Source organism: Acomys minous (assembly GCF_964271855.1).
Source record: "Acomys minous genome assembly, chromosome: 7".
In the NCBI taxonomy this organism is placed as follows: domain Eukaryota; kingdom Metazoa; phylum Chordata; class Mammalia; order Rodentia; family Muridae; genus Acomys; species Acomys minous.
This window is the reverse complement of record NC_140488.1, coordinates 96,722,017-96,866,195: the sequence shown is the minus strand read 5'-3', so window position 1 is coordinate 96,866,195 and position 144,179 is coordinate 96,722,017. Positions and strand designations below refer to the sequence as shown.

Below are 144,179 nucleotides of genomic sequence, written 5' to 3'. Positions count from 1 at the left end.
TGTCCATCTACTATAGAACCACACTCTCTAATGCATCTTCGATATGTTAGCTACTTTCTAGTAGTCCCACTAAAACCATGAAAAATGTCATTTGGCCCACCACTTTCAGGCTACCACTTCCATTGCTGTATAGGCTTAGCGTTTTCAAAATCTACTTTATTTAGGGTTCTTAAACATTTCAACCTCCCTTTTAACCTGCTGACCAGAGGCGGGGGAAAAAGAAGATTAATAAGAAAAAGAGGATTGTGGCCCTGTTTAGAAGTATTTCCTTGGGACAATTCCACTCTTTGTTGTCAGGATACCAGCAGTCCAGTCATAGCAAATACCAAGCAGAAACACAAATCAGTGGTGGCTGCATGGTCCAGCAGAAACAGCAAGGCTCCAGCTGCTCTTGTACCATTTGTTTTTTGTTTTTTTAGTTATAAGCCACTTCTCTTTCTACACAGGTCTATTTGATAAGCATTTTAGGGTCAGTGTTGTTGGTACTTCAGCAGTGGCCCTTTTTATAAATTTAGAAACTCAATCCCTGTGATGTCCTGTGTTTGGACAATGGACACAGCTTGTAGTAGTTCTCAGTCTTCCATATGAATACCTTCTCCAGGAACATCTACCATATCACCCCTAATTTCCTCATTTTCTATCCCTGGAATTTCAGGAATATTAATTTGAGTACTCTATTGTTGTAAAAGATCTTTTCCCCATAAACTTATGTGTATGTCAGCCACATAAGGAGCTTTCCTGTTTGCCCTTGTGGTCCCACACAGTTAATCCATCTGACACTCAGTCTTATTCATGATAATTTACCAATTCCTCTAAACTGTGTGTAAACTTTCTGAAGTAGCCAATCTGGATTCCAAGACTTTTGGGAAAGTATACTAATATCAGCTCCTGTGTCCAACAAACTTATTTCAGCACCATTCATTTTTACCATTAATTTGGGTCTCTGATAAATAACCACTGTTTGCCAGAACACACCTTTTCTAGCACTCTCAAAAGCCCCTGTTCTTTCTACTGAAGTGGCCTTGCTTTAGATGTAATGAAACAACAGCTGAACAATTCTATTCCCTGCATTAATTTGCATCTCCTTTTTTACATATGCCATGATTTTAATTTTTTCCTTGCAATCCCCATCTATAGTATCTGGATGCACAATAAAGCCTTGAGAAGTTTGATTTGGTTTGGTTTGGTTTGGTTTGGTTTGGTTTTTCAAGGCAGGGTTTCTCTGTGTAGCCTTGGCTGTCCTAGACTCACTTTATAGACCAGGCTGGCCTCAAACTCGCAGCAATCTACGTGCCTCTGCCTCCTAGTTGCTGGGATTAAAGGTGTGTACCACCACACTCAGCTATTTTTTTAAAGATTTATTTATTTATTTATTTATTTATTATGTATACAGCGTTCTGCCTGCATGCCAGAAAAGAGCACCAGATCTTGTTATAGACCATTGTGAGCCACCATGTGGTTGTTAGGAATTGAACTCACAACCTTTGGAAGAGCAGTTAGTGCTCTTAACTTCTCAGCCATCTCTACAGCCCCATTAAGAAGTTAATACACTTCTTTCCAAGATTATTCCTACTTTCCTTGAAGGTAAATGACCATAAACACCAGTGGTTAACTTGTAACATGCAACTTTTGGGGATAGTGTAAGAGGCATATCTGTGGCCAGATACAAAGCTGTACTTCCTTCTGTAGCATGTATACGATCAGAAATACTTAGTCTTGGTTTTCTTGACTGCTTGGTACTTTCTGGCTGACCCAAGGAAGACAGCTGGTATTGTTTACTGTGGACCCTCGAGCTGACAGATCCCTCTGCCAAGAGGTTACCTCGTATGCCTCTCTTGGACCTACAATCCTTAGAGCAATATTTTCTCTTTCCACAGTGGCTACAATACCCTGGAATCCTTTTTTGTTCATTGCAGCCAGAACCTGCTTGTTCTCTTCTACAAATACCATTTTCTCCAGAGTCAATGCACCTGCTATTTAGAGTTCTGAATCTTCTAGCCTTACACTTCTTTGGAAATGGCCAAATTCACCACAATTACAGCACTGGGCATTTTGATTTCTGAGACTTCTAGCTATGGGCTTGACCTATGATATTGGCATGATGTTCCTGAAAACCAATACCAGTTGCCTCTCTTATCCATTTATCTATTAGGGCTACTCGTGCTTTCAATTGTTTAATTGCTCTCTTACATTCAGTATTGCATTTTCAAGTGTCAAGATCTCTATCAATGACTTTCTGATTTCAGGGTCTAATATGGCTCTATTTAAAGCTGAACCCAATCCCTATAGGAAGTCAGTAAAGGTTTCTGTGGTCCCAGTTTTTCCTCAGTAAATGAGGTGGTTTTCACCCCCTGGCTCCTCAACCATATCCTAAGCTCTTAATGCTACAACATGACATTGCTCAATTATGACATCGTCAGATTGGATTTGTTTTTGTAGGTCAGCATAACACCCTTCACCAAGCAGTTGGTCTTAAGCAACATTTATCCCGTTGCTATCCTATGATGTTCTATTTTGTGGCTTCATGCCTACACCAGGACAACCATTGTAATTGTTGACCAGCTTCTAACACAGCTGACACTAATCCTTTCTAATCTTGGTGAATAAGTCTATGCTGCATATACCAGTTACTTAACATTTCTTTAAAGGATGGAGAAACCAAACTATGTAATACCACAGCATCTTTAAAATGCTTTAAATCTAGCATGTCAACTCATAAGCATGACCACCATCATTAGCAGGCATAGGTTGCACAAAGTCTGGGAGGGCTGATGCTGCATGTGTAGCCTCAGGAAAAGCCTCTGGTGGCATACTCAGCTGAACACTAACCCATTCTACCTATACCACCTCTTGCTCTTCCCAGCTCCTTGTCTCAGGGAGATGCTCTGGGCACCTGGAAGTGAACAGCATGGAGGAAGCAGGGTAGCAGTCCGCTTTCCAGCCTGGTTTGCTTTACTTTTTCATGATGTAGTAAGTTCCCAGTCTCAGACAGCAAGCATGAACCCCATTTGCTTTCCTACCACTGGCTCTTTCTGCTTTCCAAGCACTTCAACCTCTATCTGCAAACTCTTTAAGGGCATAGCTAACTCTGCAATCCTTTCTAAAACAAGAAAATTGGGTGAACGGCCTAAGTTTTCAGCTTTCCCCCCAATCTTTGACAAAATTGAATATATGAAGACTATGAAGCAAAGCTTAAAAATCCCTCTGGAGACAAGGCAAGAAACCACCCAGTGGCAGTAGCTGCCATTTTGCTGACCTCCTTAAAACAACATTGCCATCCCATCAAAACCTGGCCGATTCCTCTACTACATTAGAAGCAATTACCCATTGTGCTAAAGCCCCACATCAGACACCACCTGTAGGCTTAGATTTTTGTGTGCTTCTTCTTTGAGACAGGTTTCTCTGTGTAGCCTTGGCTGTTCTGGACTCGCTTTGTAGACCAGGCTGGCCTTGAACTCATGAGATCTGCCTGTCTCTGCCTCCCGAGTGCTGGGTTTAATGGTGTGCGCCACCATGCCCAGCTCAAAACCTATTTCATTTAGGGTTCTTAAATGCTTAAACCTCCCTTCTAACTCACCAATCAGAGGTAGGGGAGAAAGAAGGTTAATAGGAAAAGGGGCGTGTGGACCTGTTTTGAAGTAGTTCATTGGGGCGATAGCAATCTTTGTTGTCAGGATCCCAGCAGTCCAGTCCAACACAAACATCAAATAGAAACAGGAATCAGTAGCAGTTGCATGATCCAGCAGAAATAGTAAGGCTTTGCCTCATAGGCATGAGTCAATGGAAGCAGACAGAATCAGTTGGTATATCATGAGAAGTTCTCTGCCACACTTCTCTGTATGAAGCAAAGAACAACAAAGAACAGGGAAGTGTTGCATGGCATAGCAACGCAAAAGCATCATCTCACTCTCCGTAGGGTTCTATTTATATTTTTTTCTAAACATTGTGGGCCCTCTTGTGTCTGTTTTCAGCAAAACATCACACACCCTCCCACCAGACGGCTTCCAGAAAAAAATCACATGACACAACTGGATTTTTTAAGAAACTAGAACTTCCACTTCATCTTCTGCCACTGCTGGTGAGCTGTCTGGATACATGTAAATTAGCTATTATGCCTACTTCATACTAAAATGATTCCACTTTCAAATGGCTCTCAGAGATGGATGATCTGTCCTATGCCATTATGACATGCACTCTGCTAAAACTCATCAACTATAGCTGAAGAAGCTGTAGTATATAGATGGTACCCAGCTAGAACTAAAATCAAAACACTAAAGATACAGTTTCATTTGGGTTTTGTATTTAAAGATTTTTCTTTTATTATCAATTCAACCTTGTATCTCATTATCAGTCTGTTTAGACTGTCGTTTTGTAGTTGTTATGTTTTAATTTTGGTGTTATATGCAACCAGTTACTTATTCATTTTTTAAAATTTTGTATATATTTGTAAAAAGTTTATAACATTAGTCTTTAGTGATTCATTATATCCATTTGACATTAGTTGTAATATCTCTGATTTTACTGACTCATTGGTAACTTAAGACCAGCTACTTACCTGTACAGTTGTAAAAATTCTCAACATAACACTAGCATAAGCCAAGTACAACACATCAAAAATATTATGTACCATGATAAGTGGGATTTATCCCAAAGATGCTTCAATATATGCATATCAGTAAGCTATTAGAACACATGAAACAATTAAAAGATGCAATTGATGTTGTAAGGTATTCAATACAATTCAGAATGCATTTGGGATAAAACCCCTCAAAAATAGATATTGAATGAACACACATCAGTTAACAAACTTATAGTTGACCTCATGTTAACCAGTCTGTAACAAAACAAGTATGTTCACTTTTACCACTCTTAGTCAATGCACTAGTACAAGAATCCTTAGCCAATTGGGCAGTAATGGATGCTTTTAATCCCAGCACTCAAGAGGTAGAAGCAGCTGATCTCTGAGTTCAAGGCCAGCCTGGTCTATAGAGCAAGTTCCAGGACAACTGGGCTAAGGCTACTACAGAGAAACTCAATCTTGGAAAACAAAGTAAAATAAAAATGAATTCTTATCCAGATAAAATGGACAAAAGAAAGAAATAAGAAGAAAAAGTTCTCCAAATTGGGAAGGAGGAAGCCTGTTTGTAGTTGACATGATCATGTATGTGGAAATACCTAAGAACCCCACCAAACCACTCTGAATTAATAGTCAAACCCAAGAGAGTCTCAGACTGAAAAATAAAAGAGACAACATTTTTACACATCAATGACAAACTGGCTGTAAAAGAAATTGACCATTGATCCTATTCATTCTAGCCACTCAAAAATTAAATGCCTAGCAATAAATTTAACCAAAAAAGTGAAAGATTATTTATAATGAATAAATTAAGATGTTGATTAAATATAGCATACAAAATGGAAGTATATAATCATGCCTGTGAATTTGGTTAATATTTTTAAATTTACATACTACCCAAGGTGATATATAGATTCACATAATGTATATCAAAGTATCAGTAACATTTTACCCAGAACTTGAAAGAAACAAATACAACATTTATATGGGACTACAAAATGTCTCAAAATAGACAAAAAGAAATGCTGTGTAAGGGAGATGAAGGCATCATAATTGCTGACACCAAGGCATACAAGGCATACAAAGCTATAGTAATCAAAATAGCATACTGCTGGTATAAACTAGATTCATACACCAATGTAATACAAAAATTCCAGAAACAATCCAAGAATATCAGTTAACACAAACATATCAAGAGCATACATTGAAATAAGTATTTTTATAAATGAAACTTTTCATAGGCAGAATTCTCAAACTAGGTCTCTGCTTCTTATCAATCTTAAAAATCAACTCAAAATAGATTAAAGACCTAAATGAGACAAGCAACACTGTGATATTGCTGGATAAAAATGTAAAAGAAACCATTAAAGCCATTAATAAATGCAGGCAAATATTTTCTCTACATATCACTCTAGAAGCACAGGCAACTCTGGAGAGATAGGGTTATATTTAACCTAAGACATTTCAACCCAGAAAAAAAAAAAACTCAACAAAGTGAATAAAGAACATATAGATGAGATAAAATATTTGCCAAATGCTGATCTGACATGGAGCCAGTATCTAAAATATACAAGTAATTTAACAATAAGAAAATAAGCCAATAAAAATAAGCAAATATTCTTGATAAAAGGGAAAATGATATATAAATCTATATTTTCAAAATAATTCATAGGTATATTGTATTAGTCACTATCTGCCTTAAAGGTCAACCTATGCTTTGCTTTGAACCAGGTTCTCACTTGGTAGTGAAGACTGGACTAGAGCTCATTGTATAAGCCAGGGTGGCCTCAGCAGCAGTTTACTTGCCTCATTCTCCCAATTGCTGGCCTTACAGGTATGAGCCATGACAACCAGCTTTACAGATAACATATTACACAAGCCACCATACAGTTCTGCCATTTTAGATGTCAAAACATTTCCTAATTCAATTAATATGCCTTGCCACTCACTTGTTTAGGTCATATCTTTCATCTGTATTGTTGCTACAGCTTCCCAGTGTTGCCTGCTTGGTATTGCTCCACTTCAGTCCATGCTCCAAATGGCAAACAAGGACAATTCAGAATATGTCTCCTCAGTGTTTAACATGAGTCAGAGGCTTCAGTACAGGAAACCGTCAGTTTTGCAACTCTTCAGAAGCAAATCTAAAATAGTTTCAGCTTAAATTGTTTTTAAAAGGCTTTTTGTTTACATCCTCTCCTCGGCTTTGTAATCTCCTTTTAAAAAATGGTGGTGGGTATTTCACACACAAAAAAAATGTCAAGCAGAAAGAAGTGAAAATATGACCATTTCCCAAAACAAATATTAAGGATTTCAATATCTATACAATACACAGAGAACCTAAAGTATTCTCCTCATTGCAGTACTAAATGTGTCATAATCAGTTTAGTTTATCACAACTATCTCTTGCTGCTATGATGATAAAAACTATAGAAAGTTAAGAGAGCTTTTACATAAGAAAATTTGATCCTAAATATTCTGAAATGCTTACAATGGCTAAAATATTATTTTTAGCTAAATAAATGTCCCAATCACCTCACTTGAAATACTAATCTTGTCATATTTCAGTAACAGGTTGTGTCTTAGTTACAGAAAAATCTTTGTGAGAATGAGATAAAATTATATGAAAAGAGAAGCCCTGTGTTGAGGGTAGAAGTTTGATAAAAGACAGTTAAGTGGGAAAAGCTCTATCTAATTTCACCATTTAATTATATTTGAAACTATCTGGTTAGAAAATTGTGTCTTTTAACTGCCAAATGTGCCCTCAGTCATACAGCTGACCAAAAGTTGTGACATATGCCATGACAGGTAAACTAACAGCCTTTTAAGACAAAACATTTCATACCATCTGTGACAGGTATAACCTAGTTATTTAAGCAGCTGATTATTCTGCCACTAAGTCATATAAGGCTTTTCTTAGTGTCTGCGGTGTTCTGTTAAGCCCCTATAGATGAGGCCAACAGGCATCAAGTATCTGGTCATCCCAGTGTTGACTTTGTGAGAGGCAGACAAACTGGATAGTTGACCACACCACCACCTACCTTGTCGATGCTGCCCCTGACCAGCAGGAAAGACACCAACACTGGGAACTCTTCTTGCAGCAGTTTATTCAGGAACTTTGACTACTGGAGTGACCCCGGGAAAAGCTTCCACAGAACCTTTATAGTGTGCCTGGTCCTATCAGAGACTACCACGTTGTCACTCTTGGTTGGTGCGTGTGGATCACGCCACCTCATGCTATGCCGTCATGCATGCGCATAAGGGGCTCACTCAAGGGTGCATTGTGCCTGGGAAGCAGCAGGAGGCGCTGCTATCTGTGGCTCTCCACACTACCTCTAGCTTTTTTATGAGATATCCCAGGGGACTTCCTAGAAGAAAACAAGAAGACACGTGAGTCTTCAATGTGAGAAGAAATCGCAGTGTCCTAGTGCTTTTGTGTTCTTCCTTGTGTGAGCATTTGCTCTTCCCTCATGCAACCCAAAGGCCAAACCACAAATTTGTCAGAAAGATGGAAGACACTCCCCTTGGAATAGAAGGACGGTTCACTCTGCAACGGAAGCTTGCTAGGCTAGACATAGCCATCGGATGGCCCTGTAATATCAGAATGGATAGAATGGAAGAACTGAAAGCAACCCCAGCCTTCTGTGGAGGAGCAGCTCTAGTGCCACACTTCCCTTTGCTGAAAAGTTAGAGCCACCTAACTGACAGCTAGGACCGAACATTGAGAGCAGGTACATTGCCAAGACTGGTGAGAGCAAGAGTGGCACATTTCTCTGTAGGTCAACTAGATTCTGGGGAAGGTAGCCAACTATAAACATTTTGAAATTATCAGCCTTCCAGAATAGTGAGGGACCTGAAGAGATTTAATGGCAAAGGTTAGGAGTTCAGGTGGCATACTGGAATCATTGTAGTCTTGATCATAGACTTGTCATAAGCTATGAGATAAAGACCCTGCAGCTGAGTATTTGCTGATCGATTGATTAGGACCACTCAAGAATTTTTCTTTGCGTCTAATGCATGTACATTTCAGAAGCTAGCCAAAAGCAGGAAAAAAAGCTGAGCTCTACAATAGTCTCTTTTTCAGTTGCTGGTCAGGCCTTGGCTAAGAAAGGGAAAGGGGCTGGAAAATGTCTCCATCAAATGCTTGTCTGACTTTAGATACTTAGCATCTACATAAGAAGACAAATGGTAGTGTTGTGGGTCTTGGGTAGTACGAGTCTGACTTTCTGGCTTTGGTATATGAGAGAGTTTTTATTAAAAAAGAGACCAACCAGGGCTGAACCAGAGAGATTTCTCCAGATAAGGCCCATGCAAATGCAAAAGGTGCAAAGTTATAATTTTGGGGAGCCAAATTAACTCATACCCCATGTGGATACAGGCAAGGCTTGATTTTGTAATAGACACCCAGCAAGTAGGTGACTCAGCTATCCAAGCAAGCAAATGTTTCGTACAAAAGGAGAACTTAGTGTTAGCCTGTTTAATCTTGTGACCCATTACCTTATAGGAATAGCTGAGGCAGTGAAATATTTTTGCAATAATCAGCAACTTTTTTTTTTAAAGAATAGCCCAACTTCACCAGGAACTGATCCATCTTGGGCCAGCTGACAGGGTACATTCAAGGTAAGATCAACTTCCTCATGGCTTATACAAGAAAAAAAAATTTTGTTTTTATAAGCCTAGCACAGTAAATTCATCCTCTAAACATAATGTTCACCATTACAGTGTATACCTGCAATCCCAGCACTGGGAAGGCAGAAGTAGGAAGATCCCTGGGGCTTGCTTGCCAAATCAATTTAGCTAAAGCAGTAAACTCTAGGTTCAGTGAGAAACCCCATTTTACAAAATAAGGCTGAGGAAGACACCCAGGGCTGACCTCTGTTCTCCACATGCATGTGTACAGATGTGCATGATCACCACCCCAACACACACACATTTGTTTTCAATTAAATGCAATGATATTTTTAATAGTTTGGATTTAAATTTTTAAGTATATCTATCTTATTTGGCAAAGAAGACAACCTAAAAGATAATCAGTGGAAATTCCTCCTCCTGACCCTATGTTTCAGTCCTCCACAATTCTCCCTAAGAGATGATTGCTAGGAATCATGTTCTATGACTGTTGGAACAAATTATGAAGTGTGGTGGTCCAAGACAATAATAAATTAATTCTCTCAAATTTCTGGAGGCCAGAAGTTTGAACTCAGTTTGAGAGCAAGAAGCAAGGGGCTCACAGGGATATGCTTCAGAGGTTTGTCTCTTGGCTGCTAGCAGCTGCTGGCACTCTTTGACAAACAGCTGCATGACTCCATTATTTGCCTCAGTGAATAGGCTACCCCCTCTTCTCTGTGCATAATCTTTCTACCTCTCCAAGGATACCAGTGATGACAATGAGACGTCCTCCCAAAATACTACATAATATGATCAATGTAATCATCTTTTACCACATAAGGTAATATTTACACATTCCCAAGAATAAGAAGTATATGTATCCTTGGAGGCTGCTTTCAGCCTACCATACTTTTTATGGATATATATGAATATAAGAAAATGAAAACAGATAAAAAGCATATTGCTACTTTTCACTAGTGTTCTGTACCTTAGATTGCCAATCTAACAATGTGTGTTGGTTCTAGGCATAGAGTCTCATGCCTAACAGAAAGATTCTAGTATAAGTAAACAGTTTTGTATGCATGTGTGCACAAATGTACACACAGATACGTTTAACCACAATTTGCCTGAAGCAGAATTTCTTTGTGAAAGTGTATGTGAATTTGTAATTCTGTATAGTTATTGCCAAATTACCTGCCTAAGGTATCTATCTCTACTCCCACCTGCAGAGTATGACTGTAAAACAACAATTGGATTTGTGCCACTCTTAGAGTTGATAATATATTATGTTGGTGAATTGTTTCTGTATATGTGAACAGAATTTTTAAGAATTGCAGAATATTCTATCATATAAATAAAACAAATTCTAAAATTGTTTTCTATAGTTAAACACCTCATGTTTTATTGTTTGACATAGTACAATGATCATATCTGAGCATATATTATCTTGCTTCCTTAGAATATATTTATAGCACTGCTTTTGCTCAAAGATCCTGACTATCTACAATCATGGATACATACTGCAAAGCAGTCTTCTAAGAAAAACTTTAAAGTTTTACCTGATTTTAACCAGTAGTATAAGTCAGATACTAAAAAAAGGATTTTGAGTATTTACAATAATTGATAGCTACACTAGCAAAGGATGTTAGCCCTGAGATGATGACAAGAATACATTTATTAGATGTTGATTATATGCCAATTACTTTCCTAAATACTTAATATATGTTATTTCATTTAAGAAGCACATTTGTCAGTTCAGGAATCAGAGGAATCCAGCTCTGCACTCTAAACTTATCTATGTGAAAGTATTCAGGGCCAACTATATGAGATTTTAAGGGTTTTGCCTGGAAAGCTTCATGAGAGAAAGGAAGGCCTTATTCTCTCACACAGATGCTACAAAGTCAGGACCCTTCAGGAAGTGCAGTCAGGATGAAGATGTCTTTAACAAGGCCATGGATCCTCCTGGGCCCTCTTTACCTGGAGAGAAGGAGAGCACCTTGGAGTTATGTTTATGTTCTTAGCTGATGTACTTCCTGCTAACCCTGGCCCCTCCAGGACAGAAACTTCTTGTTTGGGATCGCTCAGTGGCCAGAGTTTCCCATGTCTGTGATGATTTAGCTAATCTCCCACCAGTGCATCACTGTTCCACAGAGGTTGTGGTAAAGAGTGAGGGGTTGGGAGTATGCAGTGGGAAGATTCTGGTTCTTTCTCTGATTCAGTCTTTTCTTCCATTATTCAGTAAGTAAGCCAATGCTTAGCTGTTACTTTCATTTTGATGTGCCTTAACCAGCTACTCTGATACCAGACAGCTCAGTTCCCGCTGGCTAGGCTGAGCTCATGAAAGAAATTTAGGCTATTGGAGGTTAAATAAGTAACCACATATTCCTAGCTAGTCAGTGGAGGGTCTCAGATTTGAATTCTGGTAGGCTATTTGTAAAAGTCATTCTTGATAATATACATAATTAGTTGAGAGCCATACAATGAGACACTGCAAACAGAGTTCATAAAATGGTATACTTTAAAGACTTGCTACACATTACAAAAACCACATAGGTATATGGCATCACTTTTCCATATGAACTCTCTGGAACTGAGATATGTGTTTGAGAGAATTAATTTTCTTCTGTATCATAAACACTATAAAATTCCTCATTAATTCTACTTACAGATTTACTTTTGTCTAATGACTTAATTTTTCTCACTAATATAAACAATGGTAGATTTTGGTTGTAAAATACATGTTTCACATTAATTATAACTCAGTTATAGTTAGATGCTTATAAACAGGCTAATAGCCTGAAAAATTATTCAGCCCATACTCCCTATATATTAATAGCGCTATCCTAGGGCATTGGGATGTATATATGTGTACATACCTGAGTGTTAGACAGGTTGTTAGCATCTGTAAGGCCCTGGGATTGATTTCCAGTACCACAAGTAAAACACATATAGAAACACACACACATACGCAAACACACGCACATGCATACACACACACACACACACACACACACACACACACACACACACACACACACCACTCTGCTGGCCTTGATTTAAAGTTTGCACAATATTGCCTCTATTACTACTTTCTACCTTTCTGCATCAAACTACTTAAAGCATGTCTTATGTATACAATAGAAACTAAAAAAAAATACTATTGGCAACTTGTTTGCTTTACCTAGAATATTCACTTTTTTTTACACTTAATGTAATTACTGATATAGTAAGATCTATATGTATCATCTTGATATTTGCTTGCTATTTGACTCATCTACTTTATATCCACTCATTCTTTGCCTTAGTCATGAATAACATTTTTAATATTTTTTAGAATTTAATACATGAATATTATATTTACATCACTTTGATCCCTTCCTCACCTCTTCTAAATTATCCTGTGCCCCCACTTCTCAAATATATGACCACTTCAATTATTGTTTCTCACACACATACACACATACACACACACACACACACACACACACACACACACACACACAATTTCCTAAATCTATTTAGTGTTGCTCATATGTGCATACATATGTTTATATATTTTTTCTAGCATTAGTATTTTTGTCAACGATTTAGCTACAGTTACATAAAACTATGTGTATCAGTATGGAGTATCCTCAAATGACTACAAAAAAAGTACCATATGACGCAACTATACCATGCCTTGGCATGGGCCCAAAGGAGTTGACATTCTAAACAATAGATACTTGCTCAATAATGTTCATAACTTCTCTATTCACAAGAGCTAAGGAGTGGAACCAACCTAAATATCCTTAATATAGAATGGATAATGGAACGCTATTGAATGCTATTCAGATATAAAAAATAAATTCATAAAATTGGAGATTCCAAGATGACAGCAACCAGTGTGTACCCTGTCTAGGGAGCACAGGATAGGAGATCATGAAACCGAGAGAAGGGAAGGAATTGGGGAAGATCAGAATCAGCTCCCTGACCCCTCATAGCGGCCATATATCCCCAGGTTCGGGACTCACAAACTGCGAGCACCCTGCGCTCCTCCCAATACTTAAATTGGCCCCCAAGGAACAGAGGATCAGTGTAACAAAACTGAGTCTAGAGAGCGGAGTTGGGGTCTGGTTCCAGCTCAGGCCACAAACCACATTAGATGCTATCCTTAAGAGGCCTGTGGGACATCTGAGCAGTTTTGGGCTTGGATCTATCTCTGCCTTCCCACTACTTACTGGCCTGGCCCATCTGGAACACAGAGAACTAACAAGCAAAGGTGAGTCAACACGGGCCACAACTCATATTGTCTGATATCCCTAAGTGTCCTGTGGGATACCAGAGCAGTTTGGGCTTGGATCACTCTCCACCTGCTGCTTACCCGCCTGGTCCATCTGGTACACAGAGGGCAAACAGGCAGAGCTGAGTGGGACACAGGCCACAACCCATGTTAGCTGCTATCTAGATAAGGCCTGTGGGACACTGGAGCAGCTTTGGACTTGGATCTCTCTCTACCAGCCTGCAATTTACCAGCCTGGCCCGTATGGGTCACAGAGAACTAACAAGCAAAGGTGAGTTGAGCATGGGCCACAACCCACGTAAGCTGGCAGCTCAAGAAGACCTATGGGTCACCCAAGCATCTTTGGGCTTGGACCCCCCTCTCTACCTGCCTGCTGCTTGCTGGCCTGGCCCATCTGGGTCACATAAAGTGAACCAACAGAGGTAAGTCAGGCTTTAGCCACAATACATATTATCCATCATAACGAGGAGGCCGGAGGAGCACGCAAACAGCTTTTGGTTTAAAGCTCTCTCAGCCTGCTTCTCTCTAGCTTGTTCCAAATGGGAAACAGACAGGGAACCCAGTAGGGCTGAGCTGGGTGTAGGCTCCAACATCATTGTCCACCATCCTAAGGAGGCCTCAGAAGAGCTCTAACAAACAGCCTTCAGCTTGGAGCTCTTTCTGCTGGCTCCTGACTTGCATGGCCCATGTGGGACACACACAGCCAGTGACCCCATTGGAGGAACCTCCAGGCCTGCTAACACCAGAGACAACCAGATAGCTATAGGCCAGCACAAGAAGACAAGCAACAAAACTCAGAGTGATGTGACACCACTGGAAACCAGTGATCCTACCACAGCAAGCCCTGGAGATATGAACACCCACTAAATGCAAGAAGATTTTAAATCTGATATGATGAAAATGATAGAAGCCTTGAAGGAGGAAAATAAATCACTCAAAGAAATACAGGAAAATGCATTCAAAGAGATGAAGGAATTGAATAAATCCTATAAAGAATTATAGGAAAATTCAAACTAAACTGGGAAAGAAATGAAAGAAATTAATAAAACTATTCAAGACCTAAAGAGGGAATTAGAATCAACAAAGAAAACACAAACTGAGGCAATCTTAGAGTTGGAAAACCTAGGGAAGAGAACAGGAACCATAGACATAAGAAATATCAATAGAATATAAAAGGTGGAAAAGAGAATCTCAAGCATAGAAGATACAATTGAAGTTATTTATACATAACTCAAAGAAAACATTAAAAATAAAAAGTTCCTGACACAAAACATCCAAGAAATCTGGAACACTATAAGTAGACCAAATCTAAGAATAATAGGAATAGAAGAAAGAGAAAACTCCAAGCTTCATGGCCCTGAAAACATTTTCAACAAAATCATTGAAGAAAACTTCCCCAATCTAAAGAAAGAAATGCCCATAAATACACAAGTATTCTATAGAAATAGATTGGATAAGAAAAGAAAATCCTCCTTCCATGAGTGAGAGTAGAAGGAGAGAACCTAGAATGGGCCAGAGGAACATATGGTAGGGAGAAAGTGATATAATTTTATTTCAGTTCAAATTTTTAAAAATTAAAATGTTATATTGAAAATAAATACCCTATCAGAAAGATACAAACATCAAATAATATATTCATGTGTTCACTTAAAAATTATGAGACATCAGAAAGGGAAATAAAATAGGCAATGAATTGAATAAAGGAAGGAAACTGGGAAGGAGAGGGGAGCAGGGGTGGGGATTAAGAGTAGGGTATGTGGAAAAGGGGGGCATCTCTGGGATTTACCAGAAACATGGGATAGGCTCCAGGAACCCTATGAGGGACAGCCTATCTGAGACTCCCAGCAGTGGGGGATAGGGAGCCTTAAGTAGCCACCTCCTGTATCTGGGCAGTACTTCCAGTGGAGGGATAAGGACACCAACCCACCCACAAAACTTTCGACCCAAAATTTGTCTTGCTGACAAGATGTGCAAGGACAAATATGGAGCAAAGATTTAGGAGATGGCCAACCAAAGACTGGCCCTAGTTGAGATCCTTTCCAAGGGAGAGAACCAATCTCTGACACTATTAATGTTATTCTGCTATGCTTGTAGACAGGAGCCTAGCATAATCCTCTGAGAGGCTTCACACAGCAGCTGATAGAAACAGATGCAGAAACCCACAGACAAACATTAGGCAGAGCTCAAGGAGTCCTTTGGAAGAGTTATGGGGAATGACTGAGGGAACTGGAGGGGTCAAGGATGCCACAAGAAGGCCTACAGTCAACTAACCTGAGCTCATAGGAGCTCATAGGGACTGAACCATCAACGAAGAGTATGCATGAACTCATGCTAGGTCCCTCTCCACAGATGTAGCAAATGTGCAGCTTGGTCTTCATGTAGGTCTGCCAATAACTGGAGAGGTGGCTCTCTCTGTCTCTATTGTTTCCATTTGGATCCTGTTCCTCTAACTGGGCTGCCTTGCCTGACCTCAGTGGGAAAGGATGCACCTAGTCCTGCATCAATGTAATGTGGCAGGGAAGGGTGGTAACCATAGGAATACCTTTACCCTTCTTTGAGGAGGAGAAGGGAGAATGGGGGAGAGTTGTCAGCGGGGAGTATGGCCCAATCGGGATGTAAAGTGAATAAATAAATGAATAAATAAATAAATAAATAAATAAATAAACAAACTACATGAAGCTGGGCACAGTGGCTCACACCTACAAGCCAAGCACTTAGGGAGGCAAAGGAAAGTGGATCTCTGTGAGTTTGAGGCCAGCCTGGTCTACAAAGCAATCCCAGGATATCCAAGGCTACACAGAGAAACCCTGTCTCAAAAAACAAAAAAAGGGGTGCATAAATCTTTTAAATATAGTTTGGTGAGCTCTGACAACTTCTTAGACTTTTAAAACTATTTCTAGTCAAGACTGCGAACATTCTATGATTCCAGTTTCCATGCAACTTTCAGTTAACATTCCCCAGTTTACTGTTTGCTGAACACCATGTAAGTAGATTTGTAGCTATTTTTTTCTTTCATACATTATGCCTGTGACATTAACATATGTGATTGTTCCTTTTCATTTCTGAGTAATATTTTAGATGTGGATTAATATAATTTGTTCATATATTTTCTTATTCAAGGATGTTCTGGTTATTATATTCAGTAGGTATTATAAATAAAGCTATCATGAACTTTGATCTACAAGTGTTTCTATGGAAAAATTCTTTCAAGTACTTTGGTGCCTAACCGTGTTAAGTAACCCAAAGAGAGTTCTACTTTTACTTAACTAAGATTTAACATACATTTGGCCTTACTACATATTAATATTATATTAACATTTTTGTGATGTTTCTAAAAATCTAATAAGTCTTTAACTTAAGTTATCATCCTAAAATCTTTTTAATATTGCTACATATTTTTGTTCCACAAATAATGTCAGGACAATTATTTTGGAGAGAATTCATAATTTATAATTACACACAACAGTTTTCATGTGTTCATTTCATATTGCAAGTCCATTCTCCATTTGGTGTCATTCTGCTCTTCTCTGAATAACAAACTCTAATATTTTTGAGCAGGCCTGCAAAAAAGAAATCCCCTTAATCTTTGTCAGAAAGCTTTAATTCCTTCTGTATATTTTGATAGATCTTGACTTTTATTACATTTATTAATGTATTTTTATTGGGCAGGGTGTAATGGCAGGTGTTGGGAAATCAGAAGAAGACTTGAAGGGGTCGTCTGTCTTTCTAACAAGTGTGTACCAAGGATCAAGTTCAGGCATTCAAGATCGGTTCCAAGTGCCCTTTACCTACTGACCCACTCTCTGGTCTCTATAGACTGATGGTTTAAAAATAAGTTTAAAGATGTACTTCTATTGCTTTCTGAAAAAGGTTTCAAATGCTTCTGAAAAACAATCAGTAGTCAGTCTATTATTCCCCCCAAAGACGTTGTCTTTGTTTAACCGGTTATTTATCCTTGATGTGCATAAATGTAGTCTCCTCCCATTTTTCCGATTTGGAATTTCCAAAATGCAAATCTTTGAGTTACTGCATTTCATGAGTTTTGAACAAATTTTCAGCTAGTATCACTTGAAATATTGCTTTTGCCTCAACCTTTCCATTTTTTGAGATTTATAATGCATAAATGTTAAAGGATGTATCATGGCTAGCACATGGTAATCTTTCTTCCACCTTTCCTTCTCTGTTTCACTTTCAATTATATTGACCTACACCCCAGTTCATTAACTGCTTTCTGCTGTCTGCAATATATCTGCTAAATGCGTGCATTAAGTCTTCATGTCAGAGACTGCAATTTTGAGTTCTGAACATTTTACTTGATGACTAAGTATTCTAATTGCTTTATATTTCCATCTTATCCATTTTCTCTATTTTTGGATCTATTATTTAATACATTTTAAATTTTTTAATACATTGTGTTAAAGGTACATGCTAGTCTCGGTTTAACCACATCTGGATCTATGTCTATTCTTTCACTTGTGACTTTTAGTTTTTCCTTATTGCATAGCTAGAAAATACCTTATTGTCAAGTGGTGTGGATACAAGAACCATAGATAGTGCAGGTGATTTTATCTTTTTTTAAAAAAATAATTTATTCAGATTATATTCTGATTGTTATCCCCTCACTTGTATCTTCCTGTTCACCCCACCCCCTTTACCCTATTCCCCTCCCCCAGACCTCTGACAGAAGGAGACCTCCTCCCCCACCATCTGATCTCAGCCTATCAGGTCTCATCTGGATCACCTGCTGCCCTTCTTGTTTGCCACCAGACCTCCCCATCAAGGGAACGTAGTCAAATTGGGGCCACTAGAGTTTCTGTCAGAGGCAGATCCTCCTTTTCCCACAATCATGGAGAATGAGCTGCCCATTGGCTATATCTGAACAAGGGGTCGAGATTTACTGCATGGATTGTCCTTGGTTGTACAGCAGTTTTTACAGGCACCCTTGGGCCTAGATCTGCTAACCTTGATGGTCTTCTTGTGGGGATCCTGGACAATCTGGGGCCTTCCATCTCCTCATTCTTCCATACCACTTTCACCTGGAGTCCATTAGCATGTCCTAGCATCTGTCCTGATCCCCCGATGAGTGGAGACTATCAGAGGACATCCATGTTGGGCTAATATCCAATTAAAAGTGTGTTTATACCATTCGGGTCTTTCTGGGTCTGGGTTACCTTGCTCAGGATGATCATTTCTAGGTCCATCCATTTGCCTGCAGATTTCAAGAAAATTGTCCATTTCATTTAGATTTTCAAATTTAATGGTGTATAAGCTTTTGAAGTAAGACCTAATGATTCTTTGGATTGCCTCAGTGTCTGTTGTTATGTCTCCCTTTTCATTTCTGATTTTGCTGATTTGGATAGTGTCTCTCTGCCTTTTAGTAAGTCTAGTTAAGTGTTTGTCTATCTTGTTTTCTCAAAGAACCAGCTCTCGGTTTTGCTGATTCTTTTCATTGTTCTCTTTGTTTCTAATTTATTGATTTCAGCCCTGAGTTTGATCATTTCCAGCCATTTATTCCTCTTAGGTGTGTCTTCTTCCCCCCCCCAGGGCTTCCAGATGTGTTGGTTAGTTGCCTATATGATATTTTTCCAATCTCTTTATGAAGGCACTTGGTACTAGGAACTTTCCTCTTAGCACTGCTTTCAGTGTTGGCATAAATTTGAGTATGTTGTACCTTTATTTTCATTGAATTTTGGCAAGTGTCTAATTTCTTTCTTATTTCTTCCCTGACCCAGTTGTGTAGAGGGTTGTTTAGTTTCCATGTGTTAGTAGGCTTTTTGTTATTTCTGTTGTTGTTGAAGTCCAGCTTTAGTCCATGGTGGTCTGAAGGATATAAGGTATCATTTCAATCGTCTTGTATTTGCTAAGGCTTGCTTTGCGACCTACTATATGGTCAATTTTGGAGAAGGTTCCATGAGGCGCTGAGAAGAAGGTATAATCTTTCATGTTTGAGTGAAATTTTCTGTAGATATCTGTTAGGTCCAATTGATTCATGACATCAGTTAGTGTCATTATTTCTCCATTTAGCTTCTGTTTCATTGACCTATCCTTAGGTGAAAGTGGGGTGTTGAAGTCTCCCACTGGCTGTTGAGAGCAGTTCGAAGGTGAGTGGCTATAGGCTGAGACTCCTCACCTGTGGGAATCAGGCAGGTGACCTGGGTTCAGTTCCAGGACTTTCTGTGGATTGGTCAGGTGGCTTGAAGTCAGATGCACTTGTGAGCTACACTGTGAGGACTATTCAGATCTCTAAGATCCAGACACTGTCGCCTTGTGGCCCAAAGCTCTAGCTGAAACACGTGGCACAGATGTTGTTCGCTGTCTGGTGTGTGGCTGGCTAGGCTTTGGAGCCTGTGCCTGTGCTTGCTTGGACCCAGGAACTCTCCCTGATTTGGCAAAGTGACCTGAGGTCAGATGCATCCCTACAGCATCAGATCCTGGTGCGCTGCAGCACACCTTTCAGCCAAAGACAGAGTCCAAGTACAGTGCACCATCCGTCCTGTGGCTAGGCTTTGGAGAATGTGCCGGAGCCTGCCTAGGCCCTGGAGACTTCTGTGAGCTAGTGGTGTGTTCTGAGGTCAGAACTTCCCACGCTCCACATCCTGAGCTCTTCCCTAGGCCAACAGACTCAGATGCTGGTGCTCTGCATCCTGAGGTTCAATCTGATAGAGAGCTCTAGCCAGTACAGTATGTTAGCCTGCGTTTGGCTAGGCTTTGGAGAAAGTGCCCATGCCCACTTGGGCCCTGGGTCCCTCTGTGGACCAACAGGGTGATCTGAGGTCAAATGTATCCTTGCTCCATACTCTGGGCTTCCCCCGGGCTAGCAGACACAGACACCGGTGCTCTATAGCCCAGAGAGTGTGCCAGTACAGGCTCTTTTGGCTGGATTTTGGAGAGCTTGCTTGCACCTGCCTGGGCCTTGGGGCGTACTGTGGATTGGCCAGGTGGTCCAAGACCAGGCCCACCCATTTTCCTAGGTTCTCCCATGTGCCACCAGATCCAGGTGCTTGCGTTCCATTGCCCACAATTCAGTCTGAGATACAGAGTCCAAGACAGAGAGGGCAGATGCAGCTCACAGGCAGGTATGCATCCAGGTTCTAGGGACTGGGCACCCGCCCTCAGGGAACCAGGGACTCCTCTGTGGACCAGTTGGATGGCCCGAGGCCAGACCCACCTGTGTTCTACACTATGTAGACCCCTCTCACTGAGCGCTCTCCAGGTCTTATGATCTGTAGCTCCCAACTTGGTCCCTAGGCTCTGTCCTGCCAATCAGACACACTGTTTGGTTGGCGTTGCCATCTTGGCTTTCCACTCAGCACTCGATGAAGTTATCATTTACCAGAGTCAATTTTCCTTTTATTTCATTAGACAACAAGGATAAGTGATTAATCAACTGACACAAATGAGAAATAGTGTGATCTGTAATGTATTGCACCAGTAGTATGCCTCAATCAACATCTGACATGTTATGATTCCTAGGTCATGGAGGGTATATATGAGCTCTGACAGTTAAGAAACTTTTTGACTTTCAGAAGTTTTCAGCTTAGCTTTTTAGCTTCCTACTTCATTCAGTTTTGAACATTGACAAAATTCTTGATGGGGAAGCCAGTCCTGTGCTTTACATAGAGCTCCCCCTGGGAGTTCTGTCTTTCAGAAAACAAGGGGCTCAGTTCCACATTCCTTGTGTAGTGACAGAACTATAAAAAATTCCAAGGTGAGAACTATTTAAATGTAGGTGCCTTGATATTTTAATTTCATCATTATAATACCATACAACTGCTAAAAGTCGGCTGATTTCTTTCCAAAGCAGAAGTCCTTAATCTATACCAAGGCTGATATGAAATTTTACCCCAAAGAAACAAAGAGGTAGCAACAAGTCATTTAGGGAATAATTCTGACTTGTCCTTTCCCCCTCCTATTCATTTATTATTAATCTTGACATTTTCCTCTCCTGAATAATTACTTAAATTTCCTAAGATCATCATTTCTTTCATTCTTATTTTTTGACAGTGTCTCATGTATCCCAGGCTGGCCGTGAATTCTATATATAGCCAAAGATGACCTTGAACTTCTTTTTTTTCTTTTTCCATCTTTTAATAAAATAGATAATTTTCTCATACAATATATCATGAATACATCCCTTCTTTCTGATCTTCCCAGTTCCTCTCTACCTCCCCATCCATTCAGATCCACTCCCACTCTGTCTCATTAGGAAAGATCAGGCTTCTAAGAAGTTTCAACCAAACATGACAAAATAAACTATAATTAAGATAAAATAAAACCATCACATCAAGGCTGGACAAGACAACCCAACAAAAAGTAAAGATCCTCAAGGACAGGTACAAGAATTGGAGATCCACTTGTTCACACTCAGGAGTCCCATAAAAATACTAAACTGAAAACTATAATGCATACACAGAGAACCTGGTACAGAGTTTCTCACGTACTCTGGTGCCTCACCTTTGACCATGTCCCCTGGAGGGGGAGACCTGGTGGCACTCAGAGGAAGGATAGCAGGTTACCAAGAAGAGACTTGATGCCCTATGAGCATATACAGGGGGAGGAAATCCCCCTCAGGAACAGTCATAGGGGAGGGGAGTAAGGGGGAAATGGGAGGGAGGGAAGAATGGGAGGATACAAGGGGTGGGATAACCATTGAGATGTAACAAAAATAAATTAATAAAAAAAAGAAAAAAAATTTTAAAAAGAAAAAAAAGAAAGAGGGGTACATAAGAACAGACACTGAAGAAATCCAGAGAATCATATTTTAAAACATATTTTTAAAACCTGTACTCAATCAAATTGGAAAATCTAACGGAAATGGATCATTGCCTTGATAGATACCACTTAACAATTTTAAATCAAGACCAGATAAGCAATTTAAACTGACCTATAACCCCTAGTGAAAGAGAAGCAAGTATTAAACATCTCCCCCAACCAAAAAAGTCTAGGGCCAGATGGTTTTGGTGCAGAATTCTACCTGCTTTCAAAAAATAACGCTGATACTTCTCAAATTATTCCACAAAATAGCAACAGAAGGAACATAGCTCAATTCATTTGACGAAGCCACAGTTACCATAATACCCAAAATCATATAAAGACCAAACAAAGAAAGATGATTACAGATCAATTTCACTTATGAATATTGATGCAAAAATACTAAATAAATTACTTGCAAACCAAATCCAAGAATGTCTTTAAAAAGATCATCCACCAGGATTCAGTAGGCCTTATTCCAGTAATGCAGGAATGGTTCAATATATGAAATTCCCCATCAATGTAATCCACCATCTAAACAAACTGAAAGGCAAAATCTACATGTTCATCTCATTAAATACAGAAAAGACCTTTGGCAAAATTCAATAACTCTTCATAATAAAAGTCTTGGAAAGATTAGGAATACAAGGCACAAACCTAAACACAATAAAGACAGTTTACAGCAAGCCCATAGCCAACATCAACTTTAATGGAGAGAAATGCAAAGCAATTCCATTAAACCTATTCGGTATAGTACTTGAAGCTTTAGCTAGAGCAAAAACAAGACTGAAAATCAAGGGGACTTTGAACTTCACATTCTCCAGCTAAGATTACAAGCCTAGATCAGCACACTTGGTTTTATGTGATGCTGGGGATAGACTCAAGACTTTAGCATATGCTAAGCAAGAACTATACCAATTTAGCCTTGTACTGTGTCATCAACCCCATCCTTTTGTATTTATTTATTTACTTAGCTAGTTAGTTAGTTCGTTTTTCCCCCTTAAGTGGAAATGTCATTATCATCGTGTACCAAATTGCCACATTGGTCCTTCTGGTCCTTCCTACTTATAAGCATTCTATTCTATTGTGGTATGTCTAAATGCATGACAGAACTAAATTTTGACTTCCTGATAACTTAATCTGCATGTTAATATCCAGAAGGGAGATGTTATTCCCTCTATGCTTTTTAAGAGTACCCATAGGTTTTCTGGATTATATGTTTTTGTGCAAAAATTTTAGAATCAGTTTGACCTATTCCTTATAAACTCCACTGATACGTCATTAAATTTTCAAATGAATATAGAACTGAAATCAGTGGCATCTGCTTTCTAATTTAGGAATGTGGTATGTGCTATTGTTAAATCTTATTTGGAATCTTTTAAAATGTGTTTTTCATTCAGGTCATAAACATATCTTATTATGGGCACTTGTTACTGCTACTGTAATTATGATATTTGCTTTCTTATATATTCTCATTTTGAAGACAATAGACAGGACTGGGCTTTTCAATATATAAAAATGACATTGCTCTCTAGTACATAGCAATTGCCTAAGAAGCTACTGAGGTAAGCCAAAATTATTGTTTGAGAATAGAGGGGAAAATATTGCTTTCCTTGAGTACCGACCATTTAATGAAAAAAAAAAGTTCACAAAATTAAATGTATTCATCAAGGGAGTTTAAAGAATTTTTTTCATATCCCTAATCCAAAAAATAAACTGAAGTCTTTCTTGTCTACTCCATCTCCTTTCACCGACCACCATTTTATCTCACAACAACCATCAGAATCATATTTTATGTATGCATGTATGTCTGCATACATATACACATATGGATATGTGTATGGAAGGCAAAGTATAATCTATATAAAAAGTGATATTTTCAATCACGAAAAACATTATGGATAGAGATAACCCTCTGCCACAGAGGGTTTGCCTAATATGCATGAGGCCCGTAAGCACCATATAAAAACTGACACAATATCTCAAAAGTATGATTCATATATTAAACTCCTATATGATGTTAAAAGTGCTGTAGTGTGAATTTCCTAGTATGTGTTTGGTTTTTCTTTGATCTGGGATTATTCCTGAATCATGAGGTAAAACACTGTCATAATACCTTCAATCTTATAACTACTTCCAGCATAAACACTCTTAGCTTTTATCAGATTCCCAAAAGATAGCCTCTTACTCAAAATGAAGACCTCTTCCTCAGATCATGTTTCTAGTGCGCACAGGCATTTCCTGCTGCCCCCTTGCAACTTTAGGCTCGCATTTTTAACTTAGTGTAGAGTACAGCTCTTTGTGCTCCATTAAGAGTGTAAGCTTTTGAAAAGCGAAGAAAATCACCTTTGCATCTTCAGCCCCTAGATAGATAGAAAATATCCAAAGAAATCATAGGGAAACACAGGACTGCATGGACAGATATCTTTATCTCCTACTTCAAGAACCATTCATTTTCAAAGAAGTGAGATAGTTTTGGTAGGAATATCATCTGGAAGCATTATAACCAACAAGTGTAAATAGAAAACAGTATTCCACCTCTTTTCCATCTCAAACAATGAATAAGCAGATAAAACAAAGACAAAAGGTCTCTAGGCTTGGCAGCTTAACATTTTTTTTCCTGAAATTTCAAGTCCTCTATTGTTGTGATGGCCAAATAATGACAAATCCTCCAGTTACTAGAAGACTTAGGAAAGTCTCAAAAACAAGCTACTTACTTACTGCTTAAAAATCTGGCGCTCATTGAAGAAATCCCTAAAGATGAAGGAGCAATAGTAATACAATAATTCTGGCAAGTAGTCGTTCTAGCAAAGACAACTGACAGCAAATTGAAACTGATAGGCTGCACTATAGATAGTGCTGGAGGGAAGCAGTTAAGAGCAAAGCAACCTCAGCTGATTCTGTCACTTGACTCTGAGAATGGAGCGATTGCAAGATTTAGATATGGCCTAGCTCAAAACAAAAACAACAGACAGAAAATTACAGTGACAATATTAATAGTAATTCATAGAAAGAACTCAAGTACCATCTTCATGTTAATGATTCTAAGTTTAATCTCCATGCACTGCATTTTATTACTTATAAACTCTAAATGCTATCAAAAATAATGCTGTTTCCAAATGCTGTATCTTGTTAAGGACAGTAAAATTTGGCACATGTTTTAGAAAGAATGAAACCTCCAAAATATATAAGCATATGGGACCATGAATTTTTCCTTCTGTGTATTTATTATATATAAAATATAGCATTTATATATCTTAATATATACTTATTATTATTCAGCTATTTGCCATCATATTTCTTGTCTGTATTTTACTAGTTACTCAGAAAAAAAGGTCAGCATTTACTATTTTTGTTAGCTTGTAGTTTGAAAATGAAAAAGTTGGTTTAGAAAGAGTTACTCAAATTCATGAATTCATGGGACACCAAGTACATGGATCAGTTGTGATCAGTCCTCAGCAAGCACTACCATACAAGTCCATCCTTTCTCACATGATCTTCAGAGTTTGATTCAATCTGAGTTTTCTTTTCTTTCTTTTTCTTTTTTGTTTTCTTTTTCTTCCTTTTTAAATTATAATTTATTCAGATTACTTCTTCATTGTTATACCTTCACTTGTATCTTCCTGTTCCCCCCTCCCTCTTTTGCCCTATTCCTCTCTCCTATACCTCTGACTGAAGAGGACCTCCTCCCCCCACAATATGACCACAGCCTATCTGGTCTCATCCTGATAGTCTGCTTCTCCCTTCCTCTGTATGATGTTGCCCAAGGGGAAGTAATGAAATTGGGGGCACAAGAGTTCATGGCAGAGGCAAACCCTGCTTTCCCCACAACCGTGGAAAATGACTTGTCCATTAGGTAGATATGAACAGGGGGTCTAGGTTTACTGCACGCATTGTCCTTGGTTGGTGCATCAGTTTTTCAAATCACCAATTTTGCCATGAGATTATATCTGTTCTACTGTTTCCCTCTTCTCATTTTTATGTTTTCTTGTCTTGGTTCTTGTGTCTGCTAGCCCTCACGGATAATAAATGCTATAACAGTAAAGACAAAATATGTATATTTTTTCAAAGGTAATTCTCCCTGTAATTTCTTGTATATCTTTTTAATCACACATATCTGCAATGCAGAGCTCTCATTGATTAGATGAAACATAAAGTAGAGACATATTAACCAAAGTGTGTAAAAGGAAGTAAAACATTGGAATACTAGAATACAATTTTTGGATGGTAAAGAATAGATACTACTTGTATTTTTCAGAATATCAAGGGCTAGAAGGGTTTTAATGTGGGTAAGAATTTCAATTGTGTTGAAAACCCAAAAATTAAGAAACTGCAACACACATATGAGCAGGTTTTATTAGTAGAGGACAGAATAGAGAAGAATATGTGTATATACATGAAAGAAGAAAAGTGAATTTCACATATCCCAATTTCCAAATGTTTATAAAATATTGATATGAAAGATTGTTAAATAGGCACATGACTATGGGTGTTATATGACTAATGGTATTTAGTACCTATTTCTGTGTCTTTCCTGAAAACATGGATGCTACCTGAAATTGTAAGATGAATAAATCCTTTTTTTGCCTAAAAAATAAAAAAAAGATATGGCCTAGCTTTTTGCTCATACTTCAATTAACAATGTAATAGTTTTAGGAATTGTATATTCATTATAAATAATAAATGTAATTTGTCAATAGAAACCTATTTTATTAATAAACTGACTATATGCAGAAAAGCATCAATAGAGCAAAAGTTATGGTTACTGGAGGCTTAAAATCTTGGCTCTGTTCCTAACTGGCCATGTGACCTTTGGTATATTATTTTACCTGTGTGGGTGCCAGTTTCTTAATCAGTAAACAACTGTTAGTTAATAGTGCACATCTTAAATTAGCACTGTGGAAGAAAACATTCTGTGACTATAGCCTACTTTGCACTGACCAAATGTTAACCACTAGCCACATGGGAGTATTAAAATCTTGTTACATCAAGTAAGAAACTCAATTAAATTTTTTATTTTGTTTAACTAATTTAAATGTAAATTTGAATAGCAACACATGGATAGTGGCCACTCTCCTAGAAAGCAATTTTAGAACAAATATAGCATTGGTTCAATAAAAGGTATAAATACCCCCCAGCAATGCATGCCACTGTAAAGTGGTGTACAAGCATGGGTTCATTTCTGTCAATCTTACTCTATCAAAAATTTCATGAATATGTTTTTCCTAATTCTTTTCTTACTTATTTTCCTCTTTGCAGGTGGCATGGGTTTCAGAAAACAACAGATATTAGTCTGTATATCAATCTCCAATTTCCTTGGGGGCCAACATATGTACTGCATACTTAGCCTATACTGAAGGATTTTTTTCCACCAGTAATGGATCCATTTAGATTCTTAAAATACCACAATGTTTTATTTACTACTTTTATCTGAACTCTTAAAGTATAAAGCTATAGCATAAATTGACTATTTGGATAACTTACAAGATGATTTTATTATTACGCTTAAAATAATTACTCAGCCATTCTAAACCTAAAACATCTCATTATGTTCTCAAAAGTCACACTACAACTTATATTGTTTTATGAAAATGTTAAAAGAGATGAGAGGGGTTAATATTTCACACACACTACTATATACCTTGGAAAGGGTGTAAGTTCAAAATTAATAACCCTGTGCCTATCTCAACATAGCAATGCCACCCCTTTATTTTGCACAGTCCTAGGACATCAAATTAGTTTCTCTTTTCCAGCAGAAAGACCACTGAACAATAAAAAATAATCTAGGTTTCTTTTGCTATAGGACAGGAGCCCACTGAGAACATGAGAACAGTTGCTATAAAAATAATTGAAAGTCTGAGTTCTTTAGATGTTTAAGAAGCATATAAGACAGAAAAAAATGTCAATATTTTAAAACAGGAAATACTGAGATTCAACTAAAATGGTTTGGCATACAGATCTCTTCAATGAAGAAGACATAAAGGAAACTTGTCTGCTGTGTGCAATAGAGGAGATACAGAAGGACTAGGGAGGGGCCACATGCCTGTGACTGAAGCACTCAGGATGCTAAAGCAGGGATTATTGCCTTTTAGTTAAGATCATCCTGGAGACTCTGTCACCTCTCCCTCTTCCCTCTCACCTCTCTCAACCCTCTTACCTCTTCTCTCCCTTCTCCTCTCTCTTCCTCTCTTCCTCTGTGTCTGTCTCTCTCTCTCTCTCTTGGGTACCCCTCCCCTCTTTCCTCTTCTCTTCACACTCATTTAATAAACTTCTCCATTTAAAAAAATCATAAAAAAAATCAGCCTGGAGTATACAGTAAGGTCCATACCAGTTTAGAGTGCACAAGAAGACCCTGTCCAAAAAAATAGAGAGAGAAAAGATTAATAATTAAAAATTTTCCAAGTATATGTGGGTATCAAAGCTAGCAGCTAGGAACAATTCAGCAATAACAGAACCTTTAATTTTTGTCACAAGAAATTATTTTTTCTGAAGTGATTAGTGGTGCAGTGAAAACTGCATTTGGTTTGATTCAGAAATATAACAATAAAAATGTTATTTACCTTTAATATCATTCCAAGCTTTCATCTCCCATGATCATGTCTCTCAGCCATGATGCTGAACTACTTATAGGTACAAGTTCATTGTTCTTTCTTTCTTTCTTTCTTTCTTTCTTTCTTTCTTTCTTTCTTTCTTTCTTGTTTATTCTTTTCTCATGCAATACATTGTGACTGCTTCTCCTCTCTCCACATGAACGTAAGTACATTCATCAGCAAAGCCACTCATAAATGTGCATGACCAATATCCAAGCAGTGAAAGCAGTGTGTGTGTGTGTGTGTGTGTGTGTGTGTGTGTGTATGTGTGTATGCGTGTGTGTTTTCTCCTTTCTACTCTTATCAAAAATCAGTATGTAAACAGGATCTGGTACTTACTGAATACAACAAGGCAGGATAGATATGGAAAAGAGGTCATAAAAGTGACCAAAGAGCTGAAATCAGAGAATTTTTGGTATAATGTATTATCAGCATCTAAAAAGCAAAATACCTATGAGTTATAAATTAAGGCCCTTTCTTTAATATACCAACAAAGGTTAGACTTTAAGAAGATGACTAGACTATTAGCGTTCCAAGAATATAGACCAAAGGAAAATAAGGCTTCTGCTGTTGTTGAGGCAGTAAGCAAGTCAAATCATAGGTATAGATAACCCCAGATGGTAAACAGGACAGGCCTTCTGAAGAACTCAATGAAGTACAGAGTTTGTGTGCCATCATTCTTTCTATTGCACCAACTGTCCTTTGGAATAAGTGTCACATTCCTCAAATAGGATTGTCTGAGGAGAAAGGTGTACACACAACTTCTAAGAGAACATGGAATAAAAATTTTTATTCTATGTCTAGTATTGTGCAAGAGGAAGAGGGAAAGGGAAGGGGTGAGAAAAAGGGAAAATCAAAGCTTTGCATAGGTGTCTAGTTTAGGTGGCTCAATTTTTTATTTTTATTTGGGGAAAACAGCCAGACATGGAAGTTGATTATATATTTTCCCGACCAAGACTGGGAAAAATGCTTCGCCAATTCTAAATGGTATAAAGGGATGTTATCAAAGCAATAAAAGATTCACTCGCATAATTAGGGCTTTTAAAGTGCCTGCTGTTTTTAAAATGATTACAATAGGGGAATAAGATCAAGATGTTTGTGTGTCTTCCTCTAATTTGTTTTAACTTTTTTCCCCAAGTTGGTGACAATTCTACAACCATACTTGATGGGTTTATGTAGTCGGGCCAGGTACCACAAGACCATAATGGCAGCTTTTTGAAAAACTGGGGCAGGAAGAGCATAAGTATCAATGCCTTCCAGGCTACAGAGTGAGTTCAAGATCAGCTTGGCTATCTTAGTGAGATCCTGTCACAGGACTACTACAGAAATCCACGCCTGGAAGCAATGCAGAGATCAGGAGATCCCAGGAGCCCAGACTCAACACCTAAGACTCTGGGAACATCACAGAAGATGGGGAAGAAAGGTGGAAAGGGCCAGGGGGCCAAGAAGTCTGCTGGGAAGCTGTGTCTTCTAGACATGGTTCCCTAAACAAGACCAGAACAATGATGATATCAACAGACATGCTAATGCAGAAAGGGAAAACTCTCATAGATGCCACCCTTAGACAAAGAACTACAGGCAAGTAGCTACTCCCAGGGATGAGTCCTCTAATTTGCTATACAATACCAAGTGGTCAGACTAGAATTCTTACACACACACAAACAACAAAAATGGACTCAGCAAGCTATATTTATATCTTCATTGCACACACATACATGCACAACAATATTAATAAAAAAAGGGGGGCATCAATTTGAGAGAGAGATGGGGGTGGGGACATGGGAGGGACTGGAAGGAGGGGACATGGGAGAGTTCGGAGGGAGGAAAGAGAAGGGATAAATGATGATTATATTTTAACTTAAAATATATTAAAATTGTAAAGTAGGAGAGCTGGAAATATTCAGCTGAGTGCTAGGGCATTTGCTTAGCTGATATGGGAACCTAGGCCTAATCTCTAATACTGAAAAAAAAAACACAAATTAACTGTAAAAATACATATTTTAATGCAGTTCAAGATTACTGATAAGCATATATCTACCTATTAATAAATATCACATTTCTTGACCCTTCACTAAATCTAGGCCTTGAACTGAACAGCTGTCACACTTAAGATATCTTGAATTTTTTTTTCTCGAAAGCATTTGGGAAAACTGACAGTTGTCAGAAAATAACTTATATTCTTTTCAAACCATTTACATGCCCAGAACATTAGGTATGAAGAATTCTAAAGCAAAGGAGCAATTAGCAAGTTCTTCACCTGAACAAACATAAGGTACCACTTCCTACAATTCTCTTTATCTCAACTAAGAAAGCAATCACCATCTTACTCAAGGGACAGCGAAGATAACTTTTTGCCTATACCCTGTCCCACTGCCATTGTCTTCAGGACACTCTTATTATTAGTTAAGAATTTCTTTTGAGCGGTAGACAGGTGGCTCAGTGGTTAAATGCACTAGGCATCAAGATTGATGACCCCGAGTCCAGTGCCCACGACCCACATGGTGAAAGGAGAATGACTTCCAAAAGTGTTCTATGAAGTCCACATGCACACCATGGCACGTGCACACCCACACATACTAATTATAGTTATTACAATTATTTTCAGAAAAATAGGTTGTGTTTTTATCTCTTTCAAATACCTCTCACTAGATCTTGTACATCAGCTCTTTAATGAATGTTCACTTATTTTAAAATTTCTGTCTCTACTGACAACCATAATATTTAGTTTAGTTAGAATTTAGAGTTTAGGTTTTTGCCTCTAGTTTGGATTTTAGAAAGCATCAAAAGCATTTTCAATTTTTGTTTGCCTGTACAATTTTATGTGTGTGTGCACACACACACACACACACACAAACACACACACTCACATACAGACCATATGTGGCACACCTTCTATTTTGTTTGAGATGGAGTCTCTCACAATTTGCCACTGCATATATCAAGCTAGGCCTATTGACTTTCCAGGAAATCTCCTGTCTCCACGCCTCCTCTCAGGGTAGGAACTCTTGAAGTACTACATTCTAGGCACATGCTTCTGCATCCAGCTTTCATTGGGTCTTAGTCTCAGAACTGTCCCCAACCTTGCATGGCAAAGACTTTTGTCTACTAAGCTCTCTGCTCAGTCCCACAATGTTAACAGAATAGTAGCTTCTGAGGTACACTTAGCCATTTGAGAGAGGTGGACTTTTAAGAAAAATGTCCCGCATTCTTTACATTTACACAGAGCTGTATAATTTCAAGGCAGCTCTCTAACACAACAGAACCAGAACCTAACAAATAGGTCTCACCCAACATTACACTTAATTTTCTGGAAGAGTTAGGTATTTAGAGAAATTCTGGTTTCTGGCAATCTTATTGAATTTTCATCTATTTGAAGCTGTTTGTTACATGCTCTGTTTCACTAAGCAGCAGAATAAAGAACACACAAGAAGAATCAAATTGGTTTTTTTTAATAGAGCAAAATATTTTTTACTGAAGTGGTAATTGTTTTTTAATTTTTTCTTAAGTAGTAAATTCAGGTAGATTTCTCAACCTAAAGTATTGATATTTTAGCCCGTTGGATTCAGTTCGTCACCGTGTGGGCTGTCCATGCATAGCAGAAGGTTTCAAAGGATCCTTCCTGGCTTTAACTACCCTGCAGAGGTAGGCGGGGAATACTATGGGCATCTAGTGAGAGAAGGAGACCAAAGATGCTGCTAAGCCTCCAAGTAAGCACAAAACAAAGCTCCACAAGAGGTAATCATCCATTCCAACATGTCACCTCCACACACTCTTACTTTGTCTCAGTTTTTCTGAATATATATACATGCTCCCGAACAAATTCTAACACACAAAAAGAAAAGTCCCCAGACACAGTCAAATGCCACTTGCTTTAGAAAGTAGAAGCAGAGGGAGACAAAATGACAGCATAAGAACTGATGCTCAAAAACAAAACGAAACAAAAAAAGAACTGACGCTCTACTCGAAATACTATATCATTCCATCAAAACTGACAATTGAGCTAGGATGTTGGCACATACCCACAAATTTGGTACTCAAGAGTTTAAGGCAGGATGATTTCTGCAATTCTAAATAAGACAAGTCTGGGCTCCATAATGCGTTCTAGGGCAGCCTGGATTACAGAATGAGGCCCCACATCAAACACAAAAACAGTAAAATAAAAAAACAAGACCCTAGGGATTATAATAAGCTTTAATCTTTATATTAACAAGGGATACCAAGGGAAACCAATACTTTATTAGTTAAAATATTTTAAATCAGGACATTTAAAGTGCAATTATGAATCAGCCAGATTCTTTACAATGAGGTCTGATTTTAACTGAATCTTAGCTAATGCTAAATTCATCTCTGTATAACTGTTGCCATTTATTTTCTGATTCAAGTCCTTTAGTACCTTTTCTCTCTGAACTTCTTGACCGTGCAGAAAGATTTTGGCATTTCTCTCTGCATCATCTGAGGAGGCACTCTTATTTATGATGCTTGTTTTATACTTAGACACAAACCCATCTCTAACATATTCAGAGGCAGAAGTAGAAAGAGAACAAAAGGTAACTAGCTCATCTTCCAAAGCACATGACAAATGATCAACTAAGAAATCCACTTTTCCTAATTTCAGATACTTAAAGACACATTTTTCAGGGAGAACTTTAATGAGATGGTCAAGACACTGGAACAAAACTCCGTGATTCCTGAAATAAAAGACAAACATAATGTGACACAATGGTCACATGCAAAATACTATAGCAATGACTTAATATTTATTCAGACACGCAAAGAACAATAAGATAAGATGCATATTTTCATTGATAAAATTCTGATTATAAAAATGCATATGTCACTTACTAAATAACTTGGTAGCAATCAAGTTACTGGCCTGATTATGTATCTTTTGCTCAGTAACAATGGTAGCATCGTATTTACTGAAAATTCACTTTAGAGAAGGAATAAATTCTAAAATAACTACTAGGTTCCAAAAATAAGGACTAAAACAGAGACATTAATTTTCTATCCATTCAAGCAATACCACACCATGACTGTGACATGTCCTAGCACACAATTCTACACAGAGATTTTGTTTATTTTTGTTTTTTGAGACAGGGTTTCTCTGTGTAGCCCTGACTGTCCTAAAACTCACTCTGTAGACCAGGCTGGCCTCAGACTCACAGAGATCCACCTGCCTTTGCCTCCTGAGTGCTGGGATTAAAGGCGTGCGCCACCACTACTGCCCAGCTTTGAGAGACTGTTATTAGACCATTCAGATACATGAACTTCTCTGAACTGGTTTGAACTGGTTGTACATTACCTGCAATATATTGTTAAATTTCCTTCAAATGTTGTTCTTTGCTCCCAGAAAAAGAGTGCTCCACAATTTTGTAGCTTTTTATAAAGGTATATTTCTCTACATTCTTTGATTCTTTCACATTTCATGTGTTTCAAGAGCCATATCTTCATTAAATTTGGGGCATGGGTAGGTGATGTGACACGAAAACAATACTTTTGCAATACTGCAAGAAGTGAAAAAAGATCTTCCATATGTTCTACAAGAAAAACAGATTACAAGTTCTAGCCTTAAAGTCTTTCTACTACCAACCATTTTTCAAAATCTTCTGATTCAATTAAGCATACAATAAAAAAATTACCCCTCAAATTACCTATTGATTTCTTCTTCGGGAATGCCAGTAGGTGGTTCTTACTAAAAAGATCTTGTAGATTAAAATCAAGGTTGCCACATACTATATAATCATGCACAGTATTTTTATCATTATCTCTGTCACTAATGTTTAGCAGCAAAGTGCAACACAATTTGTTGAATACTAAAAGTGGTGAAAGAGACGTTTTGGCAGTAATTATGTGTGTAGATTCTGCCTTAGATGATTGTCCACAAAGAGAGCTTTCTTCTTCCTTGCTACCAGAGGTCAACTTGATCCTTTTGAGCTCTGGTCCTGCTTCCCCTGGCATCAAGTATGCTTCTGGTAAAGAATTCATACTCAAACTAATCACCTGACTTTGACACCTCATAAGGTGAAAACTGGACTTGTTGCCTGGATCCATTATCAGTGATAAAGTCATTTCACTAGGAGATCTGTGAAAAAACATAAGAATTTCATTTATTCTACATGTTCTTTTTAAAAAATCAAATGAACGATTACATGCTTACAAACAACAAAACAGTTATTCTGTCGTTGCCTAGGAAAAATAATTTTAATACTTTTTTTTTAAGGGAGATAACATGAAGTTGGGTGAGTAGGAAAATCGAGGTAAATCTAGGAGATGAGGGAGGAGGTTTAATATAATGGAAATACATTGTATGAAATTACCAAAGAATAAACAAAATAATACTAAAAAAACAAAGAAAAATCACTTATTTTTAAGTTCTAGTATGAATTTAGAATAAAATAACTTTGAAAATATTTCTGTCTTACACTTTCCTGAGGAATTGAAAATCTAACTTTTAAATATAGATTATTACTTATAGAAGTTCTTCTCTGATTGATGTTTCTCACAATTTACAACTATGTCTCAGGCTTACCTAGGCACATTCCAACTCTTGTCAGGATGAACAGGGAATAGTGATCTGCCCCAAAGAGTGGCATTTTGCTACCTACTGCATCATACTGAACATGATGCAAAGAACTCTGAAGTATGAACAGAATTTTAAAGAAACAACTTGTAATAATCATAGTTGACATTTTGATTCTGTAAATACAATATAAAGGTTGTAAACTGAAGAAAATGGCAATTTTGTTGGTGTGACTGAGAACTACATTTTCAGCAAGGGGGAGAAATTGAGATACAAGACTGATAGCAATAGGACTATGAAGCTTTTACTCCGAATTTAAAGCATCAGCATGGACTTATGCTGGGCTTTATCAGTAAGAATGAAAACCCAGCCAAATCACTATGAATGTAACCTTTATAGAACTCAAGATTGTCACATGGTTCTCTGTGCTGTGTGTAGCTTGTTTTATGCATGTGAATAAAATAAATGTATATTTAAAAAATAAAATTAAGAAGCAATTGGGAGCAGGTGATTTTTATTTTTGTCTTTAGTTTTCCAAGTAATAGCTCACTTCAATTTTCATTATTTTTGGATAATTATTACTTTACCATTGTCATATGTAAATAAATTAATAAAATATTATTAAAAGTACCTATAAAAGTATATTCAAAACTGGAAACTTGTTCCTGAAATGACATAGATTTATATTATAATCCTAGATTGTTGAGCTATCTGCCACGTGATATATTTGCATACTTCACATTCCTTTTAACCATATGTCTTTTGTTCTATACTGTTTTTTTTATAATAAAGCAATATGATTTGGTTTAAAATTTTAAGAGAAAAAAAGACATGGAGTCTTGCTTTTAGTTAGAAAAGTATGGCATCTAAATGTATAATTACATTTTTTATAAGTAAAGAATATATATTGACCTGACACCATAGCTTCCAAATCACCATCAAGTGTTCTTTTCATTCTGAACATCCCTATGCTTTTTTCCCAGAAAGCTTGAACACAAACTCTGAAGTCCCTATATTTAAATTCTCTTTGAATGCCTGTACAGAATTTCCTGCCACCTTTCAGTGATTGTTTCATGGTTCTTCTTGCTGTAGGTGGTTTATTGTATAATGTAATAATATAAATGTATATGTAAAAATTAAAACTAAATAAATAATAAAGAAGATTAGTTGTTTAGGGGTTAAGATGTTTTTAGGTCAAGATAGATGTTTTAAGCTGATAGAGATTAGGTAGGATAGGAAAGGTGTTTTCTCCAAGGTTGTCAAATACAACTAGCAAAAAAAAGAAAAAAGAATAAAGAATAAAAACACATAGTCAACCAACCAATCAAAGATAGCTCTTATCTCTGAATATCAAAAATACCGAAAAACAATAATCCACTCAGGTGTGAACAAGCACCAGGCTATGTCCAGGCTTTTGTTTGTAATCACAAATCACCTTAATGAAGGCTACAAGTATCTAACTACTGAGGAGCTTCTCTTTATAAGATTATTCTGGCTGATAAATCCCAAAGCATTTTTCCATGCTTCCCAGTGGAGGATGGCTCTATGTATTAAGTACACACCTAGTATAACTCCACCTCTAGCTCTAACTTCTGATATAGAGGAAACAAAGGTGACAGTGAAAAATGCCAAATGACACCATAGGATGAACTCGGCAAAGTCTAGCCCATAAAGCTTTACAGGGAAGCATGCTCACTTTCTTCAAAATAGGCATTACGATGAAAAACAACATATATGCAAGAAAGAAGTATATACAAATTATGGGGCTGTATACACAGTCAAATCTAATTTATAAATATTATGTGGCCTATGTTTTTATAACTTTGAATTCAAGACAAGGGGTGAATGTGAACATTACCCAGGGGAATTACTGTTAATTTTTGAGGATGGTAACCTAACACAAATGTAACATTTTCACTCTCCCCCCTCCCGCCTCTCCACTCCCATGTGTGTGTGGGGCTGTGTGTGTTGGAGTACTTACAGATGACATACTTTTGATTCAGAGCAATCTGGGGGGCTATGAATAAATGCACTATATATATATATATAATTAACAGTGATTTGATAATTTTTTGAATATTATTGGAACTGAATAATGAGAAGATGGGCTCACCATAATATTTGGCATGTTGAAAGTATCTTAAAAGTAATTATGTCCAGCATATTAAGGAATAAACATTTGGAAATTATGAGACAATAAAAATTGATCAGATAAACCTATAAGGGGGCAAATAGAACAAATACACATTTTAAAAAATGTGAAATGCAGAGACTAGAATAAACAGTTGACTGGAAAACTGGAGATAAATTGAGTGAACAGACTAGGTCAGAAGATACAACCTAGGAGTCACCAAGATGAACAAAAGGTATGAAGATGGGTTGAGAAGCATAGGACACAGAGTCAACAAGCCGAACACCTTTCTGAACTACTGTTAAAAGTCAATTCTTAGAGCCTAATGAAGAATATAAAGAAATACACATCTAATCATATCATGATGAAGTAGTTAGAAAAAGAATAGTAATACATGCATACAATAATAAGAAAATGAAGAACTAGAAATTTAAAAAGTAGGAAACCATTCAAAGCATACATCAATAAATCAAAATTATTCAACTAAAAAGTCTAATAAAATAAATAAAATCCTGGTATAATTGTTCATGAATACATACAAGATTTAGAATGAAAAACTACTGACAAAACAGCTGATAAAATATTTCTAAGTATCTTAGCATTAAATTACTAGAGAATATAAACAAAGGTTTTTAAAATCAAAATCTGAGTTATCTATAACTTTTAGAGAAACTGATCACAGTTAAAATTCATCTCATGAAAAAATCCTAGGCGTCAAGTGATTTCCATATCAGTTCGACCAAATGTCAAAGCCCACATAATTCTGATTTTATATAATCTTCCATAGAACAGGAAAAAATAGCTCTAGCTTTGTAGGATGCTGAAATGACCGGAAGGATGACCTGAGCCTAGGAATTCCGGCACAGCCTAGGCAACACAGCAAGACTCAACAGGAATAAATAAATGAACAAAAGAAAACTTGTTACAGCTTTGGGACTAAAACCAAGAAAGTATTATTGAAGAAAATTTCAAGCTAACTTCACTCATGTTCACAAATGCAAAAGATTCTTGACCAAACATTAGCAACTCAAATCTACTATCAATGCACCAAAACTATATAATGACTTTGGGTTAATAAAACTCGGTATTGAAAAACTTGTATACTGGAAAAACGATTCACCTAACACAACACATGCAACAAAAAAAGCCCAGACCCTAATGATTGTTCAGCTTAGGCTCCAGACTTAGATCTTGTCTCAGAAAACAAAAAGAAACTCACTGAAGCAAGATGAAGTGGAGAACTCCATTCACTAGGTAAGTGGTTTGAACTCCATACTGTTACAGTAGTCTGATAGACCAGCAGAGTCACTCCAACTCATTCTTTGTCTGTTTGCACATTTGTGGTTCACTATTTTGGGGGAAAAGCTTTTTGCTAGGCTGCAGACAGCACGGATAATTATTTCCCTATCCATGATTTCTAGGCCAGATGAGAAAAATCCTCTTTTATCAGAAACTGTTTCTAACTAAACTTTCTCCAATCCATGCTAGTCAAAAGTTTCTACATGGCCCTCATTCTTCTCAATGCTTTGATTAACAGTTCCATGTGCTGTTTAATTATCTCCACCCTGAGCATCCTATCTTAATGTCCTAGCTGTCATGCTCTTCAAGTAAACTCAATGCATTTGGATAAAATGGGTATTTGTAGAGCTCTGCTGGCCAAGACACACAGAGGTAGTAAACAGTAGAGACATAGCAAGTATGAATCACAGTGTGATAGACAAACCAAATGGCAAAAGCTCAGTATGAAAACAAAGAGCTCATTAAAACTTTTTGTACTGATTATATGTTGAAATGAAACTTTGGGTGAAAGGCATCCAATAAAACACTGAGATTAATTCCATTTGCATGTATTCAATTTTTAATATGGCTATTAGAACAATTAAAGTGACACATGCTTTGCATTAATTTCTATTAGACAGTACAGCTATACAGCATTAATGTAGCATCATTACATTAAAATTTACTTACGTCCTCAAAGATGTGACTTTCACTCCAACAACTAAGTCATCATCTAGTATACGACACCATGTCTGCTCTACAATATGTTCTGGCTCCGGAAAATTGTCTGATAACTTTTCTTCAGGGGTTCGGACACTGTTTTCATCTTCATCACAGAAAGGAACAAGACAGTCCTTCAAGAAATAGGTATTAAGATGAGTGACTACAAAAAACTGCACCGAACAAACCAAAATGTATATAAGAAAGATCAGCTCTGTGGTTTACGGTGTGATGAAGCATACCCAGCCTAAGACCCACAGAACACATCCTTCCCAAAATAGCTAAATGCAGCCCCACACATCTGTGGATGATTCTACTATATCAAATGTCAAAAGGCTGGACACCACAGACGCATTTTACAATAAACTAGGATATAATATAATAATAAATGATGAAAATAATATAACAAATATGAAGTTATAGGTTACAAATAACTTCCTAAAATAATATTCATGAAGCAATTATATACTTAGGTCAAGAATCCTGCCCTGAATGGAAGATTAGTTTCCAATACAGAGCCCATGGGGACATAACATCTGGATTTTAATAAAGTGTGATAATATATACCCCAAGTATAATGAAGACAATCCAATCTGTGACTTGCACTGAGCTCAAAATCTAAACTTCTACATTAATAAAAGTGATTAAATTATTCTTTTTTGGGTAGTTGATAGAAGTCTGCTGAAATTTAATTATTACTTTCCAGGTCATTCAAGTCATTTCCATAAACACAAGATTATAATAACAATAGAAATCTCAGTTAGGAAAAATAATTGGATTACTTATTGAGTCTTTGCTTTTCTGTCAAAATACCATTTGTACATCAATTCATTGGACCACAGTATCCTTTGTCAGTTGTATTATGTTCTACATTTTACAGTAAGACAAATGAGCTACAGAGGGATTAAATAACTTGCTTGAAGTCACATAGCCACAAAGTGGCAGAGCTGGGTTTGAACTGAAACACACTGATAATACATTGGCTCCTTAATCAAATGTTTTTCAATATTATGAAAGTCTAGCACTACCCTGTCACTCTTCTTTTCAGCCCGATACACAACATTTTCTACTTTGTTCTAATTTAACTCTAACAGATTGTACATTGTAGAATGATTAAGTGATAAAATAGTCACATGATTTGCTTTACCTCCTCATCACTTGGTGTGCTACCAACATTCCCATAAATTGAGTTTAGAACCTCGTCATCATTTGGCGCGCTATTGACATTCCCATAAATTGAGTTTAAAAGAGCCTTCCAAGAGTTTGCAATAAATGTATCCTTAAATGAGATATGCTGCTGAAATTTGTTAAGAAAAACAAAAGCTGCCTGTAAAATAGAAAGGAAAAAGTTGCCAGAGATACAATTTCAAATGAAACCGGAAGTAGCATTAATTCAGGAAGGCCCTGCTCCAGATAAGCGATTTGGAGAACACTTTCAGAGAACGGCTCTTTAGTTTCGATACTGTTTCTCTTAACAAAAGAAGTACATTGTGTTCACAGTAGGACACTGGAAGTAACTGCGATAGTTTAGTCCACAAGCTGAGAATCCTGAGACACTCTTACCCACTCCGCTGCTGAGTTAAGTAACCTGTATCACTATGAAGAAAACTGAGGCCTCCCAACCCCCTGGGGTAGGGGGTTGTTGTTGAAATAATTTGTTTCAAAAACAGTGTTCCGAAAGCACCAACATCCAGGATAGAAAATTTTTAATCCAAAGTTTGAAATTCTGTTCATATAATTTTTATAACAAAAAATTAAAGGTAACACACAATAATGTTCCTAATCTGTTTTTTTCCATCCTAGTAAATGCTACTAACAACAAAATCTACTGAATATTATTGAAGAAACCAACTTTGGCTCAGAACAGGGCATAGAGCATTACATCTCTTTTACTGGGTGAGATAATTAGATTTCAGCTCTAAGGTTGAAAAAATTGTGGAATTTGTAGTCTTGTCACTGAACTGACAGAAGATGTTTCATTTAGATAGACATGTGAGGCTGCTTAAATATTAATACAACAGCCAATAAAATGTTTTTCCATATTTAAAAAACTTTTTGGTTCCTTTTTTTAACTAAACTTTTTTTTTTAATCAATGACGGAGGGGGCAGACTGAATAATCTCTAACCTCATTACAAAAAGTGTGAATATTTTGAAACATCTCATGTTGGACTAGTTCCCTTGGCTTCATAGTGCTCACACTCCATTGCTCATATACTTGGTTACTTGAATTTTGCATAGGAGGGTATGTATCTATTCAAGGTGAGCTGAGTAAAATGAAACCCTCTGAAATTAACACTGGCCTCTGCCAGTTCTTTCTCCCATCATGTTCCCTGTGCTCTAGGACAAAACAGAAAATCTCTAGTTTAGAATATTATAAACTTTGGTTATTAAACCATAAAACTAACCCAAGCTCACTGTAAGAAATTTAATCAATATCAAAATATTCCTCAGCATTCTTCCTATACATAATCCTGTAGCCAAGAGGTGGCCTGCCTGTCCAGAATTTTCCCATGTATGTTAAGGACTATTTTCTTTCATCTCCTTACAAACAGAAACAAAACAAAACAAAAACAAAAAAAAGAAGAAGAAAGAAAGAAAAAAGAAAAGAAACCTGCTAAGACAGAAAGAAAGAAAAAAAGAAAAAAGAAACCTGCTCTAGGAACAAATTACCCTGCTTGATACTGAGCCTTGCTTTAATATTCCTTATTGTGAGCTCTACCATGCATACCCCAAATGTCACAATTTGGAAAAATCTCAAGTCTAAAAATGAAGTCAGCACACAGAAAACTTTATCCACGTAAATGGGCGTACTCCAGGAGCTGCCTGGGAGGCCTGAATAATCACATTTCTTTTCTATCCAGGAGGCAACACTACCCTGGACTCCTAGCATCAATTCCTTGTTTCTATGAATTTTACCACTTTTTCTGAATGTCCCTAAGGAGACTTTCAGTTTTTTAAGTTTTCAGAACACTTCTTAAATAAAATCATTCTGTACACACAGATTTTACAGTTGGTCATGCTGTCCCTAAGAGCTGTCTATCTTTCCTTTCCAGTGCTCTAAAGCACTCCATCCAATGACTAAAGTTCACTTTTGTGGGTGAGCTTTTGTGTTGTGTTTAGTTGTGGGCATTACAATGATATCAACATCTTGCCACATGCTTGCTAGTTTCTTCAAGGCCTGGGTACCCCACTCTCTTCCCCGCTAACAACTAAGTTGATACAACAGACTCTAGTTTTAGCTCTATAGCATCTAATCTTTCTGGGTCAGCAGATTTCATGATGTTTAAAATAAGTAGCAGAGGAATAGTTAATCTCTTCCCAGTTGCCCCAGGCTTTTGTCACATTGACAAAACAAAACAACAAAACCTAATGACCACAGGATCGGTGAGGGTCTTTCCAAAAATAATTAGCTAAAGGGACCAAGACTCACTCTGCATGTGAGGCTGCATCAGGCCACTAACCGAGGCATACTCTGCTTCATGGTTTCCATGAGCTATGCAGCTGTGCTCCACCATATGCCTACTGTCATGACAGATAGTCTGCCTCAACTTAAGGCCCAAGCAACTACGTCTGGCTAGCCAAGGATTGGAATCTCTGAAACTGTGATCCAAGGGAAATCTTTCCCTTAGAGCAGTAGTTATCAACATTCCTAATGCTACAACTCTTTAATATAGCTCCTCAGGTGGGGAGTTACTTCATAACTGGAACTTTGCTGCCATTATGAACCATAATGGAAATATCTGATATGCAGGATAGGTGGCAGAACCACTGCCTTAAATGTTACATTAGGGATTTTTGTCAGTAATGAAAACTAATACCATGTAACACAGCTGGTATATTTAGCTAAAAACAATAATTTCATGGTCTATTGAAGAAAGTCTCATCTGTACTGACCTTAAACTCTTGGTCCTCCCAATTGCTAGGGTTATAGGCATGTGCCACTATGGCTGGCTTTTATTTAAAAAAATTATTAGGGAGGATAGGAGAGTAGAGTGTTACATGTCGGTTAATGTGCTATAACCTCTAAGAGACATACGGTGACACACTGATCATATATACTAGAATGCATCCAAAACTAGGTTTCCTTTATTTTCATTCATATATCTTGCTAACCCTACTAAATAGTACTATCATTTCTAGTTATCATTTCTAGACAATATACTTATCTGTAGCACTACAATAGTTTAGGCTATTGTTTCTGAGACAGGTCTTGTTGTATTGCCTAGGTTGTCCTAGAACTGTGTATAGACCAAGCTGGACTCAAGCCAAATAATTACCCTGCCCCAATCTCTCAAGCGCTAAGATCACAGGCCTGAAACAGCACCTTGGACCTTTATAACAGTAATAGTTTTATACAGTAGTGCCCAAAACACAGAACACCTTTCTTTCAATGTTATTTGCTTCAATTAGAACTCACTAATTAAAAAAAAAACAGAAAAAAAGAGCAAACAGAGACACTAACTTCTAATTGGGCTTCCAGGGCTGGAAGCACTAAATAATAATTTTCATGTTCCTCTTCAGCCAAAGGGTCTTCACTGCAATCCAGCGGCTTAGTCTAATAACAGAAAAGATCAACACAAAGTTTGAAACAAAGTGAAAATTCAGAGGATTAAAAAATGCAATCACTATCCCAAAGACAGTTCTTCATGAAAAAGAAATAATGTATTTTCAACTTCTGGTAACTACGCAAGTATAACCATGGTCCTACTGGTACCACCTAAAATTTGTGTACTGTATCCCAAAGCATCTGCATTACTTTCTACAAAACTCTAGAGCAAAGAACAAGCATCTTCATTTTACAAACACAAACATTTGAAGAGATCCTGATTCTATTCTCCTCAGATCTGAAACTTCAGGGAAAATCATTTCTCTGTATGATAAAGATTTCAAGATTGCTTCAATTCTTTCTTGCATTTTAAAGCATTTCTTTATTTTGGGGGTTGGGAGTGTTTCATAGCATGTGTCCCAGCAAGTATGTGGAGGTCAGAGGACAAACTGTGTGAGTCAGCTTTCTCCTTCTGCCATGGGGGTTTAGGCATACAACTCAGGTCATCAGGCTTGGCAACATGAACCCTTCCCACTGAGTCATCCCACAGTCACTGATTTCCTCTTTTAAGAAGTAGTTTCACTTTCTTTTATTCCTTAATCAATGCAGTATTATTTACTGATACAAAATGGTATTTCAGAAGCAACAATAAAGTTCACTTATAGCATTAGTGGCATTTGAGTGATCATTATAGTCTAATAACACAAGTTTATATAAAAAGCATCCTCAATTTCTATAACATTTGCTGAAAAGGACAACATATACATATAAAATATTCAGTCCATATAATTTAAAAATTCTAAAAATAAAGATAGAGCATAACTATTTAAATAGAGGAACAAGCTTTCAAGTATTAAAATGACTCTCTAATCTTTCTATATATATCATATTTAATAGAATAGATAATATATTTAGTATATTAAATATGTAATATATAAATGTTAAATATATCTGTTATATAGCTATATGTATCTCTATGTATATACTAAAACCTATACTATGTAAACAGAACTTACTGAATAACTTATTTTGACAAAATCTGTTATTGCAAATGAAGTCAGCTGATCTGCATTCAGAGAGTCCTCAAAAACGACCAGTACTTGTTCAGTTCCAACTCCAACAAAGTCATTTATCAGTACTAAGCTAAGTTCTTCCCACTTAGCAACAACCTGAAAGAATGGCAGTGTTACAGGAATAATACAGAAAGGAAAATGGTGAGCCAACTCAGAAGTCATTTTGTTTTATGCAGTTTTAATCTGTTAACTTCCTTCGTACAAATGCCTGATGAAAGCGGTAACATAAAAGCTAAAGACAAAGCTACTATGGGATGGAAAACCATAAGGAATTATGACAACTTTGTAAATACCAAGATATGTATGTCATATTTTATTAATATTATCTAGAGACTTTTACAGTCTGAATTTCTGTATTAAAATCTTACGATCTATGGACAAAGTCTAAACATTTCCCATAACTAAAAATTGGGAAGCCTAATATTTAGCATGAGTAAACCTCTAGTAAAGATTCTTTCTCTAGCATGGCTAGTTTAAGGATGACTCTATTTCCCATAAGCCTGGGTGGATATGCTGTTTACAAACAGACCAATTACCCAAGGAATTCAGTAATGGAGAGTAAGACAACCAACAGGTACATGTGTGAAGGCTTCTCAAAGCAGAATAAGCTCAAAAGGAACTTAACAGTGTGGTGGTGGAGGCATTGTTATTATCAGGGACAAGAAAAGGAAATGAATGAACCCATAATAGCAGGACACCTAGAAACATTCTACCTAAATAGAACAATCTGTTAAGTTTATAACAGAATGAGAGGCACTGAGTTTAAAATAGATTTCTTAAAGGTCCATAGAACTAAAGGTTGTTTAACACCACAAGTATCAGACTCCCTTCCTAAGGCAGAAGAGCTAAACTTCCGACTCAGAATCCAAGCAGCATAGACATGTCACCTGGATGACACTGGAAGGTGGCTTATACTTTGGAAGAATGTAAGTAAGGCACTTTAAGCTACATAATGAAATAGCAATCCTGGCCCTACAGGACTACTTTCTAAAGCTGTGATTCTTCACTTATACAGGGAGGCAGTTGCTCCAAAAATCCACATGCCTCCCCACAATGATGGGACATAATGAACTACAGAAAGGAGACACTGGCAATCAACATTTGTTTAACATGCTCAGCTCATGTTTAGGCAGTCATGTTGGTGAGATGTTTTGGATGTAGCTTCCGACATTCCTATGACATGTAAACATGTATGCCCAGAACATTACCATTTCAACTCAAAATAATCAATTTAGAATCAAAATATTTTACTGCATTTTTACTAAATCATTTTTTTTTCAAAGATGGAGTCTTATTAGTTCTGCCTTGTTAGGCTTATCAGTTCCCCACTGTTGGGCTCATAATGTGACACCATACCCAACCCTTTACTAGGTCTGAAATCTCAGATCAATGTAATACTTTTACTACAGTTTAACTGACTACTCACATTTCAAATACTCAATAACTCCATAAGGCTAGTGGCTATATTAGACAGTACAACTACAAAATATATGAAGCTCTTCTACCGAAAAGTACAAATATCTGTGCATACATGACAATGGCCTCAATTTTGAAATGTTCACTAAACAGATCCTTGTCAAAACTTGCAGAGAGAGTTTCCACTTGAGAGAAAGCCTAAGAGAAAATGTAGTCCTCTCACTGAAGTAAATATCTCTGGGGCTTGTGTGAAGGGCTTGTCTGGGAGCAAATCAAATTATTTGCTGACTTAGATTTTCATTATTTGTTTGAACTTATGCGTGTTTGTATTTTGCAAGCTACCAAAATTCCTTCCATGAATGGAGTAAAGTAAACAGATTCATGGCTACCACAAAGAAAGATTATTACTTTCTATACAGGGACAAAATTGCTATGGAAAATAATTTTACTATTTAATAAAGTATTCATTCTATTATCTAAAATATCTCCCAAAAGGCCATAAATAATCATAAATAGTAAAGCCCCAGAATTCAATATTAGGAAATGTTCCATTCCATTTTAAATACCACCATATTTACAGTTTGTTCTTAACTGCTAAGTATAATTGTTCAAATATAATTACTATACTTCCTCTACTTTTATATTACATTAATAAAAAGTATAGCTATACTAAAAGACAAATATAATTAGTGTTATACATTTATGCTTTCAAATGCAAAGTCTTTATGACTTCAAATACTAAGGACCAAAACCATTATCAGATAGAATACAGAGAACTTCAAGAAAGAAAACAATGAACAAATTAAAAATAAACAAACATAATAAAAAAGAAAGAAAACAACAAAAAACAATGAAATTTCTACAAAGACTAATTATAAAAACTGGATTAGAGGGTGGGACAGGGAGAAGACCAGGGAAGGGGGCTATGATCAGGATGTAAAATGAATAAATTTTTTAAAAATCTGACTTAGAAAATAGGAATGCTTAGAAAGTCTAAAAATAGTTGGATATGATGGGAACACAGGGCTGTAATCCAATCCTAAGATTCAGGAGACCAAGAAAGCAGAATGGAAAATTTAAAGCCAGCCTAAACTACATACTAAGACCCAGTTCTGATTCAAAAAACCAAAAAAAAAAAAAAAAAAACAACAACAACAACCAAAAACCAAAGCAAAACAAGACAACAATCAAAAATAAATAAATAAACACACACACACACACACACACACACACACACAGACACACACACAAGAAAAGAAAAGCCCAAGACTACCAACTGAACACTTTATTATAAGGCTGAGTAGCACTGTACCTTAAATTTCTTTTCGGAAACAGCACAAGCCTTGGATCTGAATGACACGATGAAAAATCGATTTCTTTTACCTGAGTCTAGAATTTGAACTGAACAAGGATCTAGAAATGGAAGCTGACATACTCTTACAGGAATGCCGTTCTGGAACAAGACGAGCTGATTCTTTTGTGTAAGGGCAATCAGAGACATTCTTAACTGGCTGTCGACCATCTCAGCTGCACAGACATGCACATGGGTTACTACCCTACTGTAAGCTAGAGGGATAAGGAACGTATTGCTTAGTAGCTCTTGACTTTGAAGAACATATGCACAAAGGGTGGAATCGGAAAATTCATAATCCGATTCTGAAAGCTTGTAGGTACATTTAGCCTCGGGTGGTTCTGCTAGCCCCAAAAAAATGACACCAAAAGTTTCAATCTCACCTATCCACTCGATAGAGGAAAGTTTAACTGTTATGCTAGTAACCTTCCCAATTTGGGAAGAGATATAGAAGAATTTGTTGAGATATTGCCAAAAAACTATAGGGCCATCAAAGATCTTTACACTCTCATCCAGTGCATGATTGAGTTGAAAACTCAAAAGTGTGTCAAATTTGTTAGGACTGTGAAGAAATAGTATGTAATATTTGAAAGTGTTACTACTGTAGTTCCTACATTGTATCAAAATACAAGGAAGTTTAATTCTAGTTCGGAAATCTGATACACAGTTACAACACAGAATTTTTAAATCAGAAGCTTTTTCATTAATGTTTAAAAAACCAGTGGAGGTCAGCACAAATGTACTCGTTTCTCTGTCAAACATCATCCTTTTGACATATAATACGGATGATTCTCTAGGCGTTGCAAAATCTTCTTTGGACAACTGAAAAACAAGGATTTCCCCATTATAGCCCAAGAACTTTGCTTGCTCATTAAATGGCATTGCTTGTTTGCAAGTCATTCTAATACATCAAGTCTTTGTGTTGATCCAGTTCCAGATGCAAATGGATTCCAGTTGGGGCCTTTAATCCTAAAGAAAAAAAGGAGAGCAAGAGAACAACTGAATGGAACAGGCACAGTAGAAGGCATATTTTGTTTGAAAAATATCACACATTTCATTATAAGTAAATATATTAAAACTTTTGATACAATTGTGACAACATTTTATGAAGAGAAGATCTTGCTTATATAATAGACCTTTGCTGACTTTAGCCTCATAATTCTCCTGCCTCTGCCTTGGGAGTGCTGGGACTACAGGTATGTATCATACATGTGATGTTGAGGTCATACTTATTTTAAAAATTCAAAGACTGTGCATAACTAAGTCAGAAAAGATCCCTGAATATGTTATCATCAGGGAAAGCTTTATTTAGATGTTAGGAAAGGAGTAAAGGCTAGCTGTACAAGCCTGCGCAAGCGGGAGGGCCAGAGTTCACTAAGAATAAAAGAGCCTGATGTAGGAATATGCCCTGTAATCGCTGCATTTCTTTGGTGAAATGGGGGACAGAGACAGAAGACCCTCCTGGAAGCCTACAGGAATAAGCCTGCAACATTCAAGGAAGCAGCAGAAAACTAGAGACTATGCTTCAGCCAGTTCTCTAGAAGACAAGAACACCAGAAAAATACCCTCTGACATTCACATGTGCACGCGCGTGCGCGCGCGCACACACACACACACACACACACACACACACACACACACACTTTAAAAGTACCTTGTGGCTAGAGGTGGGAGACTATAACTATAATCCCAGAATTCTGGAAACGCACTCAGGAAGATGGTGGGCTCCAGGCCACCCTGGGCTGGAGAGACCCTGAGAACATTAAAATATGACTTCAGATATTCTTTTGGACTCAAGGAATTTTTTTATGGGTTCTACTTCCCTCTGTATTACTGTCTTTAGAATGAAACTCAGTTAATCAACGGTTTACTTGTCTTAAAACTCAGACTTCCCTAAATATGTTGACTGCTGAATTAGGTTGCTTCTCACAGCCAAAGCACTTGGGCTCCTGTTTTCTAAAGACAATGTTTGTACAGGCTGCATGATAAAAAAAAACAGACAAAAACAAACAAACAAACAAAAAAACCTCTTAGGATAAAGTGTTAAAAATCTCCATAGGAAAAAAAAAAACAGAAATACATCTTACTTTATAACAGTACATATTTTTGTGACCTGAGGAAAACTATTACTAGTCAAAATGAATGAGGGAAGAAATGAGGGTTAAAAACAACTAACTATAATACCCAGAAGAATTAAATAATTGCAATCCATCATTTGTGCTTACTATCTTTGTGAAATATGATACACACTATTCTCATTTGAGGTTTACAACCATTCTCTCAAAATAAACATTCTTATCGTTCCTTTCTGTAAATGTGCACTCCTTCCTTTAATGAAGGTAAGCTATTGCAAGGGTGCAGCAGCAACCCATGCTTATAATACTAGTCAACAATAGTGCTAAGTTTGGGAAAGAGGTACTTTGCCTTCTGAGCCTAACACTGAGTTAACCACTGTTAACCTAAGAACAAACTGCCTATGGGAAGGCAGTGTGAGAGAACGGGTAAGATCACTGTAATCAAAAGGAACATCCTCTAAACTTAACGAACATATAAAGATGTTGTTCTTTCTCAATCAAGTGGCTAGACAGATGGAGTCACTCTTTTAAGTAATGACAAGTCATGGGATGAAACCAAAGTACAAAAGCACAGAAATCACAGAATGGTATGGCTGCATCTAAGTGATGCTATTGACCGGGAATGAGGAACAAAGTTCATGATTAGGGGATAATTAATAAGAAACTTATGGAAGAGAAGGAGTGATGACTACAGAATTTAACCTGTCAATAAACTGAAATGTGTATCTTTGGCAACTGTATTTCTACCCTAACCTCAGAGAAACAGACCCACATAGGAAAGGATACTACTACTCTAAAATATACACAGCACTGTTACTTGCAATATAAAAATTAAGTTTTGAATGAGTACCAGTAAGAAAATTAGCAGAATAACACACTAAAGCTAAAAGGGATCTATTGCTTATCAGGAGGGTTGGATTTTAATAAAGAATATGGATATAAAAGTAGGGAAGTGGAGGCTAGAGGAGCTTTTAGTTGAATCTTTTAGGAAAGTTTTCAAACAAGTTTTTAACAATGTATTCAATGTTTCCCACAAAATGTAAATATTGGAAACGCTGCGGGGAAAGATACTATCTTATTATGGTGAACTAGCTACATATGAGGAATATGAAGGAAGACTTGCGTTGTCTTTTTTTTTTTTTTTTTTTTTTTTTTGTGGAGGGGAAGGGCTGCTTGGGGTTGCAGTCCCTAGGGAAGCGCTTCCTACAGTTTACAATAAAAGTAGTCTTCAGTATTTGTCAGTTTTTAAAATGAAGGCAGTACTGTTATGTGCAACTAAACCACCAAACCTAAAGTTTGTTCCGTCCTTTATATAGCTAAGCTTCTACCAGATTTTGGCAATGTTTGCATTTTACCCTGGAAATGTACTGTGACTTGTCCTGCCAGTTTGGCAGCATCCCTGGCTTTTAACCACTAGAAATCAGATACAGATAGACTCACATTCTTGAGCTGTGACAACCACAAATGGTCACTTACATGGCGGAAACAAGAGTCCTACCCCCACCTCGTTAAAGAGCAAGTACCTCATTATAGCATCTTTTGCTCTTTAACTTTCTATAACTACTTGAACTCAGAGTTCAAAGGCATTGCCTTGTAAGCGTCTCTCACACCACACACAAGAGTGGTGGTTACACCTCTAATCTCGGTCAGAGAGACAGAAACAGAAGCATGTCCAGACAGTTGAGGCCAAGCTGGGTTACAGAGCAAGTTTCAGGCCTGCCAGCACTATAACGCAAGGCATTACAACAAAAAAATCTTAACGTAAATAATTGCCAGATATAGCGAATACTCACAATCCAAATTATTAGCGACCGGTCAGGATTTAAAAAAAAAAACAATTCTTCAAGGCAGCCAAATCGCCATGCTCCAATACACCAAGTGACTCCAAACCTCCCGCCCGCGCATTGCACGCTGGGACACCAGGCCCAATAGTAGAGTGAAAAACTCAGCCGGCAAAGCCTGAGGGAGGTGGTTGCCAGAGGAGACCAGAGGGGGCGGGGCCTCCCAGGGGTGAAAGCGAATGGCCAGCTGAGCTGTCAGGGCTGAGCTTCAGGGAAAGCATGAGAGTGCTCCAGGCTGCTGGAGGCGGGACAGCACTGCCAGGAGGGCGTCAGAAGGCGTAGTTTCTCTTTAGAGAAGCAAGTGGGAGCCGAGCAGAGCACTTATTCCCGCCTCTGCCCCCGGACAACACTATGGGATTGGACAGCATGGAGGCACTTCCTTCTACCTTCCGGTGTCACGCGACCGCCTCCCCCTCCCTCCCGTCTTGGTCTACCTTTGGGCTGGGCTGGCTGGTGATGAGATACTTGGCTGCGGGCTTTGGAAGGCGCGACGGCTACAACTACGATCAGTTCCGCGTCTGTGACCATGGCCGAGGTGAGTAGAACCGCATTCGCATTGCTGCTGGGTCCCTGGTCCAGGAAGCCCCCTTCCAGGCCCAGGGCCCATGCGCTACAGTGCAGATGTACTGTACTGAGAGTGACCTGGGTAAAGACACTAAGCTTCTAAGGTTTTGTTGTGTCTCCCATCCAGAATAACGCTCAGAATAAAGCCAAGCTACTCTCTGAGACCCGGCGGAGATTTGAAACCGAGTATGTGACAGGTGAGCATGCGTTCTGTGCGTTAAAGTGGGATGTGCAGTGAGCATAGCCAACTTTTGCTGGGGTGTTTGTGGGTGGTTTTTTCCGGGAGATGTTAAAAGACCTTCTCAACCCTCGCTGGAGAGATGCTGTACTTGTTTCAAAGATTTTGCCGTGCTGTGTGCGCTGCTTCACTTGGGCAGATGCTGTGCTCACTTCTTCCTTTAAACAGTTAATGTAAGAAGTCAGAATGTGCGTGTTCTTGGACCTGGCAGGCTATTTAGCCAGCCACATAGACGACACTGTACAGTTCATGGTTTCTGTGCTGGCCTTTCACCAGAAAACGAACCTGGAAACTGTCATTGTACTGTTGCCATATACTTTGTACATAATTTGGTAATCCAGTTCCTTTTATTTTGCTTAATTCCGCTTCTTTAAACCAAAAGTGCTACTTGCAAGTTCTTGTTACACTGTACTTGAAAGTTTGTGTAAGTGCAGAATTGACTTATTTGTTGAACATTCTGTGTCTAATGTCATGAATGCTAGAGTTGTCAGTGACTTACGATTTAGTGCTTGTACAATATTTTAAACGTTTAGAATAAGTTATAACTACAGATTTTAAAAGGCTCAGGTTGCTGTCTGCCTTGATTGACACTGCTAATGCAGACCCTTCCACTAAATAGCTTACTTACATGTTCTGAGTCTCCCCTGTTTCCATATCAGTGACATGCAATTACGGTTAGAGGATTAAATGAAGAAACATGTATGAAATTGTCAAGTGTGGAAGTCAAAACTAGTAGGTTGTCAATTTAGATTTCGCCTCCGTCATGTGGTTACTGTGCAAAGAATTAAACGTTTGTATTTTGATCATAGTGCTTGGCAGAAGATTCCTGCACCTTTAGACTGTTCTGTGCTGTACATCAGTTCAAGGCCTAGAACAGATAAGTAAATCCAAATCCGTTCCAGATAGCCCGGTCAGGAAATCTTTTCATGCCTCCTTGCCAGTTTTCTTCACGCACCAAACTTTGTACCAGAGAGTTGCAAAAGCACTTCATTCACTTTCAGCACAGAGATCGCATTCATGCCTCTACTGTCATAGCTGGTTACAGTAACGAGATACTTCTCAAGTAGCTTTCTATAGGAATGTAATTCACAGCTAGATGTTTTATGGTATGAGGAGATATAACTCGTACCTAATAAATAGGTGATTCTATAAGCATCGCTTACTTATGCTCAAGGAAGCAAGCAGAATATAGATAAATTATGCAATCTCCAAGGTCTTAAAGATCATCTTGATTCAGCCTTCTCATCTTGAAAATGAGGGAAGTGGTGTGTAGTAAGATTAAGCAATTTTCTTAGAATCCCTGGTGTTAGAGTCTTGACTTGGCTTACTACTCAGGCCTTTTGGATTTCACTTTAGTAATCTTTCAGCAATGCTATGATGTCAAATTCGATCCTGTCACTCCCCATCTTGAAACCCTTCAGTGTCTTCCCACTGTATGTATTTAGATTAAAGTCCCAATTCTTTTCTGTGACATATAAATGTTCGGCCTATGTCCTGTAGCTCTTAGCCATCTGCTATTTTCCTTATCTATTATTTCTCTCCTTGCTTAGTGCGGACTTGACCACTCCCTGCATTAAGGAACATATAAATAGCAAGAATAGGACACACACACACACACACACACACACACACACACACACACACACACACACACACCAAAGTTCATTAAAGGATCTTTAGTCCAAAAACATGTGACTGGTGCATTTGCTATTTGACTTCCTTTTTTAAAATACAGTGACCCACAAACTTGGTATCACAGTCTAAAACATGACCCACAGTTTGAAAAATATAACTACACTGCCTCACTTGTGTTCTTCAAACAAAATGAGTCTGTTTGCATCTTGGGACATTTCCATTTCTCCCCGCCTGGGATGTTTTTTCCCTAGTTAGAATATAAGGCTAGGTCTTTTTTTTTTTTTCTGTCTTTTCAGGGTTTCAATGTATCTAAGAGACCTTCACTGGTTATTAAGTAGCTTCCTGTCCTGCTTACTTTCCATCCCAACCTATAATTGTCTTTTGTTTATTGTTCATTTCCTCCAGTAGATAATAGATGGGTTTAGCTAGTAGCAGCATCTAGAATGTGAAAGCAGGAGCTTCATGTGTTTTTCTTACTCCTCAATACCTTGCACAGTATTCCATGCATACTCACTGAACGAATATAGTGCCACTTAAAGATATGCATTAGAAGAACTTAGGAAGAATTGACATTGCAAATTAAGAACTACCCTAACCTGTACCTGTACCCTGTACCTGTCAAAAGTTTGGCAAAAAAAAAATACAGCCTTCACAATGTATATCATGAAGACAATCTTTTTTTGAGAAGAGACAGTCACTGTGTATGGCATTAAGTATTGAGATGGTTTTACACACACACACACACACACACACACACACACACACACACACAGGGATAGGTGAACTGGTATGTGAGCTATCTGCACAGCAATTGTAAATATTAAGGTCTTCTATTGGCAAGGAAACTGGAAACCATGGAAGTCTTCCTCATCTGGTAGTTGCACTTTGTACCCTGAAATGTGATAAGGCTTTTTAGTTATATGTATTCTCCCCTATAAGTTGGCATTTTAGAAATTACCTTTGGTAATGCTGATGGGGTTCATTTATACATATAATCCTAGAGCTCAAGAGGCAGAGGCAGAGGGCATTTAAGTTCCAAGGTGGCATGGTCTATTATAGTGAGTTCCAGGTAAGCATCCAGGTAAGCATTAAATAAATGTGACATCCTATCTTTTAAAAATATAAATATATAAGTAGGTAGATAGTTAAAATAAGAAGAAAAATTAACAGTGTTAAGAACATTTACTTTTGTATTCCACAGCCTATGTTTTCATGAATATTTTGTTTCATGAAAGGTTTAAGGCAGAAAAGCCATAATGATGTTTTCCTAAATAAAAATATTTATTATCCACGAAGATATATCTTCAGACATTCATTGAAGATAGGTTCTTGGGAATCCCAAGCTCATTCTTTTCATGCCTGTAAAAAATGTTACCAAATATGGATAGCTTTTTGAGCAAACAAAAAGAAGAAAAGAGGAGCCGTAATTACTTTTCTCCCCCATTGTTACTGTGAGAAATTCCATGCTGAGTCTCAAAATGAGAAACATTTTCTGTTCTTTCTTCTTTCTCTTTGTGACAATAATTTATTCAGTTCTGAAAGTACTCATTATCTGCTTAATTGTATAAAACACTTTGTCAGTATTAGAGAAAGTTGCATGATAGAGCCATTTTTCTAACTTGTACAATCCAGTGAAAGTATTAGAACAAGGATAATCCGCTAAATAAGGCCGACTGAACCCCAAGTAATAAGAACCAAAGGAGTCCCTGGGCACGGTGGCACATCCCTGAAATCCTGGAAAGTGGGAGGTGAAAGCAGGATTAGGAGGTTAGAAAAGTTCTCCTTGACTGCCCAGTGATCTGCAGTCCAGCCTAAGAGCCATGACACCCTTTATCAAAGAAGAGTGATGAGCGCTAAGACAAGGAGAGCTACCTCTTGGTGATCGGGTTGGTACTGACTAAGAAGCAACCTCATGGGAAAGCTTGGCAGCTCCCAGACCATAAAAAAAACTTGCTCGAAAACATGGTGCTATTGGGAAATGGCAGACTCTTTTAAGAGCAGTTTGCCTAGTAAAGGAGTCTCAGGTTCTTGGGAATGGTGCCTTTAAAGGAAATTATGCAACCCTGGTTCCTTCCTCCTCCTGTGGCTCCCTGGCTATGTCCTCAGTAGTTTGAGCCTGCTACAGGCTCACTGCCTGTTGTCCCTCCTCGTCACAGGTCTAAAAGCATCTAGGCGAACCGGTCACAGACTGAACCTCTTGACAGTCTCAGCAAAAATAAACCTTTACTCTCTTGATCTCAGATATTTGTTGTGGTGACAGCTGACTAACCCACGTGGTATTTCCTATGCACTTAGGTGGAACTTGGCCAGGTAGAGAAGGTAATGTAGGTGGGTCAGACATTCTGAGTAATGGCTCTCAGGAGACAAGGTATGCAGCATGTTCAGAAAACGCTGGGAAGCTTGCTGTGGTAAGCCTTGAAGAGAGATGTGCACAGGGGTGAAAACAGTAGAAATACAGGGTAGAGAACCTTGGATGTCCAGGTGACGTGTTTGTACGTCAGTACATGTAGAGAGGCAGCTGAGCTCAAGGGTGTCTGATTTTACAGGTATGTGAATTTATTTAAATGAATTTAGTTGATAGCAGAAAAATCAAAAGCCTTCATACCATCTAGAAACAATTCTACTTAAGACCATCCTGATTATGACTTGTATGTTACATTTTTATTGATATGATCTTATTTCCCCATTTTATAAAGTAGGCAATATTTTCTATTATTTTTTAATATTTGGATCTATTAATAAGAGACAATTGCCATTTAATTTAGATAATCCATTTTTAGACATTTTGATGGCGTCCATGTTTTTCTTAGTACAACTTTATGAAAGTTGTGAGTATAGTTAATAGCAATATTGTATACCTGCGCACGTACAGCAAAAGTGAAATATGTTTTTTCATTAGCTTGATTTATGTGTTCTACAGTATATGTATAAGAATATTACATATATAATAAGTATATATACTTATTTATATCAGTCAGCTTTTAAAATCAACCTTTATCTTTATGATAGATCTAAAATTATCAATCCTCTGCTTTAGAGAGCATGAAATTGTGACTTTCCACAAAAGCCTGAGTTGTAAACTTAGATGAGAATAAATAACTGGTAGACCTGTTAATCTTTTGTCTCACTAATGACACTTACATTGCCTAGAAAATATCATTTTATCTTTCTGTGGGTTTTAATAATTCATATCTCTAAGTCATCAATCCCTATTCAACGTATATCCTCGTTTTTAATGTTTAGTGACATTTTAAGTTTTAAACCACCTGCTAATGAAAACCAGTCAGTTCTAGGATAGAGATTTTGTTTTAGTCACAATTATTTTAAAAGCTTGAACAAGAGTATAGTCTGTTTATATAAATTACAGTGTACTCTTCATTTTTGTGGTATTAGGGAGCCCAGGCTCTTACTTAGGCCACACAAGTGTCATACCAGTAAACTGCATCTCCAACCTTAACATGTGTTCTGGATAATTGGGTTCAGGAGAGATTTTTCATTACTGAAAATTTAATCTCTAACAATTATTCTGATTTACTAAGTCTTTTAGTTTCCTTGTATTGCTATGGAAGAAAAAGAAAGAGAGAGAGAGAAAGAAAGAAAGAAAGAAAGAAAGAAAGAAAGAAAGAAAGAAAGAAAGAAAGAAAGAAAGAAGCCACCCTGACCAAAAGACAACTGAGAGAAGAAATTGATTTATTTCACTTATAATCCAATATTATGGGTAAATCAAGTAGCAAGCAAGTCACATTACATCTATAATCAAGAGAAGAGAGAAATGTATGCATATAGTCTTAATTCCTCAATTCTTAGATAGTCCTGGACTTGTTGCCAAGGAAATGGTGCTGCCTACAGTGGGCTGGGCTTTGCTACATCAATTAACTTAATTAGGACAATCATTCACAAACATGTCACAGGCCAACCCAGTGTAGACAGTTTCTCATTGAAACCCTTCCTAGATGGTTCTGGTTTGTGTTAAGATGACAATTAAAGCTAACTACCATAATAAAACATCCAGAAGATCCAAGTGTGATAGCTCAGGTCTATGATTCCAGCACTTGAGGTGAAGATAGGAAGATCAGGATTTGAAGTCCAGTTCCAAATTGTGTGTGAGGCCATCTTGGTATACATGGATCCCTGTCTCAAATTAAAAAAAAAAAAAAAGATAGAGACTACAACAAAACCTTCAGTTACCATTTTCTAAAGAATGAAAGGACATACATTTGTTACTTTTGTTTCATTTCACTAAACAATATTACAAAATGTATGTTTATTATAGAACTTGTTACTTATATTACTTAGTTTTCCTAATTGGCCATGGTTATGTTATCACTATATTGCTGTATTTTCTCAGTGAGCAAGACATTCAACAACTCAAAAACTACTTAATGATGCATATAGCCTTAAAAATGCAGGTTCCTGGAATTATAAAGGAAACTTAAACAATCCGTACACATGTGAAGGAATCAATTTCAGCAAGTTTCTTTTGCAACTAGAACAAAGCAAGTAAAAGCACATTTAAGTTTTTTAGATTTTAAGACCACAGTGAACAAACTTGATTGTAGACATACAGATTTATGTGTGTGTGTGTGTGTGTGTGTGTGTGTGTATCCTTAATGTGTTTAGTATGTATATGTGTTTGTGTACTTGTGTATTTGTCTGTTTGAGTGTATAGGTTTTTGTACCCAACAAACAGAAAATAGGTACTTTTAAAATATATATTTCTACTTTGTGATCTTTTACATAGCTTTAATACACTTATCATGCAATCAGTAATAAAAGAAGTCTCAGAAAATTTAAAGCAGCTAGATCATACAGTCCAGGTTCTCACACCATTAGGCATTGGAGTCATAATAAACAGGTACTTAAAAACAAATTAAATTTTAGGAAGCCAAAACATCATACCTCTATGGATTAATAACTTCCCAGCAATGTGTGTAATTCTCATTTCTGCTAAATAACCCATGGTTTAATGAGGTTATCACAATGGAAATTACCAAAAAAATGTTAAGACTAATAGAAAGCTTATATGGAAAGATCAACAGTAATTTTAGCTGAAGTCATTAAGCTTGGGGTTTTTTTCCCCCAGGGTGTTTGTTGCCTAAGTATCTGATAACTTTATTTTCTATTCTGTAAATGTTTAACTTTTCAAAGGGGCAAGAACAGTGCAATCCATTATTGAAGATCTGGGACCTGAGAATGTCAGGGTTGGTGGTGGGGGGGCAGACTTTCATGGAAATAATCATTCTGTAAAAAAAATATGTGCATTTATTGTTGGTAGGGATTACAAGAGCAAGGAGGTGACTTTCCAAAGTCCCTGACCTCTTGGAGCCTTAACCCCACACCCCACATGCCCTCCTCCCATTACACAGGGATTCTGACATTTGTGGGTATGATTTAAGGAGCTGCTCCTTAAAATGGATGGCTATTGCTTATTTTTCATGAACAATATTTCCATATGGTGTGTGTATGTGTGCGTGCATGGATGCGTGCGTATGTTGGCTTCATACATGCTGGCCTAGCACACTACCATTTTCTCAGTTTTTAGTTTGAAGACAGATGTGAAGTGTCCTGGCTGTCCTGGAATTCACTGTGACTCTGGGGTAGGTCTTGGACTTGCGATCTTCCTACCTTGGCTTCCTGAGTAACTGGAATTACAGGCTCGTGTCACCAGGCCTGGCTTTTTAATGAAATGGGCCCCCACATTCTCCCATTTGACTTGGACTAAGAAGAGCAAACACACAGATGGTATACACTAAGCCCACACGGACAACTTGGCACAGTGCCTAAGATGTAGGGATGGCAAAAATCCATGAAGTCTGGTTAGCCTGGATAGCTGGTGACTGGTGAAAATTGAGCCCCTGTACTCTTGAAGGAAAGCAATTGAGACAGAGCATTCCACCTTCTCTGCAATGACTAGACATCCAAGGCCTGAGAAAAATTTTTTTCGTTCAGTTCATATTTTAAAGGGTCCTTAAGTATACATACAATGTATCAGCAACAGGGGATATCTGTGTCCCTCAAGGTTGAAGATATTTTCTAGCTAACCTGCACGGGGGAAGGTGACAGGGATTGTCAAATCCTGCAGTAGACCAGAGGCCCACTACATAGAATCTTTATGGCTGCCTGCTGATTCTTGGCTCTCCCCCAAAGTTCCCAATCGAGGCGAGGGATCCAAGAAAGCCTGTGTTACCAGCGCTTTGTGATTTTGCTACTTGCTGAAACATGAGACTTGTTCTGTCAGGGGAGATCACCTTTCCCTCAGTCTTCCAGCTAGCCTGACAGAGACGGAGAGATTCAGAGGAGATTGTAGCCAAGTGCTAAGGGAATCTTTTGTTGTTTTCTTTTTTGCCCGGTGATTTCCGTTCTTAACACATCCAGGGTCTGTACTGCTCTCCCAAACCCCTGTCAGGACTGTTCTATACTAAAGATTCATGGAGGAATCTAAAGCCTATGTATGAAAAAAAGAGAGTTGGGGCTGACACGAGGGCTCAGTGGGTAAGGGTGCCTACCACCACATCTGACAAACTGAGTTAAATTCCTGTAATACACACAGGCGAAGGAGAGAACTGACTTCCAGAAAATTGTCCTCTGACTACCACATATGCACACTATAAATAATACAAATGAATAACGTATAATGAATTTTAAAGAAAAGTAGATTTTGTTGTACTAAGAGTAGTTAATAGTGTCCCTTAAGCATGTGCTCCTAAGCCATAGAATGTTGACTGTTCACCTCCTTCTCTGTTCTCATTCTCTTCTGTCTGCCTTTATGTCCTTCGGCTGTCTCTTTTCTCTCTTGCCCTATTGTGTCCTCTCCCTCCTGCCTCCCTTGTCCTTTTCCCTCTTTCCTCTTGCTCTTTCTCCCTTTGCCTCGAGCTTGCTCCTGCCTCTCTCTGCCAAACTCTACCGCTTCCCCTCTCCAGCTGTCTCTTCCCCTCTTTCATTTGTGCTCCTCTGGGGTTACATGGTTAAAACAGCAACAACCATATTTCCTAGGTAAATACCCGCCTATTAATAATCACATTGAATGGAAATTTCTGGTTTCAGAGACTGGTGTCCATGAAAACTACCAAAAGACTTTGGATTTCTAGTAAGGGTCTGTGTTTTGTTAATGCTAGTAGTAGTAGATAGATTTCCAGTAGTAGTAATGTGAACAATGATGCTTTACTTTTCTTATTATGGTTAATTTTTACTGAGTTTGTGTCACTTGCCAAATATTATTCTAAAAAAGTACTTTGCAGTGTACTATGGAACCCTAGCTGAGGTCGAGGACGCCTCCAGAAGCCTGTAAGGTCAAAACCATTTTCAACATCATCCTAAAATATCCTTTGCTTCTTTCATTGAGCTGACATTTGTACTGATTATACAAAAGCAGTGGGTAAAATCGCTGACTCTGTGACCCAAGCCAAGGCAAGTAGTCATTGTAGTACTTACCATATTCATGAGAAAAGGCGAGACAAAAGCCAGGTTTATTTTAGAAAGTCTCTAATGGTACAGCAAATGTTATTAAACCTTGACCTTTGGAGGTATTCCCTTTTAATGTCTTCTGTGAGAAAATGGTGGTGTACTCACAGAACATTTCTACATGCTAAGTGTGTTTGATTGGGAGCTTACTTGGTCACCTTTTTCACTGGCCACCATTTTTATTGGGAAGAAGAACTGATAAGCTGTGCTTACACAAACTTGGGTATATGGAGGCCTTTTCCTACAAGTGGATGAAGGCAGCGATATTTTTTAAGAAAAATATCCTCCTGGTACAATGGCCAAACTAAACGATCCCTCCTTAATGAGACAGGAGGCTATGTTAACTCTTTTAAAGCCATCTTATGCTCTCAAATGTCATTGATAATTATAGGGAAATTGTGATTGGAATACTAATGAATTTTCAAATTACAGAGCTAAAACTACTTCCTAAGGGTTATCTAGTGTGGAACCACTCATTTTATGGATTAGAAAAATAGAGCCCATATATTGAAAACTATACCCCAGATGACATTCCACAAATGTATGATTTATGGACTCTGATTTTGTGATGTTTTAAATTTCTAAGCACTTTCATACATTCTTTTTCGTCTGACCCTCACACAGGCCTCTGAGTATATCAAACAGTTTAAAGATTAAAAAAGTAGAGACTCCAAGAGGTTAATTGTCTCAATGCACTTTATACTTTGCTGCCCTTTCATCTAGTCTCTCAAGGCCTTAGACTGAAGGCAGTGCAAATGGAAAGGAGGTAGACACTGTACGACTTAGTGTCTAAATGCTTATGAAAGAAAAGGAAATGCAGAAGCCGGGGAAATTTACAAAACTGTTTGCTTTATCACTTAGGAGGGGATAGATATTGAGAAATTAAAAATAAAGACAGAATAGAGTCAACAAATGTTGTGCTATATGCTTTGCAGAATTCTTAAGATGTACAGGCTCTGGGCCTTTACTGTTTATTTGGGAAAGATGGCATGCATACCAGGAACTAATTCAAGATATAAATTGTTGTGTGCCTTAAGAAAAAGCTAAACGAAGTTCTGTTGCTGCTCAGTGAAAAATTACTTTGGGTCACAGGAAATATTTTTGAAAAGAAGAAGTATCTGAGAAAAGAGTATTGCCAAGTGGTAGAATATGGGTTTGTAGAAGTGATTCTATGGAAACCAGAAGAATTCACTTACAATAAACTAGTGAGAATAGTATGCAAGGAGGAATATATAGTGAAGAAGTTAGTGGGGAATATGGCATGTATATGAAAATGATACACAATTATAACTGAATATAATTATTCCACTAAATTATTGGAAATGTTGGACCCTGAAAATGTTATCCTGTTGCATGCAGTGGTTTAGATGTGAAATAGTCCCTGAAAAAGCTTGAGCATTGAACGCTTGCTTGGCCCCCAGCTGGTACCAGTTGAAAAGTGACTGGATCACGAAGGCACTGACTTCTTCATTGGACAGATCCATTGATGAGTTCATAGCTGAGTGGTCTTGCTGAAAGAAGTTGGACCCTGGGGGATATGGATTTGAATAGTATGCCCATTCCCTGGCCCCTTGCTGGCTATCTCTCTGCTCCTCTCCAACATGATATGAGCAGTTTTATTCTCTAGTACCATTCTGCCATGGCATACTACCTCATAACAGGCTAAGGAATACTAGTGATGGTTGGCACAGACTAATGCCTCGGAAACTATGAACCCAATAGCAATGCCTTCTCATCTGGTCTTGTTGGTACATGCCTATAATCCTAGGACTTAGGAGACTGAGGAAGAAGGAACACAAGTTAGAGATCACCCTATAATATATACCTAAAAAAGTCTTCCCTTCCTTGATTGATTTTCTTTTTTTGTCATAGGAACAATGTATTAACTAATACACTCTAGATATGGACAGTTTTCCACTTGATTTTTTTTAAGATGCTCTGTATCAGGTATAGAAGTGCATGCCTGTGGTTCCAGCTACTTAGGCTGAGGCAGGCAGATCAGTTGAGCCCCCAAGAATTCCAAAACAGCATGAACATCTTCTCAAATGTGTAGTTTTTAGGTTGCGTTATTCGGCTCTTGCTTTGAAATCTCATCAATTGTTTAGATTTCATTTTCACCTGAAAAACATCCCTATGTATGTCTTAGAGAAACTTGTCTTCCAGATCTTTCATTTCCTTTGTCATTATGTTTTTTTCATAGCAGAATTAACCTGATTTAGATATTCATTACTGTTTTTCCTAGAAAAATCAGAAAAATACGATCCACGTGATGTAGAAAGGCTTCAGCAAGATGATAATTGGGTTGAAAGTTACTTATATTGGAGACATAATGTTGTGGATGAAACACTGAAGATGCTTGATGAGAGTTTTCAATGGAGGAAAGAATTTTCTGTCAATGGTAAGCTGTTTGACTTAGCCTTGGCAGAGTAATAACATCTGTAGAAATGTTACTGTTAGATGTTTGTATTTGTACACCTTCTTAGCAGTCATCATAAACTCTAGACTATTATCTTTAGAGGCCTAATCATACCTTCAAAGGGAATGAAAAAAATCTTAAAAGGAGAACCGCTCATAAGAAAATCAGATCACAGGAAACCAACTTACATATCTTCACTAAAAGCATTGTTGCCCAGTCTGAGTTTGGTTCAATTCCATTAAACAATGACAAAATAGTCTGTCATATTAGGCTTAAAAATAAGAAGATATTGCTGTCCTATATTTTTTCAGTTGTTTCTCAGGCCTGTCCACATCCCCAGAGGGTTCATGCTGTGAGTGTTCCAAAACTGAATGGGGAGCCCAGAAAACCAAGTTTATCCCCAAGGATACCGGTGGCAGCCTTCTCTAAACCTTTTAAACTGCTAGATTGAAATGTGTCATCAAAATGAGTGCTTGAAATCTTAGAGGGAGTTTTATGTGACTGAGTCTAAAGACTTAAATACAAAATAGTTAACATATCTAGAGTTAATTTTCTCCTCATTCTTTATACTAGAGTCTATAAGAAAGTTCATATCTAAAATCTAAGAAGTAAAATGATGGGAAATATAAAGACTATAGGCAGCTTAAACAAAGAAGTGTATATTAGTCAAGCAAAAAATTACACATCTGCAATTTCTAAATCATATACAAAATACTTTTATTCAGAGTAAAGTATACGTGTGTATGTTGTAACTCATTGAGAATCTCCTACTAAATTCAACTATATGTGCATTCTTGCACAGGTTGCTAGTTTCTGCTGACATATAGCGAAGATGTGAGATAGAGGGAATTGGGGGGTCGGGAAGGGGGGAGACCTTGACAGTTCTCTGGGAAACTCTGGGGAGTGAAACGGAAGTCGACCCTATGCTGCCTTGCCATGTTGGTTCCCAGCCTCCCTTAGAAGCCGCTTGGGTCTGTTGTTTTTCTCACTAAAGCACATTATATTTTCTTGAATTATTTTCCACCTGCTCTAAAAGTTTAGACTTTACCATCTATAAGACTTTTTGTGCAGGGCGTGGTGGTACACGCCTTTAATCCCAGCACTCAGGGAGGCAGAGGCAGTTGGATCGCTGTGACTTCAAGGCCAGCCTGGTCAACAAAGTGAGTCCAGGACAGTCAAAGCTACACTGAGAAACCCTGTCTCAATAAAAACAAAAACAAAACAAAACCCAACAACAACAAAAACTTTGTAGAAAAACACCATCTTGGGGGTGGGGAGACAGCACAGTAGGTAAAATGATTGCTCCACAAGTATAATGACCTAAGTTTAGATCCCTAGCACTCACTCCAAAAGCTAGGTATGGCACTTGTAATCTGAGGGATGGGGGTGGGGGTGGGGAGGTGTGGACAGGAGGATCCCAGGGGTTTGCTAGCTGGCTAGTATAATAGTATAACTAAATCAATGCCTGATCTGTACACAAGTACACACACACACACACACACACACACACACACACACACACACACACACACACACACACACACACACAGCCCAGGAGGGGCCAAGGGATGGGTAGTAAGGAAAAGGGGAGACAGAGAAAAATGTCATCTTAGAAGACAAAACAGTGACTTTTTCCCTCAAATTCTGAGGTTGTGTAAATAGCTCTTAACGTGGCTTTTTTTCTTTGTTTGTTTTGGGGGCGGCAAGGAATAGAATCCAGGAACTTGGGTGTGCTTATACTGTATCACTGGGCTCCACCCAGACCCCACACAGTATTAAATTGAGTGGTCTCTTAGTGTTAACATGAGTCAAGTCATTATGTGAAACCCAACCAGAATCTACCAAGTTAGCCAGAAGAATAAGATAGTTTTTCCAGTTCTTTCCATCATCTGTAAATCTTTTCATTTGTTTTCTCAGCAGGAAGTAGCTTTTTGTACCAGGAACTCCTAGGTTTTTAATAAGTGACATTTTATTCAAAATTGAAGTCAGCTGTATATTGCTCAAGTTTGAGCAAGTGATGGTAGAACAACTGTCTAGCATTCCCTTTGTAGTGTGAATTTTCTTTTCAGATCCATAGATTACTATTACTGATCAAAGTTTATTACTTCCTAGACCTTAGTGAATCCTCTATTCCAAGATGGCTATTAGAACTTGGTGGTATTTATCTCCACGGCTATGACAAGGAAGGTAACAAATTATGTAAGTATACCGAATTCATACCTTAGCTTTTCAAGACATTGAAATGTGCGTTTGTGTGTCAATTAATAGGCACACAACTTTCCCATATGTACACTTAGCAAATTTCCTGCTACTAGACATCTTCACCCCGGTCAAATCCTATCAAGACATAGTTTACCTTATTATAAACTCAGCAGTAGTCACAAATGCTGGCTCTTAGCTTCTTGACTGTTTCTGTGATAAGACACCATGACCAAGGCAACTTACAGAAGAGTTTATTTGGGGCTTATAGTTTGGAAGGGTTAGAGGCCACAACCACAATGGCTGACAGTATGGTAGCAGGCAGAAAGGCATGCCGCTGGAACAGTAGTAACATAGCCAGAGTCATTTTAGTTACTCAATATCTTCTTTCTCCCTTGTTGCTAGCACTCTACCTAGTACTTATTTTTTTTATTAATTTATTCTTGTTACATCTCAATGGTTATCCCATCCCTTGTATCCTCCCATTCTTCTCTCCCTCCCATTTTCCCCTTATTCCCCTCCCCTATGACTGTTCCTGAGGGAGATTTCCTCCCGCTGTATATGCTCATAGGGTATCAAGTCTCTTCTTGGTAACCCCTAGTACTTATTTTTATGGAGACTCTGAACAGTTGCTAAATATGCAAAACACACTTTAAGTCTCTCCTGATGTCCTCTTAGCTTTTTCTGAAATATGTGTAATAATGTCAGGAAGAGTAAGTGTTTTCTATTGTTCAGGTAACTTTCTTATCCTCCCTTCCAATCACCCACGCTTGCTTGGCTTTGTACTAGGGTAGGAGAGGCTGTGTGCAGCTTGCTTGCCTTTTCTTTAGCTTGTGAATTGCACTGTATTTTGACAGTACTCTACGTTTCCCTCTTATCCCTGCCTCTCCTTTGCTCATACCTCTTGTGTGGCTTGTTCCTGAAACATGTTTCCCAAAGTTTGTTCTTTTCTTGGTTTCTTGTACTTTGCAGCTGACACTGTCCCACGGGATCACCTCAAAGACATGAGCTTTGGCAACTTCCCAATTCACAGTGCAGATCCAATGCGATTCCCAAGCTCTGTGCACGTAGCCAGCTGCCCAGCGGCTGGTGTCTCTTGACTGTGAGCTGCCTTCAACATGACCTACAACTCATATTCATGCCCTGCCACTCGTGCCCTTTCTGTATTGCTCAGCGCTGGCCCATTTGTTACCTCCCCCTGTTATTTTGTGTCATTCTGACTCCCTTTTCATCTTCACCAGCCACTCCTAAGTTCAATCCTGCCTGTCCGGTTTTCTTTTTATTAGCTTCTTCCCTGGTTGTGACCAGATAGGCTTCCTCCCTGACCTCTTTTACTCTAACCTCTATGATACTGCCCAAGCTAGGTTTTGAAATAGGAAAACCAAAATGAAGGGAGGACTTCAGAGTCATTTAACTTTTCCCTGTCTCTTTTCTGCTTCTCTTCTTGCCTACCATCCCATTTTAATCCTAGCTGCCACCACCTAAAGCGTTTGTGTTCCACTCCCGTGCACAGCACTCTCCCAGGCCTCCCTCCTGCCTGCCTGCCTGTGACTCTCTTCTGGGTGGAAGGTGGTTTCTACTGATTTATCAAGCCATTGGCTTTTCTTATGAGCATAGTGAAGAGCACTTCTCAGTTATTACAAAATAGTGTTTGTTCACCTGCATTCTCTTTTCACCTCACTTAAAAATGACGTCTGTTTATTTCCTAAAGGAGAGAAAAATAGTTGCCTCTTCTATTCTTTAACTTAAAGGTCCCAAGTACAGTTGTTTCTCATTTTAAAGAGGGAAGAGATGTCTTTATTCAAAACAAGATGAATTATCAATGAAGGAAGGAACATGTCAAGGGAAAGGATTGTGTGTGTGTATACGGGCATGGACAAATGGACTATGTATGTATGTATGTATGTATGTATGTATGTATGTATGTATGTGAAACTTCTATATATCATATGCTTATGTTTTATCTGTTGTTATGCTTAAAGTCTGGATCAGAGTGAAGTATCATATAAAAGACCAGAAAACCATAATGGACAAAAAGAAGCTCATTGCATTCTGGCTAGAACGATATGCTAAGAGAGAAAATGGAAAGCCTATCACAGTGATGTTTGACATGTCAGAAACGGGACTCAACAGCATAGTAAGCATTCTGCTTTAATCCTAAATCATAGTTTCTCTTGGTTCCTTCCGTCTTTCCTGTCTTCCTGCCAAGCAAATATTGTTGTAAGATGAAGCTAGCAGAATCCAAAAGGATTAATTTTTCCCTTGCATTGGGTGTGAAGCCAAACGTGGAATAGGATTTGCAGAGAATGAAATTCGCTTCAGTATTTGGCAATGTTCCCTGCCTTGTGTTTAAGATGGAGGGTAAGACATGAAGGGTGGCCGGGCATGAGTCACTGTAGTGACCATGCTAATAGCCCACAGCACCAACCCCCATGCCTGGCACAGAGTAACATGCTCACTAAATAGTAAATAAACACATGCATGATCTCTGTGACCTTATTTTTTTTTACTTGCTTTGGAGGTTTAAAATGCTCATGTGAGTTTACCCCCATGCCACTCTCTTTGCTTTTCTTGGACATTTGTATATACTTCTTGGGTTTTGTTTGTTTGTTTGTTTGTTTGTTTGTTTTATAAACAAAATAAGCTTGGGGAACCAGTTTTCTTTGCATGACTTTACCAGTCTGAAAACATAGTTAACTTACTAGTTGCAGTAGCAGTACATTATTATATATGCACCAATAGCCCCAACTTCTAATGGAGCTGAGGTATAAAGATCGTTTGAACCCAGGATTTCAAGGATAGCCTGGACAGCATAGTGAGACTGTCTCAAAAGATAATGGAAGATTAGAAATTGTCTTTTTGTCCAACATAACAAAATGGTAAATTATGTTTTAACTAACTGATAACTATGTATGCGAGTCTTTGTGAAGAACCTGTAATAATATTGGAGAATACCTTTTTAAGATGAAAAGAACTGCTGCTGTGTAGCACAAAATACTGACGTGTTAGATTTAAACAACAAAACCAGGTTAAAGAGAACAATTAAAAAGAGCTATAGGAGATGAAGACAGACCAATGTTTTCTCACATTAGGAATCTTAGTACCCTGCATTTTTTTAAATGTAGTTTCCATTGAGTGGATTTTAACTTACAAAGTAAAACATTTTATATTATAAATAAAACTCAAATTACTCAAATAAACCTACATTTAGTAAGGATAGACTATGATTCTAATGTCCTTTGGGTACCATAGTCACCTATTTATTACCTCACAACCATGAACAACGTGTGGTAATGTTTTCTGTTACCTAATAGAGGGCAGTGAATTGACAGCAGCTATTTGATGGTTTTTCAAGAGACTCACATGATGTCATTTCTAATATGCAAAGAAAGACTATTGATACTATTGGCTATTTTAGTCATTATTAATGTTATAAAAGCACCTGAATCTTTATTGGATAAATTCTCTTATGTAACACTCTTATGATTCACAGTTAGTTTATAAAAATGCATTCAAGGAAAAACATAAATGCTTTACTAAGAGTTGGGATACCATGCTGACTGTAAGCTTTCAGCTTCCTAGCTAAAAAAAAATGGAATCATTTCATATTGTACAAATAGCTAGACTTTAACTAATTAGCATTTTAGGAGACATGTATCCATTCTCAGCAGTTGAACTAGAACGGCAAATCTTGCATGTGTCATCAGAGAAAGGTCACTTTACATGAGACATGTACCATTCTGAAAAGCCCCCTTAGCAACTAGACAACAGTCTTTTTCATGGAGATATGTTATAGGAACCCACTGTCTACACACACCACTGACATCAAATATCCCAAAATTAGTAATAACCCAAGCTTTTATGAGCAAGGACATTGCAACTGAGTAAATTATGGTAATGACTAATAGTTGAAGACTAGTAATATCTGAGAGGGGTCACAGACATTAAATTAACCAAAATTTAATATAGCTAGTTTTTTGAAGTCCTTTTCTCTGCCTCTTACATAACTCTAGATTTTTTGAAATTATGCCCAGTGCATATAATTATAATAATACTATCAAGGTATTATTATATACTAGGACTTCTCCTATATTAAATAGTTACTTTCAGTTGCCTGCAATTAAAGGTACTGCAACTCACTCCTAGGAAAGACTTCATAGCCTGTCCTGTCTGGAATCTTTCAGTAGCCCTGCTGGATTTCAGCTTGTCTGCTTAGCTCTTCAAGCAAGCAGTGTTCAGGAGGTGGCTGAACAGAATTAATGAAACAGTCTGCTAGCTTGGAATAATATGGGGAATGAAACATGACTAATAGCCCTAATAACCTAATTTTCTGTTGTTGTGTATGAAGCCAGAGAACTAACCAGACAGCTGCTTTAACACAGTCTCCTAAAAATTGGAATGAATAAACAGTTCTTGATGGTAAACTGAAACACAAAACAAATAAAAAAAAAACTAATATGAAGCTTCTTAAATAAGCTGGCATGTCAGATCAGTGGAATCTTTGTGTAAACACTTAATACACCATATTTTATTGAAGTTCTTATAAGGTAAAAATTATATTTAGAAAGTAAATACTATACCATAATGTATATATGTATAGCATAAATATTATTTGAGTTAGTCATGTTATAAACTATATACCCTTTTCAATAATGCTTGAGTTCAGTAGAATTTTAGAGTCTCTCTGTGGGATTACTTTTATATCCATTGCATCCCCACAGCTTTTGTAGCCTGAAGTATATAACTAGTTTGAAGCAATACAGATAAGTTTTAAAATACCAATTTAAGGGCCAATTCTCAGCTTAATAACCTAAAACTTTAACCCTTAGGGCTATAGATTCTTACATTAGCTTATTTCTTGAGAAAACTAGTTATCTCACATGTATTTAATATTATATCACTATTAGAAATGTATAATTTAAAAGTTGTCTAATATGGACAGTCTTAAAGCTTTAATCTTTATTTTAGGACATGGACTTTGTACGATTTATCATCAACTGCTTTAAGGTGTATTACCCAAAATACCTCTGTAAGTAACTTACTCCTTTATAAAAATATAATATATTTAAAATGTAGATGTTGTTCAAAAATGATAGTGTTGTATATTGTAGACTCTCATACCAGAAACACTGTTTTCTCATGGAGCACTTTAAAGGTATTCCTAGATAGACATGTAAATCCTTATCTTGGATGCATAGGCAGTTTTCTGAAACAGTTTTCCTTTACAGCTTTTGTTACAAGTGAAGTTCTAGATACCAAAACAGTCTCTAACACATAGCACACAGCTCTGTGCAATTATATATGTATTTGCAACATGAGCCCATCTGAACTGATATTTGTCTAAAATTACATTATTATGTGGAACTTGCTGGATGCAAAAGTAGATAAGCAGTACTAATAAAGTTCATTGTATGGCAAATAAAGTACAGTATGTTACTAATTGCTGTTTTAAAATTGGCAATGAGAAAGGACTGAACCAGATAATACATTTATCTCTAGTATTAATAGAGTTTCAGATTGTTCTGTTTTCTTATGGTGCTGGAGATTGAACCTCAGGCCTTTGTACATGCCAGGCAAGTATTCTACCACTGAACTTATATCCTCAGCCATGTTCCGTTTGTTTTTAATTGTAACTCTCCTGTTAATGATGGGAGTTCAAATAAGAGACTTTTCCTAAGCCTTATATGCTCCTTTTTCATTTGCTGAATTTAGATGATAGATTCCCCAAGGGGAAAATAAGTTACCAACCTATATGAAGAGTCAAACGTATATAACTCCAGTTTGGTAAAAATTGAAAATGGGGAGAGGCAAAGGTTATCAAAAATGAAAATTCACAGAGTTGACTGCATGCATTCCTGGTACATACCACAATTAGGGTCCCTTGGATGACAAAAAGCATAATGGATGTCTGGACTCAGCACCACATACAGCCCTATACTACTGTCTCTTCAGAGACTAGTTGTGAATGTTGTTGGATACAGAGAATGGCAGTGTCAAGGCTGGGAAACTTGAACTTTCTACTGTTCCTTCTGTACCTGGCACATACCCTGATTCGTTAAGTCTTGTTGAGCAGTACCCATCAATAGACACTGCAGAATCACCACTTCATGATATTAATTTACTTCTTTTATGGACAAAACAAACTGAAATAGTTATTGAACGATATTAAAAAATAAGCCATGTAGAAATAGTACTCATATAACTTTATAAAATAGCAGCCTTCTAAAATACCTATTGACTGAAATACTTAAGGTTTTGATAAGCCACTGAGAAAAAATGTAATTATAGTTATTTATCAAATATGTCCAGGATAATTTTGAAAGGCCTATTCACGAATTTATGGATTCATATAATGGTGAATTGTAATATTGCTCATTTCCGTTAACCTCAGATGATATTTGTGTTCTACCAAAATAATGTGGTTTGGGGGCGCTCTCTCTCTCTCTCTCTCTCTCTCTCTCTCTCTCTCTCTCTCTCTCTCTCTCTCTCTCTCTCTCTTCTTCTCTTTTTTTTTTTTCAAGACAAGGTTTCTCTGTATAGCCTTGGCTACCCTGGACTCTCTTTGTAGACCAGGCTGGCCTCAGACTCACAGAGATTCACCTGCCTCTGCCTCTGCCTCTGCCTCCCCAAGTGCTGGGATTACAGGCGTACACCACTGCACCCAGCTGGATTTTATGGGATCTTAGGCTAATTGTTCTACAAATCCTGTCAGGTGCCAGGCTACCTCCTATGATACCCTGTTCTTTAGCGCACTATCTTTGTGCTAGTTTTGCATACCATTCTAGGGGATTCTCTTGTCAGAAAAGAATGACATTCCATATTGATTCATCTGGAAGAGAAAAATAAATTGGCCATCACAAATCCCCTTTGTGGGTTCTGATTGGTTTCTCTTACAGCTGTTGGTAGGGCTAAATATCCTCAGTTCAGTATGTAAGGAACAGCCCAGTGTACTTCGGAATTGTTGGCTTCCTGGAGCTCCTAACAGTTAAGAAAACCTACAGTTTCTGTTTCATAGAGTCAGAAGGAAGGGACTGTGTGACTAATTTAACAGTGTAAGCTCAAGAAAATGTATAAATGAGGCCATAAATTAGACATGTAAATGCTGTTTTAAGAATGCAGCTGCTTTCAGCACTAATGCAGCACGTTACACCTGTGCCCCTAGAACTATTTTCTTGTGTACCTTTGTTAAATCAGCAAATGAATAGAGGGATGAGCTGATTGCCAAAGGACAATGATCGCGAATTACTGGGACTCCTCCCCATTGTGAGATGATGAGGCAGTTCCAGCACCGAGTACTTCCCTGAATTAAATCCTAGCCAAGCAGCTTGGGTTTTTCCTACAAGGTAGTTTTCTCTAGATTAGGTAGAACCAATAGTGCATTGTAGAGGTACTAAGTCACATTAAGTGAAAACTTTTTTTTCATCTTTCAGCAAAAATAGTGATCTTTGATATGCCTTGGATAATGAATGGTGAGTATATTATTTGTGTTTTCCCAAAGTTTTTTACTTTCATTTGTCTTAGTTGGCTAACTCAGCCATGTTTCTACAGCTGTTTAAGAAAATATCTGTATTCGATTATATTTGTGTGCTCTTAAAAGGCTGGTGCCAGAGTGCTTACTCAAAGGCTGTTTTTTTTTTTTAAACAAATAGGACTGGCATTCTCTCCTTAGATACCCCTTTGCCACTACTCTTTTCTAAACGTAGCCTGAAGATATTCCATCACTTGGATAAAACAATGACAAGAGGCCTCATTCTCTTTCTCAAAAACATGCATTGGCTGAGTTTTCTCTTGGCTTAAGTGTTAAAGAACAAAGTGGGGAAAATCTGAAAAACTCCAAATAACCAAAGTCGCATAGCCCTTTTTGATAGTCATAATTTTGCTAAGAGTCTTTTGAAATAGCTATTGAAAAAAATTACCTAGTGATTTGAAAAGCAATGCTGTTTTCCACATTCTGTTGTCATCGGTGTTTACCTAGGTCCATTGTTGCATACTTCACAAATAATAGGGAAACTCTATAAACTGAAATATGGTTCTTTGAAAAGTTCTTGGTTGACAGGTCTTTTAATACTGGTGAAGAATAAACGAAATAAACACTTACATTATTAAAACATTAGGTTAAAAACAGAGTTGACTACTGACTTTATAGAAATAAAAAACAGTTATAGCAATGAAATTAGAAAACTCGATGAAATTGGTAAATTATTTAGAAAGAAACTGACTCAAGATTTAGTAGCCAAAAACAACACAACATACACACACACACACACACACACACACACACACACACACAAACAACAACAACAACAACAACAAAAAACAAAATCCACAAAGAAACATTCAGACCCTGGTGACTTTTCTGGCAAATTCCATGAAATAGTTAAAGAAGAAATTTACCCCCCTCCCTGACCTTTTGTAAACAGTCCTAAAAATAGGCCACAATGGAGTGCTTGTAACTCATTTATGAGTAAATACAGACTTGCTGCCAAACCCAGATAAAAAGAAAAGGACAGATAGCAACCCCTTCCAAGTACAGATGCACCAAAGCTCTGAAGGTACTATGGCTCAGTGATAGAGCACTTGCCTCCCCTGTGTGGAGCCCTGAGTTCCACCACTAACAGTACAGAGTACAAAACTAACAAACTGTAGCCAAAGAAATAGAAAAACCATTACAGGCGCCAGAGATGCCTCAGCTGACAAAGTAATTGAGAACTGAGTTTATTCCCCGAGAATCTGTATCAGGAAGTCAGTCATAGTGGTAGCACCTGCTTATAACCTCAGCACTAAGGGGTAAGGGATGGGAGTAGGGAGAGGCAGAACTCTGCAGCTCTCTGGCCTGCCATTCTAATTTAATCCATGACCTCAGGCCAGTGAGACTGTGCCTCAAAAAGACAAGGTGGATAACTCTTGGGATATGAGTCTTCTGCCTTCCACATGCATGTATATACATGTACACACACACACACACACACACACACACACACACACCACAAAGCATTACAAGCCACAACAAAGTAGGATTTAAGTAGGATTTGTCTTAATGATACAAAGTTGGTTCAAAGTAAGAAAATCAGTGTAATATACCATATTAATAAAATGAAGAAACCAAACTATGGAATCATCTTAGTTGACAGGAAAAAAAAACACATGACAAAAAAAATCTAACACCTTCCTATGATAAAATTTGTTTTTAAAAGTAGGAACAGAAAGTGCTGTTGAAACAAGTAGATTTTTTTTTTAGTTGAAACAAGTAGATATTAAAGGGATCCTAGCAGTCCATACAAAACAACCTTCTACAAATTCAAGGAGTTCCCCAAATACCTTTCAAATGTTTGACCACTCACTTGAACTGCTAGAACTCACTGAAAGCAACTGATGCTCACCACTGGGATCCGTTGCAAGGAAGGGATTCAGAGAGAAGTTCCAAATGTGAAAACAGAATCACACAGCCAGCATTGATGTGAGCAGCACACGGGAAGCATTGTCAACCAAGGAAATTCACTAAAGCCTTCATGCCTTGGTGATCAGAGATTGTTTGGGGGCTCCATTATATGGGCATGATTGCTTTTGCCTGTGGTTAGTGCTTGCTGATACTCTATGGCCTACTGCCCCTACCTTAAATCACATGTTGGTTTTGCATTCATAGCCAAGTCCCACCCTAAATCTGAGGTCACGTTGTTCCCACAAATCCAAGGCTCCCAGGCTTAAAAAGATAATCCTAACAAACACGAAGGCTACCTTCCAGAAGCTGGAAGCAAAGGCCAGACCTCTCTTTAGGTAAGGGTAATTTTTAACTGCACACGGCAGAATTTTTTTTGCCCTGAAAAAGGCCATTTATGATAACCCACAGCTAGAAACATTTGTGAATTAATTCAATAAAGCTGGCATGAAAAAAATCAGATTTAACACTTCATTTAATTCCAATAACATGACTTCAATCCTGTCAAGTCACAAGCTGTTTTAAATTGAAAAGGAAAGTTTAAATAGTATTTGAACAAAAGCTTAAATCATAGTGAACCAGAATAAAAAACATGGCTTTGTCAACCACACTTTAATGATTTTATTATTCTGATTTGCTTTTTTTTCTACTAACACTTTTGCATATTTACTGCAACATTCTGCTTTTAGTTTTTTTCAAAATGGGTTAAAAATGTCCTATTAGAAATAATTTTTTAAATAAGCATAAAACAAATGACACGACACAGGACAGAATTGTGACTGTCAGAAAGCTATTTTTTATAGTAGTTTATTCTTGTAGAAGCTTTCTTGTGGTTATATAAACTATGCAGCCTGGGAAAAGGGCAATTTTGAGTCAGGAAGGAAGCAGGTTCTGGCTCACACACATAACGAGCAGGGGCCCTTCCTCCTGTTTCTGCCTTTGCCTTTGAGAAGAGTTTTTTAGCCTGAGGGTTTATCAGAAGAAGCACAAAGTAAAAGATTCTTCACACTACCCTGCAATCCCTTCCTGAGTCACAGTTTGCTTCACTGTCTAAAAGTCACAGTGTTGAGGCCACTGAGAAATGTGCTCAGAGGTCACAAGCCTGAAAAGCCTGTTGGTGAACGTCAGGGTAATTTAGTCTTCCTGACTCTCTGTGGAACATTTGAGACCCGTGAGGGATATGCATACCGCAAAACCTCCTGGAATTAAAGAATGGTAAGTGTCCTGCCTCAGAAGAAAAGCATAAGAGTTCTAAATCCAAGCTGGCTTCAGAAGTTGTGGGTTAGCACATACAATAAAGTGCTTGGCAGAGCAAATGAAAGTGCACTGACTGGATTGTTTTTTTCTCAGCTGCTTTCAAAATTGTGAAAAGCTGGCTTGGCCCTGAAGCAGTGAGTTTGTTGAAGTTTACAAGTAAGAATGAAATCCAGGAGTACGTCAGTGTGGAATACCTGCCTCCCCACATGGGTGGCACAGTAAGTACAGACCCTGAAACTTCTTAGGGAGTAAGACTGAAGGATGGCATTCTACACTATGTACTCAAAAGAAAAAAGGCATATTTTTAAAATTGTATTTATTCTTCTCTCACACATTACATCCAGACTACAGCTTCCTCTCCCTTCCGCTCTCACCCAGGTCCACTCCTCATTCCCCATCTCCTCCCTAGAAAAGAGCAGGCCTGCCTCCCAGGGACATCAACCAAATGTAACACAAGTTACAATAAGACCAAGCACAAACCCTCAAATCAAGGCTGGGAGATGTAACCCAGTAGAAGGAAAAGGGTCCTAAGAGAAAGCAAAGAAGTCAGAGACATCCTAACTCCCACTGTCAGGAGTCGTCCCCCCCCCCTTCCCTCCGCAAAAGAAAATAATAAAGCTAGCAACCATAACACAGATACAAAGGACCTAGCTCAGACCCATGCCGGCTCTGTGAATGCTGCTTCAGCCTCTGTGAGCCCCTTTGAGCTCCGCTTCGTTGATTATGTGGGCCATGCTCTCCTGGTGTCCTTGACCCCTATGGCTCCCACAATTCTTCCTTCCCCTATTTCACAAGGTTTCCAGAAGGCTGAGGAGAGGGACGCAATAGAGACCTCCAATGTGGGCCCTCTCACCTTCTGTCCACCTAACATTTGCTGTGAGTCTCTATATCTGCTTCCATCAGCTTCCAAAGGCAGCCTCTCTGCTGACAACTGGACTAGGCACTAATCTATAAGTATAACAGAACATAATTAGAAATAATGTGTTTTGGCCAGTTGTATCGAGTTCTATCCTAGGTCTCTGGGCTATCCAGACTCTGGTTCCTGGACGTCCAGGTTGTGTCAGGCATTGGTCTCAAGTTGGACCACTCCTACAAGTTGGCCACTCCCACAAGTTGGATCACTCCCACAAGTTGGCCACTCCCACAAGTTCTGCAGCATCATAGTCCCAGCACATCTTGCAGGCAGGACACATTGTAGGTTGGAGACTTTGTGGCTCAGTTAGTGTCCCAGTCCCACTGGGACAATGGAAGCCTTGTGTCTTAGGGTTTCTATTGCTGCCATGAAACAGCATGACCAAAAAGCTAGTTGGGGTTAAAAGTGTTTCTTTGGCTTACTGCCACGGACTGTCTCAGTCAGGTATAGGTTCTTGGGAACGAGAGTTCTCGAAGCATTGGTGGGCAAAGATAGGTGAGGTGACAAACAGACAAACCCAGGGGAAGTTTGATCTGAGTGTATTTTGCAGGCAAGCAAGCTGGGTTTTTATACGCAATTTTTGGAATGGGGAGTGTTTTTGTGGTTACATTTTTTTCATACAATTGAAAATACAGGATGCAAAGTAATAATATTGTCACCAATCTTGACTCATCATTCTTAAGCCATTAGACTGGTATCAGTACACATGTGCCCTCTTTATCAAAGGTCATTGTTCTCTCATTATGCCAAACATCTGTGAGTCAAGACAATTTTTCCTTAGCTCTTCTCGTCACTTTATTTGTAAGTCATAATATAAACTATGATTAATCCTTAGCCATGTTTTTATTAACAAGTGGAACCGAACTCGGTGGTAAAGCTGCCTGAATGACCCTTGGCTGTATCCCAAGTTAGGGCATCTCCTAGCAACATAGTTATGTTTGAAAAGATCTGATGTGAAAGTAAAAACAGACAGAATGTTCCAAAACAAGAAGGCTGCAATCAGTTACTCCTGGCAGGAACGTCAGGCCCATTCCAAGAGGCTCTCCCTGGGCAGGGGTCATTGCCTCGGACTGTGCAGTAACATTTGTCACACAGACTCCACTGGAGGGGTAGTGACAGCTGACACTATCACAGTGTTGTTCATTATTAAAGGAAGTCAGGACAGGAGCTCAAACAGGCCAGCATCCTGGAGGCACGAACTGATGCAGAAGCCATGGAGGATTGCAAGTTCTGGGCGAGCCTAAACTACATGGTGATTCCCTATCTCAAATAAGGTTTTTTAGTATTTACACAGCTGTGAAAATGAATGTGAAAGTGACTTTTCCTAAAGTGGGAAACCTAGGTAAATAATTGTAAGTATATTTTGCCTGCCTGGCAATATTGCATTTAAAGAAAACCGAGGGCTAGCAAGATTAAATTTCCAGTGTCCTTCTGTATGTTTTCATTAATTAGAAGAGACTTAAGGCAAAAAAAAGTATTTGAAGTCTGCATCTTTCTTATTCTGAAGCTTTACAGTTTACATTTTGACCTAGATTTCAGATACTATACTTAACTTTTAATCAAAGTAAAACCATCATTGCAACTTCCCCCTTTTTTTGTTTTATTTTGAGGTCTCTTGTAGCTCAGTCTTGACTCAAACTTCCAAATCCTCAGCCTCTAAAGTACTCAGATTATAAGTATATTACTATCATGCTCATTTCTTTGTGTGTTTTGTTTACATATGTTTTGGTGTATGTATGTATGTATATATATATATTGTGTGTGTGCGCGCGCGCGTGCGCGCGCACATATATGAAGGTACCCTTGGAGGCCAAAGGAGACATTTAAAAATACCTTGGAGCTGGACTCACAAGAACAGTCTTCTGTGAGTTAGTTGCATGATGTGGGTGCTGGCATCCAAACTCTGGTCTCTGATAGAGCTGTAAGCACCACCACCACCCCCCACTGGACCACCAGCCCTTGTGTTTATTATGCTTGATTCTGTGTGATGTATAATGTTTGTATGTACATGTGGAGGCTAGGAGTCAACATTAGATGTCTTCCTCTCTTGCTCTCCACCTTATTTTTTGAGACAGGGTCTCTCACTGTACCTGGAACTTACTGATTAGCTAGACTGGTTAGCCACTGAGCTACTAGGGTCCTCCTGTCTATGCCTCCCAGTACTAGAATTACAGGCAAGTATTACCACACATGGCTTTTCACATGGGATCTAAATGCAAGCCATCATACTTGCTCAGTAGTCACTTTGCCCACAGAGTCATCTTTTGCTATCTTCATATTTTTATACTTTGCTTTTGTTTTTTTTAATTTGTTAATTGATTGGGTGTTTGTTTTGTTTTGTAGTGCTAGGCATTGAACCCAAGTTCTCACACATGCCAGGGAAATTCTCTACCATTGAGACGAGTTGAGACCCAATTATCAGTATTATTGCACCAGCTGTGTTCTGTGCTGTGTGTGTAGAAGAGGCTGCCCTACTTAGATTTTTGTTCATTTGTTCTATTCGTCCTCGATTTTAATGCACATATCTATGGTTTAAAAACCACAGAAGATATAACAAGATATACATACTACATTTAATGCTTTTAGCCATCTGAACTTCTTTTCTTGTGTGGAGTAAGCTAAAGATCTAACTCGATTTTCTTCTTACGAGCCTATAATTATCTTTATTTTTTTGTTCTTTCCCTTTCTAGATTGAAATGAATCCCATTTTTCTTTATAATTAAGCTTATTTTCTTGACCAAAATGATCAATTTTCAGTATACCATAAGGGGATTATTTCTCTCCACATTACTAGCAGGTTGGCAGTGAAAATTCTCTCCTTTAGGATCCTTTCAAGTATAGCTACCCACCCCTGGTAGATGATGACTTCCAGACACCACTGTGTGAAAATGGGCCGATTGCCAGTGAGGATGAGACCTCAAGTAAAGAAGATATAGAAGGTGATGGTAAGGAAACCTTGGAAACGATTTCTAATGAGGAACAACCAGCTCTGTCAGAAAAGGTAATCAAAATCTGTCCTCTAAAGCTTGGCACATAGATCAGTGGTATAGTACTTGCCCAGCATACATGATGGCCTAGTTCCAATCCCCAGCACCAGGGCAAAAGTGCTGTGATGTCTTCCCAGTTCTGCCACTAGCTGCCCGTGTCCTTGAGATAATCCAGTTACCTTGCTAATGTATCTTTCCTGAAAAAATGGAAGAGGGATGAAGTGAAGTGAATTGCAGCATACTTTTTGTTTTGTGTAAAAGGAGCTGAGACCATACTCTGTGTAAAACTTGGCAAAGTACCTCTAGAAGGAATTTTTTTTTGTCAAAAATATATTTATTTTTCTAAGATAGAAATTAAAGTGATTAATTTGACATTTCACCTGGATCCTGTTCCTCTTTATCTAATTTTGAAGAGCTTGTTAATTGTAGCTCTATATAACACTTAGCAAGAGCTTGCTTAATAAATACATTGTCATTTAGAATGAATATTTTCAAGAATGGCCTGTTTATAAGAGATCATATAAATAATTTTGTCATCATGTCAATATATGTTAAATATGTTGTGCAGACATGCTAAACATGTTAAAAACATGTTTAAAACTCTAATTTGCATTGAACCAAATGTTTATTTGTTCTCCTGGCCAACTAGAACTAAATCACTTTCATTTTTTCTCCCTTGTTTCTGTTTTTATTTTTTGATCCGTAGATTAACCCAACTGAGTCTGCTTCCAAAACAGATGAAAATGAAAAAGTCGATTCAAAGATGAAAACATTTAAAAAGCCATTGAGTGTTTTTAAAGGGCCCTTACTCCACATCAGGTAACAAAAGTTTTATTCACTGCATTGTTGAAGCAATACCTTGATCATCTTGGCCATGTTTGGGGTAGGGGGTGGGTCTTACAGGATTAAGATTAAGAAAGCTTCTCCCCTGTTGTTTAAACTGTTGAGAGAAGAGAGTACAATTTGTTGACAGTACAATTTGCCTTGTTTTCTAGACTTAGTGTCCATTTCTAACTACCCTTTTATTATTTCTTCCATTGAGCGTGTGTCAAATCCTCATCACACTTAAGATAGTAATATCAAATATTCCTTTATTAATAAATCTTAATGATGTAATTGGTTATATTACTGATACTTGTAAAAAATAAGAGGATGTGTTTTTTTTTTTATTTGACCTTCTGAAAAAACAGTGTGCTCTAGAAGAAAGGGGTTTTAACTAAACCCTATTTTTAGACATATTTATCTGTGTTCCAGGTTATTAATCCCAGAGATTTGGGATTGGGAGCTGGGAGTACAGCTCATAGGTGGAATGCTTGCCTACATTGTATATAGCCCTGAATTTGATCCCCAACATTGAAAAGAAAAAAGAAAAAAAAAGAAGCTAGTTCCTGTAGTATGTTCAATATTGCTATACCAACACTAGTTAGTGATGATGTAATGTGGCCTTTTTGTCCCTTTCCTTAAAACTTCCAAATATAACTATGAAGTATATCATCCTTCAGCAATACAGCCAGACTTCTAAAAAAAAAGTGTAATCTGAAATCCTCTAAGTCACAAAACCACTTTGCTAACATGCGTGTTGATTCCTGTTGGAGTCGAGTTTATTGCCATTGTTGGTATATGTAAATGAGTAAGAAAGAGAAGCATAGCTTAATTTTTGTCTCCCACAATTTTTCTTTGCCATTTTCCACAGAGTTGTATGTTTGTGCCTTTCCTACTGCTAGTTTGGACATCAACGTTCCATGCTTCTCAGAGAACCCATCCAAAACATAGACCCTAGCCTGCAACTCTTGGGGTTTAAAAGTGAGAGAAGCTGGAAAGGCAGGCCAGACTAGGACAACTTCCAGGATTGCATTTTGAACATAACTCCACTCCCAATGCCCCCATTAGAGTCACGTGCACAAGGATCCCACCATGTCATCTCCCCAAGCTGCCTGTGATTAGTATACCCTTTATTGATGCTCTGACATCTCTAACGTTGCTGGTTTTCATGTCTCCTGTTCTTTGAGTTCCAAAAAGTTTTGAGAAATCATGTACTATTACCATCTTGCCCAAAGGTGGGTAAGTTCATCCTTAATCACATGTGTTCTCTAGATTAATGAATATCCTTGATGTGCAAGCCATTTCTTATGTAACATAACAGAAGCATCCCTCCAACTGGGAGTAGCAATGCAAGCCTTCAATTCCAGAAGTCCTAAGAGGCAAGCTAGCCTGAGCTACCTAAAGACTCTCAAAACCTTCCTGTTGGAGTTGGATTACATATATAAAAGCTTAGGGTTCTGTGAAAAATTACTTAAGCTATTCCCTTTTTAATTTAAACCAAAAAACACTACCCCAAACATCCTTCCTGTCATTTTGAGGCACCTGATGCAGTTTGGCTAATATGATTGAACTACACAATGTTTCTGTAGAGTTTAGTCTTTTCATTTTAGATTGTAGATATTCCAGTAGCCAATAACAGGAAACCTAGATGCTTGAGGATTTCTAGTTTTACCAATTTAACTGCCCTCTAGAGCTATTCCAAATTTCTTTCCATGTCTTTTTTCCTCTATTCTCAGAAAAGCTATTGAGTAGTAAAGAATGATTGTTACTTAAATATATCCCCTAATAATCTTTCTGTAAGATTATGTTCTTCACCGTTGGTGTAAAAAAAGGTGGTCAAATCTAATCCATTAGTAATTAGGGACCACTGAAGCCGCAATGGCTTTGGTGCTTTGATTATAATCCATAACCTCCCAAAGAGTTTAAGCAGATCCACCTAAGATTGTGTTGATTATAGGATTAATTCAACATCTTCATAATTCTCTTCTGTTCCTTTCCTATTTTCTTTCTGACCTTTGGGAAAACCATAGGGCTTCCTAGCATGCATAGCTTCGGTAAGTTTAAAATGTGAAATTGTATTAGGTACCTTTTTAAAATCACCATCTTTTATAAGGAAGTCTCTTCATACAAATGTACATAAACTATCAGTAAGGCGTTCTTTCAGACTTATGAATACACCGCTGTTTAGTCTGAGTACTACAAATGCCTTCTTTGTTTTTCCACCTAGCCCAGCAGAAGAATTATATTTTGGAAGCATTGAATCTGGAGAAAAGAAAACTCTAATAGTGTTGACAAACATCACAAAAAATATAGTGGCCTTTAAGGTAAAATTAAAAAAAATTTTTTTGGGGGGGCTTTTCAAGACAGGGTTTCTCTGTGTAATATCCCTGGATGTCCTGGAACTCTCTTTGTATACCCTGCTGGCCTCAAACTCACAGCCATCCACCTGCCTCTGCCTCCTGAGTGTTGGGATTAAAGGTAACTGTGTTTCTAACCAGGTGAGAACTACTGCTCCAGAAAAATACAGAGTCAAGCCAAGCAACAGCAGCTGTGATCCTGGCGCTTCAGTTGATATAGTTGTTTCTCCACATGGCGGTGAGTTGCCTTTCCTTATATTTTTTTCTGTCATGTTCAGAAGCAAACAACTAACATATAATGGACTCCCCAGGACTGTTTGAGTGCCTTTATTTGGTTACATTTGCTGGGGTAAGGGTGTTTTCTGGGTGGTGTTTTATTTTGTTTTCTTGGTTGAGGGGGTGTTGTATTTAGGTTTTGGGTTTTTGTTTTGTTTTGTTTTGTTTTGTTTTTAAGAAAGAACTTCAAGTTGGATGGGTAGTGATGGGGAGAGGATGTGAAAGGACTTGGAAGAGGAGAAGAATATGATCAAAATATCTTTCAAGTTAAAATTTGTTTTAAATAATAAAAAATATTTTAAAATAGTAATGCCTTAAGCCACATATCCAGCCCCTGTGACGGTTGGTACTCATGTGTTAAATTATGCATTTGGAATGCAGGATTAACAGTCTCTGCCCAAGACCGGTTTCTGATAATGGCTGCTGAAATGGAGCAGTCATCTGGCACTGGGCCAGCAGAATTGACTCAGTTCTGGAAAGAAGTTCCAAGAAGCAAAGTGATGGAACACAGGTAAACAATTTTTACTGACAGCCTCTCTAATGTGGTAGAAGACTTGGAATCAGAAATTCCTTCACGGGAGCAGGCAGCGGGGGTGGGGGGGTGGGGGGGTGTCACTGTTCTTTCTTTGCAACTGTCAGATTCTTAGGCTGCCTGGGTTAAAGAAGGGGAGCTACTCAGGAACTGACCAGTGGACAGGTGTACATCTCTGACCTTCAAGTTCCCCTTGTCAGAATGCTCACCTAGTTCATAGACTGTGGCAGTACTGTCTGTGGAAGTGAAAAGTCAAAGTGAAAGGCGGGACATAAAGTGGCACAGGTCCTAATGAGATCCATTGGAGCAGCTCAGAGTATCTAGTCAGTTGTTCCCGTGGGAAGAAACCACAGTAGATAACAATTAGAAAAGCTGCTCACAAAAACATGGATACAGTATTCTATTTAAAAGGGAATGCACACTTGTGTACCTGTATGTACACCTGTAGTCAGCTGTGACAAATGTCTTTATGGAAATAAAGGAAACAAAACAAGACCTCTTTACACCTATATAAATGGGATTACAATTTATTGGGGTGGCATCAATTTTGCTCCTCCCAAGGACATTTGCCATCATCCAGAGACATCTTTGTTTTTCACAACTCAGTGGTGGGGTACAGTGAGCATCTAGCAAATGCTCCTAAGCCTCCTGTGGTGCATTTTATGAACACCACTCCCCGAAAATCATGAGCCCTCCCCACCCCCACAAATCAGTAGCACTGAGATAGGAGGCCCTGGTTTATAGAGGAATTGGTTAAGAACAGATCTCTCTGCAGGCACATTGGCTAGGACCTGAAGGAAGTGAAAGAGGAAGTCACATTGTGACTGATTGTAACTGCACAAAGAGCTTCATGGTGGAGGGCAAAGCAAGTTCCAAGAAAAAGAAATGGGGCCAGCATGGTGGCACACGCCTTTAATCCCAGCACACAGGAGGCAGAGGCAGGTGGATCATTGTGAGTTCAAGGCCAGCCTGATCTACAAAGCGAGTCCAGAACAGCCAAGGCTACACAGAACACAGAGAAACCATGTCTCAAAAAACAAAAACAAATAAACAAACAAAAAAGAAAGAAATGGGCTTGACTTATATGAAAAAAAGCAAGGAGGTCTATTTTCCTTAATGGGAATGGGGGTGTCCAAGAGACTGCTAGCAGAGCCCGAGATTATTGCTTATGAGGATTATCGAATTTGCCCAACCTAGAAGAGAAGTCTGTGGTCAAGGGACAGCTCTTGTGAGGTTATTAAAGCTCAGGGAAGAAAGTGTTTCACAGAGCAGAAGTGAACAATGGTACCAAGCATTGCCATGCAGAAAAAGAAAGGTGCAGTATGGGCACTGCCCACTGACAGTCACATTACTGAACACATTGATGATCTCAAAGAACACTTTGAGGAGACAGGAGCCACACTAGATAGAGCCCACGCCGAAGACATAGATGGGGAGCACCGGGCTAAACTAGAGATATGGCCGATTACAGAGCAACTGTGTTCTCACTTCTCTTTGTTGTGGTTTTTGGAGGTTGTTGTTGTTGTTGTTGTTGATAGTGGTTTTCTTTCTGTTTTAGTGTTGAGGTGTCCTGTTGGAATGGAGAGGGTGTTTTTTTGAGACAGGGTCTCATTGTGTAGGCAAGGTTAGCCTCAAACTTGTAACAGTTCTCCTAAAAAAAAAAAAGTTAACAAGAACTTCTTTCCAGGATCTTTGGAAAGCTTGACTCAGGGCTAGGTCAGAGTAGAGGCTAAACCTGCTTTTCACTAAATAACATACTTCAAATTTCAAATCCAGTCATAGGAACAAACCTGCATTTGGTCATGCTTCGGTTGGTTGGTTTAGTTTAGTTTGCTGTGTTCATAAAACAGAGCTTTGCTGTTCACTCCAAGGGTGACCTGAGACTCAAGATCGTTTTTGGTTTGGGTTAAAAGTATGAACACTTTTTGAAATATTAAAAACAAGTAACACAAAAAGAATTCAAGATTAATTCAAAGTGCTTCTGAAACACTGAAAATGAGGGGTTTTGGTAACTATAAGTTGCTTTAATTTCCTTGCTTTGGGTTTTACCAGTTCATAATGGCTGCCTTCTCTGGAACCATCAAGAGAGAAGCACTGTTCCTACCTAGAAGGTGGGAGGGATCCTGGCAGTTTGGTATTAACAGCTCAAGTAAAGCACCATTCTCCATTCTAAAAATTGAAGGATAATCTGAGGAAATTCTACTGAACAACAATAAAAAGCTTTCTGTTGAATCCCCTGTAGCAGTGGGCAGTATGCCTTCCCTTGTGCTTTATACACATCAGGTAGCTACAGGGGAGCTGAGAGTTAAGATCAGTGGTTTATAAGCAAGCACAAAACCCCAGCTTTGATTTTCAATGGAGAAAAGAATAAATACCCTGAAAGGTAACAGATAAATATAGACTGAGCTGCTTTCGGAGTTGAGCATAGGGGGAGGAATGAAACCTCCCATCTCCAATGCACAGCCACTTGCTCTTAATTCTGCATTTCCTATTTTGCTTTCGGAAAAAAAAAGATTTACTAAAGCTTTGAAAAAGTTATATTTCCTCTGACTTCTTGTAGGTTAAGATGCCATACGGTTGAGAGCAGCAAACCAAACAGTCTCATGCTGAAAGATGGTGTCTCTGCCATGTCAGATAAAACCAGTGAAGATCTGTACCTACAAGTGAGTGCACTTTCTTCTCCCTAGGCAAACAGATCACCAGTGCTAAGCAGCACCACAAGGATGCCTGTGCTTTACTAATGTAGCAGAAACTTTGAGCAGAGACCCTACCGAAGTTTCGTTTTGGCTCTCTATCCCTCTCTTTCTTCCTCTTTTGCTTTTGGTTTGGTTTGCTTTGTGGGATTTAGAATTTGTTTTTTGTTTGGGTGGGGGGAGGCTCTGGGGTTTTGTTTTTGTTTGTTTGAGGCTTTTGTGGTTTTGTTGTTGGGTTTTTTGTTTTGTTTTTTTTGAGGGGGTATTTTGTTTGTTTTGGTTTTTGGTTGGTTGGTCAGTTGGTTTTTTTTTGTTTTGTTTTTTGGGGGTTTTGTTTTGTTTTGCTTGATTTTTAGAAAGTAGGACTCACTTTGAACCCAGGCTGGCCTGGAACTCCTTGCAATCATCCTATATGCCTGCCTCAGCCTTCCAAGTGTTAGAGTTACAGGTGTGAGCCACCACACCTGTCTTGGAAGTGCCCTCTTCATTGCAAAGAGGCCCATCAGAAATTGTAAGTGGCAGGTTGCTTTCACAAGGTTTCTGAGGGTTTAAAGCCTCGCAATTTTACTATGGAATCTGGACCAGATAGTAAACCCCTGGTGCTTCTTTGTTTACAGAATACTCCTGTCTTGTATAAAAGGGCACCAGCTAGTACATTTCAATTAGAAAGAAGCAAAGGGGCTTCTTGAATATATCTCAGTGGTGGACTACTTACTTGACACAATGCCCTACATGTGATGCCCAGAATGTAAAAGAAAAGAAAAACCAGAGAGATAAATATCTCAAAGATGTCTGGGAAGCCCCAGAAAGTGAATACTTTGTTTTTGTCTTAACTAAAAACATTGGACCTCTTAGAGTAGAGCATCAGGGATGTATGTCTCCACCAAACACATTAGGTGTCTCCTTGCTTTCCAGCCCCCAGTCATTCAGAGTAGATGGGCCTCAGCCCTTCAGTATTTAGAGTTCTGATATTCCAGTTTGGCATTCTCATGATTAATGCTTGTTTTATTGATATCAATCTTTCATCCTTTTTTTTTTCTTCCCATTCAGCTCAATCGTTTACTAGACAGCAATAGGAAACTGGAAGACCAACTGCAGCGCTCTATCTGGTTTCAACAGCTACTGCTTGCCTTAACAATGGTCTTGCTTGCTTTTGTTGTTTCTTTCTTTTATTCATTATACAGTTAAACAAGTGATACTTGGTCAGAAACATAACTACTTTATTATCTGGAAAAGGTATATAGACCCCACCCAAACTTCTCCACCCAGCTTCTATAACTACTGTACACTTGGGCTTCCTACAAGGAAATACGCAGCACACAGGAGGGTGCCTATATTGAAAATAAGTTATTTGGATAGAGAAATATGGTCAAGGTATTGATTATTAGAGACTATAGCTAGTTAGGAAACTAAGTAAAGGTATATGCATTGTACAAAATAATAGTGTCAACATAACTTATTTTTTCTTTTTGATTCGAATGCTTTCAAAGCAAAGTTTTGTCATGTAAATATACAAGCTGAGCTGAGAGGTCTAAGTAACATGCTTTGTTGTAGCCAAAAAGTATAATCTGCTTTTTTAAAAATACAGAATTACTAGCAGAGCTGAGTTATTAGCTTTTCTATACTATGTATAAAAACATGTATATTAAAGAGGAAGCATACTTAAACAGAGTAATTTATGTAATCATAACTTTGTAACTTGGAGAACTACTTCCAGATGATAGTCAATATTCTTTTGGAATGTAAAGCTATTTGATGCCAAACCACCTTAGCCTTTGTTTCTCAGTGCCCCTTGTTACTCTGGGCTCTTTAGTGAATACTCTGCTTTCGATACACTACAGAAAGCTCCCTGTGGTTAGATTCTCTTTGATTTCTCTTATCAGTGCCCAGAAAGAAAGTCTCCAAAGCAACCCCTCTTTCTTGTTAATTCTATGCAGTTTCATGCTGTACCCTATGTTTGGACACTGAACCTTTTGCCTGGTTTATTATAAGGGCCTACTACTCTCCCATTGTTCCATCTTCATCTTCATTCTAGGGCACCACAGATTATTCCAGATTCACCCTCATTTTTAAATGAAAGGCATTAGGTAACTTTTTTTTAAGTCTTTTTTTTTTAGGTGTTCATTAGCATAATTAACCTTAGGTTCAAGATGGCCTTGGTTAAAATTGTTGGTGAGAAGGAAACTTTGAAAAGACTGGAGTAACCATGTGTGCAAATATAAAAGGCAAAGCACAGAGGCTTAGAGAATGGGAAACCCCACTCCCGGTGCATTCTCTGGTCCACTTGATAATCTCTCTGCCTCTGCTACACTCATACCCACTCATAGATGGCTCCTAAATCCCTACCGAGATACACCTTGCAGAAGCTTACTTGGTGTTATCATTAACATGACCAGTTTCTGTCACTTTAGGTTCAGATATATGTCTCCATTTTACGAAAGAAAAGTAGTGTGCCCAGCAAATGAATATTTAGCTATGGTTGGAGATATTCTCAGAAGTAGAGTAAGGGGCTGTCGTCTTGAAGAAATTGCTTCCAAAACTGAGTTTTGAGGAGTGATATGACAGCCCCTTAACAACTCGGCTGAGGAAATAAAACCTTAAATGGACACTAGTGTGATACTTGGTCTTAATTTGGGTTTTTCTGTTTCAGTTTGCCACCTCCAGATGTGAAACAGACTGCAGTCCACCCTAAGTACTGTGCACAGTACCTATGTCCCTGTATGTTCACAGTTACTTCCCAAGTGGTAGATTTGGGGCCTTAATATAATCTCATCCCAAAATACTTGTCTAATGCTTTTCATTCCTCATCAGATAAACAAGGACTTCAGTAGTCAAGATGACCAATATAATTGTCCATATAATTGTCTTAACAGTGTCCCTTTAATGTTTCATAAGAAAATCATGATGACACACTAAATACCTTTCCTTGCTTGATATCTGATCAATTGAATTTAGTAACATACCTTGTTACCATTTCTGTGTGGTGATTGTGACTAAATGGAACTGCAGAAAATTAACATCATGTCAAAGATATCTAAATTTTTCCATTAATCTTGATTAATCATATAGTTACATTTTATTTTGTTCTGTCATTTGATTTATTTTAATTACATTTGCATGATTATTTTTGGTATTCTGATCAATAATTTTATCTTTAATCATGTCATTGCCTTTTCATGATCAAATTACCAGGGATTTTCATTTTTATTTTTGTTTTCATTTGGGAATGGAAATTAATACATTTTCCATGAAAACATTAATAAAAGATCATTAGTTTGATCTGCAAGTAGCCTAAAATGCAATTTCTGGTAAACCTAGTCTCAAATTTCATAAAACCATAACTTTTTATATCTTGCCACTAATTTTGACTGGATTTAATAGCACTTTATTGTACAATTATAAAAAAATATATTCCTAGAATTGTTGCCAGTGTAATTTCTCTAATGTTCTGGTGCTTTTCATATATTTTCAGTATTTTTATTACTATATTGGTATTTTCTTTGTATAAATTGATCAAAAGAACATGTTTTCTATTTTAATATGTTTTAGAAAATAATTACATTTATGAAATAAATATCATCAGGAAAAAAAACCTCTTGTCTCTAATTGATAAGACATTTTTTAAAAATCAATATTCAGACAGACTCTGCCCTTTGAAAGATCATTGTAATTCTGTTTGGATCCACCTTCCATTTTTATATGGACAGCATTTCAGCTTGCCAAGATGAATCCCGTATTAGGAGACTCTGTCCTCGAGTGTGTCCTGTTTCTCCTCATCCCTATGACTAGTTTAGGCAGCACACCAGTGCAGTTCTTAGCTTTAAACTCACTGCCTTGGCTTGAGGCTCTTAAGCCCTCCTTGGAGCCACATAGGTCTGGATTGCCCCATGTACTTCTCCTTGAGTCCTTCTATCCACACCTTTGTACCTGAGGCACATGTACATCCAGGTGCCTTGAAGATGCCAGTGCACCATTGACTGTTCGCCCAGTGAAGCACAGCCTTAGGCCGATAAGTGATAGAGGGGTAGAAGGGCAGCTCAAGCCGGTGACAGAAGAGGCCTTTGAAGCTGATAACATTTGTCCCCTCACTATTAGAAGACATAACTGTCCAGCAAAGCAGCCCCACACACACACAAAACCAAAATGAATAATTGGTCCTCCTACCTTGTAAAACAGAGATACAGATCAGGTAGGAAAAGACTGTAATACATGTGATAAAAGAAAGAGGGACTTAGGGTGACAGAATATTAACAGGTAGAAGTACCAGCCTGAGCCTGGGTGATCTTTCCTAAAGAAAGGTTTTTTAGGCAGTGAGCCACTTGAGGGAAATGTCCACTTAGGCAAGGATTAGTCACAGAAAGCTACATTTTCTCCTTGCAATTTTCAGTACTCACTGGAGGGTTCCTGACACCATGGGTACTGTGGGCCCTCCCAGATGCACTTTCCTCCCTCCAGAGCCCCAAGAAACTGGCTGGAAATCTTTCTGTTTGTTCCAGCCAAGGCAGTGGCTAGGCAGGCAGACTGCCTGCATCCTAGTTACCTCCCTGCACTTTGTATCTGGAGAAAGGTAGCCCATGCATAGCTTCTCCCTATTGGGTGATCTGTTACACGTGATAAGTGTAAGAGTGAGGAAATAACATATTTAACCTGTTCTCTGAGCCTGGCTTCCCTCTTCCTAGAACTGTTCACAGTTGAATGTCCAGAATATTGCACCTCACTCAGAACCAAATGTCAGTGCTCTAAACTTGCCTCACTTGATGTTCCTGCCCTTACCCCGGTACCCCAGTAAGATCACCACACCATGTCTTTGCCATTTGCATACTGATGCTTTCCTGCCTCTGAATAAACAGTAGTGTCTTTTAATGTTCAAAATCTCATACCTTCCCTGCCCCACTCATATGTCGTAATCTTTTGTGCATGTTAAAACACTGCAAGATAACTAGGACTGGGCACTTAGCTCAGCCAGAAAAAAACTAGTTGCGTTTTAAGCATGTAGACCTGAATGTGGTCGCTGAAGCACACTTTTTTAAAAGGCCAAAAAAGCCCAGCTGCATGCATGTAACGCAGGCACTAGGGAAGCAGACAGGAGAATCCCAGAGCTCCCTGGCCAGCCTGTCCAACCTACTCAGTAAGAGAGATCCTGTTTCCAAAAATAAAACTAGTGGCTAGTGCTTGAAGAAAAACTCCTGAGCTTCTCTCTCTCTCTCTCTCTCTCTCTCTCTCTCTCTCTCTCTCTCTCTCTCTCTCTCTCTCTCTCTCTCTCTCTCTCTCTCTCACACACACACACACACACACACACACACCTGTGTACCTCCCCAAGATTTTCAAGATCATTGCTTTATCTGCACATTATAGAGCAAGAATTTGGTCCTTAAAACTCAATAGATTTTTTTTTTCATGCTCCTTTCTCCTAACAGCCTGCCTCAGTATATCATAAAACCTTGGGTATTTTTTTTTAATGGGTAAGGAAAATGAGGATCATAAAAGTCATTCTTTTTCCCAAGATTACATGACGATGCAACTTCAGAGCCGAGTTGAGCTACCCTCCCATTTGTACTGCCTGTTAAAGACACCCAGAGCTGCCACATCTGAGAAACTGATTAACATGCAGAATGGACAGATAAATCCAACATGGCTTTACCTTCACTCAACAATATGAGAAGAAAAAGTAAACGAACATTAGAGGCTCAAAGAAAACTAGGTAATAAAATAGCTGAAAACCTGTGTTCTTGGAGCTGAAGAGATGATTCCGTGGGTAAGAGCACAAGCACTTGCCAAGTAAGCCTGAGGGCCAGAGTTAGGGTCCTAGCACCCATGTTAAGGAGCAGGGTGTGGCCCTACCTCTAACTCCAGAGGTGAGAGAGGGACACAGTGACAGGAGGATTGCAGGGCCTTGCTGGCCATCAGCTTAGCTCAACATTCACTGAGCTAACCCTATTTCCAAGGAACAAGACACAGAGTAATAGAGCAGGACACCCAACTGCCCCTAGCGTGCTTCATTCATATGTGCACATATGCCCACCACCCACACTGAGATTTTTAGTTTTCCCAACTACAGACGGTTTTGGGGTCTCTCCGTTCTTATCTTCTTGAATTCAATCAAGAGCCATAGACAGTTTAAACAAATGTTTAATAAAGCTGAGCAATGCAAATACTCCCAAAAGGGGTTGGAGTGGCCCCCCACAGGGCAGGGAGTAGTGAGTTCTTCAGTGTGTTTTTTAAAGGGGTTCATATGAATATTTTTAAGTGGGTGGCATACCCATGGAGTACGGGGATCCCTTTTGCCCCTGTATTATGATGGACTGAAGCACGTTTTTGGTTTTTCGAGACAGGGTTTCTCTGTGTAACAGCCCTGGCTGTCCTGGACTCGCTTTGTAAACCAGGCTGGTCTCGAACTCACAGTGATCCACCTGCCTCTGCCTCCCGAGTGCTGGGATTAAAGGCGTGCGCCATCACCGCCTGGCTTGAAGCTCCTTTTTAAAGTTATTTTTTCACACGATATTCTAGGAAAGTCCACAAAAGTGGGAGAGGTATCAAAACGGGTTATTTTAATGATATCAGATTTTTTGAGGCTGTAGTCCCTTCATTAGTACACATGTGTGGGAGCGTGCCTGGTGCTTTGGTTTGATTTGTTGGTGGCAGAGGGCCTTCCTTTCAGCTACTAGAAGCCACTCTCCAGTCTTTGTTCTGTGGCCACCGCAAGCCATTCACAGCAGAGCTTCACTCTCTTCAAATTGCTTCTTTCTAAAAGTGCCCAGGTCCCTTTAAAGGTCTGCCTAATTAGGTCATGCCTACCCAGGGCAATCTCCTATAGTATTAGTTTAAAACTAATTCTTTTGGAACCTTAATTAAGTCTGCAAACTCTCTGCCATATAGTTTAACATAATTAGGAGAGTGGTGTAACATTAGATTCCCAAGCTCCACCCACTCAAGCAAGTAGTTCATAGAAAGCTGTGTCCGGTGAGACCTGAATGTTTTCCCAATTCTGTACCCCAGGAAATAGGTTCAGAGGTCAACTTTGCCTCCTGTGATAGATGGCTTTGAAGTCCCACATGTTCCCCACTTGAAAGAGCATGAACTAGAACGTCTGATAGGCATCAAGTGACAGGCTCTGAGATGGTCTGTCTCTACCCAGCTTGTCCACGGAAATGAACTTTCTATGACTACAGATCTTAAGAGAAAGCACAGCCCTCATCTTGAGCATTAACTCCATCAAACAGGTACTTAGAAAAGATTCTGACAATGAGTTAATTTACTAGGACAAAGAGTACTTCCAGTAATTGTGTACCTTCCTAAATGACGCTCTAGTGAAACCAACTCACCTTTTATTTTTTTCCTTTTTTAAAATTAATTTGTTTTTTTGTGTTTTTTTGGGTTTTTTTTTTTTTTTTTTTTGTTTTTTTTTTTTTTTTGGTTTTTCGAGACAGGGTTTCTCTGTGTAGCCTTGGCCATCCTGGACTCACTTTGTAGACCAGGCTGGCCTCGAACTCACAGCGATCCACCCACCTCTGCCTCCCGAGTGCTGGGATTAATTTATTCTTGTTACATCTCAATGGTAATCCCATCCCTTGTATCCTCCCATTCCTCCCTCCCTCCCATTTCCCCTTACTCCCCTCCCCTATGACTGTGCCTGAGGGGGACTTCCTCCCCCTGTATATGCTCATAGGGTATCAAGTCTCTTCTTGGTAGCCTGCTATCCTTCCTCTGAGTGCCACCAGGTCTCCCCATCCAGGGGACATGGTCAAATGTGAGGCACCAGAGTTTGTGTGAAAGTCATACCCTACTCTCCACTCAACTGTGGAGAATGTCCTGTCCATTGGGTAGATCTGGGTAGGGGTTTAAAGTTTACAGCCTGTATTGTCCTTGGCTGGTGCCATAGTTTGAGCATGAAGAAAAAGTAGGGAAGAGCCTGGAACATATTGGTACAGATAACAACTTCCTGAACTGAACACCAATGGCCCAGGCCTTAATGTCAACAATTAATAAATGGGCAACTCACCTTTTAAAAATGTCTCTTTCCTTTCGGAGGAATCCATCCATTTCAATGGGTTTGTTTAAGTTAGTTTTCCTAGACATATGGATTGTCTGTGAAAATAACTAAATGAACATGTTAAAACTATACAGGGGAAAAATAGGAAGAAACGGAGAGCACATGCCCTCTTTCCTGGACCTCCATGAACTTTCTGATTTAAGCTGCCTAATTTGTTTTGAATGAAATTCTAATGCCTTAAAGTCTCCTTTTCCCCCTGCAAATCCTCTGTACACTTTAAAGTAGTTATCAAGCAGTATATGCATGTTGAAAATCTCACTGATTTCCTGATTCATTTTGGAATGTGTATGTGTCTAAGTTTGTTGACAGATAAACTGCCCAAACTCTTGATACTGTGTCTGCTTCTTTTCCTTTCTGGAACTGGAATTATAACAAACTAAGAAATAATTGTGTCTTTTCATAATGCAATAGCCATCTGTCACTTTATGGATCAGGCTCGCTTATACTACCACACAGACTCATTGAGTAAAACTTGTTGTTTGCACTTAAATTCATACTGAAATGTTCTCAACCAGGAGCATGCAGATGAGATAGAGCAACGTGAGTCTGCAAAAATGATTTCTAATCCTGGAGCTCCACCTATTTCTTTTTATTGATGCTGGACACTATAGGAGGTTATTATTAGGAGGCAATAAAAATGATATGACACAGTCTAGCAAGTAACCTTTTTAATGTGGCTGACCTGATAGAGAAAGTCAGAAGGAAATGGATATAAAAAGCAAATAGTTACAAATCCAGTACTTCTCTGAGGTTTCTGAAAACACTTAAGAGCATAGGTATTAAAGACAGAGGTCCACCTCACATGAGTTACATTCTAAAGTCAATGCATAAGGCAGAATTTATTATAGTTTGAATTTTCCTTAAACATTAGTAAGAAAATTGTCATGACAGAGACAGGCATAAACGTCTCTAAAGTAATTAATGTGGACTTTCATTGTAAGAGCAGATAAAGTATTTGCTTTATTTTTACTTTTTTAGTGAGAGGACAGAGGTCATGCGTTATAATACCCATATAATATTTCTTTCTTATTATTTACTTACTTGCTGAGATTCAAACCCAGGGATTCAAGCATGCCACACAGGTACTCTACCCTTAAGAACACCCCTAGCCGACTAGTATATCTTTAAAACTACATACCAGGACCCTGGAGAGACAGCTTAGCAGTTAATAGCACTTGCTATTCTTCCAGAGGACCTAGGTTGGATTCCCAGCACCCATATGATGACTTACAACAGTCTGTAACTCCAGTTCCTGGTACCTTTTCTGGTCTCTGTGGTCACTGTATCTATGTATGTGGCACACATACATTCATGCAGGCAAAAATACACAGAAAATAAAAATAAATAAAACTTAAAAAAATAAAACTAGATATTAGAAAGATTCTCTTGCTTTTCAAGGCACAAAGGAATTGAGAGTGAACAGAAGTTTGTGTATCTATCATCCTATGCAGAGGTGGACTAGATGTTTGTCAGTTTTGTTTCATGTTACTAACAAAAGCACTTAGGGGAGGGAGGGTTATTTTAGTTCACAATTGCAAGTTATAGTCCATCATCCTGGGAAGTCACTACTGAAGGAGCTGGAAAGAATTGTTTACACTACAGCCATGGTTAGAAGAAAAGATCAATAGATACATACTAGTGTTCAGCTGGGGTTTTCCTCTTTATCGGTACAGGGCCCAAGACATGAAATAGTGCCAGGCACATTCAGAGGTCTCCACCTCAATTAACCAGATTAAGAAAATCTCTCATAGGCATGCCCAGAAGCCAACCTAGATTAGACAGTTTCTCATTGAAACTCCCTTCCAAGTGACATTAGTTTGTATCAAGTTGATAATTAAAACCAACAGTTACAACTTTCTACGTTCTAAATGGTGAAAGCCAAGTCAAAGTGAGGTTGCTTACATACTTATGGCCAAAGTAAGACTGACAATCTTCCTTTAGTCCTTGCGAAAAGGGTCATCTCACTCCATTCTAGAATCTATTCTTGTTATTCCAGTTAAAAATTATTTGTTGATTATCAGCAATAGCTGCCTTATTGCTTCATCCAATGGATTTACTATGACCTAAATTTAACATGAGTTCTTGTCACAATAAGTAGCCTTATCAATACACTAGGTTTATAAACAAGAGACCCCCCTTTCCCCCTTCTACTATTAGCACCCTTTAATTTCCTTTACTGGCACTTATCTATGAACTATTTAAGATGTTAAAGTTAGAAAGGTACTCTCCTCCCTCTCCTTAACTAAACTTTTCCATAACCATGGTAGCAACAAGCAACATTAGTAAGTCATTACTCCTTGTACATTTGTAGCTCAGATCCACTGTTTGGTGTCTATACACATGTATCTACTATCAACTTAAAAGTTGCAAGGTGAATTCATTATCACCAACTTGAGTTTACCTTCTATTCTTCATTTCAGTGGATGTTCCATTTTAATGGATGATACCACTATTCCTCCATTTATACCATCTACAAGTTTGCCATTCATCCTTGACACCTATCCCTCCATTTAACCATCTGTATGTCATCTGTCTATCTTTCTTTCTTTCTTTCTTTATATTTCTCTCCCCCAACACACACACCTCTACATATATCACTGTTTGCCTTGACCAGGACTTCTGCAGGAGTCTCAAAGGATCTGGGCAACATCTACATAACAATTCAAGAATACTCAGGATGTAAGAAACTATAAATCTGAAGAGATTTAATTAAAGCCTTCAAATGAGGCCATAAAGATGGTCCAGTGAGAGTGTTTGCTGCACAAATCTGATGGCCTGGGTTTGAAGCTACAGTGGAGAGAACCCACTCCCAAAAGTTGTCCTTTTACTTCCACATGTACAATGCAGCACATGCACGCCTGGATTCACACACAGGCACTATATACACATAAAACAAAACAGCAACTGGCTCTCGTGCCTCTTAGCCCATGAATAACTTCATAACTTTCCTTATAACTCCATGAATAATCAAGCACTAATACCTCCCTAATCCCTTTCTCGGGTCCTCCAGTATCTTTATTGCTCAGCGCCATTTCTCTGCCTGACATTTCCTTGGTCCAAACCTCTCTACCTCACTCACTTTCCCTCCCTCCCCCTCCCTCCCCCTCCCTCCCTCTCTCTCTCTCTCTCTCTCTCTCTCTCTCTCTGTGTGTGTGTGTGTGTGATGTCTGATATTTGTTCCCATGTGCTACAGTAAAAAGCCTCTCTGATGATAGCTGAATAAGGCACCAATCTGTAAATAAAACAGAATAACATTAGGAAATATTTTATTGTTATTTTTTTAAAGACTAGTGATATTGGGTTTTAGCCCAAGTCTCTGAGCTATCTAGTCTCTGCTTCTTGGTCACCCAAACAGTGTCAGGTATGGGTTCTGTCTTATGTAGTGGACCTTAATTGAAATCAGACACTGGTTAACTACTCCCACAAGTTCTATGCCACCATTGCCCTAGCCTATCTTGCAGGTAGGTCAAAGTATTTGTGGCTGAGTTGGTGTTTATATTTCAATTTGAATAAACTTACAACCCTTAGTGAAATAGAAATAGTCTTTATAATATGCTTTGTATTTAAATATATTTATAATTTTATATTAACATTTCCCTCCCTATTAGATTCTAAACTACCCAAGAGAAGCAAAGATGTTCATCGTGGAATCTCAACATGAAGGGAAAAAAATGGCTAGAATTTTACAACTAGAAAATTCTTAAGTTCTGCACTTGCATTCTTCCTATTCATTCCTTGTGTTTCTCTTTATGTACATAAATTTAGATCCATTAGCACATCTTTAGGCAAAGCATATGGCAGTACTGTAGAACCTAGATTAACTGGTCTGGGGCCTAAATGGTATATGGAGAAAGTAGAGCCATTTTTTTTTTTTTTAGAAAATGCTAAGATGTTTATTCCATCCTGACTTCACTAGAGTAGAACGGTGCCTGGGCTTCCCTAAAGCTCTGATGGGCAGGCAGCTTTCCCTAGCCTTTCAGACCTTGCTCATATCCCAGCAGGAAAAAATATGAAGCAGATAATAGCACATTAGACTATATTTCTATGCTCTATTTTCCAGCTCTATAGCTCATTGTTTTCTCAGGTAGATTTCTCCCAACATGACTTCCATAGCTGACAGTGGGACAGAAAGTTGACATTTACAAGTTAAAAAATGTAAGCCGGGCATGGTGGCACACACCTTTAATCCTAGCACTCAAGGAGGCAGAGGCAGGTGGCTCTCTGTGAGTTCAAGGACAGCCTGGTCTACACAGCGAGTTCCAGGACAGCCAGAGCTGTTACACAGAGAAACTCTGTCTTGAAAAATCAAAAAAAGAAAAAGAAAGAAAGATGACATTGACTACAATTGATTCTCCCTCCCAAAGGATTTTTCAGAATCTGTTTCTGTTTTGTTATGGTGTTAGAGATGGAATTCAGGGCCTGTTGCATGATGTACATGTCCAACTCAAATGTGTTAGAATCTCTATGTAGTAATGTGCATAATATTTTTTAAGAATAAAAGGTATTTCCCAAATTTGCAAACGAAGTATCATATAAAAATTATACGTGAGGCTCTCTTTTGAACAATTTTCTTACATGAGACCACAACAGATCAATCTAAAATATCAAGATGGAATCATTTGTGCTGATGCTCCATTTTACTAAACTGAGATTAAGGTCTTTCTGACCTGAGAGATCAGGGTTAGAGATGTACCAGTGAAACTTCCCAAGCAGACTGCTTGAACGTAGCAATGAGGTCCCTTCTGCTTAAAACCATAGACAAAAGAAGCAACTTGAAATAGCTAAATGTCAACTGACCAGCTACCTCATGCTGTTTTGCCACCCTGTCCCCACCTTGTCAGAGAAGTAACTGTAAATAGGACCATTCCACCCGTACCTACTCTACAGCTCTTGTTCTTGGCAGCCATGACATTAATACTGGAGAAACCTATCCTTGGCAACAACATGTCAAGACTCAATCTCAAAGAAAAACAAAGCATGTGGAACATTTTTTTTTGTTTCTTTTTCTTGGAGCATTTCTCTATAGTCAACCCCATTCACTCAGACCGTCAGAATACCAATCTAGTCAAAGGGAAAATTCCATGGCACCTGTAAATAAAGGAAGGGAGAGAAAATTCTTGCTTTTTTTCTGAATGTCATTTGGAAAATTAATCAGTTGTGCGAAAATGTGTCTTTTACCAACTATGACAACCCCCCAAACTGCATGCAATATATAAGACCCTTCAGTGGATTTGCATTCCCATTTTTCGTTCCCTCCTACAGCAATCTCTAGTTTAGTCACAGCCAGAGTGCCATCCATGTGGCTCTCTTTCTTCCTATTCTGGTCTTTCCCAATGATTTTTGTTTGTTTGTTATCTCTCTGTGGATTGGTTGAACATAGAAAGGATATCTGAGACTCACTGAGATACAAGGTCATTATGAATGCCACTATTGCTATCTGCTGACAGCTCTGCGGGGCTCTAGCCAGCCCACACAGAGCTTAGGGCCCAAACTCCTGCCTGTTAGGCAGTTATTAGCAACAAATATTCGCTCAGAGTGAAGCCAAGTAGACCTCATAGAAACATTATGAAAATCCTAACCTTAGGGGACCTCATTACAAATACATGTATGTATCCACATAACACTTGTTTCAAGTTTGTGCCAGTCTCTAGATTAAACTGCACGTAGTTTCATGACGCCCTGCCTCTTCACGTGTTTGTGACATTTCTTTATGAGTCTTCTTGCAATTTTATGTTCTTCAGAGCTCTTTTCATTCCACTGACATTTTGAATTTCAATGATTCTGACACTGATATTTGGCTAATTGTTCCTATTAACCCTTCCATTTTATGACTTAAAATCGATACACATTTTTATTAAAGGCTCAGGGAAAAGAAAAGATTCTGTGAACTTCCTATATATAAGTGCACTTTATTTACCCCAGGCACATCTTTCTGCTACTTATTGAATCTAATGTTCTTTAACTCGATTATAGGTGAAATTTCCACATTGCTTTTCTTGCCCATGGGACTCATTATTCAATATTGTATTTTCCTGCCCTACAGTAAACAGCATGCATAATAGTATTAGACTGTTTGCAAGGCAATCCCTTAAACAAGCAGCACTTGAATAAAATGGAATGAAAGTTCAACTTTTTTAAGGTCAGAAAAGTAGGAGGGACAGAAAACTGTTTTGTCCTTTCCTAGCTATAAGCCTGGGAAAGCCAATCAATCATAATGGGAATATAGAAGCATCAAAGAAAATATCACTTCTTAAGCAGGGTCAGATAACCTTGAGGACAGATCAATAAGGGATCCTTAGACTTATTCCAGAAGTGTGTTAGAAGGATTCATAGAATGAGGAATCAGTGTGACTAAGAAGGGTTGGGACAGGGCTGAAGCTCCTGCATTTCTAACATGCCAGCCATGCTGATGGCAGAGTACGTAGACTGTGCTTTGAGGAAGAAGACCGTAGAGGTGTAATAAAAACTCTACCCAGGCCGGACGTGGTGGCTCACGCCTTTAATTCCAGTACTCAGGAGGCAGAGGCAGGCAGACCGCTGTGAGTTAGAGGCCAGCCGGGTCTACAAAGTGAGTCCAGGACATCCAAGGGTACACAGAGAAACCCTGTCTCAAAAAACAAAAACAAAAACAAAAACAAAAACAAAAAACAAAAAACTCTACCCAGCGACTAACCAGCAGCTGGACAGGTGTCTCTGTGAGGAAAGCCCTTGCTGAACAAGCATGAATATCTGAGTCTGGATCCCCAGAAAGCTAAACCCTGTAGTATGTGTGTGTGTGTGTGTGTATGTGTGTGTGTGTGTGTGTGTGTGTGTGTGTGTGTGTGTATGATCCAGGCACTTCCGAGACTGTATGAAAGAGGAAGCCAGGAGAATTCCTGGCATCCATAGCAGTAAACAGCAAGATGAGCTCATCTCAAACAAGATAAATGATAAGGACTGACATGTGAGGTTGTCCTTTCAGCTCCACAAGTACACTATGGCACACATTCAGACACATGAACATATTCTCTATACACATATACAGCTTGCAAACAAACAGAGAGAGAGAGAGAGAGAGAGAGAGAGAGAGAGAGAGAGAGAGAGAGAGAGAGAGAAGAAAAGGAGGGAGCAAGAGGGAGAAAGGAGAGAGGAGGGAGGGAGGGAGGGAGGGAGGGAGGGAGGAGTATAGATTTCCTTTCTTCTTTTTCCATTTGTTTGTTTGTTTGTTTATTCACTTTAAATCTTCATTGTAGCCCCATCCCTCTTCTCCTCCAAGTCCCACCCTCCCTTCCTTTCCCCCATCCCCCCTTCCCTATTCCTCAGAAATGAAGAGCCTGCTTTCCATCCACCCCAGCTCATCAAGCCACATCAGGACTGAGCATGTCCTCTTCTCCTGTGGCCTGGCAAGGCACTCCCGCCAGGAGGAAGTGATCAAAACCTGGCAACAGAGTCCACATCAGAGACAGCCCCCGTTCCCCTTATTAGAGGACCCACATGAGGCCTGAGCTGCCCATTGACTACATCTGTGTAGGTTCAGTCCATGCATGATCCTTGGTTGGTTCTTTAGTCTCCACCAGCCCCTCTAGGCCTTGATTAGTTGGTTCTGTTGGTCTTCTTCTGGAGCTCCTATCACCTCCAGGTCCTTTTCTCCTTTTCCCCACTTTTCCACAATGCTCCCTACTCATTGCCCCATGTTTGGCTATGAGTCTCAACATCTGTTTCAAACCACTTCTTGGTGGAGACTCTCAGAGGACAACTCTGCTATGCTCCTGTCTGCAAGCATAGCAGAGTATCACTAATAGTGTCAAAGGCTGGTTCTCGCCCATGAGGTGGGTGTTGAGTTGGGCCAGGCATTGGTTGAACATACCCTCAATCTCTGCTCTATCTGCTCTATTTTTATCCTCTCACATAGTGGAGCCAGGATAAATTTTTGTATGACAAGAACTTCCAGTCTCTGAAGAAAGAAATTGAAAAAGATATGGAAAGCTCTCCCATGCTCATGGACCAGTAGGATTAATATCGTAAAAATGGCCGTCTTGCCAAAAGCAATCTACAGACTCAATGCAATCACTATCAAAATGCCAACAATTCTTTACAGATCTTGAAAGAACAATTCTAAACGTCATATGGAAAAAAAAACAGAATAGCTAAAAACAGCCCTATACGGTAAAAGAACTTCTGGAGGTATCTCCATCCCTCACTTCAAGCTATGCTACAAAACAATAGAGATATTTTCTTTTAAGGAAACACCAACTGACCTTAGGGCTCGCGTGAAATCTGCAGAATCAGAAGCTGCATGTCCATATGCACATAAGGTTCCCAAGTTCCCCAGGTGGTCATATGCACTTTTAAGTTCGACAAACATTCATAGAGAGGATACTTTTTCCTTAAAGCTCCTCATTCTAAATGATTTCTCCTTTTACTTGATTATTGGGCCTTCCTTCAGCTGCAAGAATTGTGGTAGGAACTCCAGGTGAGAGTGGTATGGAAGGATAGGGAGGGGCTGGAAGGACCCAGAGGGTTCAGGAGCTACACAAGGAGACCATCAAGGTTGGCTTCTGGACCCAGGGAAGCCTGCCCAAACTGTTGTACCAACCAAGAACAATGCATACAGTAAACCCATACCTCTGTTCAGATCTAGCCAATGGACAGCACATTTTCCACAGTTGGGGGGAGAGCTGGGACTGCCTCTGACATGAACTCTGGTGCCCCCAATTTGATCATTTTCCCATGGTGGGGAGGCCCAGCAGCAGCAGTGGCACACAGAAGAAAAGGAAGCCAGCTATCCAGATGAGATCTGGTAGGCTGTGGTCATATGGTGGGGGAGGAGGTCCCTTTCTGTCAGGATGTAGGGGAGGGGGATAGGGTGAAAGAGGAAGGGAGGGCGGGAACGGGAAGATACAAATGAGGGGATAAAAATCACTATGTACTACAGTTTCTTAATCCATTCTTCTACTGAGGGACACTTAGGCTGTTTTCATGTTCTGGCTATTATGAATAAGGCTGCTATGAACATGGTTGAGCATATGTCCAAGTTGTGTGCTGGAGCATCTTCTGGGTATATTCCAGGAGTAGAACAGCTGAGTCCCGAGGAAGCCTTTTTCCCAGTTTTCTGAAATAGTGCCAGATAGATTTCCAAAGTGGCTGTACTAGAGTTTGCATTCACACCAGCAATGAAGGAGTATTCCTCTTTCTCCACTCCTCACCAGCATGTGGTGTGGCTTGAATTTTTGATTTTAGCCATTCTGATGGGTGTAAGATGGAATCTCAGAGTTGTTTTGATTACTGTGGTACATTTACACTATGGAATACTATTCAGCTATTAAAACAAGGAATTCCTGAAATTTGTGGACAAATGGATTGAACTAGAAATGATCATAATGAGTGAGTGAACCCAGAAGCAGAAAGAGTCAAATGGTGCATACTCGGTCATATCTGGACACTAGCCCAACGTCATGTCCCATGAAAGTCTTCACTTACCAGGAAAGAGGAACAGAAAGGAGGACATCCTATTGGGACTCTAGGTGAGAGAAGCATGGGAGAATGGGGAAATAGAAGGATCCAGAGGGTCCTAGAAACATACAAGAAGAACATTATAACAGGTAGATCTGGGCCCAGGGGTCCTGCTCAAACTATGGCACCAGCCAAGGATAATTCATGCAGTAAACTTTGAGCCCCTACCCAGATCTAGCCAATAGACAGGGCATTCTCCACAGTTGAGTGGAGACTGGGGTATGACTTTCACACGAACTCTGGTGCTCCATATTTGACCATGTACCCTGGAAGGGGAGACCTGGTGGCACTCAGAGGAAGGATAGCAGGCTACCAAGAAGAGACTTGATACCCTATGAGCATATACAGGGGGAAGAGGTCCCCCTCAGTCACAGTCATAGGGGAAGGGAGTAGGGTGAAAGCAGGAGGGAGGGAGGAATGGGAGGATACAAGGGATAGGCTAACAATTGAGATGTAATATGAATAAATTAACAAAGAATCAGGATGTAATCTGAATAAATTATGATAATAATTTTAAAAGAAGCTGTTGTTTATGCTTTTCCATGGGTTTCGCTATCCAAATATTTTATGTCTATAAGTATCCTGTGCTATGTATGGGTATTCTTCAAAGTGAGTTAAACATGTATTGAATGTTTTTGACCTGTGAAGTACTATGCATGGTACAGTGTTCCAAAGAGAAACAAGATATGGCACCAACTGTCAGGAAATTATAGAATTCAAGAAGTGCTGGTCCTAGTCCAGTTTTAACATGCAAAATACCAAATTGATGTTTGGGTATATGGGAGGGTATCAAAATGCAAACTTTTTTTTTGTCATGAAACATTTTCATTTTACAGTTGGATAATTAGAAGTGTAGTGTTTTCCAACTGGCCATGACCCAGAAGTCTGAAGATTCCTAGTGGGGTTATAGTATTCTTGGTATATCTTCACAAGGGCATTGTGTAGGAAAGGACTCTCCATGAGGAAATACCATCAAGTAGCTCAATTTGCAGATCTTACAAGGAGAGTAGATAGAGCGGATTCTCCTGATTTTCCTAGGGAGGGAAAGTTTAAAATACAAACCAGGTGCCAACCTTTCTTTTCCACTTGCATAAGTGTGTCATGCCAGAACCTAGATGATGCTATGCACAGTTTCAAATGTGATGGGCCAAAGGGGAGTGTGCAGGTAATAATATGCTTGTATGGAAAATAGCTCACCATAGTCTCAGAAATGTATCCTGGAAATGAAGCAACTGAAGTAACTTCGGAACTCAGTAAATGAGGACTGAATAATGTATTCATTATTTGTCTTATTGTTCTGACAAAAGCAACTCATAGAAGAATGGGTTTATTTGGATTTATAGTTCCATGGTATAGAAGCCATCCTGGTATAGGAGCATGAAGGCAAGAAAGAGAGGTGGCAGGCCACATAGCATCCATAGGTAGGAAGCAACAAGGAATAAATGGTGTCATTCAGCTAGCATTCTCTTTTTTTTTTATTCAAAGACTTCTCGACACATAGAATGGTGTCAACCACAGTTAAGCTGTGTTTTCTTACCTTCATTAATTTAACTTAGAAAATCCTTCAGAGATATACTCACACTTTCCCCCCCACAATGGGATTCTAAATCCCATCAAGTTGGCAATGAAGATTTAACCATCACAAATGAAAATGTAAATGTCTTCAGGCATATTGCTTGGAAGATGAGCTGATGCATAATATATCCCTCTGTTGTCTTGAAGACATTAATGATTAACCAAGTGTCACATTGTGGTTTGGGGAACATACCACTATGTACATTAACTTAGCATTAAAAAAATAGCATTAAAAATCTAGTGACCTGTTTTGGGTGGGATCTAGCCATTATAACTGTTCATATGATCACTAGTAGAAAATGACACTTTGACATTCAGCTCTGAAAAAATTAATTCAGATGTTTAATGCAAATTAGTAGAATTGTTTAATCCTTTAAACCCATGGTGCAGAGATCATTCTAGAGATCAATTATGCAATATTGGAAATATTCCTGCCAAACTTCAGAGAGAGAGAAAGAGAGAGACAGAGACAGAGACACAGAGAGACAGAGACAGACAGAGACAGAGAGACAGAGAGAGAGACAGATACAGACAGAGACAGAGAGAGAGCACTGAACAAGTATTATTCATAATTTCTTTTTACATATTTCAATATGATTTATATCCCTATGCATAAAATGGTTCTTGGAAAGAAAAAAACTTCCCCAAGTCTGTCTTGAAGACTACCCTTATTAGATTTCATTTGTGCACCCATTATGTGGATTTTGCTTTAGTGGATCTATGAAACCAATCCTTTTCTTGCTTAGCTCCTCTAGATAACATATCTGCTAACTTGTCTCCATTTATTTTCATGCTTTGGAGAAAAGCAGTTCTCCTCTGTAAGGCTAGCTACCAAATATCCTCAGGATGGGAGAGAAAGATTTGTTTCTAGATGATGATTATTTCCAAAGAAATGTCACTGAAATGCAGATGAGAAAAGCAGAGGGCTCTGTCGTTGTTGTTTGTTTCTTTGGCACAGCATCTCGCCTGCCACTCTTAAGGTGAGAATAAAAGGGCAAGTTTGCATCTACAAATAAGTTCTACAAATAGCCACTGAATTAAATCAGTAACTCTTCTGGGCTTTGCTGCCAGAGGAGAGATTAGAGATTTTGCTCCCAAATGAGATAAGTGGTGGGCTGTACTAAGAGAGGGCTCTTGGATTAATCACTTCTTTGAATAGATGGTACTGTTTTCACAATGTTCTATGAAGGATTTACATGAAAAAGTATGAAATATAAGACTTGTGAAATTCACATATCTGCAGATTCAACCATTTCCCACAAATTACTAGAATGCTTTTATGTCTAAAATGAAGCAAAAATCATAAAATGACAAAAATTGTTATGATACAAGTTGGAGAGATTGCTTAGTGATTAATAACACATTTTGCTCTCTCAGAGGACCCATGTTCAATGTCTAGCACCCATATCAGTCCACTCACATGTAACTTCAGCCCCTGAGCATTGATGCCCTTTTCTGTCCTCCTTGGGCACTCATACACATGTGCTCATAACCATACACATGGAGATATAAATAAAAATACATTAAAACCTTTACATTGTTAAATTTTTATTTCACTTGTATGAATATTTCTCTACATGTATGTGAGTGTACTGTGTAAATACAATGTCCAGAGAAGTCAGACGAGGACAATGGATCTCCTGAAATTGGAGTTACAAATGATTTGAGCCACCACACGAGTGCTGCGACGCAAACCTCTTGGTCCTCTGTAAAAGCAAACAGTGATCTTAATCACTAATCCATCTCTGTATCTCCTAAAAACAAAGTCTTAAAATGGTTTATGATAAAACTGTAAAGAAAGCAGACAGTGTGTATATATGTATATGTGTATGTGTGAGTATATCCATAATTACTCAGAAAATATAATTCAAAAGATGTTTAATTTTGAAGCAAGATGGAACATTCTGAAGGTGTACTTAATTAACAGCATTTGTTTTCATGGTAAAATATGGTTTTCTCCATTTTTCTCTTCATATTTTTAAATGAGCTTATGATAACCCTGCTTTTTGTAATTGAAATTTGATGAAAGATGTTGAAATTAATTATGAAAACAAATTTAATTATGACTTACATTAGCTAACTAATTTCTTTTGGTACATCAAGATTGTTTTAAACCAATACCAAAAATAAAGTTACAAAGCATTGTCACTGAGTGCAACAGGGAAAAAATGCTTTTCTATTATGATGTCTTTTCTGTCATAGATATTCTGTGTCTCTGTGCTTGATTTTTTTCCCTTTTCAATAAATACCCAAGCTTGGTCCTCAAACCCAAGATCTCAAAACCAGAGTTCTTTTTTTCTTGTGTGGCTGGTGGGCCATGAATTATTCCAGCCTTGGTTACAGCCAAAATAGTCCAATGGAAACTAGCTTTGTTAGACAGTAATCTAGATGTTGCTTAGGATTTTAAAAATGCTTTGCTTGCTCTATCTACAGTTTTAGTCTCTGTCTTGAATGTAACCTACTCTCTAGATCCAACTTGCTGGAGCCCTCTCCACCTCCTCAAAGACTTAGAACAAGCCCCTGTTTGTGCAAGACTCCTGTTCTATAAGGCAAAGGAGGAATGTGAGAGCAGCTAGAAACATTCATGGTTTAGCCAAGTTTCAGTGCTCAAACACTTTATAATTACCCATATCCCTGATAATTTATGTTGTTGATAAACATAACCTGGATTTACAATTACAATGGAAACAAATATCTGTATACTTCTATGAGAGAGTTTATGCACTAGTTTAATTGAGGTTAGAGGGTCCACCCTAAATATGCATGGTACCATTCTATGGGTTCAGGTTCTAGACTGAATAAGAAGGAGAAAGTGAGCTAAGCACCAGTATTCATCCTTCTGTGATTCCTGATTGTAAGCACAATATAATGAGCCACTTTACAGTCTTTCCATTGTGCCTTCTCCTCCATGACAAACTGCACCTTTGAACTTTGAGCCCAAATAAATCCTGTGTTCCTTGATCTATGTCAGCATATTTGATCACAGTGACAGGAAATGGCATTACCACAATATCATTCTGAGAAAATAGTATTGCATTCAGTCTTTTTATGTCTTAGAGCAATGCTTCCAGCCCCTTCTACAGCAATGGATTCCCTGGGGCTCTAGTGAAAATGCATATTATGACTCAGTAGGTCTGAAGTGAGGCTTATGATTAGCTATTTTCAAAGCGCACCTAGGTAGTGCTGATGTAGCAATATGCTGTTTGCCCCCGTGTGTTTTCATTGCTATAATAGGCTACCCAAATGGGTACTTCATAAAGGAAGGAAGTTGATTTTGGACATGGGGTCTGGGAACTGGAACACCAAACTCAGGTGAATTGGGGCATTTGGTGAATGCCCTTGATAGGTAATAACATAATAGAACATAGAAGGTACATGGGCGTGCATGGGAGAGTTCAAACATAAAGGGCAGCCAGCCTCAAGCTAGAGAAGCACATTCTCATGTAACTAATTCAGTCCCTTAAGGACTACATTAGGGATCAGTGAGCTGTCTCGGTGGGCAAAGGCACTTTCCTCCAAGCCTGAAGACCCAAGTTTGATCATCAGGACCCATATTGTGGAAAGAAAAAACTCTTTGACCATATTAGTGCCATCTATAACCTTACAGGGACTTACATATAAGTTTGGTTATTCCTATAAGTCACAACATAGGTAGAGAATGGGCAAACCTATGACATGGTACAAGCATACCTTTATGATACTAAAGAATTCAATTTATAGGCATCATTGGAGATTTGGTTTTCTTTTCTAGTACAGGGCCTAAAGGATGATATGACTCAGCTCTTTAAAGAAATGCACTCTCCTCTGGATCCTTCTATTTCCCCATTCTCCCTTGCTTCTCTCACCTAGAGTCCCAACAGGATGTCCTCCCCTCTGTCCTACTTTCCTGGTAAGTGAAGACTTCTATGGGACATGCCCCCTGGGCTAGTGTTCAGATATAAGTGAGTATATACCATTTGACTCTCTCTGCTTCTGGGTGAACTCACTCATTATGATCATTTCTAGAAACCTACAAGAAGAACATTATGACGGGTGGATCTGGGCCCAGGGGTCCTGCTCAAACTATGGCACCGGCCAAGGACAATATGTGCAGTAAACTTCAAACCCCTACCCAGATCTAGCCAACAGATAGGACATTATCCACCGTTGAGTGGAGAGTGGGGACTGACTTTCACACGAACTCTGGTGCCCCATATTTGACCATGTCCCCTGGATGGGGAGACCTGGTGGCACTCAGAGGAAGGATAGCAGGCTACCAAGATGAGACTTGATAGCCTATGCACATATAGTCAGGGAGGAGGTCCCCCTTGGTCATAGACCTAGGGGAGGGAATAGGGTGAAAGCAGGAGGGAGGGAGGAATGGGAGGATACAAGGTATGGGATAACAATTGATATGTATATGAATAAATTAATAAAATATAATTTAAAAAGAAATACACCTTCTTAGCGAGGCTTTCCTTTCATGAGAGGAACAGTTCTAAGTACTCACTCTCTTCTGGAATATCAGGGAAAAGTGTGAAAAAAAAAAAGGAAAAACTTTCCCTGAAAAACAAAACAAAAACCAATCAATAAAACAAACAAAATCCAAAGCAAAAAACAACGAAACTCAACAATTTCATTCATACAAAGATGGCTGAATAGAGGCAAGCAAGACTCACTCTAGCTAGTATTTTAGTGAATCTGTCATACTTAAAGGATATCCACTCCAAAGAAAAGGAGACATGCCAAATAGGGTTTCAAAGCTGCAAAACACATTGTTTGGAGCAAAAATAGTCACCAGATGTTGCTTGTTTGGATGTGTTTAAGGATTCTGACTTGAGTGGTTTCTCACCTGCCTACTTATCCATGAAGAAGAGGGGGTCAGTTATAATCAGCTTCCACTGTGTTCTGCCCAATCACTGTATTAAAAAAACATGTTGTGGGCTGGAGAGTTGGATCAGTGGTTAAGAGCACTGTCTGCTCTTCCAAAGGTCCCGGGTTCGATTCCCAGCACCCACATGACAGCTCACAACTGTCTGTAACTCCAAGATCTGACACCCTCACACCAATGCACGTAAACTAAATAAAAATATTCAAAAAATATTGTGATTATTTTTTTAAAAAGGCTTCTGTATCCAGTGCTAGCTCACCGTCAACATTGTGAATGTCAAGGCCATATCCAAAGATCTTTTAGGGAGGTGTGGGGGGCAATACATAGTTTCTCTGTGTAGCCCTGACTGCACTGGAACTCACTATGTAGACCAGGCTGGCTTGTAACTCAGAGAGATCCACCTGCCTCTGCCTCCCGAGTGCTGGGATTAAAGGTGTGTGCCACTGCTACCCAAAGATCTTAACCAGACAAAATAACCACAGCTGATATATTAACTGGCTCTGCCCCATTATTTGTCTTAAACTGATCCACTGTGCTGTCATTTTCCTCTGAGTTCTGGCACTTTACTCAGAAAGATGGCTTGCCTACACTGTACACGCTTAAATATATACTTATTTATAAGCTCTAATTGAAGATGCATGACCAACCATCAACGGAGCAAACGTTATTCACTAGATACAAGTTTGCAAAGCTCATTCTAAGTAGGGCAGCAGCTGCTGTGTCCCTGTCTTGCTCTATTTTTAAAGAAATGTATATTTAAGGTACAAGTTTACCATAAGGTGATTTTATTACACAATGATACAGTTGCATTATGTTTTACAGATACTTAGGTTCATAATACACTAGAAAACCTTCACAGTTTGATTTTGGGGGTTGAGGAGATGGTGCAGTGGGTGGAGCAACTGAGTTTGAATCCCAGGAATCCACAGATATCTTGCTACAGAAACATGAGTGTCAGTAACCCCAGTGCTCCTAGGAAGAGATGGGGTTCAGGGCAAAGAGACTCCCTGGAGGCCTCACCCAGCAAGCAGCCAACAACAAAGAGACTGTATCTCAAAGAAGGTGAAAGGCAAGGACTGACACTCAAGCTTGTCCTCTGACTTCCATACAACAACCAGAACATTCTACCTGTTCTCAAATACATGAACATACATAAACACACACCACACATATATGCACACACAAACTGGTTTTCTCTGCTGATAATTTTAGAATCTTTGTTCTTTCTAAACCTTCTAATCTGGGTAAGATCATCAGAAGCAGTGGTAGTCAGTTGGTGTCTAGAGGAAGAGCTGCTTGGCCCTGGTAGGCGTTTGGCAACGGCTGGAGACCTTTTTTTCATTTCCTTAACTGGGACAGTATATGCTGTCTGACTGGAAAAGGGCAGCAATACTGTGAAATGCCACACAATGAACAGAGCAGCTCCTCAAATAGAGACTGTCCCACTGCCAAAGGTCAGTAGTCAGAGACTGAGGAAGATTTATCTGAGCTCAGAAACTTAAAACTAGCTTAGAGCCAAACCTCCCCCCTTCCCCTATGCTGCCCACCCCTTCTCTCCCGCCCTCCACCCTACCATCCTTCTCTGAATTGTCTCAACTGATGACTTGTTTCTTCCCATCAGAACCGCAAACATAAAGCCACACACTCACATGCTTTCACTGTTCGCTTTGATAAGAACTTTCTGTTCAGGACCCCTTGGCTTCTTCACAGGCAAACAGAAAGCAAGCCCGGTGTGATTAGTTCACTGTTCCATGACATTTTCCTCTGCTATTCTCTTCCTCTGTCATCCAAAGGTTCTTCTTCTCTTGGTCCATATTTAGAAGAGAGGTCAGCACTAATTTGGAAGCAATGTTGAGGAATTCCCATTACAAATAGTTTCTCTCGCTGCATTCTGGCAACCACCTTTATCAGGATAGAACGAAACCTTTTTTCTTGCTGGTCTTAAAGTTGCTGTTCAAGATTCTTGAAAAATAAGTTTTCAAACACATGTAAAACAGGCTCTAAGAAGATCTATGGAACCAATACATGTTGCATGAGATGGTTGGTTTTCAGTGTCAACATGACTGGCTTAAGAAACCCCTGGCTCAAAGGGGAAGATGCTTGTTATGCAATCCTGAAAACCTGGATTTGTATAAAAGATGGTCATGCTGGTGTTGGAAGGATGCAGAGGCAAACAAATCCCTGGAGCTGATTGCTCAGCCAGCCTAGCCAATCAGTGAGCTCCATGATAAGCGAATGGCCCTGTCTCAAAGAACAAGATAGATAAAAATTGAAAAAGATATTCAACGCCAGCCTCTGCCTTCCAAATGCACATATGTGCATAAGCACAGGTGCACACACATATACCAAACACACCTCAGTCACAGTCATAAGGGAAGGGAGTAAGGGGAAAATGGGAGGGAGGGAGGAATGGGAGGATACAAGGGATGGGATAACAATTTAGATGTAATATGAATAAATTAATAAAATATATTTTAAAAACAAAAAAACATGACAATAATGAGGTACACTTTGGGTGTTTCTGCGACAGTGTTTCCGGATCATACTAGCTAAGATGGGAAGATCTGTCTTGAGGGTATGTGGCACTATTCTATGGACTGTGGTCCTGAACTGAATACAAATGAAAAAAGGAAATGCACCAGAATTACCTTACTCCACCTCCAGATTTGCCCAGAGGGGAACAGGTTGCCATCACCAAGTGTTCCCTACCATAATGGCCTCTATTCCCTTAAAGGGCAAGCCAAAACAAACCTTCCCTCCTCCAATTGCTTTAGGCAGGTATTTCATCAGAATAACAAGAAAAACTGCTATTACACAGGGTCTGGGATAGCTCAGTTACAGAGGTCATGATTTGCATACCTGTTGCTCAGACTTTAATTCCCTGTTTTCCCTACAGCCACCCTGAAAAGAAAGTTACTAACTAGAACAAAATGAATTTATGACATCAATTCTACTTTACTTAAAGGTCCAAACACCATCCTCAGGGCACTCTACCCCTGAGCTGCATGTTCAGCCCCATCAATTACTGTTTCTTTTTTTTAAGGTTTATTCTTGACCTTTATTCTCTATCAGTGGCAGACATAATATAAGCTATGCTATTAGGTGATTTTTATATTCCATCAGCAATCTTGGAAGGCGGCTGATTTCTTTAATTTTTTTAATTGATTCACTTTACATCCCAATTGTAGCCCCCTCCCTTGTCTCCTCCTGGTCCCTCCCTCCCTCCCTCTGCACCCCCCATCCCCTAGTCCTCAGAAAGGGAGAGCTCTTCTGACTCCAGCCTATCAAATCTCATCAGTACAGTCTGCATCCTCTTCCTCTGTGTTCTGGAGAGGCTGCCCAGGCAAACAGAGTCAGTCCCTGCTCCCTTTAATAGTGGACCCACATGGAGACTGAGATGTCTATAGGCTACATCTGAGCAGAGGGCCTAGGTCCTCTCCATATATGGTCCTTTTTTGGTGCATCAGTCTCTGCTACCCACCCCACCGCTCTGTTGGTCTCCTTCTGAAGTTCCTGTCCTCTCCAGGTCCATCTATGCCTCAACTCTTCCACAAGACTTCCTGCACTCTGCCCCAAAGTTTGGCTGTGAGTCACCAGCATCTGCTTTGATCCCTTCCTGGGTGGAGTCTTTCAGGGGACCCCTATAGTAGGCTCCCTTCCTCTTCTTCTCTTCAGCAGCTTCTGGTCTCTATTCTATTTGCCTTTCTGAATGAGAATTAAGAATCCTCCCTAGGTCCTCATTATTTACATCTGTGAATTGTAGTATGGCTATCCTGTATTATATGGTTAATATCTGTTTACATACCGTGCGTGTCTTTCTGGGTCTGGGTTACCTCACTCAAGATGATCTTTTCTAGTTCCATCTGTTTGCTTGCAAATTTCAGGATTTCCTTGTTTTTAATAGCTGAGTAGCATTCCATTGTGTAAATGAGCCACACTTAATTTAGCCATTTTTTTTGGTTGAGGAACATCTAAGCAATCTACAGGTTCAATGCAATGCCCATCAAAATGCCAACACAATTCTTTACAGATCTTGAAAAAACAAATCTAAACTTCATTTGGAAAAAACAAACAAACAAAAACCAGAATAGCTAAAACAATCCCATACAATAAAAGATCTTCTGGAGATATCTCCATTCATGATCTTAAACTATACTATAGAGCAGTAGTAATAAAAACTGCATGGTGCTGGCATTGAAACAGACTGGTGGATCAATGAAATTAAATCAGAAGCCCAAAAATAAGCCTATACACCTATAGGCGTCTGATTTTTGACAAAAAAAAAAATAATAATAATACAATGGAAAAAAGAAAGTATATTCAACAAATAGTTCTGGTTTAACTGGGTGTCTACATGTATAAAAATACAAATAGATCCATATTTATCACCATGCACAAAACACAAGTCCAAGTGAATTAAAGATCTCAACATAAAACCAGAAACACTAAATCTGTTAGAAGAAAAAGTGGGGAAGAGCCTTGAGCTCATCTGCATAGGAGACAACATCCTGAACAGAACACCAACAGCTCAGGCCCTAGGATCAACCATTAATAGACTGGACCGTATGAAACTGAAAAGCTTCTGTAAGGGGAACGACACTGTCAACCGAACAAAAAGACAGCCTACATAATGGGAAAAGATCTTCACCAACCCTATATCTGACAAAGGTCTAATATCCAAAATATATAAAGAACACAAGACATTAAACACTACCAAACCAAATAATCCAATTAAATATGGGCTACAGAACTAAACAGAGAATTCTCAACAGAGGAATTTTGAATGACCAAGAAACATAAAGAAATGATCAATGTCCTTTGCCATCAGGGAAATGCAAATCAAAACAACTCTGAGATTTCATCTTACACCCAGCAGAAAGGCTAAGATCAAAAACTCAAGTGACAGCACATGCTGTTAAGGATGTAGAGAAAGAGGAACACTCCCTGCTCACATCCCATAATCCAAAGTCGCATATATGTGCCAAGGAATCTTTTACTATCTCTACCCATCAGTCTATTTCCATGGGGAGCTAAATTTCAAGGATGATTAATTCTCCAATTGGATCTGTCTCACTGGCCATCACTAGGAAGTGGAGTCACAGGTGCCCTCTTTCAGAAGAAAAGGGGTGGATTCTAAAAATAGTCATGCTGTCAATTTTCTTTCTTAATTTCCAAATGTTTTGATGAGTTTGAGCTGTACTCCAAGCACATCATCCTTAATTGATCCTTTTTGTTCTGGCCATTGTCTCTGTGTATAGTAAACCCTTTTCTTGGTTTAGTCATATGCCTCAACCCCCAGTTTCCACCTGCAATGCAAATTGTAATCTTGCATTCCCTCATTCATGCACTGTTCAGGAACAACCATGATACTGAATAGACTCTCCCTGTGGAGCTGTGGCAAAGAAGAGGAATATTTCTGACTCCAGTGTCATCTTCCTGCATTGAGAAACAGACAAACTCTTTCCAGATGAGTAGGAATTCCAGTTGTTTTTCCAGGATGAGGAGAAAATCATGGGGAAGTGAATAATCTTGAAATTAGCAGGGAAAAAAACACCCTCAGAACTCTTGGGTGGTGAGATGGCTCAGTAAGTAAATAGCTGAGTTCGATGCTCACAATCCACACTTAAAAACCAGACATGGTGACTGTTAATTAAACTCCTTCCCAGGGCAAGACATAAGCAATGTCTACCCCTTCTCCTAAAGTCCCAATGGCAAAGTCCCAATAGCAAACTGAGCCATGATTCTGCCAGTGTTCACTCTGGCGAACAAATTAATTTATTGGGCTTCACTACAGAGAATAGGTGAAAGGTGAGTGTGCTCTTCTTCCAGTGGGCTATAGCATCTGAAAAGCCTTACCCAGCAGGCCTGGAGGACACATAGACAGAGACCCCCTGCTTCCTCTATTTTTCCCAAGCCCATATATACTCTAGTCCCTCATCAAGGGCCATGCACAATTAAGACAGAGTTGCATACAACAGGTGGTAAGGAGCAGCAAAATATGCAGATGAGGATCTTCTGACCTTCCCCACACCTCTATGGGGGAGGTGTACAAACTGTCAACAAGTCCAAATGGGATGCTGTTTTGCAGGGGGACACAGCTACATGCCTGAGATGGAAATTGTTTGCCTAAGAAGACAGACACTCATGACCACTATGTGCATTTGTCATCACAGTGATGAGGACACAGATTCAGGTGGACTGGCCTGCCAGAGGCCCACTGTCCTTTCAGTCTGGCCTAATTGGCAAGTTCCAGGTCAGTGAGAGACCCCATCTCAAAATAATATAGATGACTCGAGGTTTTTCTTTAGTCTCCATATGTACACAAATACCATACATAAATCCATACCCACATATAAACATACTCATATGCACACATAAAGAACTTCGTGGTTGTGGGTAGCAGGAATATTGCAGATCCAGAACAAAATTATTAAGGGACATCTTTAGTAATATTAATGTTACTGTTGTTGCTGCTGCTGTTGTTACTGAAACAAGATCTCACAGCGTAGCTCCAGGTGCCCTAGATTTCACTATGTAGATCAGACTGTCCTCAAACTTGTGATCTGCCAATTTCTGTCTCCCAAAATGCTAGGATAATAGATCCTATTATGGTACAAAATGCTTTTTTTTAAATCAGGTAAAATGTTTGGAATGTATTTACAAGCTTCTACTAACCCAAAAGCCAAGAATGCCATCTAATAATATCTGAGATGCATAACAGAGATTCCCCACATTGCTATGAAATGCCTGTCTGCAGTACCCGTCAGTAAGGTTGGTAAATACTTTGATTTATGACTTTTGTTCCATAACTACTAGCAATGGAACATATTACTCAAGTCCACCTGAATCTGTGTTCCTAGGCAACGGTCACTCATACTGCTTCAGAAGAAATGCTCTCATTTCTTTTGAGGAAAGAGCTATATTTTGCCTCAATATAAGCATCTATCCAATTTCTGTATGTTAATGTGTCCATAATACTGTGACATAGAAACCAGATAACAGTTTCTCAATGACTAACAAATATCACAAGAATTTTTAGAAAGCAACATTTCTCTCCAAAGACAAAAGTAAATTGGAGAGTCTATAATATTATAGGAATTCTCTTAGTCATGTGAAGCTTCAAATATGGCAAAGAATCCAAGAAGAAAGGAAAGAAGGAAGGAAGGAGGGAGGGAAGGAAGGAAAGAAGGAAGGAGGGAGGGTAGAAAAGTGGAAAGAAGAGAGAAAAGGAGGGGTTGAAGGAAGGAAGGAAGAAGGAAGGAAGGAGAGAGGGAGGGAGGGAGGGAGGGAAGGAAGGCTGCACAGTTGGTTAAGTGTTTGGAAACGTAGGTTTGATCTCTGCAGCACATAAACCCAGCATGGTTGCATAGATTCATAATACCAGCTCTGGAAGGTGGAGACAAGAGGATCAAAAGTTTAGAGTTAGCCTGGACCATATGGTGAGTTTGAGGTCAGCTTGAGCTACATGAGTTCATGCCTAAAAAAAAAAAAAAAAAAAAAAAAAAAAAAAAAAAAAAAAAAAAAAAGGAAGAAAAGAAGAAAGGAGAAAGGAGAGGAAACTAAGTCTACATTAGAAATTCAGTTCAATGTGGTGCAAAGTCTGGAGATAATATGTGACATGGACATTGGAGATCACAGATGAGACTATATATCCTAACAGTGCACAGGACAGTGTCCCACAGCAAGGAAAATTTGAAGAATTAAAAAAAAAAATGTCAGCAGCACTGAGGTTAAGAAATCATTCTGGGTAGCTGGAGAAATGTCTCAGAGGTTAAGAGCACTGGCTATTCTCCCAAAGGTCCTGAGTTCAATTCCCAGCAACCACATGGTGGCTCACAACCATGTATAATAAGATATTGTGCCCTCTTCTGGAGGTGCACATGCAGGCAGAATACTGTATACATAATAAATAAATAAATTTTAACAATTGAGATGCAATATGAATAAAATAGTAAAGTATATTTTAAAAAGAAAAATAAATAAAAAAGGAAAGAAAGAAATCATTCTGGTCTGTGCTGGGTGGGTAAGGGTGCATTTATTTAAATCGGTATGCATTCATTTGTAGCATGGAAATCAGTTCTGCTCAGCATTTTGTTCCTTAGACAGTTTAAGTGATGACATGGAAGATTTACCTTGTCCCACCTTCACTGCTGCACCATTACATCTATAAACAAGGCTCTCATGAATTTAGAACACTGTGCAAACTCATGTGAATTTAATAACTTTAGTTGAGGGAAAATAAGATAAGATCCAAGCATGTGGAGAAGACACCATAGCTCTAAGGCTATGGGGCCCATCACTGTCAAACTGATATAAATATTTATAGCAGCACATTCTACCATGAATGCATTTGTCTAGAACAAGATTGTTTCATTCTGCTATAAGCAGAAGCAAGGCTTTCTAAATGCAGCTGCAATTGTTTGAAGTGAGTAGGTCCTACACTGGTTTCAGGTAGAAATAGTACAGGAATTTAATATTCAGTTGAGAACCAGGCGAAAGATAGGGATGAAGAAAAAGAGTTCCTTTGCCCAAAACTGTGATTTTTTTTCCAAAACACTAGGTGTTAACCATTTAGGTTTATTGAGCACTTGAAATGTGGTAGTGCAAATTGAGATATGAAATAAATGGCAGATACACGCAAGGTTTTAAGTTTTGTTATATCTTGTGTATTTGGAAAAGAAGCACAGACATGGGGGAGGCCAGAAGACAACTTACAGGAGTCCTCTCTCCTTCCACCACGAATTCCTAGGAACTGAACTCAAGTTGTCAGGCTTGGTGACCAGTGCCTTTGCCCACTGAGCCATTTCAAAGGCCTCGAACTGGCTTTTGAACACTGTATAAGAAGGGATACAAAATGCCTCAATCATTTCTAGATTGTTTGTCATGGAAGCAATACTATCTAAATATACTAGATTAAATAAACTGCATCACTAAATTTAAGTTCAGCTATGCTGCTGTGACATTTTTTTGAAAGGCAGGATCTTGCTATGCAGCCTAAGTTATCCTCAAGCTCATGACCTTCCTGCCTCCACCTCCTGAGTGCTAGAATTACAAGCCTGTGTCACCATGCCTGACATCTGTTGTTAAAATTGTATTTATTTTTTCTTGTATGTGTATGAGTGTACTTAACTCCTGAACCATCCCTCCAGTCTCATCTTTTTTTAATGAGCCTACTGGAAAATTAAAATGTATAGATGTGACTTAATTTCCATTTCTCTTGATTAATGTTGATCTAAAAGAATATATTTCTGTCATTATTTTTAAAAGATGTATTATTTTTTGAAATTATGTGAATATGCGTATGGTATGTGCAAGGTGCCTGTGGAAGCTAGAAGAGGTTGCTAGATCCCTCTGGAATTACAGGTAGTTGTGAGCCTCCTGTTGTGGATGCTGGAAACTGATATCAGGTCCTTTGCAAGATTGGTGCCTGATTTTAATTGCTGAGCCATTTCTCCAGCCTATCATTTAAAAGATTCTCTCTGTGGTTCTCTTTCTTGTGAAAAGCATCATCCAGCACCAAGGGGTTTCATCCTTAGCTACACACCTGGTGTTGGAGAACTTTTATTTCATTTATAAATAAAATGCATTTTATTAGTTTTTTGGTTTTTTTTATTGTGTGTGAGCGTACATGTGCATACACATGCGTACAAGAATGCGCCATGATGCATGTCCACAGGTCAGAAGACAGTTTGCAGGAGTTGGTTTTGTCTTTTCACCATGTCAGTTTCAGGGATTGAACTTAGGTTGTCATGTTTGGTGGGGTGTACCTTTTTCTGGAGAGACATCTCACCAGAGTTGGAGAGCTTTGTAAAAATTGCTGATGTAGGGCTGGAAAGATGGCTCAGAGATAACTAAAAGCATCTGTTTTGATTACAGAGGACTCAAGTCTGGCTCCCAGAATCCACATGGTAGCTCACAACCATCTGTAACTTCAGCTACAGGGGATCTGATTCCTCTTTTGATCTCCTTGGGCTGCAGGCACATACATAGTACACATGCATGCTTGCAAGTAAAATGCTCATGCACATAAAATAAACATAGTAATTTGTGAACATCCACAGATGTATAGGAAGAAACAAACAAAGAAAGAAACAAAGAAAAAGGCAACAGACCTATATCCTGACTCCTATGCAAAAATTTACTCAAAACAGATATTCTTAAATGTAAAATGTGCCTTGCTATGAAAATGGTACACTGAAAATGAAGGAAAATTCTGATTCTAAAGAAAGACAAAGCCATGCCTTTGAAAGCCAATATGACAGTGCTGAAAGAAGTTCACCACCTCCACACCCAACTCCTGGCAGGAAAACAAATGTCTATCATCTTCTGCTGGCCAACATTAATTAATCTGGACACAACCTAAATATCTTAGGAAGAGAGCTGCTCCAGGAGATGTAGGTTTGAGCAGTATACCATAAGCAAGTGCCCTGGCATCCCTGAGAGTCCCTAGGAATCTGAATCCGTTGTGTATGTCAAAGCCGACAAGTACCAGACTCCAGAGCAAACAGGCTGGGAACTCTGTGATGTGGATAAAGTCGAGGTCAGTACCATGGTCTGGCATGATGGCAAGAAAGTATCTGTCCAACTGCCTACTGCTTGTGATGCTTTGGATTGCAACAAAATTGACATTATCTAAACCGAGTCTAGCTGACTAATTCTAAATATACACTATTTTTACTATAAAAGTAAAATATAAAGCCATAAAGTTTGTAAAATTGTTGTGCTTTGAGAATTTCATAAATGTATAGAATGACCTTTGATCATATCTACTCCCGCTCCCCCTATTTATTTCCTCTTTTTTCTTGTTCTAATCTTATAGCCTACTGAATCCAAGTACTGCTGGCTGTGTGCACGAATGTGGGGATTGAACCACCTACTGAAAGGAAAACATTTGAGAAGAGCTTCAGGATTTCAGGCTGAATTCTTAGACTTGGTACCAAAAGTACTATCCATGAGAAGAAAAAATGATAAGGTGGACATCGGCGAAAGCAAAAACTGGTGTTCCATGGAAGCCCATGTACAAACGGCGAAAAACCAAGCTAGAGTGTGGGAAACATGTTTGTTTATTTTATTTTTTTATTTTTATTTTTTGGTTTTTAGAGACAAGGTTTCTCTGTGTAGCCTTGCCTGCCCTGGACTAACTTTGTAGACCAGGCTGGCCTTGAACTCACAGCAATCCGCCTGCCTCTGCCGCCCGAGTGCTGGGATTAAAGGCGTGCACCACCACCGCCCGGCTTGGGAAACATGTTTGTATCACTTGTCTCATATACCCAAAATACCCAGTAAGAAGCAGCTGAAAGAAGGTAATATTTAATTGGAGCTTTGTTTTAAGGCTCACAGTGTCAGGGATTCCATCCGTCATAGTAGGAAAGGGTAGAAGGTTTCTGGTCACATTTTTCTATAAGCAGGAAGCAGAGACTAATGTTTGTGCTCAGAAAGAGAAATAAATGCTGTGCCCAGCTAACTTTTCCCTATATGTTACACAATTGGAGATCTCAGCCCAGAGAATGGGAGATCCTATATCTTGGACAGGTCTGTCCACCTCCGTTAATGTCATATAGAAAACCTTTCACACACATGCTCAGAAGCTTGTTTCTATGGTGATTCTAGATGCTGTCAAGGTGACAATAATAACCAACACAGTATCACGAAGATCTACCGGACCCTCAAGCTCAACAGCAGAACTATGAAGAATTTAATTAGAATATCGGCAAAAAGATTCAAACAAATATCTCACCAAAAAGGATGTATGGCCAACAAATAAGCATGCAAGATCTTGGATATCATCCATTAAAGAAATGCACACAAAAGGTACTTCATAAGAATCTAAAATTATCTGCATACATTTTCTCCAGTTTGAAAACACATTGAGGTTGGTAGTAGAATTCATTGGCATCATTGGCAGGCCATACACTTACCATACAGGAGACCCTGACTCAATTCCCAGCACCAAAATAACAGACACACACACACACACACACACACACACACACACACACACACACACACACACTACACACACACACACACACACACACACACACACACACACACACACACACTGTTACTCGTATGAACTCCACTCCTCCTTTTCTCCCCCAGACTCTGCTTTAACTGACCTGAAGTAAGACCTGAGCAGTGGAAGTTTGACATCTCTTCTTGTGGTTTTAATATGCAGCTCAGGTTAAAGCATGATTCTCCCTGGATAAAGTGTATCTCGTAATATAGGAATTTATAAAATAGAGCCTGAAGGCAGGTGAGGGGAAATGCTGATGTGGGACTTTCTAAGTGAGGGTGAGCTTCACCTTCAGTACATAAAATAAGAGAAGAAATGCAGCCTCTTCTGGGGATCCATTATACCTTAACATAATGTCGAGCTGGAGAGCAAGCTGCTTGCATTCACTAGATTTACTCCAGCACTGAACAAAATCATTTATAAGAATAGAATATGAGCAGTTGACCAAGTGGACAAAATTATTAGTGATGTCTTCTTATATCCTCTTTTCTTTCTCTCTTAGCTTCTTTTTCATCTGCCAGATGACTGGTTCTCAGGTCAGGCTGCATGTTGAACTTTCCTGGAGAGGTTCTGAAATGTCCATAACTGAGCCACATTCTGAATATTCTTAGGTTACTTGTGTGAATAATAGCATATGATTTTTAAAAGACTTCTCACTCCCAGGGGGAATTCTAGTATGCACCCAAATATGAGAAGCATTGTTTCAGACCACTGGCTCTCAAGCAAAATTACCTGAGGGTGTGTTTTGTTTTGTTTTATTTTCCAATATCCAATGCAGAATTCCAACAATTTTGACTTTGTTGCCAAGCCACTGGAAAATTTAAAGGCCCCTAAATGGTGGAGGACATGATGGATAGGTATGGGCGTGGGTACTTTGATACTCTGTATTTTAAAGGCACATTTGTGTTTCATACTGTACAGAGGAGTCTGCATACAGATGTTACTAAGAGTGTGACATGTACACCTTACTAATGATTTGTTTGTTCTGTGTTGACTATTCTCCAGCCCAGATGCCCATGGAGTAGACCAAAATGCTAACATGAACACTTTAACAGTTAGAAACAGACAAGTTGAGGGTAAGTAGGGTCTCTGATCTCTCCAATTTCACTGACTATTCTAATATTTACGTGGCCAAGAAATCTTTTTACTTTATCCTATTTCCAATACACATCACAATACCTTATTTTCCTTAAAAATGGAATTGTTTTTCCTAAGGTCGCAGGACCCCACAACTGTCATGTAATTATCCTTGTAATAATTCTCTGTCCTATCTTTTTTCTTTGGCACAATAAAATGTCCTGGAAATCTTTTAAATGTATTGTTACTTCTTTCCCACCTCCATTTAGACTGATGTCATTGGTCTGGGGTGCAACCTAGGTGTAAGTATGGAAGAATGTTTCTTTCTCCTTCACTGAGGTCCATTATTTGAGATATGAAGACAAACTGGCAATAGACAGATTCTCAGGAGAAAAGGCATATGTGTAAGTTTTATGTCCAGGGAGACATCACAAGAAAGTCAATGTCTAATAACTGAGATTCAGAAATATATGTTTCCTTTTAAAAAAAGATTCATTTTATTTTTAAGTGTGTGTGTGTGTGGGGGGGGGGTAATCTACACGTGAGCACAAGTGTCAGAAAGCCCTCTGAAGTCTGCACTGTCAGATGCCCCAAAACTGGAGTTACAGATAGTTATTTGTAAGCCTCCTGACATAGGTGCTGGAAACCAAACTTGGGTCCTCTGCCAAAGTAATGTGTGTTCTTAATTACTGTGCTATGTCTACCGTTCCCATATTTCCTGTTTATAAGGAAGTGGATGATGTAGGCAGTTTTGAGGAGGTGTGAATGATTTTGAGAGAGATAAATGGGCCCAAAGAACAGACAATAGTCTGGAACAAACTGCCTGGACGCTGCGTGTTCTTTGGAATCTAGGTCTTGGGTCTTTCTTCCTGTGACATGCTTTGGTTTTACCAGTTGATGAGAACTTCAGAAAAAGCTTTCTCATAGTTTGAGAATATCATTTCCTGATCACCGGGGTTTCTTTTTATTACATTACTTATGTTAAGTGTGTGTGTGTGTGTGTGTGTGTGTGTGTGTGTGTGTGTGTGTGTGTGTGTAGAATTGTAAGCTTTGTCACAGGTGAAAGCAGTCTTGGTGGGCTTTGCTCTTGGACACACCATGGATACTCGGGATGCTTGCTGAGATTAACCTTGAGATAGACTGGGTGGAGCCATCCTGGGCCTGGAATTCAGGAAGTGGACCCCGGGGACTCCACCTGGACTATTGTGTTTCTAATCGACCCTCAATGGGAGAGGGAGACTATCCCTGGCATGTGATAGACAGGCAAGCGGAGGGGACAGAGAGAGGAGCAGCAGGGTCAGACCGGGCTTGAGTGCATGCACATGGATTGGCAAAAGGATCAGCAAACAGGCCGGACCAGTGTGCAGGCCAGAGACACCAAGGGACTCATCCCGTGGAACGGACACTGGAAGGTTCACTCTTTTTTCCCTTTAACCTCTTTTCCCTCTTGTGTAAGCTAGTTGGGTTGTATAATAAAGTTTAATTGTTAAGAAACAGCGCCAACAGTGTGTGTGTGTGTGTGTGTGTGTGTGTGTGTGTAGGGTGGGACATATCATGCACATGGAGGTCAGAGATCAACCCGTGAGACTCAATTCTCTCCCTTCACCATGTGGCATCTTGGAAACCAAACTGAGGTCATCAAACTTGGTGACTGGTGCACTGAGATTTTTTTTTTAAAAAAGAGTCTTTAGTGATTCTAATATTTACCTAAGTTTGAAAGCACTGGCTGAAGTGATATAAAACTGACACAGGTTCCCCTACTCAGATGTAGTTGATAGGCAGCACAGTCTCCTTGTGGGTCCCATAATATGGGGAGTAGGGGCTACATCTGACATGGACTCTGTTGCCCGTTCATTGATCACTTCCCCCTGGCAGGGTGGCCTTGCCAGGCCACAAAGGAAGAGGATACAGGCAGTCCTGATGAGAATTGATAGGCGGAAGTCAGATGATAGGGTAAGAGGCCTCCTCCTGTCTGAGGACTAGGGTAAAGGGGCAGGGGTTGAGAGAGGGAGGGTGGGACCAGGAGGAGATGAGGGAGAGAGCTACAATCAGAATGTAAAGTGAAGAAATTAAAAACATTTAAAAAAAACTGACTTAGGTGCATGAAAATGTTAGCAAAATAAAGAATAAGTTTATAAAATATGTGCAATGTACAAGTGAGGTGCTTGCTATATCCAGCATCATTGCTAGGAAAAACCAGACTCCAAGTTCAAAGCCGTGCCTCCTTACACTTGTGAGCCTCTTGTGCGTCAGAAGCTCTTGTGTGAACTAAGCAGAGTTCATAGGCATGCAAAGTCTCCAGATATGCTGAAGGGAGAAAGCAGCTCTTCTGCAAAACAGAGACTCTCAACTCATCAACTTGCTCCCACCTGGTGGGCCAACATCAAATGCAAATTTAAGATAAACTAATTTAAGCACTAACTGCCTTTACCTCATCTCCCAAGGAGGCTGGTGTTTGTGATCACACCTCCAAAGCGATGTGCCACCTGCAGACTGTCATTTTCATCTGACGTGCATAATTACACAGCTTTGTTTTGAAGAATTTTTTTTTTCTGTCTACATTCACTTCCAGATTCTATAATACTGGAAGATATCCTCCCAAGTGAAAACATCCTCTCCACCCCCATTCAGAAGACACTTTCCAGAAGAGCATCTGAGAGGAGTCAGCACCTCTGGCAGCAGTCTTTAGGGAGATTTTGAAGAGAAAAGACATTTAAATGAATCATATGAGAGAGAATTTCATGTTTTGCACTATGACCAAAAGTCTCATCTCTTGCCAAAAGGAACAGATGCCAAAATATGAGTCACACTTAGCAAGGGGAGTGGAATGTTAATGACATAGAACAGCATTCAACAGAGCTCCTCTGAACTGTGGCTAAAAATTCAGGCAAACAAGTGTGTTGAAAGCTTGTTGCCCCCGATTCTCTTGAGCCAAGCATTCTGGAAGCAAACATTTAAACATTTAGGAGATTCAGTAATGGGTTTGTCCAGCTGAGCCTATTGGAAAGTCTCTCCACAAGCAGATGAAGATGTGTAGTTGGAGCATAAATGTGGGTTAGGATGAATGTTGGAATGTCTAAAGTTCCCAGTGGATTTGTATGGTTCTTTTCCTCTGTGAAGAATGGAATGGCATGGGGCAAAGAAGTGACTACCATGGAGCAGCATGCTGGTTGGTCTTCAGAGCTCTGGGAATTCTGCCTGTAAAGCTGTATAAGCAGGTTCATGGCTACAGGCAGAAGTGAAAAGCACTTGCATTTCATTATGTGTACTGGCTTCTCCTGACCATTTGGATCTTGGATTCTAGAAAAATTACAAATCTATACAACAGCCCATTGAAATATACTCCACTGTTTCTGGTTCTAAAAGTCCGGAGGGGTCAGGGAAGGGGGCTGGAGAATTTGGATCTCCAAAACTTCTCAGAACATATGGGAGCAGATGGTTCAGGGATTGGTCTCAGAGAGTCACTGGTGAGAGAATACCTTCTAAATTGTTCTGTTAATTTATGGGTACCTCATAGTTATCCATAGGAAAATTCCCATATGATGTTGGAGTCTTGTTCCCAGGTAAGGTTGTTTTCAGGAGATATTTGAGTGTCTAGCATGTAAAGTTAGCATGGCATTTGAAGTCACATGAAAGGTGCTTGCTACCTGTGGATTGTCTTATATGACTTGTGTGACAGGAACTTTCGGTTTCATGCACAAAACAGCAACTAAATGAAAAGCAGGACCACAACACAAAGAAAAATCAGAGGCATAAAAGGAAATGTCAAATTGAAAATACAGAGAGCAGAACAGGTCAGTGGGGAGACTGGAAAAATAGGGCACTCTCCTTTGTGGATGAGAGCCTCATGTTTTAGATGGAAGACAAGACCAGCCTTGAGAAAAAAAAAACCAGGATAGTTTTGTTCATTTATTTACTAATTTCATGATTGTTAATGTCCACAGGGTGCAGAGTCTGTGCTGAGTTGCATATCTGAAGGCATTTCCTAGATGGGAGGCTTGTGATGCTGTGTGCCAGTGGAGTTGAAATACAGCTTTTCAGAATACTTAAGTTTGGAAGCGGCCTGGTATACACTGTACAGCCAGTATTGGTCCCACATAGATGCTAATTCTCCTTAGATGCTGGAGGATGAATTTCAAGCCCTCTCAGGTTCGTTATAAAGCAAATCCAGAAAAACATTAGAGTTTCATGAAAAACTATGTATAGTTTACTCTGAACTATTATCGCATTTGTAGTCCATAAAACATACTTCACAATTTTGAAAGCTGATAGCCATAAGCAACAGCAGTCTTTAAAGTTTTTCCTTTAGATTTATTTTATTTTGTGTATCTGAGTGTTTTGTGCACATGCATGAATGTACGTCATGTGTGTTCCTGGTACCCTCAGACCAGATGAGGGGGTTGAAATCACTGGAGCTGGAATTAGGGGTGGTTGTGAGCCACCATGTGGATGCTGGTGCTCTTAAGCACTGAGAAATCTCCTTGCCTCCAGCAAAACAATTTTCTATAGACCCCTAAATTGTCTTCCACAGAGGTTCATTCACTTGCTTCCCCCATTGAGGATATAGTTGGTTTTGTTTCTGCACTACCATAAGACAATTCTGATGTTATCCATCTGAGTTAATGGAGATGCCACAGGGTAAAGGCACTCTCTCAACAAAAATGGCCTTAACTACAAAGGTCACATACAAATGTGACACTCTCCAGCCCTCATGCAATTCTCACGGACTACTGTTAATTACTAGCCATGTAAAGTGAACTTACAGATAACTCATGCTACAAACCCTGACTCTTCATTTGGCCATGCAAATGTCTAATGGGTAACTAGACTTAAGATCAAAATTCGACAGTTTTGCCTCTAGTTTGCTCCTGCCTCCTTTGCTCTGAGTCATTTCCCTTGACTTTCAGCGACAACAGATGTGATAGCAGAATATCTTGTGACAAGAGTAGGACCTACCCCACAGGCAGCAATGCTTTTCTGATCACAAGGGATGAGAACACAACTGACAATTCCAAAGATAGAGATCAGCCAAACCGCAGTTTGACCAAGATGAACTGTACATACTTTTGCCCAGTCCCATGTGTTTCCTCCCTATGATGTCTATGACACCATTACCTCTAAACACAGGGTGAAGGCCATCTGTCCTCTTGTCTTCCTGGTATTATAACTATACTAACTGAAGTTCCTTTCCTGTTTTTGAACACTGGCATTTTCATTTTTCATTTGGTTGAGTGATTGGACCTGATTTATCGGGGCCTTAGGGTCAGGCCTCTGGGCTAAGACTTGGTAATAGGCCTGCACTTTTAAGGGTCAGCTCCTTTATGTACAGGAAATATTGCTCTCTTTAAAAGAACATGAATATGACTTCAAAGTTATTTTTTGTTGCTCTTTCCAAAGGACTTCAGAAAACTAGCAAGAACAACTGGCTAACATTACCACACCACACTGACCCATTCTTTTAAAATTATAATATTAAATTATTTACCCAGATGTGTGAACATGCTCAGGAATGTGTCCCTCCTACATGTAATGTTGTACTTCCTATTTAAATATAAATAACTTTCTCAGTGAATGCTCTTTTATTTCTTTGGTTCAGAGGACAATGCTGATTTGAGAATTGCCTCCAGTGCACTCCTTAGTAACTGCAAGTAAGCAATCTCTCCTCACTATTCTCATCCTCTGTCTATGGTTATTGGCTTTGCATTCATCAGGAGGTGAACTTATTGCATTCGCTTACATTACAACTTCAGGAATTTCTATTATTTTCTCAGATTTGATAATGCACTGGAATGACTCCTAAAAGCACAAACATCATAAAAGCATTAGACTTAAGATTATTATAAGTCAAATGAATGGGTGCATAGGGAGAAATATACAACTCCAGTGACTTTTCCCCCTAAATGAGGGCATGTCACTCTTCCAGGAAGGCCACAAGCTTACCACCAAGAAGCTTATCCTGGTGTCCAGAGTTTTTATGAAGATTATGTTGTATAGGGGTGATTGACTAGTCTTTGGCTGTATGACTGAACTTCAATACTTCAAATAGTTTCTATCCCATTAATATGTTCAATTAATGTGTGCTAATAAAAATAAATTTCCATTTTTTGGGCAAATTTACATTAATAAAGATATCCGTTTCAAAAACAGAAATGCTAACTCGCCTTCATCACTTGAAAAATACTCATCTACATAACAAACTATTACAATTTAAATATGACATATCTCCCATAGGCACATGTCTTGAATGGCTGATCCCTAGCTGATACATTTAATTTGGGAAATTCTGGAAACTTCAGGAGGTAGAGCCTGGGAGTAGCTTTGGGAGAGACCTTGTCATTATATTCCGTGTACACACACACACACACACACACACACACACACACACACACACACACACACACACACGGCTGAGGGCCATAGACAAAGAGACGGGTCAGACAGGCGTAGGATGTATTTGTTGTGTGATGTGTAGTGTATGTTCTGAGAGTTAGTATCATTGATTAAGATTGGCATAACAGAATCTTATTTGCCCAGGGCTATCAAATAAAGTGAAATTACTTAGTAAATTGCTACCATTAAAACTTCTGTGCCTTGTGAATTTATTATTTGTCAATAAATACAGGCATTGTCGAAAGACAAAAATATGTTTATGTTTACTGTTTGTTTCTGACACAGCATGCTCATGACACAAAGTCACAGAGAAGGTAAGTGGCAGAATTTGGACCATTTTTCACCTTGATATGAGCTCTTAACCTTCTGTGTCTTCCATAGACAAACTATTGGATAATGTATGAAGCTGTGAGGTTGCTGACCAAAATTTGATGGAGATTCCAGTATACTGGAAGTGCCAGGATCATGATTACTTGCTGAAGAAATGCTGTGATAGTGAACAGAGCCCACCCAAGAGGGAACATATGACCTGCAAATGGTGATGCTGTGAGGGGAGAGTTGCCCAAGCCTGTTGGAACACCCATCACACCATGTATGCCTCACATTCGAAACATGGCAAAATAGCATTTAGTAGTTTCTGTGCACATTTTTAGTCTTGTTTTGGTCCTATTCCAACTTTATATGCCCTCATTATTCCCTTTTGGAACAGAAACACTTTCTTTGGCATCATGTGTTAGAAGTATGTAACTTAAAGTTTTCTATTTTTTATAGGGATTCATACTTCAAAATTTGCTTTATTTCTCATAGGCTATCTTGAACTTGACTTCTATTCCTTATATTTATTTATGTATATTTAATGTGTGCCTATATGTACACACACATGATAGGGAAGGGCATGAGAGCACCACAGTGCATTTGTGGAGGTCAGAGAACAATTTACATGAATCAATTCTCTCCTTCTACCATGTGGGTCAAGGATTGAAACCAGGTTATCAGGCTTGGTGGCACATGCAGGCCATATTTCTTGCCTGAACTTGAAAATTTTAACAATGGTGGAAATGTTGACTTAAAGGACTCAGAGATGGGCTAAGTGCATTTGTCATCATGAACTAGCCATATGCCTTTGGGCACATGGATCATAAGGTTTTGATTTAAATATGTAATGTCTTCACAGGGACATGTGTTTCCAGTTGATGGCACAGTGTGGGGGAGTTTGGGAAACATTAGGAAGTGGTACTAGAAGGATAAAGTAAGTCACTTGGAGTGAGTCCTTAAAGATATCTTGTCCCTGGCTCTTCCAGCCTACCGTTTCATACTTATTCAGTGGCAGAAAATGAAAAGTACTACTACTATTGCTACTGCTAGTAAAACTACTACTACTACTACTACTATTATTAATACTGTAAAAACTACTCTACCATATGCTCTTGCTACCATGATGTTTTGCCTAAGCTCATGGATCCAAGGAAATGCGCATTGGACTCCCTGAAACCATGGGCCAAAGTAAACCTTTCCCCGCTTTCAATTACTATGTCATGGATTCTGTCACAATGACACAATGTCTGGCTAATACATAAGAAAACCACCTATTTCCATATACTCACCAAACATTTCCTCTCAGCCTTCTAGAATTTGTCATTTTCAACCTCTAAAAGACTCAAGCCCCATTTCTTTCTGTAACTCAAAATACTATATGAGATTCAATCCTCTTACTTTGTGTGGGAATTGAGCTGAGGGCTTCACACATGTCAGCAGTGGAATCTCCCCCTGGCCTATACTCCCAGCCCTGGTCTTATTTCATGACTCTCATATTTGTTTGTACTGGATTTCCATGAAAATAGATGGTAATTAAATTTTTTTTCTTGTTAATCTATCTTATGTAAATTTTCATTCATAGACCAGCCAAAGAACATGGAAAAATGGTGGAAAAGGATTTTTTCATTTCCCTATTTTTATTTGTAGCAGAAAGAATGTTAGAAATTAGCTTGGTGTATTTTTCCATCTTTGGGTAAGAACCCAGAGTTTTGATGTAATAAATGAAGTGCCCATCCGTGGGCATTGCAGTTCTATAGAGATGACCTAGGATGGGATTTCCACTTCCAGAATCAAAAGCTAATGTATCTTCTAGAACCCCCATGCATCTTGCATGGTCAGGCCCATTGTTGCTCCTCCTGCTCATTCCTGAGCATACTTGGCTCCCTGAAGAGCAAATCATTAATGCGCTTATCTTGATTCCAGTTAGCGAGCCTCTGTTCTTCCTGACAGACTCTTCCATTTCCCTCTTTGCATCTGTAGTATGTACGACTAGTCCACTGAGAGCTGGGATGTGCTTAATAGAACACTTCATGGAAGAAACCGAAGAATGTTTAAACTTTCTCTCGGAAGGCTCAATAACAGAGTCTGCTGAAACAACAGGGAGAAAAGGCACACAAATGTATTTAACTTTAATATGCATAGGGAAAATCACAGAATGATTACTCAGTAGCCCAGTGAAGTGTTCATGCTTCTTCCTAGTGAAGAGGGATGTGAGAGAATGTAATCTGGGAGTGAAGTAGATGATCTAAGGGAGAAGAATGAACCCAGGAGACAAGAGGGACTTTGTAAATGACTCCCCTTCTAATTTAGAAGAGCCTACAGAGGCAGACATTACTTTGAAGTACATCAGTCCACTTTCTCCTGACCTATAGGGTTTCCCTAGGAATTCTTTTGTATTCTCTTTCATAAGGTAACTTCAAATTTTTCTCTTACACCTTTCAATATTCTGTCTTTGTTTTATACTTTTGGCATTTTTATTATAATGAGTACAGAAAGGTTTTGTCCCTGCATATTTATTTGTGGTTCTAAATACTATACTGGGATGTCTATGTCATTCCCTACATTTTCAGAAGATTCTGCTACATTTTCTGAATTTTGGTACCTTATTCAACATTCAAAATTCATACTTTTGGTCTTTCAGCAATGTAACAGGGGTCTTTAATGTTGTGGCCATTAGTTTCTTTTTTTCTTTTAAAAAATTTTTATTGATGTTTTGTCTGTATGTCTATGTTAGGTTGTTGGATCCTGGAGTTACCGACAGTTGTGAGATGCTATGTGGGTTCTGGGAATTGAGCCTGGGTCCTCAGGAAAAGCAGTCAGTCACTGCTTTTAACTGCTGAGCCATTTCTCCAGCCCAGTCTCTTTCTTTCTTTCTTTCTTTCTTTCTTTCTTTCTTTCTTTCTTTCTTTCTTTCTTTCTTTCTTTTACTGTCTGAATGTAATACTTCCTCAATCCTATCATCAAAACCTGATATTCTTTCTTTATTTTCTTTTCTGACATTATTTTATTTGATCTAGTATATTCTATATCAGCATTTAATCTGCTTCTTTTGGAAAATTCATGTTACCTTGCTTTTTAAATTTTTGCGCTTTTCTGTTTTAAAAAGTAATTAAATTTGTTCTTTGACAATTTCATACATATACACAGTGCATACTGATTACTCCCATCCCATTCTTTCTTAATTTCCTCCCACTTTTATCTACACTGTCTTCCCACAAGTGTCTTTTTCACATGCCTGTTTATTTGTTTTGTGATCCATTGAATTTAACCAGGGCTATCTGTGATCATGGATTTAGAGGTATCCATTGGAGCCTGTGGGCTAACCTGTGCATGGAAATAGATGACAATGACTCTCCCTCTCCAAGAATCTGTCAGTAACCTAAAGTTCAGCGGAAGTGAGTGGGGCCTTTTAAGCCCCTCCCTAATTCATGACTGATTATTAGCAGAGCCAGCCTTGTGCAAGGTCTTTGAAAGGAACCACAGCTACTGAAAGTTCATGATTTTGCAATGGTTGTGTCATGCTCAGACGGTGGATTTCACAGTCTTCTTATACTCCACCTCTTACATTCTCACCTCTCACCTTCATGCAGTGTTCCCTTAGAGAAGGTGATATAAATATATTATTTAGGGATCGGGCCTTTATTTGTCACTTATCCTCAGCACTTTGGGCAGCCACAAGTCTCTGCATTCACTTCCATTCACAACAAAAGAGACTTCTTTGATATGGTTAAAAGTAGCTTTCCCCTATGCATATAAACATAGATATTTAGAAGAAACTTTGACATACCAATCTAGTAAAATATCAGTATTAAATTTCCCCCTTGGGCCTTTAGGCTCTCAAAACATCAATTATTGATGAGGCTTACTATACGAGACATGGATTTGATATAGTGGAGTTTATCTCAAATCATATTAAAGAGTTCTTGGTTTCCACCAAAACAACTGTGTCACTATTACATAAATGGGAGCATCTTGTCTGGCTGGTTTATTTTGTAGTTCATAGGATACCCAGATGGGTAAGACCATTAAAGCCCCTCTCCCTTCAGATACCTACATCATATCTTCCAGCACTTTGAGTGTTATTCACTGATGAGGAAATTTCTGACTCAGTTCTTCTAGCTTGCTTTATATCTTGTAATTGAAGTCTGGGGCACCTTTAGCAACAGGGTCGTGTCATCTAATTATGGTGGGCAACATTGAGTAAGGGCAAGATCCTATATTGTTTATGGGGCCTCTGGGACCTCCCCGACCAACAGTTCATAAGGAGTTATCCAAAACCTAGCCCTGGGGACTTTGTTTTGCAATCTAGTAAGCAGCATTCCGTCATGGTTTCTGCTTTAGTTCCTGCCTCCAGGTTTCTGTCTTGTCTTCCCTCAGTGATAGATTGTACCTAGAAGTGAAAGAGTCTCCCAGTTGTTCTTGGTCATGGTGTTTAGGACAGCAATAGAAACCCAAGACAGTAACCCTGCTTCGTAGATATATTATTTCAGTCAACCCTCATCTTCATTCTTTCATCTTGATACTCCCAAATTCCTTCTTTGTTTAGTATTTTATGTCCCAAGTTTTCTTCCCCTCTACTTTTATTTTTCCTATCATCTACTCTACATCTTGACCAATGTTTCCATAATATGTTCTTGCATTAACAATAACAAAAATAAACTAAATGTATAAATAGAGTAAATAAAAATTAAAACACAACCTACATCATCATCATTATATCATCATCATAATAGAAAAGAAAGGAACAAAACAATAAAAGATAATCAATTGAGTCTTGGTATGGTGAATCATGCCAATAATTCTAGCACTTGGGAAGATGAGGTAGTAGGATTGTTGTGAATTTCAGGGCAATTTGGCCTACATAGAAAGTTCCATGATAGTCTGGGTAATGAGGGTGGGGTGGGGTAGGGTGGAGGCTTTCTACAAAACAACCAATCACACAAAGCTCCAAAGCAATACATAAAATAAACTAAGCATATAAAAAACCAATAAAGTAAAAACACTAATGAATAAGGAGCATGGTGGGGAAATGGAAAGCATAAAAAGTACAGGAGCAATAGAATTATGAGGTTAAAAACAGGAGGAAACAAAAATGAAAGAGAGAGAGAGAGATTCTATTTTTGTCTTAGCCTTATAATTTTGGAGTTTTCCAGGTAGGTCATTTTGTAACTGCTTTCCTTTATTTCTTCTCTTGTTCTCCCTTGGTATAGTCCCTTGACCACTTCTGGTTAGTGCTATGAGTAGATGTTTGTTCACATAAATTCTATAGCATCTTACTATGCCTTGTGTTATCTTTTAAGGGGGTCATAACATACAATTTATGTGACTGAAAATTTTGTCTCCTTTTTAAAAAAGGTACATGCACAATGTCTAGGCAGGTTTGCAAGCTTTTAATGGTCAAAACAGATGGGTTAATCTGCTATATATTATTATTTAATTTTGGTATGGTTTTCTTTTTTTAAAAAAGTCCCATTTAAGTTAGTAGTAGGGTTTGAACCCAGGTCACTTTTAATATATTTTATTAATTTATTCTTGTTACATCTCAATGGTTATCCCATCCCTTGTATCCTCCCATTCCTCCCTCTCTCCCATTTTCCCCTTACTCCCCTCCCCTATGACTGTGACTGAGGGGGACCTCCTGCCCCTGTATATGCTCATAGGAACCCAGGTCATTTTACATGCTAGGCAAGTACTCAACTCAGCTACAATCTGAGCCTTCAATTTCTAATATTATCATATTCCATTACCATGTTCATTTTTTATTTCATGAATGTTATTGGTAAAATGTATTGGGGATATTGCATTTTCTGAATGAAAAAACTTTATGATGTCTAAATTTAATATAGTAATGTAAATTCAGCACAGTTATTTTCTCACTTCTAATTCAGTCACATTTAATAGATTGCCTCTTTTCCCCTTTTATTGAAAATAGTTTTTTTCTTACATACTACGTCCTGATTACAGTTTCCCCTCCCTCTACTCCAGTTCCTCCATTCCTACTCTCCCATCTGAATCCACTCCCTTTATGTCTGTCATTAATAAAACAAATAGGCTTCTAAGGTAATATAATACAATATAATATGATATGATATGATATCACAAAAACTAATACACTGGAATTTGACAAAACAAATAGAAGGAAAAGAGTGCAATAGAAGGCTCAAGAAACAAAGACTCACTCCTTCACAGACACAGGGATTCCACAAGAACAGTAAACTGGAAGTGGTAATATATACACAGAGGACCTGGTGCAGACCTGCGTAGACCCTATGCTTGCTGCTTCAGTCTTTGAGTTCATATGCACTTGGCTCACTCAGCTTAGAGGCTCTTGTTCTGGTGTCCTCCATCCCCTCTGGTTCTTACATTCTTTTTTTTTTTTTAAGGATCTGTAGGGATTTAAAAAAAAGTTTTATTTATTTATAGGCCAAAAGAGGGCACCAGATCTTATTATAGATGGTTGTGAGGCACCATGTGGTTGCTGGGAAATGAACTCAGGGCCTTTGGAAGAGCAGCCAGTGCTCTTAACCTCTGAGCCATCTCTCCAGCTCAGCTCTTACATTCTTTCTGCTTCCTCTCCTGTGGAGTTCTCTGAGCTCTGAGGGTGGTGAGGTTTAATGGAGATAGCTCATTTAGGGATGAGTGTTCCAAGGTCTCTCACTCCTCTGTACTGTCTGGCTGTGGGTTTCCGTATTTGCTCCTATCTGCTATAGCAGAAAGCTTCTTTGATGTTGAGATTGACTGTGTCTTATGAAATATTTACCCAATATGCACACTTACTCTTCCCCCACCCACTCCTTCTCCCACTCTTTCTCCCCTCTCCTTCCCTAGACATATATTCCTGCTCCAAGCACGAATGCTTCTAGCATTCAATTCTGTATGGTTGACGAATGGATTCTACTAGATTCTACACTTCTCAACAAGACTCTATATTCTTTTTTTGTCATACTAAATTTGTATGAAGACATAATATTTCAATCCAATACAAAGTTTATTCACCGAAAAGAATGAGAAATGAAATTTCTGATGCCTTTGAGCTACAGTGTTAAGTTTGAAAAAATGACTGAAGCCCTTCAGATGTTAGTCTCACAGGCATTTTCACTGGATGTGGTAAACCTTTGAGTTTCAAAGACCATTTGTGATGAAAGGGTCCTGTACTACTATAAGACTAATGATGTACATCAAAGCCAACATTTACATTTTGTGAAATAGCTAAGAGGGGAATGAAGACTGTCATTACTAAAGAAGATGGTTTTCGAGTCCATAAGCTGCTTCCATTGCAGTTTTAAGTTATGCTGTTGATATTGCAGTAACTGTAATCATTGGTGTCAAGTTCTAAGTGTTTTCTAAAATAAACAGACATTCTCCAGAAAGGACCAGAAGAAATAATATTATTACGTGCCTTTTATCCTTACAGATAGTTGCCAGAAATGGTTTTCTCTGGCTAAGTATTACTGTTTTAATTTAGTCATAAAAGACTTTAACCCAACAAAAATACCAGAAATGTGTAACTTATTTAAATATGAGTTATGTTTTCATTTACATGATTATATTTTTGGAAGTTGGTACGTATCTATAGGAGACAGGGCTCCTCCATGAAAGCAGATCCTTCAGAGGACTGATGGCACGGATATAAATGCTCCTTCTGATAGAATTCCTAAGAAGGAAAATACTAAGAATGATTATATAGATAAAGGATAGTTGAAGGTGCAGAAAAATGGTCTTTTATATACCAAATATCAAAGAGCTTGCAACTATTTCTCCCAGAGGAGACTTTTTGGCAGTGTTAGAAATGGAACTGGGGCCTTGCTCCACTAAAAGGCTACATCATTTTCTTTTGTATTTCTCTTTTAGATTTTTAATGAGAGTAGAGTTATTCAATATTTTACATGAAGTAAAATACTTTGGTTAATCAAAGTTCCAGTTTTTAGCACTTTAACAAGACATTATTATCTGCATGTAAGGAATAAGATGCAAGAAGTAATAATCGGGCTTTTTTTGGTAAGAGTTTAATAAGTAATATCACTGAATTCTGGTGTGTTACTCAATTTAGTGTGCTGCCCTTTTTAATTTAATGTTCCACGTGGTTTCAGAGAAAAATATAATTTAGCTTGTCCTTGTACTTGGGAGAGATAAGATGGACTGATTGGCAGAGACTTCCAAGTAATAAACGGTTGCTAAGTAATTTCATTACAAGTAATGAAAAAGGGAAGAAAATGTTCAAAGGAGAACATCATAGAAATTAAAATTACAGGTATGTTTAAAATTAAATAGATTATAGAGAATTGCTTTAATCTTTTTCAATTTTATGGGTAAGCCAATCACTATGAGTCACTAAGGAAATTGAGTCCATAGGGTACATATAGATAAAATGTAGCTATTTGTGCCTGCACTTCCTAGTGAGGACACACTGGTTGTCCTCAACATTTCTACTGTATGTATTTAAAGACGTTTTGAAAATTAGTAACACAATGGGGCGCTAAAGCATACTGATTAGAATGTTAAAATAAAAGTTTTGGACTACAGATATAACTCAGTGGTAAATCAGTTCTCTAGCATGTATAAGTTTGTGGGTTCTATTCCCAGCACTAGGAAGGAAGGAAGGAAGGAAGGAAGGAAGGAAGGAAGGAAGGAAGGAAGGAAGGAAGAAATATGCATGAATATGTATGTATATCAGAATGGCAATTTATTATATATGTGCATATAATTGCAAAGTTTTAGTAAGCAGGTATAACAATGAGTATTCTCATCCACCATTAGTGGGAATATGCATAATAAATTCAATTTAGATAATATTTGAGAATAAAGCTGAAAATGTATACAGCCTATGAAACAGCAATTCTGTCTCTGAATCTTTTTCCCACAGAAATATGTGCTTACATGTAGCCAGGAAATATGCCTTAGCATGTTTCCTACAGCATTTCTACTCAACACTCCAGACAGGAACAATTCAATAGTTGTAGTAATAAACAAATGGAGACAGATAGGATAGCATAGCATTCATTCACCAAGAGAATGGATAAATTAGACCGCCACACAACATGGATAAATATTAAATACAAATGAAGGACTGAGATAAACAAATTAAGGTGTATACTAACTGATTATTTTATAATTGTGTATCTGATTGATACACATTTCAAATATAAGCCAGACAAAGTAAGTGTCATTCATCAAGAAAGTCAAGATAGTCAGTTTAGGCAGAGGATGTCTCAGGATTATGATCAGGAAGAGAGAGATGAAGGACTTCTAGAGGGCAAACATCATTCTATTGTCAAGACACGGAGAGAAGACACAGTGGTGTTTTTCAGTTGTCTGTTAGATTAGATAGCTATACATTATGATTGTGTGTGTTTAATCACAAGATGATACATTACTGAAATAGATCTTAGTAGTACTGTTTTAGAAATAACAACTTATTTATATCACAAATGGCTATGTATAGAGTTTATGTACTTTTCTCATACCCATGGAAAACAAAACACCTGAAAAGCAACAGAAGGATGGAACAAGGTAGGAAGAAAAGAAGGAATGAAGTGTTTGTTTTGGCTCATATTCTGAGGATACAGTCTATCATGGCAAGGAAGGTGCGTTGACAGAAGAGTGAGGCAGCTGGCTGCAGTGTATCTGCAATCAGGAAGCAGGGAGAGATGAATGCTGGTGCTCAGCTCAATTTTTCCCTTTTATTCAGTCCAAAACCACAGATCAAAGGATGGTCCCAGACACATTCAGGGTAGTGTCTTCCATCCTCAATTAAACTGCTCTGGAAACATCTTCATCTAGGTGACTCTAACTCTTATCTTGTTAGCTATGAAGATGAGCCATTATACTGAGTCTCTGCTACAGATGTCTTATTATTTAACCCTGTTGAGCTAAAAAAGAACAACAAAATTGGAAGAATTATGTTTCATTTATTTAGTTAGTTATCAACATGGAGTATGATTGGGAAATGCTCTAGCTCAAAATGAAAGAAAAAAATAAGTGACTAATGATAGCCCAAGGCTAAAAATGGTCCTAGAAGCCTCTAACATCTGGGAGGAACTCTATTTGCTAATGAATTTCTTTCTCAGGTTTGAATTATGTCCTCAAGCCTATTTGAAAATTGCTTGACTTTTCTTTCTCATCCTTTATGCTTTTCCTATATTGCCTGTAAGATGTTTCGATTAATTTTTCTTAAACTACTGACCAAGCACTTATAACATTTGTTATTTAGAAGAATATAAAGAAATCAAATTCAATCATTTTGAAAGCCCTTGACTAAGTGTGCAGCCTACGGGGTAAACACAAAAATCAAACTTGAAAACTTTTGACCTTTTTCTCACTGATGTATGTTGAAAGCAATTATATGAATTTGTATTCCTGGCCTGAAAAAAGGAAAAGAAAAACTAAAACCACTTGGTACAAACTAAATTTCCTCCCAACATCTTACCTGGGCCATTTTTGGCATACATCTACTACTGTAATTTATAACTTTGTGTCTGACAAGACATTTATTGGCAAAGGTAATTTGAGTTAATAAATTTAGAAGTTGAATCCTGAACAATATATTTTCATACACAATATATTTATGCATCCACCAATCTAGCTCCTAAAAGAATATAGCATTTAACAAATTACAATTTACTAAAATTTTATGGTAAAAAACAAAGAAGAGTAAATTAGAATGCAGATCTCTGAATTAAACCAAGCAAACTTTCCCAGATAGATAATAGTGGGCAATCCAGAAATTTGGCTATATTTTGTATTGTCATTAAGTCTATAAGTACTGAAATAAAATTCTTATCTCTATTATAACATGTGATAGTAAAGTGGATATTCAAAATATGTTCTAGAGCTTAGATAGTATCTTGCAATCTTTTCAGAAATGTATACCTGCTATCCCATGCAATGAGTGGATCAGCTCTAGTTGTTAAGAAACCAGAGCTTTAAATTAGTTCTACTACCAAAGGGCAAAGTTAGAAGGAAATAATCATTTGTTCCTACTTGAAAGAAAATAGATATGCAGCTTAATACTTAATACTACAGAATGCCACTCTTTGTCTGGTAATCATTTGGAAATATATGTCCACTAGTTCCTGGCAAAAATATTGTTTCACAAAAAGGTTAAGAAGAATGAATATCTATTTACAAATACTTTATTTATTTTTATTTTATGTGTATCGGTGTTTTGCCTGCATGGACATCAGTGTGAAGATGTCAAATCTTGGAGTTTACAGACAGTTGTGTGTTGCCATGTGGCTGCTGGGGATTGAACCCATATCCTCTGGAAGAACAACCACTGCTTTTAACTGCTGAGCCATCTCTCCAGCCCCTGAATATCTATTCTTTAAATATAAGTAGATAAAGTTTTTATTTTGTTTTCCCTACAGATGTATAGAAAGTTTAAAGCTGTTAGTCTCCTAGTTGCTTTCACTCTGTCATTCTAGTGCCCTTTGCATTCACATCTATAAGACAATAGTAGATTGTTTTCTACTTTAATAAAATTTTTGGATTCCAAAGTCCTTGTATCAGTTTAGAACTTCTTATGGACAGTCTTTCACTCCCCTTTTCTCTTATGACAGAACTTGATGGAAGGTAGGTGGATGAGAGACTTAATTAAATTATTGCTTAGATTTCTTTCTTCAGAATTTGAGGGGATTGTGGAAGACTATTAAATTAGGAGACACTGAAAGAAGCTCATATTTAGGAATTCAAGATGACGAGGTCATGCTTAGCTGTAGCTAGTTTAAAATGCAGAAAATACGTAATCCAAAGAAAGAGAGGACAACAGATTTGAAGGTAGTTGGTGACATGTCTGAATTCTGAAGACTGTTGACTGGATTCAGGAATGTGGACATGGCCAATGGTCTTGGTCTAAGCAATTTTGATGTTAAGAAAGGAATCAAATTAAATTGTGAAGTATGAGAAGAAGTGAGAAAATGGACATTAATGAGCATTCATCTTAAAAGTTTGGATGAGAATAGAGAAAAGAAAATTGGGCATTAAAGTGATGTAAAAATTAAGTGAGGGGTAGATTGGCAGTTGAACAGAGCTTAAGGCCACCTAAATACTAGTGGAAAGAGGCCTGGTATCAGACGATGCGGCTCAGAAGAGAAGAAATTTTCTTTTGAACTTTTGGTTTGTAAACATTTTAACTTCCTCTTTAAAATTAAAGAAGAAAAAAATCTGGTGAGTTTGTGGTGGAAAGAGAAGGCCTTGAGATGTGATTAAGGCAGGACTCCAGTTCTTTGTCTTTGTCATTCTGTCACCAGCACCCCATCTCCACGAGTAAGCATCCCTCTCAAGCATATGTTCACCTTGGTGGCAGAATGATTGTAGACACTCCAGGTTGTCCATACACTTACCACAAAAGGCCATCACTAAACGAGTTAAAATAAGAACAAGAGTTCTACTGAAGAGTAACACTAGGTGATTATGAGATGTGAAGCAAAGGATGATTCTTTTGTTTTCCTCAAAGTGTTTTGTATCCTTTTCCTTTTCCTTTTTACTATATAGTGCTCTTGTGGAGGACTTGAGTTCATTTCTCAGCACTCTCACTGAGGAGCTCACCACTGCCTACAACTCGAGATCCAGAGCTATCTGGCTCCCTCTTATTGTCTCCTTGGACACTTGAACTCATGTGCACACATACACAGTGACATACATGGATATACATAAGTAAAAATAAAAATAGTCTTAAAAGAGTAACTGTTAAATGAAAACTAGGTATTGCCAAGAGTATTAAAATTAACTTTCCAACTAATATTAGTGAGATTTTTTTCTTTTTCAATTTTTTTTATTTACTTCATTTACTCAGATTACAACTCAATTGTTATCCCATCACTTGTATCCTCCCCGTTCCTCCCTCCCTCCTGCTTT

At 38.6% G+C, this 144,179-nt stretch overlaps 2 protein-coding genes across 6 annotated transcripts; one reads left to right on the top strand and one right to left on the bottom strand.

Moving 5' to 3' along the window:
- Nucleotides 1–32,792: 32,792 nt before the first annotated feature.
- On the bottom strand, nt 32,793–52,036 carry FANCB (FA complementation group B). Of its 2 annotated transcripts, XM_084790332.1 has the most exons (9): nt 51,706–52,036; nt 47,799–48,806; nt 45,014–45,166; nt 43,914–44,006; nt 40,598–40,777; nt 39,421–39,584; nt 34,453–34,883; nt 34,104–34,338; nt 32,795–33,489 (listed from the first exon to the last, which is right to left on the bottom strand). In XM_084790332.1, exons 2-9 carry the CDS (start codon nt 48,735–48,737, stop codon nt 33,078–33,080), a joined length of 2,607 nt encoding a protein of 868 aa, XP_084646458.1. In that variant the 5' UTR covers nt 48,738–48,806; nt 51,706–52,036; the 3' UTR covers nt 32,795–33,077. The 2 variants fall into 2 exon arrangements, with proteins under 2 accessions (XP_084646459.1, XP_084646458.1); XM_084790333.1 differs by lacking the exon at nt 40,598–40,777 and having other exon boundaries at nt 32,793–33,489.
- Nucleotides 52,037–52,139: 103 nt separating this feature from the next.
- MOSPD2 (motile sperm domain containing 2) lies at nt 52,140–99,873 on the top strand. 4 transcript variants are annotated; one of them, XM_084790335.1, is made up of 15 exons: nt 52,140–52,288; nt 52,445–52,514; nt 63,894–64,049; nt 66,180–66,266; nt 68,249–68,403; nt 71,235–71,295; nt 73,697–73,735; nt 77,053–77,177; nt 80,697–80,873; nt 81,566–81,678; nt 83,909–84,005; nt 84,180–84,276; nt 84,696–84,825; nt 87,407–87,509; nt 99,198–99,873. In XM_084790335.1, exons 1-15 carry the CDS (start codon nt 52,280–52,282, stop codon nt 99,291–99,293), a joined length of 1,515 nt encoding a protein of 504 aa, XP_084646461.1. In that variant the 5' UTR covers nt 52,140–52,279; the 3' UTR covers nt 99,294–99,873. The 4 variants fall into 4 exon arrangements, with proteins under 4 accessions (XP_084646461.1, XP_084646460.1, XP_084646462.1 ...); XM_084790334.1 differs by lacking the exon at nt 99,198–99,873 and adding an exon at nt 88,590–91,131; XM_084790336.1 differs by lacking the exon at nt 99,198–99,873 and adding an exon at nt 90,190–91,131 and having other exon boundaries at nt 52,141–52,288.
- Nucleotides 99,874–144,179: the final 44,306 nt, after the last annotated feature.

Excerpts from the sequence above, each read along its gene's own strand:
- MOSPD2 (XM_084790334.1), top strand. Across the intron at positions 52,515-63,893 it reads TGAAACCGAGTATGTGACAG|AAAAATCAGAAAAATACGAT; the intron begins GTGAGCATGCGT and ends TGTTTTTCCTAG. Across the intron at positions 84,277-84,695 it reads AGTTGTTTCTCCACATGGCG|GATTAACAGTCTCTGCCCAA; the intron begins GTGAGTTGCCTT and ends TTTGGAATGCAG.
- FANCB (XM_084790332.1), bottom strand. The coding sequence starts at position 48,737 with ATGACTTGCAAACAAGCAATGCCATTTAATGAGCAAGCAAAGTTCTTG. Across the intron at positions 45,167-47,798 it reads TTTCCGAAAAGAAATTTAAG|GTTGTTGCTAAGTGGGAAGA; the intron begins GTACAGTGCTAC and ends CCATTCTTTCAG. Across the intron at positions 34,884-39,420 it reads AAAGTCACATCTTTGAGGAC|ATCTCCTAGTGAAATGACTT; the intron begins GTAAGTAAATTT and ends GTTTTTTCACAG.